This window comes from Pongo pygmaeus, chromosome 6 (genome assembly GCF_028885625.2).
Source record: "Pongo pygmaeus isolate AG05252 chromosome 6, NHGRI_mPonPyg2-v2.0_pri, whole genome shotgun sequence".
In the NCBI taxonomy this organism is placed as follows: domain Eukaryota; kingdom Metazoa; phylum Chordata; class Mammalia; order Primates; family Hominidae; genus Pongo; species Pongo pygmaeus.
Genome location: NC_072379.2, coordinates 12,898,200 through 13,039,402, shown reverse-complemented (window position 1 = coordinate 13,039,402; position 141,203 = coordinate 12,898,200). Strand labels below are relative to the sequence as shown.

Sequence of the window (141,203 nt, the reverse complement as noted above, 5' to 3'; positions counted from 1 at the left end):
GGAGTTCGAGACCAGCCTGGCCAATATGGTGAAACCCCATCTCTACTAAAAATACAAAAATTAGCTGGATGTGGTGGCACATGCCTGTAATTTCAGCTACTCGGGAGGCTGAGGCGGGAGAATGGCTTGTACCCTGGAGGCGGAGGTTGTGGTGAGCCAAGATCGTGCCACTGCACTCCAGCCTGGGCGATAGAGCAAGAATTCATCTCAATAAATAAATAAATTCATTCATTCATTTCTTTGCTATGTAGACTGACCAGAATGGATTCTGTTGCTTGCAACTAAGACCCATAACTGATGTACTTGGCATTCAAGGCTCACTGTGGTGTGGTCTTTGCTTCTATCTCTGGTCCCATCTGCCACCATTCCCAGCCTAGTACTTTACCCTCCAGTGAGAGGTCTCTCTCCCTCTTCCACACTCTCTCATAGCCTCTGACCCTAGTATAGGCTGACAGATCCATATTTATTTCACCTCTATCATCACCTCCTCCGGGAAGCTTTCTGTGATTTTTCCCAGCAGTCTGGGTGCCTGCCTCTCATCTATATGTCCACAGTTCTTCGGGGCAGGGCCATATGCTCGTTAAGATCATGGTCTCTGGCCAGGTATGGTGGCTTATGCCTGTAATCTCAGCACTTTGGGAGGCCAAGGCGGGCGGATCACTTTGAAGTCAGGAGTTCAAGACCAGACTGGCCAATATGGCAAAACCCCTCTACTAAAAATACAAAAATTAGCTGGCTGTGGTGGTATATGCCTGTAATCCCAGCTACTTGGGAGGCTGAGGCAGAAAAATCGCTTGATCACTTGAACCTAGGTGGCGGAGGTTGCAGTGAGTGGAGATTGTACCACTGCATTCCAGCCTGGGCGACAGAGACTGTCTCAACAACAAAAAAGAGGCCGGGCGCGGTGGCTCACGCCTGTAATCCCAGCACTTTGGGAGGCCTAGGCGGGCGGATCACGAGGTCAGGAGATCGAGACCATCCTGGCTAACACGGTGAAACCCCGTCCCTACTAAAAAATACAAAAAATTAGCCGGGCGTGGTGGCGGGCACCTGTAGTCCCAGCTGCCCTGGAGGCTGAGGCAGGAGAATGGCATGAACCTGGGAGGCGGAGCTTGTAGTGAGCCGAGATCACACCACTGCACTCCAGCCTGGGCAACAGAGCAAGATTCCGCCTCAAAAAAAAAAAAAAAAAAAAAAAAAACGGCCAGGGGGCATGGTGGCTCATGCCTGTAATCTCAGCACTTTAGGAGGCTGAGGTGGATGGATCATGAGGTCAGGAGTTCGAGACCAGCCTGGCCAACGTGGCGAAACCTTGTCTCTACTAAAAATACAAAAATTAGCCAGGTGTGGTGGCAGGTGCATGTAATCCCAGCTACTTGGGAGGCTGAGGCAGGAGAATAACTTGAACCTGGGAGGTGGAGGTTGCAGTGAGCTGAGATCGTCCCATTACACTCCAGCCTGGGTGACAAGAGCAAGACTCCGTCTCAAAAAAAAAAAAAAAATCGTGGTCTCTGATGTCAGACATAGCTGAGTTCTGACACGGCCTCCTTCTAGCTGTGTGGTTTTAGGCATGTTGTTTATTTTTTATTTATATTTTTATGTTATTTTATTATTATTTTTATTACTATTTTTTGGCAGAGTCTCGCTCTGTCGCCCAGGCTGGAGTGCAGTGGCATGATCTCAGCTCACTACAACCTCCGCCTCCCGGGTTCAAGCAATTCTCCTGCCTCAGCTTCCTGAGTAGCTGGTACTACAGGCGCATGCCACCACACCCAGCTAATTTTTGTATTTATAGTAGACACGGGGTTTCACCATGTTGGCCAGGCTGATCTCAAACTCCTGACCTCAAGTGATCTGCCTGCCTTGGCCTCCTATTTTATTACTTATTTTTTTAAAAAAGAGATGGGGGTTTTACTAAGTTGCCCAGGCTGGTCTTGAATTCCTGGACTCAAGCAATCCTCCTGCTTTGGCCTCCCAAAGTGCTGGGATTACGGTCATGAACCACCACACCTGGCCTGAACGTACTGTTTAATCTCTGTGAATGGTCTTTTCCTCCTAGGTAAAATAGCATAATAAGAGTTCCTGACTCATAGGTTGCAAAAAAAACTGAAGAAAATGCTAAAAAGCACACAGCATGGCCGGGCGCGATGGCTCACCCCTGTAATCTCAGCACTTTGGGAGGGTGAGGTGGGCGGATCACAAGGTCAAGAGATTGAGACCATCCTGGCCAACATGGTGAAACCCAGTCTGTACTAAAAATACAAAAATTAGCTGGGCGTGGTGGTGCGCACCTGTAGTCCCAGCTACTCGGGAGGCTGAGGCAGGAGAATTGCTTGAACATGGGAGGAGGAGGTTGCAGTGAGCAGAGATTGCACCACTGCACTCCAGCCTGGCGACTTGAGTGAGACTCCGTCTCAAAGAAAAAAAAAAAAGCAAACAGCACACAAATTAGGCCCATGGTCAATGTTAGCTGTGGTCATTCCTACAGTCATGCCCAGAAGCCCTGACCTGTCATTCATCACATGCAGTTGAAATGGTCTGATTCCATGGGGGCTGTCACTTCCCTTACACCAGTTGCTTAGCTTCAGGATGGCAGAAGCCACTCCTTTTTCATCTTTCTATTCTCAGAGTTGACCTAAAAATAGGTGTTTGTCAAGTGGCCTAAATGGATTACCCACCCCAGCTCCTGTAGTTCCTGCCACATGGGACACCATGAGAATCTTCTTTTCTAGCTCTGTGCCAGGGAAGCTTTTGCTGCCTCCGAAGACCTGGGAAGTTTTCTCCTTGGGGACAATTAGGCAACATGGCTCAAGGGCTGCTGCTGGTATCTGGAGTCTGTTAGCCTGGGTCCCTTCCCTTCCCTTCCCTTCCCTTCCCTCCCCTCCCCTCCCCTCCCCCCTTCCCTTCCCCTTCCCCTCCCTCCCCTTCCCTTCCCCCTCCCCTCTCTCCCCTTCCCTTCCCTTTCTTTCTTTCATCTCTTTCTTTCTTTCTTTCTTTTTCTTTCTTCTTTCTCTCTCTCTTTCCTTTTTTTTTTTTTCTGGAGTCTCGCTCTGTTGCCCAGGCTGGAGTGCAGCGGCACGATCTCGGCTCACTGCAACCTCTGCCTCCCAGGTTCAAGCAATTCTCCTGCCTCAGCCTCCCGAGTAGCTTGGAGCTTGGACTACAGGCGCCTGCCACCACACCCAGCTAATTTTTGTTTTTGTTTTTTTTTTTGAGATGGAGTCTTGATCTGTCACCCAGGCTGGAGTGCAGTGGTGCGATCTCGGCTCACTACAAGCTCCACCTCCCGGGTTCACGCCATTTTCCTGCCTCAGCCTCCTGAGTAGCTGGGACCACAGGCGCTTGCCACCACGCCCAGCTAATTTTTTGTATTTTTAGTAGAGACAGGGTTTCACTGTGTTAGCCAGGATGGTCTCGATCTCCTGATCTCGTGATCCACCCGTCTCGGCCTCCCAAAGTGCTGGGATTACAGGCGTGAGCCACCGCGCCCAGCTAATTTTTGTATTTTTAGTAGAGATGGAGTTTTACCATGTTGGTCAGGCTGGTCTTGAACTCCTGACTTTAGATGATCCATCCGCCTTGGCCTCCCAAAGTAACTGGGATTACAGGCATGAGCCACTGCACCCAGTCTAACCTGGGTTTCAATCCCAGCTGTGTGGCTTGCATCCTGTGTGAACCTTGGTGGGGTTATTTCCCTCTCTGTGCCTCAGTTCCTTATCTGCTAGTTTGGCCTGACTCACAGGACCGGCTACATAATTTGCAGGGCCCGTTTCAAAATGAAACTTGAGGGCTCTTGTTGAAAAATTATTAAGGATTTCAAAATGGCCACCGTAGAGCATGAAACCGAGTGTGTAATTGCATGGGTCATGTCCCCTGAGGCCAGCTCTGCTGACACTCACCAAGACTGAGTGCTGGTTTTTTCCTATCTTGCTCAGTGCTTTGTCCACAGTCCCTAGAACAGTAAGTACAGACTGAATACATGTTTATTGAATAGGCCGGGTGCAGTGGCTCATGCCTGTAATCCCAGCACTTTGGGAGGCTGAGATGGGTGAATCACGTGAGGTCAGGAGTTCAAGACCAGCCTGGCCAACATGGCGAAACTCCGTCTCTACTAAAAATACAAAAAGTAGATGGGTGTGGTGGTGCGTGCCTGTAATCCCAGCTACTCAGGAGGCTGAGGCAGGAGAATTACTTGAACCCGGGAGACAGAGGTTGCAGTCAGCAGACATTGAGGCACTGCACTCCAGCCTGGGTGACAGAGCAAGACTCCATCTCAAAAAAAAAAAAAAAAAGAAAAGTTTATTGAATAAACAAACAAACAAATAAATAACTAAATGGAGGCTGGGAGAAGTGGCAGCTGGTGGGGTTGGGGATGGCACAGGGCTCTCATCTCTGCCAGTCTCCTCTCTGGGACTCAGTTTCTTCTTTCTCTCTCTTTTTTTTTTTTTTTTTTTTTTGAGATAGAGTCTCACTCTTGTTGTCCAGGCTGGAGTGCAATGGCGCGATCTCGGCCCACTGCAACTTCCGCCTCCCAGATTCAAGCGATTCTCCTGCCTCAGCCTCCCGAGTAGCTGGGATTACAGGTGCCCGCCACCATGCTTGGCTAATTTTTGTATTTTTAGTAGAGATGGGGTTTCACCATGTTGGCCAGGCTGGTCTCAAACTCCTGACCTCAGGTGATCTGCCCACCTCAGCCTCCCAAAGTGCTCGGATTACAGGTGTGAGCCACCGTGCCCAGCTGGGACTCAGTTTCTTTACCTGTAAACTAGAAGTGGTGGCCTGTGATCTTGAATCTTCTTCTAGGTCTCTAGTTCCATGCCACCATCACTCAAAACAAATCTGAGCTCCCCTTTTGGGATTTGCCATCAGAGGCGGCAACACTTTCTTCTGACTTTTTGTTACCCATGGCTTGGTTATAAAAAACAGACAAGCCCGGGTGTGGTGGCTCAAGCCTGTAATCCCAGCACTTTGGGAGGCCGAGGTGGGAGGATCACTTGAAACCAGTAGTTCAAGACCAGCCTGGGCAACAAAGCAAGATGTAATAATAAAAAAAGAAATCAGCCGGTTGTGATGACAGGTGCCTCAACAACTCAAGAGGCTGAGGCAGGAGGATTGCTTGAGCATAGGAATTTGAGGTTGCAGCGAGCTGTGCTCCTGCTACTGCACTGGAGCCTGAGTGAAACAGCCAGACCCTATCTCTAAAAAAAAAAAATTAAAATTAAAAAAAATTAGTTGGGTGTGGCAGCACACACCTGCATCCCAGCTACTCAGGAGGCTAAGGCAGGAGGATCACTTGAGGCCAGGAATTGGAGGTTGCAGTGAGCTGTGATCACGCCACTGCACTCCACCCTGGGTGACTGAATGAGACCCTATCTCTAAAAAAAAAAAACCAATACAACAAAAACAAACAGATGTCAAAGGAAGGGCTCAAACAAACAAATATAAATTAAAAACAAAAAAAAAAAGAAAGAAACAGGCCAGGCACAGTGGCTCACTCCTGTAATCCTAGCACTTTGGGAGGCCAAGATGGGTGGATCACCTGAGGTCAGGAGTTCAAGACCAGCCTGACCAACATGGTAAAACCCCATCTCTACTAAAAATACAAAAATTAGCTGGGTGTGGTGGCGCATGCCTGTAATCCCAGCTACTTGGGAGGCTGAGTCAGAATTGCTTGAACCCAGGAGGTGGAGGTTGAAGTGAGCCGAGATCACGCCATTGCATTCCAGCCTGGGCAATAAGAACAAAACTCTATCTCAAAAACAAACAAATAAAAAAGGCCGGGTGTGGTGGCTCATGCCTGTAATCTCAGCACTTTGGGAGGCTGAGGTGGGTGGATCACAAAGTCAGGAGATTGAGACCATGCTTGCTAATTTGGTGAAAACCCGTCTCTACTAAAAACACAAAAAATTAGCTGGGCGTGGTGGCGGGTGCTTGTAGTCCCAGCTACAAAAATTAGCCAGGCATGGCAATGCATGCCTGTAATCCTAGCTACTTGAGTGGTGGGGCACAAGAGTCTCTTGAACCCAGGAAGCAGAGGTTGCAGTGAGTCAAGATCGCACCACTGCACTCCAGTCTGGGCAACAGAGCGAGATTCTATCTCAAAAAAAAAAAAAAAAAAAGGAAAGAAAGAAAGAAAGAAAAGAGAATGCCTTTAGGAAAGGAAAGCCTCAGTGCTCTTCCTGGCACACAGTAGATGCTCAGGAAGTATCTGTTGAATGAATGAATGAATGAATGAGTGAATGCATGGACAAAGCAATTCTTTGGCAGTCTGGCTTAAGGGCAGGCTCCCTTTGTGGCTTGTATTCTGTACTCTTTCCTGACTTATGAAGGAGGAAAGGAAGGAAATGGGTGTGTGTCCAGGGCTTCTCCTCGGTGCCTGTGGGTACATTGTTGCGTCTGATCCTCTGGAGAGGTGGGGATTCATGTGCCCTTTCTACAGATGGGGAGACTGAGGCTAGAGGAGGTTAGGAGGAAAGGTGCACGTGGACCCAGCTTTCCTTGGGTCTCCTCAGGGCTGCCCCAGGGCTGAGCAGGCAGAGGTGGTGAAGGAACACCTATGAGTCAGATCAGTGAGGGAACACTAGGCACCATGGTGAGGGTGACAGCTCCAGGCTGTCGGTAGGCAAGGCTGCAGCAGGACAAGAGGCCACTCAGTCTTTCCGTCCTACCTCTCTCTGCACCTGGGCTCACTTCCATCCGTCTCTTCTCCTCTCCTCCCCACTCCTCAGCTTGTGCCCTTTCAGCATTTTTTTTTCTTTCTTTTTGGTCTTAATCCATGGCTGAGGATTTGCCTGTGCGGTTTCTGTTGCCCAGGCTGGAGTGCAGTGGCATGATCCTGGCTCCCTGCAACCTCCGCCTCCTGGGTTCAAGCAATTCTCCTGCCTCAGCCTCTCGACTAGCTGGGAATACAGGTGCATGCCACCACGCCTGGCTAATTTTTGTATTTTTAGTAGAGACGGGGTTTCACCATGTCAGCCAGGATGGTCTTGAACTCCTGACCTCAAGTGAGCTGCCCGCCTCAGCCTCCCAAAGTTCTGGGATTACAGGTATGAGCCATTGTGACCGTCCTGCCTGCACAGTTTCTTTCTCTCTTTCTTTCTTTCTTTCTTTTTTTATTAGACTTTAAGTTCTAGGGTACATGTTACATATGTATACATGTGCCATGCTGGTGTGCTGCACCCATTAACTCGTCATTTACATTAGGTAAATCTCCTAATGCTTTCCCTCCCCCCTCCCTCCACCCCACAACAGGCCCTGGTGTGTGATGTTCCCCACCCTGTGTCCAAGTGTTCTCATTGTTCAATTCCCACCTATGAGTGAGAACATGCGGTGTTTGGTTTTCTGTCCTTGCGATAGTTTGCTCAGAATGATGGTTTCCAGCTTCATCCATGTCCTTACAAAGGACATGAACTCATCCTTTTTTATGGCTGCATAATCCATAAATGGATTTCTTAATCCAGTCTATCATTGATGGACATTTGGGTTGGTTCCAAGTCTTTGCTATTGTGAATAGTGCCGCAATAAACATACGTGGCTGCCTACACAGTTTCTAAGAACCAAAAGGTTGACCTAGTGGAAGATAGAGGTTGCAGGCCCTCCACACCCCTGCTACTCATATCTCCACGCTTCAACTTTTCCATCTATAAATTGGGGTTGTTATAAGGATTCTGGGTGATGTGTGTTGGTTCTGAGTACAGTTCTGGCCAATGGGAAGTGCCCAACAGAGGAAAATTGTTGCTGTTATTATTTTGCCTGTTCCTAAGGCTAACCCAACTGAAGCTCTTTAATATTCTGGAAACTGGGATGGCACAGTGGCTCATACCTGTAATCCCAGCATTTTGGGAGGCCAAGATGGGAGGATCACTTCAGCCCAGGAGTTTGAGACCAGCCTGGGTAACCTAGCGAGACCTTCTCCCTATGAAAAAATAAAAAAGTAGTCAGGCACCGTGGTGAGCACCCATTGTCCTCCAGTGGCTTGGGAGGCTGAAGTGGGAGGATCACCTGAGCCTGGAAGTTCGAGGCTGCTGTGAGCTATGATGGCACCACTGCACTGCAGCCTGGGTGACAGAGCAAGAAATTATTATTATTATTATTTTTAAAATGGCCAGGTATGGTGGCTCATGCTTGTAATCTCAGCACTTTGGAAGGCTGAGATGGGAGGATTGCTTGAGCCCAGCAGTTCAAGAGCAGCCTGGGCAACATAGTGAGAACCCTTCTCTAAAAATAAAATTAAATGTTTAAAAATCTGGAAACTAATTCTGGAGAGGATTGGAGTCTGAGATTCTGAAGGTTTATTTTGGATACATTGTGCCTCAATTTTATGATCACTAAAATGCAAGTCTCTGCATGTCTGACCCCCAGGAAGGTGTTGAGATGTTGGTCATTTGAGTCAGTGGACAGGAAAACCAGGGGTAAATCGTGTAGAATTTACACAGGGCCAAGTTTGGATGGTAAGCCCAGGGAGGGCAGGGCTGAGATGAAGCATGGCCTTCCCCAACATGATGTTCATTTAAGGTTTGTGGAGCTACTCATGATGCATAGGTGGTGACTGACCACTGCTGAGTATCCTGGAGCTAGAGAATGACCCCATGTCCTAAGTAGCCCCAAAATTTCTTGGCAGGTCACCGCAGAGGGAGCTGTGCCCAGGGAATCTTTTTGGACATTGCAAAGATGATTTTCTCTCTTGGGAACGAGTCTGATCTCTTTAACTCCTTTGTGAAGATGCCAAAAACATCTGCAGTGGACGCTGCTGGAATTGCTCATGAGATGTAAGCCACGTTTCAGAGAAAACAGCAATTTATCGGAGGACATTCCTTCCAGCAACTGAGAACCTTTCAGAGCTTGACTGCTGTGAATGCTCCAGCCTTTCCAAAGTGTTTTACGCCATTCTCAAATGAGATAACGAAGCACTTTAATTTACTGTTCAACTCCCAAACAGAGTGAGCGGGTCAGGCGTCATCCATACCCCAGGCCTAAGGAGATAGAAGGCTGGAACCAGGCTCAGGAGGCCACACTGAACCCGGCATGTTGTCAATGGTCCTTCTCAGATCTTTTTTTTTTTTTTGAGACAGGGTCTTGCCCTGTCACCTAGGCTGGAATGCAGTGGTGTGATCATAGTTCACTGCAGCCTCAAAATCCTGGATTCAAGGGATCCTGCTGCCTCAGCCGCCCAAGTAGCTGAGACTACAGGCACATACCACCATGCCTGGCTAGTTTTTTTCATTTTCTTTAGAGATGGAGGCTTGCTATGTTGCCCAGGCTAGTCTTGAATTCCTGACCTTAAGCAATCCACCCACCTTGGCCCCTCAAAGTGCTGGGATTGCAGGCGTGAGCCACTGTGCCTAGCCTCTTCCTAGCTCTTGGGTCCCTCTTGCAAACTGACCCATGGGAACAACTTTGCTGGGCCTCTGAATTTGACTAAATGTCCTTAAATCCTTTGGACATGATCAGAGTTTAGATTAAAGCGAGGACATCTCCTTCCCTTCCTTTTTATCCCCTACTGCTGATCGCAATCCCAGTCACTTTATGAAAGGGAAACTGAGGCTCAGAGAAGTTGAGTCATTCCCTTCAGAGCACAGAGTTAGGGCATGAAAGACTAAAATTAGATCCAGGTCTGCCTGGCCTTCCACTAGAAGCTGCTCCAGAGGGATTCCCTTGTGTCTCAGGAAGGCCTGAAGTCACTTGGTCACCCTCTCCAGAACTTCCCTCCAAGAATATGAAAAGGCATTCTTCCTCATTCATGGCAGATGCAGATGAAAACACAAAGTGTAAGGCTAGGCACGGTGGCTCACACCTGTAACTTTGGGAGGCTGAGGTGGGATGATCACTTGAGGTCAGGAGTTCGAGACCAGCCTGACCAACATGATGAAACCTCGTCTCTACTAAAAATACAAAAATTAGCCAGACGTGGTGGTGCACACCTGTAGTCCCAGCTACTGGGGAGGCTGAGGCAGGAGAATCGCTTGAACCTGGGAGGTGGAGGTTGTGGTGAGCTGAGATCGCACCATTGCACTCCAGCCTGGGTGACAAGAGTGAGACTCCATCTCAAAAACAAAAAAGAAATATAAAAAGAAAACACAAAGTATAACCCTACTGTGGCAGACTGCAGAGGCACACGGTTCACACCCCCTTCTGTGAAGGGTTTGTGGCCCCTCTGTGAATGCTGTCCACAGGAACTGTCTCAACTGCAGGGAGCTCCTTCTCCCAATATCCCATGTCTGTGGAAGGGTGGAGGTCCAACCACTTCGGCCAAGCCTGGACAAGTGTGAATGGCTGTTTCAGCTTCTGTTCTCCTGGGCTCAGTGGAAGCTTACCTTCTCGCCATTTCTCCATTGCTTGCTCCTGCTTCCTTCTGGCCTCTTGCTCTCAAGAATACCTTTTTTTTTTTTTTTTAAAAGAGACAGTGTCTCACTCTGTCACCCAGGTTGGAGGTGCGGTGGTGCAATCATGGCTCACTGCAGCCTCTTAACTCCTGGGTTCAAGTGATCCTCCTGCCTCATCCTCCTGAGTAGCCAGGACTACAGGTATGCATCATCATGCCCAGCTAATTTTTTATTTTTTGTAGAGGTGGGGGTCTTCCTATGTTGCCCAGGCTGGCCTTGAATTCCAGTTCCTAGGCTCAAGCGATCCTCAACTTCCCAAAGTGCTGGGATTACAGGCATAAACCACTGTGCCTGGCTTTCAAGGGCACTGCTTAATAAATATCCTGCTTGCTCAATCCATCTCAGAGTGTTTCCTGGGGAACGTCATCTGTGAGGTTGCACATACACCTGTGCATATGTATCAAAACATCCCTAGGTACCCCATAAATATGTGCAATTCTTATTTGCAATTGAAACAAAACAGGCTGGGTGCGGTGGCTTATGCCTGTAATCCCAGCACTTTGGAAGGCTGAGGTGGGCAGATCACTTGAGGTCAGGAGTTTGAGACCAGCTTGGCCAACATAGTGAAACCTCGTTTCTACTAAAAATACAAAAATTATCCAGGTGTGGTGGCACATGCCTGTAATCCCAGCTATTCAGGAGGCTGAGGCAGGAGAATTGCCTGAACTCAGGAGATGGAGGTTGCAGTGAGCCAAGATTGTGCCACTGCATTCCATCCTGAGCAGCAGAGTGAGACTCCATCTCAAAAACTAAACTAAACTAAATAAATAAAACAAAAAAAATCTTGAAAAAAATTAAAGAATTTTATCTATCTAAATTCCCCTTTCCTTCTCCCTAACAGGAAAAGCTCTGTCCTGTTAACCATGTTTTGAAACTCCATAAACCAACACACACATGATCAGTTGATTTTTTTTTTTTTTTTTTTTAATAATAGAGATAGGGTTTCACCATGTTGCCCAGGCTGGTCTTGAACTCTTGGGCTCAAGCGATCTGCCCACCTCAGGGTCAGCTGGTTTTTACAAAATGGCAAAGACAATCAAATGGATAAATGGTAGTCATGTCAACAAATGGTGTTGCAGCTGGGCGTGGTTGCTCACGCCTGTAATCCCAACGCTTTGGGAGGCTGAGGCAGGAGGATGGCTTGAGGCCAGGAGTTCATGACCAGCCTGGACAACATAGCAAGACCCTGTAACTAAAAAAAAAGAAGCAGCAGCTGTGTGTGGTGCTATGTGCCTGTAGTCCTAGCTACCTGGGAGCCTGAGGTGGGAGGATTGCTTGAGTTTGAGGCTGCAGTGACCTGTGATTGCACCACCGCACTCTATTCAGCCTGGTTGACAGAGGAAGACTCTGTCTCAATAACAAACAAACAACAAATGATATTGGAACAACTAGTCATGCATATATTTTTTTAAAAAAGAAAGAACCTTGACCACCTCTACCTCACAACTTAACAAAAATTATTTCAAAATGGATCATAGACCTAAATCCAACCTCAAAATTAAAATACTTCCCGAAGGAAACATAGGAGAAAATCTTTGTGAGCTTAGATTAGGAAAAAAGTTTCTTAGATATAGCTTCTATATCCATGAAGCATAAACAAAAACATATGCTAAACTAGATTTCATAAAAATTAAAAACATCTGATTTTCAAAAGACACTCTTATGAAAATGGAAAAACAAACCACAAACCGGGAAAAAATGTTTGCAAGGCACATATATGATAAAGGACTTTTATTGAGTATGTAAAGAATCCTCAAAAGTCAGTAGTAAGAAAATTAATAACTAAATTTAAAATGGCCAAAAAGGCCAACACAGTGGCTTATGCCTGTAATCCCAGCACTTTGGGAGGCCAAAGCAGGAGGATCGCATGAGTCCAGAAGTTCAAGACCAGCCTGGGCAACACAGTGAGACCTTGTCTCTACAAAATATATATAGCTGGGTATGGTGGTGTGTTCCTGTGGTCCCAGCTATTCAGGAGGCTGAAGTAGGAGGATCACTTGAGCCTGTGAGGTTGAGGCTGCAGCAAACTGTGATTGTGCCACTGCACTCCAGCCTCAGCAAAAAATAAATAAATAAAAATAATTTTAAATTAAAAAGAAAAAGAAAAAAAGTTAAAGTGAACATACAGCCAGGCATGGTGGCCCACGCCTGTAATCCCAGCACTTTGGGTGGCTTAGGCAGGTGGATCACCTGAGGTCAGGAGTTTGAGACCAGCCTGGCCAATATGGTGAAACCCCATCTCTACTAAAAATACAAAAATTAGCCCGGCATGATGGCTGTTGTCTGTAATCCCACCTACTTGGGAGGCTGAGGCAGGAGAATCACTTGAACCTTGGAGGCAGAGGCTATAGTGAGCCGAGAAGGTGCCACTGCACTCCAGCCTGGGCGACAGAGTGAGACTCGTTCTCAATAAATAAATAAATAAATAAATAAATAAATGTAACATACACTTACCACATGACCCAGCAATCCCATTTTTAGGTGTTTAACCAGGAGAAATGAAAATTTGTATTCAAACAAAAGTGGGTTCACAAATATTTACAGTCAGTTTATTTATAATTGCCCCAAAGTACAAATAAGTCAAATGCACTTCAACTACAGAATGGATAAATTGGTACATCCATACAGTAGATTACTATTCAGCAGTTAAAAAAAAAGCTGTTGAGATTCTCAACAACATGAGTGAATCTTGAAGGCATTATGTTAAGTGGAAGAAGACAGACTCAAAATGCCACGTGCTCTCCATGATTACAGGAGATGTGAGGTGGGGGAAAGACTTGACTACAATAGGGCAGTGTGCAATTTTGGGGAATGATGGAACCCTTTTATATCTTGATTGTGATGATGTCTACCTGAGGGTATGCATTCCGCCAGACTCACAAAACTGTACACAAAGACTAGTCAATTTCACTGTATGCAAATTGTAGCACAATAAACCAGACTGGAAAAGTTGAACCATAAACATTGTATATAACTGGTATCATATTGTATGTATCCTTCTGCAACCTGCTTTTTTTGCTCACTACTAATGACTTTTGAGGTTTATCCAAGTTGATACTACGTAGACTATAATGATACATGTAGCTTTTCTTTATTTATTTTAACTGCTACAACATATTCCATTATACATTATACTTTGTTTATCCAGTCTCCTGTTGGTGAACATTTACTTTGTTTTTTTTCTCTTGTTTTAAACAATGTTGCAGTAAACATTCCTGTAAATGTATTCTATAGCATTAGTGCTGGAATCTCTCTGCAAGATATTTACGTAGAATAGTATGTGGAATGGTTGGGACAAGAGGGTGGTGAATATCTCTGTTTTGCTCTCCAAGGGCTTATACCAACTGACACTCTACCAGCATGTGTCAGAATTTCCTTTTTCTACACGCCCATCAATAATTGGGATTATCAGACTTTAGCTTTTGCTTAGCTGATGAATGTAAAATGATATATTGTTGCTGTTTTATTTTTACAGTTTCTCTGATTGTCATTGTGGTTGAACATCTATTCATGTTTGTAGGTCATTTGGGTTTTCCTTCTGTGAATTGCCTGTTCATATTCTTTGCCTGTTTTTTTTTTAATTGTCTTCCCTTCCCCTTCCCCTTCCCCTTCCCCCTCCCTTTCCCCCTCCCCCTCCCCTCCCCTCCCTTCCCTTCCCTTCTCTTTTCTTTTTCTTTCTTCACAGATTGTTGCCCAGGCTGGAGTGCAGTGGCGTGATCTCGGCTCATTGCAACCTTGGCTTCCAAGGTTCAAGTGATTATCCTGCCTCAGCCTCCCAAGTAGCTGGGATTACAAGCGCACACCACCATGCCTGGCTAATTTTTTTTTTTTATTTTTGCATTTTTAGTAGAGACAGGGTTTCACGATGTTGGTCAGGATAATCTCAAACTCCTGACCTCTGCTGATCTGCCCACATTGGCCTCCCAAAGTGCTGGGATTATAGGCATGAGCCACCGCAGCTGGCCTAGTAACTTTTAAGACTTCCATCCTGAGGCCGGGCGCAGTGGCTCACGCCTGTAGTCCCAGCACTTCGGGAGGCCAAGGCAGGTGGATCACTTGAGTTCGGGAGTTTGAGGCCAGCCTGACCAACATGGAGAAACCCTGTCTCTACTAAAAAAATACAAAAAAAAAAAAAAAAAAAAAAAATTAGCCGGGCATGGTGGTGCATGCCTGTAATCCCAACTATTCGGGAGGCTGAGGCAGGAGAATTGCTTGAACCCAGGAGGTGGAGGTTGTAGTGAGCCGAGATGGCGCCATTGCACTCCAGCCTGGGCAACAAGAGCGAAACTCCATGTCCAAAAAAAAAAAAACAAAAACCAACAACAACAAAAAAGATTTCCATCCTGGGCAACATAGCAAGATCCCATCTCTAAAAAAACACAAATATTAGCTAGGCATGGTGGTGCCTGCTTGCAGGCTTGTAGTCTCAGTTACTTGGGAGTCTGAGGTGGGAGAATTGCTTGAGCCCAGGAGTTTGAGGCTACAGTGAGCTATGACTGCACCACTGCACTCCAGCCTGGGTGACACGGTGAGACCCTATCTCAAAAAAAAAAAAAAAAAAAAAAAAAAAAAAAATTCCTCTTTATCCTTGATTTTAAGTGGTTTAATAATGTTAGAACCCTATATAGACATATTAATTTATGCTGTTTGTTCTTGGAGTATGTTTTTGATTTGAGGACTTGTATGTCTCTTTAGTTCTTTTTTCTTTCTTTTCTTTCTTTTTTTTTTTTTTTGAGATGGAGTCTTGCTCTGTCACCCAGGCTGGAGTGCAGTGGCACGATATTGGCTCACTGCAACCTCTGCCTCCCGGGTTCAAGGGATTCTCCTGCCTTAGCTTCCTGAGTAGGTGGGACTACAGGTGCACGGCACTATGCCAGGCTAATTTTTATATTTTTAGTAGAGACGAGGTTTCACCATATTGGCCAGGCTGGTCTGGAACTCCTGACCTCAGTTGATCTGCTTGCTTCAGCCTCCTAAAGTGCTGGGTTTATAGGCATGAGCCAACACGCCCAGCCTAGTTTTTGAAAATTCTCATTGATTGTCCATCATCTATTGCTTCTCTGTGATTTTCTGCTGTTTTTCTAAAACTTCCATTAGCCCTATGTTGCAGTCCCTCCATCTTTCTCCCATTTCTCGTAATTGCTCTTTTGTGAATTTCATCTTTGGCTCCTAGTGCTCTTGTGTTGGTCTGGACCCTTCTAGTAACACAATGGCCGTCTGAATGGAGGTCCATGCAGGGTTTCTCCCTCTCTCTTTTTAGAGACAAGGTCTTTTTTTTCTTGCTTCATTGTCTATGCTGGAGTGCAGTGGTGCAATCTCGGCTCACTGCAACCTCTGCCTCCCAGGTTCAAGCAATTCTCCCGCCTCAGCCTCCCAAGTAGCTGGGATTACAGGTGCATGCCACTACATCTGGCTAATTTTTGTATTTTTAGTAGAGATGGGGTTTCACAATGTTGGCCAGGCTGGTCTCAAACTTCTGACCTCAGGTGATCTGCCTGCCTTAGCCTCCCAAAGTACTGGGATTACAGGTGTGAGCCACTGCACCTGGCCTAGAGACAGGGTCTTGCTCTGTTGTCCAGGCTGGAGTGCAGTGGTGCAATCCTAGCTCACTGCAACCCCCAACTCTTGACTTCAAGAGATCATTTCTCCTCAGTCTTCAGAGTAGCTGGGACTACAGGTGCGTGCTACCATGCCTGGCTGAGGTTTCTCTCAAAAGTGACATTGAGATCTGAAGGGTGGCAAAATGTCATTTAGGAACAGGGGAAGGTAGGGCTGGGGGAGTCCTACAGGCAACAGAAACAGGATTTATGAAGATGAGATGGTGCCTGACACAAAGGGCTGGGATGAGTGCAGATTGGAAGCCACCAGAAGGCTCTAGCCCAAGAGAAGCCTTGACACATTTGCAGATTCTTCTGGCTGCCTTGTGGAGTAGAGGACAGGAGAAGGTCAAGGGCAGGGGTGGGGAATCCAGCCTGGAAGTGATTGCAGCCTAGCTGAGACAGCCGTGGTGGCCAGGACCAGTGAGGTAGCAGTGGGGATGGAGAGAGGAGGGATGCAGAAATGTTTAGGACATGAGCTGGCTGGTGATGGATAGCATGGGGCAGGCTGGTGGTGGTGAGGGGGTCCAGGGTCCAGCTGCCACTAGGATGGTGGGTAGGTTTGGGCACAACCCCTTGTCTTTCTGATCCTTGTTCAGGTGAGATCCTCCTGCACAAATTTCACTTTTTTTTTTTTCCTGAGCCATTTCAGACTGCCTCCTGGGGATGAGGTCTGCATAATTTTATTTATTTATTTATTTATTTATTTATTTATTTATTTATTTAGACAGAGTCTTGCTCTGTTACCCAGGTTGGAGTGCAGTGGTGCGATCTCAGCTCACTGCAACCTCCATCTCCCGGGTTCAAGCGATTCAGCCTCCTGAGTAGCTGGGATTACTGGCATGCGCCACCACATCTGGTTAATTTTTGTATTTTTAGTAGAGACGAGTTTCACCATGTTGGCCAGGCTGGTCTTGAACTCCTGGCCTCAAGTGATCCACCTGCCTCGGCCTCCCAAAGTGCTGGGATTATAGGCGTGAGCCTCTGTCTACAGAATCTTGTAGCCTACAAAATCTTCTGGCCTCTGTCTGCAGAATCTTGTCTCTACCCCATGCTAGCCTCTCCTCTGACCCACTGGGAGTGTTAAGTCCATTCTTCTGGACTTTTGCTCCAGCTGTGATGAACACTATGCTTCTACCTCAGTCCTGAGCCTGGACCCAGCTGTGCAAGCCTGGCCAGACCCCTCTCCCAGGGCTGGACACCAATTTCATGTCTTCAGGTCCTACTGTAATCTAAATAGGCTATCCAGAAGAGAATCCTGCACCAGTCCAAGTGTGAGCAGGCCTGGAGACTCTGCTGCTGAACTGCACCCCCTGATGGCCAGCCTGGATGTCACCTCTATTCTGCTTGAGCCAGGCTCCGCGGATTCCTAGACCACCTCCACTCCAGACTAGACAATGGGGAAGCTGCTGGTCCCACACCATTTCTGAGTTTTCTCCTCTTTCCTTCTGCTTAAAGTTCCCTCCAAGGATTTAAGTGGAGGTAGGGGAGTAGAGATGCCAGATATGGACAGGAAGGCTGCCAAGAAAGGGGTGTTAGTCGGGCACAATGGCTCAGGTCTGTAAGCCCAGAACTTTGGGAGGCTAAGGCTGGAAGATTGCTTGAACCTAGGAGGACTGCTTGAGACCAGCCTGGGCAACATGGCGAAACCCTATCTCCACAAAAAAAACCCCACAAAAATTAGCTGGACGTGGTGGTGTGCACCTGTAGTCCCAGCAGAGGGACTCTTGAGGCAGAGGTTGTAGTAAGCCTAGATCACACCATTGCACTCCAGCCAGAGAGAGAGAGAGAGGAAGGAAGGAAAGGCCAGGCACGGTGGCTCATGCCTGTAATCCCAGCACTTTGGGAAGCTGAGGTGGGTGGATCACTTGAGGTCAGGAGTTCAAGACCAGCCTGGCCAACATGGGGAAACCCCCTCTCTACTAAAAATATAAAATTAGCCGGGTATGGTGGCACATGCCTGTAATCCCAGCTACTCAGGAGGCTGAGGCAGGAGGATCGCTTGAACCTGGGAGGCAGAGGTTGCAGTGAGCTGAGATCGTACCACTGCACTCTAGCTTGGGCGACAAGAGCAAAGCTCCATCTAAAAAAACACCAAAAGAATGAAAAAAGAAATGAGTGTTATCAAGGAAGTTACCAGTTACCAGTGTGGGGCAACTGAGCTTAAACCTGGTGGGGACCTCTGGGAGGCAGTACAGAATGTGGAAACCCATGGTTATCCCACTTGTGTGGGGTCATGTGGCTAAGCTGTTTATACACCCATTGTCATCAGTCACTGGCTAAGAGCAGCCCTGGGGGAGGGGCCTTCATGCATTTGCTTCTGCTCTGCCCTGGCAGGCTCAGAGACTCAGGCAAGAGCTACAGATGCTCATGACTGAATGTCCCACCTGGGCCCGGAATGGCAGCATCAAGCACCCTCTCAGCCTAGCCCAGAAGTCAGAGTTCCTATTTCATCAGTTGCAAAGCAGAGACAACGCCATCTGCCCGATAGAGCAAAAGGCAGGTGGGAGCAGGGTCCTCTGAGAGCTGGGGAGGGGCTGGAGTGGCCCTCGGTGCTGTGCACATGTGCCCTAGATACATGGGAATTGGACCTGGATCCCCCCTTCCCCCAAGCTCTGGCCACCAGCTCCTGCTGATGTGATGTTCTTGTTCTAAAAACAGATATGTCACACCTCAAGCAGATTTGCAGTCCCTTGACAGCAGCCTCGTCTGGCACATAAAGGACCTCTGCCTCTCTGCATGGCTTCCCAGGGCCCCGGAGAACAGTGAGGGCCAGTCCAAGTGGGCTGCTCCAGAGGGCAGCACAGCCCCGGACTCCACTCCCCAGCCCCTGTGGCAAGGGGAATATTCCTGGAATGGGAGCCCAGTTGGTCTTAGAGCTCTGCTAACAGACGGTTGGTACCTCCGAAGGCTGAACTGGGGAACCATTTTATTTTGCTGCCCAGCCTCTTTTTTTTTTTTTCAGATGGAGTCTCACTCTGTTGCCCGGGCTGGAGTGCAGTGGCGCTATCTCAGCTCACTGCAACCTCTGCCTCCCAGGTTCAAGCGATTCTCCTGCCTCAGCCTCCCGAGTAGCTGGGATTACAAGTGCCCACCACCGCACCCAGCTAATTTTTGTATTTTTAGTAGAGACGGGGTTTCACCATGTTAGCCAGGATGGTCTCAATCTCTTGACCTTGTGATCCGCCCGTCTTGGCCTCCCAAAGCGCTGAGGTTACAGGCATGAGCCACTGCACTGGGCCACCACCCAGCCACTTGGTTCCTCTGGGTGACAGGATTCAATATGTCCCTGAGGCTAGGGAATTTCTGTCCATAGCAGGGTGGCCCCATCATCAGAGAGGAGCCTCCCACTTCAGGAATCCTGAGGCCTGTGGACCCTGGGTACCCTCTCCACTCTTCTCCCAGAAGGTATTTGCCCCAGGCACTTTGCAGACCAACCAGTAAGCATGGCAGAAGGCCAGGAATGGCTGGGGGCTGGTGGGAACGATCAGGCCTGGCCCAGGCATTGCTGCTCTAGGGTCTCAAGGGTTCCCTGTCACTTTGCCCATTCTTCTGTTGCTAGTGTTCCTGGGCCCTTGGCAGCTGGGATCACTGAGGCCTCCCCACTAGGGGTGCTGGGACCAGTCCTAGCTAGGGCAGAGAGTGGGTCAGCCATCTCAGCTCCTTGAGTGGTTGGTGCTGGTACTGGTCTCATGGTTTTAGACCTGGTATCCAGTGGGTATGGGGAGCCCTGGGCACCTGTGGGCCTACTTATGGAAGGCATCCTCTTCCCTTATCAGGTACTGCCAACCCTGTGGTGCAGCTGCTGCCTCAGTTTCCCCTCGTGCTCCAGGTCCCCACTGTGGCAGTTGCTCTTCCCTGAGATCCAGCCAGTGGAGCTGAGTCCCTGGTGTCTTGCTAACTTCCTGCCAGCCCCTGAACCCAGAACTCTCTCTTTCCCTTGGCCACTGGCTAGGAGCCTCTACCACTGAAAAAACTCAGTTTCCTAGCCAGGTGCAGTGGCTCACGCCTGTAACCTCAGCACTTTGGGAGGCTGAGGTAGAAGGATTGCTTGAGAACAGGAGTTTGAGACCAGCCTGGGCAACATAGTGAGCCCCCACCTCTAAAAAAAAAAAAAAAAAGCCAGGCATGGTGGTGCATGCCTGTAGTCCCAGCTACTTGGGGGAATTACTTGAGCCTGGGAGGTTGAGGCTGCAGTGAGCTATGAGGGGTGCCACTGTACTCCAGCCTGGGAGACAGAGTATGACCCTGTCTCAGTAACCAAAACCAAAACCAACCAACCAAACAAAAAAGGAAAAAACCCTCATTTTCCTTCTCTGTTAATATGGGTGATAATGTCCACCCTACAGAGTTGTTGGAAGGCATACTGATAGCATTTTTACACATTTGACACTCCCTGGTAGATGTGCTCAGTAAAAAGTGACAATGGGCTGGGCATGGTGGCTAACACCTGTAATCCCAGCACTTTGGGAGGCTGAGGCGGGCAGATCACCTGAGGTCAGGAGTTCGAGACCAGCCTGGCCAACACGGTGAAACCCCATCTCTACTAAAAATACAAAAATTAGCTGGGTGTGGTTGTGGGCACCTGTAGCTACTCAGGAAGCTGAGGCAGGAGAACAACTTGAACCCAGGAGGTGGAGGTTGCAGTGAGCCATTGCACTCCAGCCTGGGCAACAACAGTGAAACTCTGTTTCAAAAAAAGAAAAAAAAAGTGACAATGATCATTCCTGGTGTTAATAATAGACTTCCTTTTTTTTTTTTTTTTTTTTTTTTGAGACAGAATCTCCCTCTGTTGCCCAGGCTGGAGTGCAGAGACACGATCTTGGCTCACTGCAAGCTCCGCCTCCTGGGTTCACGCCATTCTCCTGCCTCAGCCTCCTGAATAGCTGGGACTACAGGCGCCTGCCACCACGTCCAGCTAATTTTTTGTATTTTTAGTAGAGACAGGGTTTCACCGTGTTAGCCAGGATGGTCTCGATCTCCTGACCTGTGATCTGCCCGCCTTGGCCTCCCAGAGTGCTGGGATTATAGGTGTGAGCCACCGCGCCCGGCCAATAACAGACTTATCTTTCTGCCTCTCATCTGACTCTGAGAGACTTTTGCTGCCATGATCTCTACATCTGAACTCCTCCCGAGAGCAGAGCTGCCCAGAAGGACCATCTGTGGTGATGGAAATGTTCTATGAATGCACCATCCAATATGCTGGCCACTTGAACACATGTGGTCCTGGCCCTTGTGGGCACTGGAATTGTGAGCAGCGTAACTGAATATCTTAGTCTATTTGGGCTTCTGTTACAGAAAACCATAGGCTGGGTGGCTTAACAACACACATTTCTCTCTCACAATTCCAAGATTGAGGAACCAGCAGATTGGTGTCTGGTGAGGGCCCACTTCCTGGTTTGTGGATGGCTGTCTTCTCCCTGTATCCTCACATGATGGGGAGTGATATAGTTTGGCTCTGTGTCCCCTGCTTAAATCTCATGTCGAGACCGGGCGCAGTGGCTCACACCTGTAATCCCAGCACTTTGGGAGGCCGAGGTGGGCGGATCACCTGAGGCCAGGACTTTGAGATTAGCCTGGACCACATGGTGAAACCCCGTCTCCACTAAAAATAAAAAATTAGCCGGGTGTGGTGGTGGGCGCCTGTAATCCCAGTTACTCGGGAGGCTGAGGCAGGAGAATCGCTTGAACCTGGGAGGCAGAAGTTGCAGTGAGCCCAGATGGCGCCACTGCACTCCAACCTGGGCGACAGAGAGAAACTGTGTCTCAAAAAAAAAAAAAGAAAAAAAAAGAGGTCTCATGTCAAATTGTAATCCCCAGTGTTGGAGGTGGGGCCTGGTAGGAGGTGATTAAACCACGGGGCGGATTTCTCATGAATGGGTTGGCACCATCCCCTCCGTGCTGTTTTCATGGTAGAAGGTTATCATGAGCTCTGCTTGTTTAAAAGTGAGTAGCACCTCCCCACCTCTCTCTCATCCTCTTGTTCTGGCCATGTGAGATGTGCGTGCTTCCCCTTCACCTTCCGCTATGATTGTAAGTTTCCTAAGACCTCCCCAGAAGCTGAGCAGATGTCAGAATCATGCGTCCTATACAGCCCGTGGAACGTAAGCCAATTAAAACTCTTTTCTTGGCTGGGTGTGGTGGCTCGCACCTGTAATTCCAGCACTTTGGGAGGCCAAGGTGGGTGGATCACCTGAGGTCATGAGTTCGAGACCAGCCTGGGCAACATGGTGAAACCTCGTCTCTACTAAAAACACAAAAATTTGCTGGGCGTGGTGGCAGATGCCTGTAATCCAGCTACTCAGGAGGCTGAGGCAGGAGAATGGCTTGAACCCAGGAGGTGGAGGTGGCAGTGAGCCAAGATCATGCCATTGCACTCCTGCCTGGGTGACGACAGCAAAACTCCATCTCCAAAAACAAAACAAAACAAAACACCCCTCTTTTCTTTATAAATTACCCAGTCTCAGGTTTTTCTTTATAGCAGTGCCAGAATGGACCAAGACAGGGAGAGAGGAAGCAAGCTCTGTGATGACTCTTCTCGAAAGGCTGCTAATCCCATCAAATGAATTCCACTCTTATAACCTCATCTAAACGTGATCACCTCCCAAACTTTTCGCCTCCAAATACCATCACACTGGGAGTTAGGAGTTTGACATATGAATTTTGGAGAGTCCACAAACATTCTGCCTGTAACACTAGAAATGAAATTTTGATTTCATTTTATCTATTTGTTTGAGACAGAGTCTTGCTCTGTCACCCAGGCTGCAGTGCAGTGGCATGATCTCGGTTCACTGCAACCTCCACCTCCCAGGTTCAAATGATTCCCCTGCCTCAGCCTCCTGAATAATTGGGACTATAGGCACCCACCACCATGCCTGGCTAATGTTTTTTGTATTTTTAGTAGAGACAAGGTTTCACCATGTTGGCCAGCCTGGTCTCGAACTCCTGACCTCAAGTGATCCGCCCACCTCAGCCTCCCAAAGTGCTGGGATTACAGGGTGAGCCAGCGAACTTGGCCTTCCTTTAATTTTAATCAATTTAAATGTAAAGAGCCACATGTAGCTAGGAACTACTGAATTGGACAGCACAGCCTTAAGAGGGTGGAAATCAGCTGAATCCAGTTGAAACAGGAGTTAAACCAGTTGGAGCCAGCCAACATTGGATGACCTTGGCTGAAACCACCTGAAACTGGTTGAAAGGAGCCACAAACTGTTCACAACCAGCTGAAGCTGAATTAACCTGGCTGAAAATGGATGAAGTCATTTGAAACCAGCTGAAACTGGATCAAACCAGCTGGCAGTGGTTGAAACCAGATGAAATCATTTAAGTAGGGTTTGTCATATTATTTTGTTTCTTGATGAACTAGTCCTGGGTGTTTTTTTTTGAGAGAGAGTCTTGCTGTGTCACTCAGGCTGGAGTGCAGTGGTGCGATTTCAGCTCACTGCAACCTTCTCCTCCTGGGTTAAAGTGATCTTCCTGCCTCAGCCTCCTGAGTAGCTGGGATTACAGGAGCGTACCACCACTCCCGACTAATTTTTGTATTTTTAGTAGAGACGGGGTTTCACCATGCTGGCCAGGTTGGTCTTGAACTCCTGACCTCAGGTGATCCACCCGTCTTGGCCTCCCAAAGTGCTGGTATTACAGGCATGAGCCCTGGTGCCCAGCAGCATACACATTTAGTTTTATTCTAACAAGGTAGCTTGTACATTTTAAGATATAAAACTGAACATCTTTTTTCTTCTCCGGAGAAACATAAGGAAAACCAAGGAACTTTTTACAACAAACATTTTTAAACATTTACAAAAGTAGACAGAAGAGTACAGTGAACCCCCATGGACCCACTGCCCAGCTTAAATAGTAATCAGGATTTTGCCAATGTGCTCCAAACTATCCTCCCCTTCCCCTTTTTCTTGGCTGGGATGTTTTAAAGCAAATCCTAGATATGTCGTAAAAAGAAAATGTAAAAATAAAACAGAACAAAAATTACAATGCAGAATACCATTTCCAAATAAGATCTGGCCAGGCGTGGTGGCTCATGCCTGTAATCCCAGTACTTTGGGAGGCTGAGCAGGGACAGATCACATGAGGTCAGGAGTTCAAGACCAGCCTGGCCAACATGGTGAAACCCCGTCTCTATTAAAAATACAAATATTAGGCTGGGCGCAGTGGCTCATGCCTGTAATCCCAGCACTTTGGGAGGCCGAGGCAGGCGGATCACGAGGTCAGGAGAGTGAGACCATCCTGGCTAACACGGCGAAACCCCGTCTCTACTAAAAATACAAAAAATTAGCCGGGTGTGGTGGCGGGTGCCTGTAGTCCCAGCTATTCGGGAGGCTGAGGCAGGAGAAAGGCGTGAACCCGGGAGGCGGAGCTTGCAGTGAGCCAAGATCGCACCACTGCACTCCAGCCTGGGCGACAGAGCGAGACTCCATCTCAAACAAAACAAAAAACAAAAATTAGTAAGGCATGGTGGCATGCACCTGTATTCTCAGCTACTCAGGAGGCCAAGGCACGAGAATCACTTGAACCTGGGAGGTGGAGGTTATAGTGAGCCAAGATTGCACCAGTGCACTCCAGCCTGCGCAACACAGCGAGACTCTGTCTCAAAAAAAAAAAAAGATCTGTTAGGCTGAGGCTGGGTGCAGTGGCTCATGCCTGTAATTGCAGCACTTTGGGAGGCTGAAGTGGGAGAAATGCTTGAGCCCAGAAGCTTGAGATCAGCCTAGGCAACGTAGCAAGATCCCCCAACTATACAAAAGTATAGAAGCCAGGAGTAGTGGAACATGCCTGTGGTCCCAGCTACTTGGAAGGCTGAAGCAGGAGGATCATGTGAGCCCAGGAGCTTGAAACCAGCCTGGGCAGTATCAGAGACCCCGTCTCTACAAAAAATTTCAAAAATTAGTCTGGCATGGTGATGTGCACCTATGGTCCCAGCTACTTGGGAGGCTGAGACTGGAGGATGACTTGAGCCCAGGAGTTTAAGGCTGCAGTGAGCTAGATGGCACCACTCAACTCCAGCCTGGCTGAACAACAGAGTGAGACTCTGCCTCTAAAAAATAAATAAATAAATAAATAACAAAAACTAGGTGTAGTGTGTAGTGGGTCACGCCTATAATTCCAGCACTTTGGGAGGCTGAGGTGGGAGGCCAGATTGAGCCCAGGAATTTAAGACAAGCCTGGGCAACATGGCAAAACCCCGTCTCTAAAAAAAAATATAAAATTTAGTCAGGCATGGTAGCGCACACCTATGGTCCCAGTTACTTGGGAGGCTGAGGCAGGAGGATCATCTGAGCCCAGGAGGTCCAGGCTGCAGTGAGCTGTGATTGTGCCACCACACTCCAGACTGGGTGAAAGAGCGAAATTCTGCCTCAAAACAAACAAACATACAACAACAACAACAGCCCTCAAATAAGATCCTTTATGTTCTTCAGTTTCTCCATCAAGCAGCAGGGCCCTGGGTAGCATTAGAAGTGGATTTTTTCTTTTTTTTTTTTTGAGATGGAGTCTTGCTCTGTCACCCAGGCTGCAGTGCAGTGGCGCGATCTTGGCTCATTGCAAGCTCCGCCTCCCGGGTTCACGCCATTCTCCTGCCTCAGCATCCCGAGTAGCTGGGACTACAAGCGCCCGCCACTACGCCCGGCTAATTTTTTGTATTATTTTAGTAGAGCTGGGGTTTCACTGTGTTAGCCAGGATGGTCTCAATCTCCTGATCTCGATCTTATGATCTGCCCACCCCAGCCTCCCAAAGTGCTGGGATTACAGGCGTGAGCCACCACACCTGGCCAGGAGTGGATTTTATTTCTAAAGCTACAGTTTAAACCACAAGAGTGTCTGCTAAATACCACCCAAGGAGAAGCTAAGTTGTCAAAATGCCCATTCAACCCTCCCAAACATCTCAAACCCAGCTTTTTCTGATCTTCTCTACTCCAACATCTTTTGTTTTTGTTTTCTGTCTTACACCAGGAGAAGAGAGAGATTCGTGTTGACAACTCCTTGTTGTCCAGACTCACACGGATACAGCTGCGGGGAAGGAAGGAAGGCTGCAATGCTGCTGTTTCCATGAACATGCCTGGCACCCTCCAGGTGTCAGCAGGGCCAGCAGAGTGGAGAACTGGTCCCCCTCCCCGCTCCTCTATAGAACACAGTAGTGTGTGGATTCTGTACAGGTTTTGTTGAGAAAGAAAGGAGTAAAAAGGGACTTGGGACAGAAAATGTTTCCTCCTTTTCAAATAAATGGTACATCAGGATGTAAAGAGAGTGGAAGAGGGAGTTCAGAGGCACCAGGTGACCAAACGTAAGAGAAAAGAACAGTCCGGGTGTGGTGGCTCACGCCTGTAATCCCAGCACTTTAGGAGGCCGAGGTGGGTGGTTCACCTGAGGTCAGGAGTTCAAGACCAGCTTGGTCAACATGGTGAAACCCCATCTCTATAAAAATACAGAAATTAGCCGTGCATGGGCACCTGTAGTCCCAGCTACTTGGGAGGCTGAGGCAGGGGAATCGCTTGAACCTGAGAGGCAGAGGTTGCAGTGAGCCCAGTGCACGCCAGTCTAGGTGACACAGTGAGACTCCGTCTCAAAAAAAAAAAAAAAAAAAAAAAAAAATCAGATGACCCGCTGTGGAGCTGACTCTATTCCCAAATCAGGATTTTCATCAAGGTAAAAATCTAGGCTGGGCTGGGTGGCTCCAGCCTGTAACCCCAGCACTTTGGGAGGCTGAGGTGGGCAGATTGTTTGAGCTTGGGAGTTCAAGACCATCCTGGACAACAGGGTGAAACATCGTCTCTACCAAAAATACAAAAAATTAGACAGGCGTGGTGGCGCGCGCCTATAGTCCCAGATACTTGGGAGGCTGAGATTGGAGAATTGCTTGAACCCGGGAGGCGGAGGTTGCAGTGAGCCGAGATTATGCCACTGTACTCTAGCCTGGGTGACAGAGTGAGACTCTGTTTCCAAAAAAAAAAAAAAAAAAAAAAAAATTGGGCTTAAATCGGGAGAGTGACACGATCTGATTTGCACTTGCAAAAAGATCAGTGTCATGAATACTTAGTGTTGGCAGACATTTGAAACAAAGAATTCTCTCATATGTGCTGGTGGGAATGGAAGTTGTACAAACACCAAGGAAACCCCAGCACCGGCAATGGACTCACCCACATCCCATGTCCCAGCAGCTCCACTCTTGGGTGAATGTTCTGGAGAGGTGTGTGTGTGCAGGAACGTTCATCACAACAATGTTCACAGTGGTGCTGGAAGGACCCAAGTGTCCACCAGCAGGAGAAATGAACAAATGCACTGTGGCATATTCTTTTTTTTTTCTTTTTCTTTTTTTTGAGACAGAGTCTCACTCTGTCACCCAGGCTGGAGTGCAGTGGCGCGATCTCGGCTCACTGCAACCTCCACCTCCTGGATTTAAGCAATTCTCCCACCTCAGCCTCCCAAGTAGCTGGGACTACAGGTGCATACCACCACACCCAGCTATTTTTTTTTTTTTTTTTTGAGACGGAGTGTCACTCTTGTAGCCCAGGCTAGAGTGCAAATGGCATGATCTTGGCTCACTGCAAGCTCCGCCTCCTGGGTTCACGCCATTCTCCTGCCTCAGCTTCCTGAGTAGCTGGGAATACAGGTGCCCGCAACCATGCTTGGCTAATTTTTTGTATTTTTAGCAGAGACGGGGTTTCACCGTGTTAACCAGGATGGTATCAATCTCCTGATCTCGTGATCCACCCTCCTTGGCCTCCCAAAGTGCTGGGATTACAGGCATGAGCCACGGCCCCCGGCCCCGTCTAATTTTTTGTATTTTTAGTAGAGACGGGGTTTCACCATGTTGGCCAGGCTGGTCTCAAACTCCTGACCTCAGGTGGATCTGCCCACCTGGGCCTCCCAAAGTGTTGGGATGACAGGCGTGAGCCACTGCGCCCAGCCATTGTAGCATATTCTTACAATGGAACAAGAAAGAAGACGCTGCTGCTTCATTCAACATGTATGAATCTTATTTTCAACATGTATGAACATAATGATGAGACCAAGGAGTAACACATGAAAGCATGTACAAAATATGATTCAATGCATACAAAGTCTTTTACTTTTATATATATATATATAAAATATATATGATATATCATGGCTCACTGTAGCCTCCACCTTCCAGGCTCAATTATATATATATTATATAATATATAATATGTATGACATATATAATATATATTGTATTTTATATATATATATATTTTTGAGACGGAGTCTCGATCTGTCGCCCAGGCTGGAGTACAGTGGTGCAATCTCGGCTCACTGCAAGCTCCGCCTCCCGGGTTCAAGCGATTCTCCAGCTTCAGCCTCCTGAGTAGCTCGGATTACAAGGCGCATGCCACCATGCCCTGCTAATTTTTGTATTTTTAGTAGAGATGGGGTTTCACCATGTTGGCCAGGCTGACTTTAATATTTTTAAATTCTTATTTCAATAGCTTGCAACATTTTTATTTCTGAGATTTTAGTGCGCCTGTCACCCGAGTAGTGTATATTGTACCTGATGTGTTGTTTTTCATCCCTAGCACCCCTCCCCCCACCCATGCATGTCAAATTTAAGAACAGGCAAAACAGGTCAGGTGCAGTGACTCATGCCTGTAGTCTCAGCACTTTGGGAGGCCAAGGTGGGTGGATCCCTTGAGCCCAGGAGTTTGACACCAGCCTGGGCAACATGGTGAAACCATGTCGCTATCAAAAAATACAAAAAATTAGCTGGGCGTGGTGGCATGCACCTGTAATCCCAGCTACTCGGGAGGCTGAGGCAGGAGAATCACTTGAGCCCAGGAGGTTGAGGCTATAGTGAGCTACGATTGTGCTGCTGCACTCCAGCCTGGGTGACAGAGTGAGACCCTGTGTCAAAAAAAAAAAAAAAAAAAAAGGCCGGGTGCAGTGGCTCACGTCTATAATCCCAGCACTTTGGGAGGCTGAGGCAGTTGGATCACCTGAGGTCAGGAGATTGAGACCATCCTGGCTAACATGGTGAAACCCTGTCTCTACTAAAAATACAAAAAATTAGCCAGACGCGGTGGTGGGCACCTGTAGTCCCAGCTACTCGGGAGGCTGAGGCAGGAGAATGGCGTGAACCCAGGAGATGGAGCTAGCAGTGAGCCGAGATCGTGCCACTGCACTCCGGCCTGGGCGACAGAGCGAGACTTTGTCTCAAAAAAAAAAAAAAAAAAAGACCAGGCAAAACAATAGTATTCAAGAATACATATTTAGATGGGATAAATGATGAAATTACTTTATTTTATTATTTCTTTCTTGAAGACACCACTGCCACCTAGGCTGGAGTGCAGTGGTGCGATCATGGCTCACTGCAGCCTCCACCTTCCAGGCTCAAGTGCTCCTCCTGCCTCAGCCTCCTGAGTAGCTAGGACTACGAGGCACAGACCACCACACCCAGCTAATCTTTTTTATTGTTTGTGGACATGGGATCTTGCCATATTGCCCAAGCTAATAGACAGTGACCTTATTTTAAAGGAGCAAGAAAAAAATGTCCATCAGCGCATGAACGGATAAAGAAAATGTGATATATACATACAATGAAGTATTTAATTCAGCCTTAAAAATAAGGAGATCCTGTCATTTGCAACACCATGATTGAACTTGGGGATGTTATGCTAAGTGAAAGGCCAAGGTGGGCGGATCATATGAGGCCTGGAGTTCGAGACCAGCGTGGCCAACATGGCGAAACCCTGTCTTTACTAAAAATACAAAAATTAGCCAGTTGTGGTGGGGCACACCTATAGTCCCAGCTACTTGGGAGGCTGAGGCAGGAGAACTGCTTGAACCTGGGAAGCAGAGGTTGCAGTGAGCTGAGATTGTGCCACTGCACTCCAGCCTGGGAAATAGAGTGAGACTCTGTCTCAAAAAAAAAAAAAGAGTCAAACTCACAGAAGCAGAGAATAGGCTGGTGGTTGCCAGGGGCTGGGAGGAGGGGAAATGGAGAATTGTTCTTCAATGGGTGCAAAGTTTCTGTTATATAAGGTGAATAAATTCTAGAGATCTGCTGTCCAAAATAGTACCTATAATTCACAAGCCACCAAGCCAGACCAGGTCTCAGTCTGCAGTGAGCCTATGCCCCAGGGTTGTGCCTTTCACAGATTTCTCTCAGTTCCATCCCCACTGCCCTTTAGGCTACATAGGAAGGCTGGGGGAGCTGGAATAGGTATTTCTCTTATCCAGTTGTGGAAGGAGGTGGGTGAGGTTGGATATTTTCTTTTCTACAGGGCAATTAGGCTCTGGAAAAATAGTTTCAATAGAGGGCAGGCCTTGCTAAGAAGAACAGAATGTTCTAGGCATTTAAAAAATATATTTCATTTATTATGTATTCATGTATTTTTGAGATGGAGTCTGCCTCTCTTGCCCAGGTTGGAGTGCAGTGGCAAGATCTCGGCTCACTGCAACCTCTGCTTCATGGGCTCAAACCACCCTCCCACTTCAGCCTCCTGAGTAGCTGGGACTACAGGTGCCTTCCACCATCCCCGGCTAATTTTTGTTTTTTTGCAGAGATGAGGTTTCACCATGTTGCCTAGGCTGGTCTCTAACGCCTGGGGTCAAGTGATCCTCCTGCCTTGGCCTCCCAAAGTGCTGGGATTACTGGTGTACCCACCACACCTGGCCTCTAGGCAGATTTTAATGTTTTTATTTTTTATTTAATTTTTTTTTTTTTTGGTATCTAAAATACCAAAATACCAAAATACCACTCTGTCACCCAGGCTGGAGTGCAGTGGCATGATCTTGGCTTACCGCAATCTCTGCCTCTTGGGTTCAAGCAATTCTCCTGCCTCAGCCTCCCAAGTAGCTAGGACTAGGTATGCACTGCTGTACCTAGATAATTTTTGCATTTTTAGGAGAGATAGAGTTTCACCATGTTGGCCAGGCTGGTCTCAAACTCTTGACCTCAAGTGATCTGCCTGCCTCGGCCTCCCGAAGTGCAGGATTTACAGGCATGAGCCATTGCGCCCAGCCTAGGATTTCTTTGTCTTCTTCCAGTAAGTGTTAGTTCAAGCTCTCCTCTCCCTACTATTGTTTCTTAGTGAGTCCCTCAGCAATCCTCCAAAAACCATATTATAGATCTAAAATTGCTTTTCAATTCTGGAATTCAAAAAGGTCTGGAGGCTGGGCGAGGTGGCTCACTCTGGTAATCCCAGCAATTTGGGAGGCTGAGGCAGGAGGAGGGCTGGAAGTCAGGTGTTCAAGACCAGCCTGGGCAACATAGCAAGATCCTTGTCTCTACATCTCTACAAACAATTAAAAAATTAGCTGGGTGTGGTGGCATTCACATGTAGTTTCAGCTACTCAGGAGGCTGAGGCAGGAGGATTGTTTGAGCCCAGGAGTTCGAGGATGCAGTGAGCTATGATTGCACCACTGCACTCCAGCCTGGGTGACAGAGTCAGACTCTGTCTCTTAAAAAAAGAGGAGGCACGGGTGGGCACGGTGCTCACGCCTGTAATCCCAGCTCTTTGGGAGGCCGAGGTGGGCGGATCACTTGAGCTCAGGAGTTTGAGACCAGCCTGGCCAACATGGTGAAACCCCGTCTCTACTAAAAATACAAAAATTAGTTGGGGGATGGTGGCGCAAGTCTATAATCCCAGCTACTCGGGAGGCTGAGGCAGGAGAATTGCTTGAACCTGGGAGGCGGAGGTTGCAGTGAACTGAGATTGTGCCATTGTACTCTGCACTCCAGCCTGGGTGGCAGAGTGAGACTCCATCTCAAAAAAAAAAGAAGGGGAGATTGAGACATTCAGATAGAGCAGGGGTGTGTGCACAGGGGAAAGACCATGTGAGAAGCCAGCAAGAAGGCGGCCATCTGCAAGCCAAGGAGAGAGGCTTCAGGAGAAACCACCCCTGCCAACATCTTGATCTTGGACTTCCAGCCTCCAGAGCTGTGAGAAAAGAAATTTCTGTTGTTTAAGCCACCTGGTCTGTGGTATTTTGTTATAGCAGCCTGAGCAAACTAATACAGCATCTCAAAGATGCTTGTAACCCAACTCCATTCCCACCCGAAGAAAGAAACTGTGGAGAACCTGCAAGTTCAAGGGTATAATTTTGAGGTCACTACAGTAAGTCTGTCCTTTTAAATAGACCAGACCTGTGAATGTAAATGCCAGATCCCAGCCCCTCCCAGGAAGGCTGAGCCTCAGACCCAAAGAAAAAGGGAAAAAGCCAAGGACCCTCCCTGGCTCCCTCGTCCCCTCCTTCCCCTCCATGGGGCTGGCTGAATGGGAATCTCATGATCTCCTCGGTCCTCGGCAGGCTTCAGCCCCGTGGGACTCTCCTTTGTGGTCAGAGAGTCATAAATTTGCCTTCTGTCGCGGCACAGCCAGCAGGCCTGCCCTGTCCTCCTTCTAATTAGGTCTGCAGACCCCAAAGCCTGCCACTCACCTGCTACTATCCTGGCAGCATGCAGCCGCCTTTCCAACAGAGGCACCAATGATGAGCACACGGGTCAAAGACTGTGACCCTGCCATAGCTTTCTCCAGACCATGGCAGCGTGGAGGCTGCTCCAGTGTCTGGGCCCGAAAGCTGGGTTTCCCTATTGACCCTTCTCCCAGTCTCTTTCCTCATTAAAACAGCCATCCTTCATGGCATTGTGCATCCAGACTCGCCTTGCATTGATCAGCTCTATTAACCTATTTTTCATTCCAAAGCCACACAGCCATTCCCACCGTTTCTGTCCTGTGTAAATCCTCAAAGCACACTGCACGCCCTTTGTCTTCCTGCTATTTTTTGTTTGTTTGTTTGGTTTTCTACTCTTTTTTCCTAACAGTTTTTCTCTCTCCAAGGCACATGATCCCACAACCCATGTGATTTAAAAATTCTCTCTGGGGCCGGACATGGTGGCTCACATCTGTAATCCTGGTACTTTGGGAGGGCGAGGCAGGCGGACTGCTTGAGATCAGGGGTTCAGACCAGCCTGGCCACACGGTGAAACCCCATCTCTACAAAATACAAAAATTAGCAGGGGGTGGTTGCGCAGGTCTGTAATCCCAGCTACTCAGGAGGCTGAGGCAGGAGAATCGCTTGAACCTGGGAGGTGGAGGGTGCAGTGAGCTGAGACTGTGCCACTGCAGTCCAGCCTGGGTGACAGAGCAAGACTCCATCTCAAAAAAAAAAAAAATTCTCTTTGGAAGAGTGAAATTCTGTCATTTGCAGGAACACGGGTGAGCTTGGAGACCATTATTTAAGTGAAATAAGTCAGGCACAGCAAGACAAATGGGCTGGGTGTGGTGGCTCGTGCCTGTAATCCCAGCACTTTGTGGAGGTGTGGGGATTGCTTGAGCCCAGGAGTTCGACACCAGCTTTGGTAACAGAATGAAACCCCATGCCTACACAAAATACAAATAAGAAATTAGCTAGGCGTGATGGTGTGCACCTATAGTTCTAGTTACCAGGAAGGCTGAGGCAGGAGGATCGCTTGAGCCCAGAAGGTCAAGGCTGCAGTGAGCTATGACTGCATCACTGCACTCCAGCCTGGGTGACAGAATGAGACCCTGTCTCAATGAAAAAAAAAGAAGACAAATGCCGCATGATTGTGTTAACACGTGGTAGCTAAAAAAGTTAATCTCATAGAATTAGAGAGGAGAGGCCAGGTTCCGTGGCTCACGCGTGTAATCTCAGCACTCTGGGAGGCCAAGGCAGGCGGATCACCTGAGGTCAGGAGTTCTAGACCAGCCTGGCCAACAGGGTGAAACCCTGTCTCTACCAAAAATACAAAAATTAGCTGGGAGTGGAGGCACGTGCCTGTAATCTCATCTACTCGGGAGGCTGAGGCAGGAGAATTGCTTGAACCTGGGAGGCAGAGGTTGCAGTGAGCCAAGATTGCACCACTGCACTCCAGCCTGGGCGACAGAGGGAGACTCTTTCTCAAAAAACAAAACAATTTATTTTCTATATTCAAATAGGTAGAAGAGCAGATTTTGAATGTTCCCAACACAAAGAAATGATAACTGAGGAAATGAATCTGCTAATCACCCTGATGTGATCATTACACATTGTATACATATATTGAAATATCACCCTGTATCCCGTAAATTATTATATAAATGTATATTATACATAAATTAAAAATAATAAAAGCAAGAAATAGTTCTTTTTGGCATTTTAAACCGGAATTCCCCCTTTTGCTTGTGAATTTGAGAGGCAGTGTTCGAATCACAGCTTGGTTAGTGTGTGACCTCAAGGAATGTTCTGTTATCTGGGGCTGCTCAGACAAACCATCCCACAACTTAGTAGCATTAAATGGATTGCCCCAAACTTAGTGCCTGTTGTGATTTCTTTAGACCAGCAATTCTGGAAGTACTTGGCTGTGCAATTCTGGCTGGAGGCAGGTGGAGGGGTGGAGGGAGTAAGGAGGTAGGCGGGGGTGAGAATGGGGAAGTGAAGCATGGGGTAGTGGAAGGCTGGCTGGGGATGTGTCTTCATGTCGTTTCAGGGCACATCCTAGGGTTAGCTTGGGCTTCATTGCAGCATGGTGGCCTCAGGGCAGTGAGTCCATTTACACAACAGCTCAGGGCCACCGCGTACATGTTTTAGACTGTAAATTGGAGGCTGAAAAATGTCATAACATCACTTTTGCCCTACTCAGTGACTATCCTGTTACTAAGGTTGGGCCAAAATTAAAGGCGGGGGTCACAGGCTCCCACCTCTTTTTTTATTTTCAGACAGGGTCTCCCTCCGTTGCCCAGGCTGGAGTGCAGGGGCGCAATCATAGCTCAGTGCAGACTTGATCTCCCAGGCTTAAGCAATGCTCCTGCTTCAGCCTCCCAAGTAGCTGGGACACGGGCATGCACCATCACACCTGGCTAATTAAAAACATTTTTTTTTTTTTTTGAGACGGAGTCTCGCTCTGTTGTCCAGGCTGGAGTGGAGTGGCGTGATCTCGGCTCACTGCAACCTCTGCCTCCTGGGTTCAAGCAATTCTCCTGCCTCAGCCTCCTGAGTAGTGGGATTACAGGTGCCCAACACCACACCTGGCTAATTTTTTTGTATTTTAGTAGAGACAGGATTTCACCATGTTGCCCAGGCTGGTCTCAAACTCCTCAGCTCAGGCAACCCGCCTGCCTTGGCCTCCCAAAGTGCTAGGATTACAGGCATGAGCAACCATGCCCAGCCTAAAAACTTTTTTTTTAAGGGATGGTATCTTGCTAGGCTGCCCAGGCTGGTCTTGAACTCCTGGCCTCAAGCAATCCGCCCACCTTGGTCTCCCAAAGTTTTGGGATTACAGGCGTGAGCCAACATACCTGGCTGACCCTCACCTATTTTTTTGTTGTTGTTTGTTTGAGACAGGGTCTATCTCCATCTCCTCGGCTGGGGTGCAGTGGCTTGATCATGGCTCACTCCAGCCTCAACCTCCTGGGCTCAAGCAATGCTACCATTTCAGCCTCCCGAGTGGCTGAGACTACAGGTGTGCACCACCACACCCTGCTAATTTTTGTATTTTTTGTAGAGATGAGGTCTTGCTATGTTGCCCAGGCTGGTTTCAAACTCCTGGCCTCAGTCAATCCTCCCACCTTGGCCTCCCAAAGTGCTGGGATTCCAGGCGTGAGCCCCCACCTCTGGCCAGCTCCCACCTGTTGATCAAAGGAGCATCAAAGAATTTGCAGCCTCCAGAAGGAGGTCATTTCCTGCCTCTGAGTCTCAGTTTCCACATCTATGAAATAAAGTTAATGATTCTTCACTCCAGGGTTGTCGTGAAGGCTAAATTAAGTTGTATTTGGAAAAATATCTGGGGCACAGTAGGTGTGTTTCTCACACCCAGAGTCAAGAGTGTTTAGCAGAGGGTTAGTAGTTGCCTCCAGGGCATGAAGGGCTCTTCCTGACCCTAAGTGTGAGGAATGCTTTGGGTTAAAAGATTGTACTTTTCTGAGTTCAGCTGAAAGGTGGAGGGCTCAGTGAGGTGGCTCACATCTGTAATTCCAATGCTTTGGGAGGCCGAGGTGGGAGCATCACTTGAGCCCAGGAGTTTGAGAGCAGCTTAAACAACATAAGACCTTGTTTACACACACACACACACACACACACACACACACACACAGCCACACACACACACACACACACACACACACACTTAGCCAGGCGTGGTGGCATGCGCCTGTAGTTCCAGCTACTTGGGAGGCTGAGGTGGGTGGATTGCTTGAGGCAAGGAGTTTGAGACAAGCCTGGTCAATATAGTGACACCCCATCATCCCTCAAAATCATTTTTCTTTGTTTTAAGGCAGAGCCTCACTCTATTGCCCAGGCTGGAGTGCAGTGGTGTGATCTCATCTCCTTGCAACCTCTGCCTCCCAGGGTTCAAGCGATTCTTGTGTCTTAGCCTCCTGAGTAGCTGGGATTACAGGTGTGCACCACCATGCCTGGCTAATTTTTGTATTTTTAGCGGAGATGGGGTTTTGCCATGTTGGTCAGGCTGGTCTTGAACTCCTGGCCTCAAGTGATCCATCTGCCTTGGCTTCCCAAAGTGCTGGGATTACAGGAGTGAGCCACTGTGCCCAGCCACAATAAATCATTTTTTAAAGGTTAAATTTAACCTCATTTAAGTAATACATATAACTCTCATTGAATAATTGAAGCCAGTTTGTGAGGTAAAGTCTATTATTATGTGCATTTTAATTCTTAGCATTTAATTAAAGCCTCATAAGTACAAATAAAAACAGGACTTGCTATTGTTGCCACCTATTTTCTTTAAAGATGACAAGCAGCATCTTATTTGTGTTAACACAAGTCATCCACATAACAAATATAGTTAAGAAAAGTGGTCAGGTGTGCTGGCTCATGCCTCTAATCCTAGTACTTTTGGAGGCCGAGGCAGACAGATCACCTGAAGTCAGGAGTTCGAGACCAGCCTGGGCGACATGGTGAAACCCCATCTCTACCAAAAATACAAAAATTAGCCCGGTGTGGTGGTGGGCGCCTGTAATCCCCAGCTACTTGGGAGGTTGAGGCAGGAGAATTGCTTGAACCTGGAAGGCAAAGTTTGCAGTGAGCCAAGATCATGCCACTGCACTCCAGCCTGGGTGACAGAGTGAGACTCTGTCTCAAAAAAAAAAAAAAAAAAAAAGAAAAGTAAGGCACTTAGAGGGTAAGTTGCTTCACTCGGTACTAAGTAGGGGAGTGTGGATTTGAGCCAAGCTGTGGGTTCAAACCACATCAACACCTGCTATGCCTGAGTGCGTCTCCACGCTGCTGGGAAGGTTGACTGAATCTGCCACTACCTCCCTGGGGTGCATGTGCTTACCAAACCATTGCATTATTTAAGAGGCGGTGCTGCAGGTTTTTAATTTTTTAATTTTTATTTTTTTGAGATAGAGTCTCACTCTGTCACCCAGGTTGGAGTGTAGTGGCACGATCTCGGCTCACTGCAATCTCTGCCTGCTAGGTTCAAGCGATTCTCTTGCCTCAGCCTCCTGAGTAGCTGGGATTACAGGTGTGTGCCACCACGCCCAACTAATTTTTGTATTTTTGGTAGAGACAGCAGTTTTACCATGTTGGCCAGGCTGGTCTCGAACTCCCGATCTCAAGTGATCCTCCTGCCTCAGACTCCCAAATTGCTGGGATTACAGGCATGAGCCACCGTGCCCTGCCGGTTTTTAATTTTTTATCGTTTACTCCTTTCTCTCCCCAACATCTCACTGGTCACCATGACTCATTTGAACTCAGAAGGCCAAGAGTTTCATTCCTCTCACTTTAGGGGACACAGTGCCCCTGGTCAGCAAGAAGTCGATACAGAAGCATGACCTCCATCCCTAATCCCTCAAGAATGAGGAGTGGAAGGTGTCGGCAGGAGGGTGGGGGCAAGGTTTGTAAATCTACAACTGCATCAGACCAAATCCAGTTCAACTTTTTTTTTTTTTTTTTTTTGATGGAGTTTCACTCATCACCCAGGCTGGAGTGCAATGGCACGATCACAGCTCGCTGCAACCTCTGCCTCCTAGGTTCAAGCGATTTTCCTGACTCAGCCTCCAGAGTAGCTGGGATTATAAGGGTGCGCCACCGCACCTGGATAATATTTATATTTCTAGTAGAGACAGGGTTTCACCATTTTGGCCAGGCTGGTCTTGAACTCCTGACCTCCACCTGCCTTGGCCTCCCAAAGTGCTGGGATTAGAGGCGTGAGTCACTGCACCCGGCTCAGTTCAACTTTTATGTAATGAGGTTGTCGGTTGTTTTTCAAGTGCCATGGACCCACAGGTTGAAGGTCATGTACCCTGCGCATGCCCAGGTTAACCAAGCACCACCACGGAGTGGAACCATAGAGCTCGGCCTGAAGAGCTGGGAATGATTTAAGAACTGGACACCCCATGGCAGGAGCCAGGATCCAATCAGATTGAGTTTTGGTATCACCCCATGGCAGGATCTAGTCAGATCACACCTCCCAGCATTACTTTATTGCAAGATCCAATCAAATCACACCTCATTAGCCTATGCTTATAAAACCTGACATAGCCCCCAGCTGTGTAAGGGAGATTTGAGTATTTCTTCCTGTGTTCTTGCTAGCTGACTTACAAAAAAGCTTGGAAAAAAAGGCCAGGTGTGGTGGCTCATGCCTGTAATCCCAGCACTTTGGGAGGCTGAGGTGGGCGGATCACTTGAGGTCAGGGATGCAAGACCAGCCTGGCCAATATGGTGAAACCCTATCTCTACTAAAAATACAAAAATTAGCTGGGCGTGGTGATACATACCTATAATCCCAGCTACTTGGGAGACTGAGGCAGGAGAATCACTTGAACCCAGGAGGCGGAGGTTGCAGTGAGCCAAGATCACACCACTGCACTCCAGCCTGGGCGACAGAGTGAGAAGACTCCGTCTAAAAAAAGAACAGTTAAAATTAGCACCAAATGCTTTACAATTAAAAAATGTTTTTAGCTGCATATGTTTAAGTAACTTTTTAGATTGTAAAAAATACACACACAAAATGGAAAGGCACAAAGAAGAGAGCAAAAAGTGCATGAGATCTCACATCCAAGGATAACCGCTGAGAACATGAAGGTACTGACTCTTCCAGCCTTTATACTATACACATTTAGGCCGTTGTTTTGTTTTTATAAAACTGTAATCATATAATACAGATAGTTTTATAATCTGCTTTTTAAACACAACAATTACATAACATTTAGCTGTTTCATTTGCATTCAGATTCATAAGGGTTCCAGTACTTCATTTATCAGAAAACCAAGAGAAATAGTCTCATTAAAATATAAGTACATAAGGCCAGGTATGGTGGCTCACGCCTGTAATCCCAGCACTTTGAGAGGCTGAGGTGGGCGGATCACCTGAGGTCAGGAATTCGAGACCAGACTGGCCAGCTTGGACAACATGGTGAAACCCCGTCTCTGCTAAAAATACAAAAACGAGCCAGGCGTGGTGGTGTGCGCCTGTAATCCCAGCTATTCAGAAGGCTGAGGCAGGTGAATCGCTTGAACTCGGGAGGTGGAGGTTGCAGTGAATCGAGATCGCGCCACTGCACTCCAGCCAGGGCACCAAAGTGAGACTCCATCTCAAAAAAAAGATAAAAATAAAAAATAAAAATAAAATATATATATGTATATATATTTTTCCAGACAGGGTCTTACTCTGTCCCCCAGTCTGAAATACAGTGGCGCCATCATAGCTCACTGCAGCCTCAAGTTCCTGGGCTCAAGTGATCCTCCCACTTCAGCTTCCCAAGTAGCTGGAACTACAGGTGCATGCCACCATGCCCAGTCAATTTTTTTTTTTTTAATTTTTCATAGATACAGAGTTTCACTATGTTGCCCAGTCCTAATAAACACTATGTGATGAAAAGAAAAAAGTAAATCACCCTAAAGTTAAGTCTTTAATGAGAAATGCAAATAAAGCATTTCTCAATAGATTATGGGAAGAGAATCAGCTGAAGAATAAACATCTTTAGTAAATCTTTTGCTTATGTGCATTAACCAATACTCTTGAAAACCAGGATTAATTTACTGTACCTTCTTAATATTCCTTTGAAATTCCTTATGGCGCACAGGTAGCGTAGAAAATAACTGCTTCATACTGACTGTGGTCCCTCTGGGGTGGGGGTGGGGGTTTTCTGGATGATTTTCCCATTGTGATCAAACACCAGTCGAGTCCCAACCTTCGCCGATGCATGGCAGGTAGAAATGGTGACATCGCTGTGAGAGAACACCAGGCATGGCGTGTTCAGTGAGAGACCTGTGATGTTGGGCACTGACTATGCTTTTCTTCACTTGCTTTTCTCTCAAAACTTTCTTAAAAAGCTGATGATTCCTCTGAGATAACTAAGATCTAAACGGTTGAGGAGTCATCATAAAATCTAAGGTTTGGCATCTAAAAGACAGTGAGACAGAGGGCACTAAACATGCTTTGCTTTGGTAAAAGCTTTGATTTGATTTTTCAGGTTGAACTGCAAAACCATAAATGATCTCAAGATTCATTTATTCACAAATAGAGATTTGTTTTGTTATTACTCTTCAAATAAAATTTTTTTAAAGAATTTTTTAAAGAATTTAAAAAAATATTTTTTAAATATTTAAAGAATCCAAAAGATATAATTAAAATGTATATGTAGGGCAGGGTGTGGTGGCTCATGCCTGTAATTCCAGCACTTTGGGAGGCCGAGGAGGGCAGATCACTTGAGGCCTGGAGTTCCAGACCAGCCTGGGCAACATGGCAAAACCCCATCTCTACTAAAAATACAAAAATCAGCCAGGAGTGGTGGTGCACGCTTAGTCCCAGCTCTTCAGGAGGCTGAGGCACGAGAATCACTTGAACCTGGGAGGCAGAGATTGCAGTGAGCTGAGACTGTGCCACTGCACTCCAGCCTGGATGACAGAGTGAGACTCTGTCTAAAAATACATATACATATACACATATATATGTATATATATGTTTACATATAATTATAAAAATTTAGTATCTGTGCCATAATTAAATAGTGCTTTGGTGAAATGTTTCCCTAAAATTTGATGATGAAAACCAATGGTAACTATCATTTATTATCTATATGTTATGTTAAAATTGAGAAGTTACTGTTTTAATAAGGGTAACCATTTTTTTTAACAATACTATTTGCTTCATTTCATTCATTTATTTCTCACATTTCAGAAGTACTAGGACTTAGATTGGCAGTGAGACAAAACAGAATTCAGAAGCTAGAAGTTGAGATACTGAGATAGAAAATTGTAAATAATAACGATTCCAATTAATTTTCAGAGAGGTTTTTCTAAGGGGTCAAATGAATGGATAAAAATATTGTATCACCTCAGTGCACACAGCGAGCTCAGAGCCTCCCCCTGAAAGCCGAAAGTTTCAACCTCAGTTAGGTCAGCAAACTCTTGAATCTTAGATGTGTGATGTTTCAGAGCTGAAAGAGACTGTAAAGTAAAGACTAAGATACCTCAAGTGCTATAACAACGGATATACATGATATCTAGTAACTGGCTTAAAAAACTGTTTTTGCGTTTCCCAAGACAGTGTTACTCAAAATTCTGAGACATGTGGCCCAATTATTTTATAATAGGATTAGAAAAAGTCAACTTACTTAAGCCTTCAAAGTTTTCTTCTTCTACCCCAAATCCATTGTCTGAAACTTCAATGAGATCCACTCCATAGTCCTTAACTTTTGATCCAGAAAGTTTAAATATTTACATTATTTATTAAAAATGGACCCATGCTAGAATGGCGTGAACCCGGGGGGCGGAGCTTGCAGTGAGCCGAGATCCTGCCACTGCACTCCAGCCTGGGAGACAGTGAGATTCCATCTCAAAAAAAAACAAAAAACAAAAAACAAACAAACAAAAAAAATGGACCCATGCTATAAGTTTTTATATTGATATTATTTATAACATATGCAAATTGAAGAGTCATAACTATACCTTTAGTTAAACGTACTAGTGTCATTTTGTATATTTCATTTTTATAAAGTCCTTTCTGGCCATTTACTAGCCCAGATTAAATAGTTTAGCTTTTTCTTCCTTTCCTCTTTTTTTTTTGTCCCTAGGCTAGTCAAGTGAAGCAGTTGGAGTGGAGAAGGAACAAAAAAATCTGTAACTGGTTGTGATCAATTAGTGGTTAACACCGTTGCACTTTGACCAGACTTTTCTTTTGAAAGAAATAATTTTAACACACCCAGTAAGGAGAAAGGGGGCCAGGCGCGGTGGTTCATGCCTGTAATCCCAGCACTTTGGGAGGCCAAAGTGAGCGGATCACCTGAGGTCAGGAGTTCCAGACCAGCCTGACCAACGTGGAGAAACCCTGTCTCCACCAAAAATACAAAATTAGCCAGGTGTGGTGGTGCATGTCTGTAATCCCAGCTACTGGTAAGGCTGAGGCAGAATTGCTTGAACCCGGGAGGCGGAGGTTGCGGTGAGCCGAGATCGTGCCATTGCACTATAGCCTGGGCAACAAGAGCGAAACTCCATCTCAAAAAAAAAAAAAAAAAAAAAAGACAACTGGTTCTGGAATCAGACTTCCTGGATCCTATTTTATTAGCTTTATAATCTCAAAAAAAGGAAATTTCCTGTTCCTTAATTTCCTCATCTATAAAATGGAGATAATAAGTTCTATCTCATAAAGTTACTTGGCTGATTCATAATTTTTTAGGTTTTCTTATTTTATTTTGTTATTTTCTTTTTCTTTTCTTTTTTTTTTTTTGAGATGGAGTTTTGCTCTAGTCACCCAGGCTGGAGTGCAGTGGCACCATCTGAGCTTGGCTCACTACAACCTCCACATCCCAGGTTCAAGAAATTCTCCTCCCTCAGCCTCCTGCACCACCACATCTGGCTAATTTTTGTATTTTTAGTAGAGACAGGGTTTTACCATGTTGGTTAGGCTGGTCTTGAACTCCTGACCTCAAATGATCAGCCCCGCTCTGCCTCCCAAAGTGCTGGGATTATAGATGTGAGCCACTACTCCAGGCCTATTTTATTTTATTTTATTGAGACGGAGTCTTGCTCTGTCCCCAGGCTGGTGTGCAGTGGCACCATCTCGGCTCACGGCAACCTCCGCCTCCCGGGTTCAAGCAATTCTCATGCCTCAGCCTCCCAAGTAGCTGGGATTACAGGCTTCTGCCACCAGGTCCGGCTAATTTTTATATTTTTAGTAGAGACAGAGTTTCACCATTTTGGACAGGCTGGTCTCAAACTGCTGACCTTAGGTGTCCACCTGCCTTGGCCTCCCAAAGTGCTGGGATTACAGGTGTGAGCCACCACACCCGGCCTACTTTATTTTTTTAATAGAGACGAGGTCTTACCATGTTGGCCAGGTTGGTCTTGAACTCTTGGCCTCAAGCAATCCCCCCACCTCGGCCTCTCAAAGGGCTAGGATTACAGGCGTGAAACACCACGCCCAGCTATTCTGCAAATTAAATGAGATATTTCTGTGCAATTCTTAGCATAACACCTGCCTCGCACACCATAAGAACACAATAAAAGCTGTTACTATTATTACTACCTAGCTAAGTACTAGGCACATAATAGGTGCTAACTTTAACTTAAAAATAATCATTTATTACTACATCAACACTTGATAGTCTTATTTCAATAACAAATGTTTCTTGACTACAACAACATACACTGATCATTTCTTGTGGCTTAAAACTCTCCCAGACTTACCAATATTAGTGGCACCAGCATCCAGACTGTTTTCTACTAACTCCTTCACCGCAGTGCTTAGACTCAGTACCACCGGCCCAGAGCAAATCCGATGGACTGACTTCCGATCAATAGGTTTGATGGCCTTAGCAGGTTCTGTACTAAAGAAATGTTACAAGAAACAAAGCAAGTATTCAGCTATATATTTTCATCCTGATTTTAACTGTGGGAAATGACTCAACACTGTAAATAGTTTATGGGTCTAATCTATTCATTTATTATATTAACAAATACATTTATTATATCCAGAAATAGAAACACTGTTTTACAATCCTTAAACATGTACCCAAAATACTTCTGGATAGATACTTCAAATTCAACAGATCCTTACTATCTAATTATACTAGGATCCACATGGAGAAAACACACATTTTGTCTCTCAAATTACCAAAATCTTTGGCAACAATGGTGTCTTCTTTCTTGAAAACTGAAAGCATGGCCTGGTGGGGTGGCTCATGCCTGTAATCCCAGCACTTTGGGAGGCAGAGGCAGGCGGATCACTTGAGGTCAGGAGTTGGAGACCATCCTGGCCAGCATGGTCAAACCCTGTCTCTACTAAAAATACAAAAAATTAGGCAGGCATCATGGTGGGCACCTATAAACCCAGCTACTCGGGAGGCTGAGGCAGGAGCATCACTTAAACCCGGAAGGCGGAGGTTGCAGTGAGCTCAGATTGCAGCATTGCACCCCAGCCTGGGCAACGAGCAAAAAAAAAAAAAAAAAAGTGAAAGCAACATAATTTCCCACATAATTAGAAAAACCAACAGTATACTGGAAAATACACAATGTTTAAGTCAAAATCATCTCAGAAATTGGGTACCAGTTACATAACTATTCCTTATACACAGTTGCCTTTGATACCCTACTCCAAATTGAAGCTGCCAGCTGCTGTCTTAGCAAAGACCCTCAAAGTTCTTGCTGTACTAGCTTTAAGAGTTTTATAACGGTTTTATCTCCCCTTATTCCCTGCTCCAAGCCATCCTCCACTCTATCACCAGAGCTATTTTTGAAATCACAAATCTGGTCAAATAATTTTTCTGCTTAAAAGTTTACTAGTGCCCCACTTCCTACTATATGAAATTTAAAATCTAGTCATCACTGGGCCCAAAACTACCTTCTTTTCAGAATCTCTCTAATCCTTTCCCTTCATCAAGTCCCCTACAGCATCATCATTATTATTTATTATGATTATTATTATTTGAGAGTACTCACCCTGTCACCCAGGCTAGCGTGCAATGGCATGATCTCACCTCACTGCAGCCTCCGCCTCCCAGGTTCAAGCGATTCTCCTGTCTCAGCCTCCCAAGTAGCTGGGATTACAGGCACCCACCATCACACCCGGCTAATTTTTGTGTTTTTAGTAGAGATGGGGTTTCACCATGTTGGGCAGGCTTGTCTTGAACTCCTGACCTCAGGTGATCTGCCCACCTTGGCCTCCCAAAGCGCTAGGATTACAGGTGTGAGCCACCGCAACCGGCCGTCCCCTATATTGCAGCACAGTGAACAATTGTTTCCTGAACATCACAAGCTCTTTTAGACACTACACTGTATAAGCAGGTCTCTGTCTAAACCGCTCTCCTCTTCCTCCTCTGCCCAAGCAATGTCTGCTCATCCAAAGAATGTATCCCGTGTGTTCATTAACTTAGCAATTTCCAGTAAACAGTTTAATTGATAACTTGTTAAGAGAAGGCAGGAAACCTCCATGAAAGAGAAATCATTGGGTATTTCCTACAGCATTTAACACATCGTAGGCCTTCAATAAACCCTTGTGAAATAAACAAACCTCTTTACTCTTCATTCTACCTTGCTAAGAATCTCACTGAAGTCTGTCTACCATGTGAAACCGCAGATGACCTCACAGAAAATTGAAAGAGGTATCTCTAAAAATAAGTTTATTTGGCAACACACTATAGGCTACAGTCCACTTCTGATTTTTTTTTTTTTTTTTTTTTTTGAGACGGAGTCTTGCTGTGTCACCCAGGCCGGACTGCAGTGGCACGATCTCAGCTCACTGCAGCCTCCGCCTCCTGGGTTCCAGCGATTCTCCTGCCTCAGCCTCCCAAGTAGCTGGGATTACAGGCGCCCGCCACCATGCCCAGTTAATTTTTGTATTTTTAGTAGAAACAGGATTTCACCCTGTTGGCCAGGCTAGGCATGAACTCCTGACCTCATGATCCACCCGCCTTGGCCTCCCAAAGTGCTGGGATTATAGGTGTGAGCCATCGCACCCGGCCCACTTCAGATATTTATTTTCAGAAGGGAGCGCATTTAGATACAGAACGAAAATATGTTTAAATGTCTCAATACATTTAAATGTAGTTACTTAAATATATCTAATATATTTAAATGCAGAGAGCAAATCTGCGTTTACAAATCTCACACGGAATGCAACTGTGCTAGCCAAGATTCGGTGTAGCTTACCAGCCAGAAATCACAACAGGTAGAAATGCATTGCATTTTGTAAAACTGCGCAGCTATGCAAATTAGGATGTGTCTGGACGCTCTACCTTCCCCAAAATAACCTCCATTTTTTAAAAAGGCCAGGCACAGTGCATCACGCCTGTAATTCCAGCACCTTGGGGGGCCGAGGCGGGCGGATTGCTTGAGCTCAGGAGTTCGAGATCAGCCTGGGCAACATAGCGAAATCCCCGTCTCTACAAAAATAAAAAATAAAAAATTAAATAATATAAAAATAAAAATAAAATGGGAGAGAGAACAAGTAGAAAGGAAACGCATTCAGTCTATGGGGATTTCACGCTCCGGCTTCAAGTCCACTGCCCTGTGATGGGATGTGGGCAGGACCTGTCTGGGACAGGCCGAACCCAACTCCTTACAGGGCCGAATCCTTTGCCCGCAGCCCAGGACCCCGAAGGAGCTTGCCTCGGCCTCAAGGCGCACCCAAGGGGCACTGGATCGCTGGGGCGCTGAGGACGCCGCTCCGGGACCTCCACGCGGCGGCCTCGCCACGCCCCTAGGCCATGTTCCCCCCATTTCCAGGGAGGTTGGAACACCGTGGTTCTCAAGGAGGGCGCGCGAGAGGGGACACCGCGAGTCCAGCTCACCTCGAGCTGTCAGCTGGCTCCACGGTCTCAACACCCGATCCGCCTCCGGGCCTGGGAAACTTCCCCTTCCCAGACTCCCACAGGCGCCCCGCCTCCTGGGCTCTCATTGGCTGCTTTAGACGTTGTGCTCCACCCTTTCCGGGCGGGGTGAAAAAAAAACTTCCCTTCTCTCCTTTTCGCCTATTGGCTCTGTCGAAGGTCGAGTCCGTGACGTCAAAGAGCATGGGCCAATCAGAGCACACCGGACCGCGTTTTCGCCGAACCACCGCAGCAGGGTTAGAAGGGAGATGGCCGCCCTCAGTCGTGGCCTTCGAAGGTTTCCGAGCATTGGTGTCTGGCACGCGCTACCCCCTCTTGCTTTGGTTCCGCCATGCCGATGTACCAGGTAAAGCCTTATCACGGGCGCGTCGCACTTCTCCATGTGGAACTTCCCACCTGCATGTACCGGCTCCCCAACGTGCAAGGCATGAGCGGCGGCCCAGCGCCCTGCGTTGTCCACGTGCAGGTAGGAGCGCGGGGCCCACCCGCACAGTGCGCACGCGCTGCGGCCCGCTGCTGGCCCGAGTCCCCCCGGCCGGAACGAGTGTGTCCCACCCAGTTCGCGGTCCCACCCAGGCATCTGTGCCCGCCGGCCAGGGACTCACCCAAACCTTTATGTTTTAAAAGATTTACTCAGGCTGGCGCCATGGCTCACACCTGTAATCCCAGCACTTTGGGAGGCACAAGCAGGCGGGTCACCTGAGGTCAGGAGTTGGAGACCAGCCTGGCTAACATGTTGAAACCTCGTCTCTATTAAAAATACAAAAATTAGCCGGGCGTGTGACGGGCACTTGTAATCACAGCCACTCGGGAGGCTGAGGCAGGAGAATCGTTTGAACCCTGGAGGCGGAGTTTGCAGTGAGCTGAGATCGAGCCATTGCACTGGAGCCTGGGAAACAAGAGTGAAACTGTGTCTCAAAAAACCAAAAATATTTTTTATATATGTAATATACAAAATATATATATCATATATATGATACTATATTATATATCATATATATGATACTGTATTATATATCATATATATGATACTGTATTATATATCATATATATGATACTATATTATATATCATATATATGATACTATATTATATATCATATATATGATACTATATTATATATCATATATATGATACTATATTATATATCATATATATGATACTATATTATATATCATATATATGATACTATATTATATATCATATATATGATACTATATTATATATCATATATGATACTATATTATATATCATATATGATACTATATTATATATCATATATGATACTATATTATATATCATATATATGATACTATATTATATATCATATATATGATACTATATTATATATCATATATATGATACTATATTATATATCATATATATGATACTATATTATATATCATATATATGATACTATATTATATATCATATATGATACTATATTATATATCATATATGATACTATATTATATATCATATATGATACTATATTATATATCATATATATGATACTATATTATATATCATATATATGATTTATATTATATATCATATATATGATTTATATTACTAATCATATATATGATTTATATTACATATCATATATATGATTTATATTACATATCATATATGATATTATATTACATATCATATATGATATATTACATATCATATATTATATCATATATATTATATATGTTACATGATATATATTATATGTTACATGATATATAATATCAGATGTTACATGATATATATTATATAATATGTTACATGATATATATTATATAATATTATATGTTACATGATATATATTATATAATATCATATGTTATATATATATACACACATCTTTCCTGGTCGGGCGCGGTGGTTCACGTCTGGAATCTTAGCGCTTTGGGAGACCGAGGCGGGAGGATTGCTTGAATTGCTTGAGCCCTGAGAGTTTGAGACCAGCCTGAGCAACATAGTAAGACCCTTGTCTCTATTTTTTTTTTTTTTTTTTTTTTTGAGTTGGAGTCTAGCTCTGTTGCCCAGGCTGGAATGCAGTGGCCTGATCTCGGCTCACTGCAAGCTCCGCCTCCCGGGTTCATGCCATTCTCCTGCCTCAGCCTCCTGAGTAGCTGGGACTACAGGTGCCCGCCACCACGCCCTGCTAATTTTTTTTTTTGTATTTTTAGTAGAGACAGGGTTTCACCGTGTTAGCCATGTTGGGCTCGCTCTCCTGACCTTGTGAGCCGCCCGCCTCGGCCTCCCAAAGTGCTGGGATTACAGGCCTGAGCCAATGCGTCCGGTCGCCTTGTCTCTATTTTTTAAATATTTTAATTAAAATAAAAATCTATCCATATATATATATTTTTTTGCATATGGCTGCTTAAACATGTTACTTCAGAGATTGTACCCTCTGAAAAGTGAATAGCACATAAATGCTCATTTTGAGGAATTACGAAGTGAACCCTAGGGTTACCACCTCCCAGGTTGACACACAATGTCACTGCTCCATTCTTTCCACTTAAACCTTCCCCCCCAACCCCCCCCAGGTCCTGATTTTTATGATAATTATGTCCTGTTTGTGTCTATTATTTTGTTAACACAGTATCCCTAAACAATACAGTGTGGGTTTTTGTTTGTTTTTTTTTTGTTTTTTTCAGACATAGTCTCACTCTGTCATCCAGGCTGGAGTGCAGTGGCGTGACCTCGGCTCCCTGCAACCTCTGCCTCCCGGGTTCAAGCAGTTCTCCCGCCTCAGCCTCCTGAGTAGCTGAGATTACAGGTGCCGTCCACTGCACCCGGCTTAATGTTTTTATTTTTAGTAGAGACGGGGTTTCACCATGTTGGCCAGGCTGGTCTCAAACTCCTGACCTCAAGCGATCTGCCGGCCTGGACCTCCCAAAGTGCTGGGATTACAAATATGAGCCACTGGTGCCCAGCCCTGGCTTCTTTTTTGTAGACATTATTTTAGAAGTCATTTTATTGTGAGTAACAACAGAGGTATTCATTTTCTCTGTAGTATGCTGTTCCATTGCATAACTCTCCCGCATATATTTATCCATCCTACTTGCTCAGGGACACTGGATTGTTTTCCATTTTAACCTGCTATGAACAATTCTGCAGTGAATATTCTTTTTTTTTTTTTTTGGAGACGGAGTCTTGCTCTGTTGCCCAGTTTGGAGTACAGTGGCGCGATCTCGGCTCACTGCAACCTCCACTTCCTGGGTTCACGCCATTCTCCTGCCTCAGCCTCCTGAGTAGCTGGGACTGCAGGTACCCGCCACCATGCCCGGCTAACTTTTTGTATTTGTAGTAGAGATGGGGTTTCACTGTGTCAGTCAGGATGGTCTCGATCCCCTAACCTCGTGATCCGCCCACCTCGGCCTCCCAAAGTGCTGGGATTACAGGCGTGAGCCACCGTGCCCGGTCTCTGCAGTGAATACTCTTATACAGAGGAGCAGGCATGGGGTATGTACTAACGAATGGGACTGCTGGCTCAGTGGCTCGCCTGGCTTTCCACTCTAGTAAATTGTTTTCCAAGGTTGTTAGACTGGTTGGTGCACTCTCTTCCCACTCCCCAGCGAGGTAGAATTCCTGATGTTTGCATCCTGCCTAAAGCTGGTGGGTGTAGCCTGGTATCCTAGGGTAGTGTTAGTTTGGATTTCTCCAGACTTCTCTAAGTTGAGGACCTTTTCGTATTCACTGGCCGCTGTGATTGCTCTTTTGTAATGTACCTGCTCAAGTCTTTCACTCTTTTCTCATTGCAGACGTACATCCTGGGTTTCCAGCAGGAGAAACAGGCTTGTCGATTCTGACACAAGATGGGTGAATCGGTAACTTTTCTGGTCTATTTTCCCACTGCTTGTTATCCTTCTGTTTTCTTTAATGGCTTGCTGCCTGGATCCAGAGGGATGGACTTTCTTTTGAAACCCAGTAACACCACTGTTATTTCAGTCCAGAGCTAAGACAGAAATAGCAGACATGGTTCAATGGTCCCTGCACCTAGAGAGTGCCGTGGAAACAGGGCCCAGTCACCCTCCAACTGCACAGTCCCATGAAACCAGAAAGACAACCCAGGTTGGAGGATGTCACCTTTCATTTAAGACCAAGTTTTGCAGGGTCTTTTTAATTCGTTTTTAAGTGTGCTGCCTAACTTCCTTTGGGCTTTTATTTGTGAACTTATAACTTAGAGGACACGTAATCTCACTCTTCTAGCAATTTCTCTGGGAGATGATAACAATGTGGACAGATGAATAATTAGCAATAAAACATCTTGGCCAGGCGTGGTGGCTCCCGTCTGTAATCCCAGCACTTTGGGAGACCAAGGCAGGAGGACCACTTGAACCTAGGAGTTCAAAACCAATCTGGGCAACATGGTGAAACCCCATTTTTACAAAAAGTACAAAACTTAGCCAGGTGTTGTAGCATGTGCCTGTAGTCCCAGCTATTCAGGAGGCTGAGGTGGGAGCATCACTTGAGCCCCGAAGGTCAGGGCTGCATTGAGCTGTGATTGTGCCACTGCACTCCAGCATGGGCAACAGAGTGAAACCCTGTCTCAAAAAAAAAAAAAAAAAGGCAATCAGGCATCTCCAGGGTAAATGAGAGCAACATGAAGAATAAGCTGCTTATAAATACATATAAATTAAAACAAATTGACAAAAACAATACACCACATCATAATCTAATCTCAGCAAGGAAAACAACAGGCCAACATTAGAAGGCACCAATGACATAAAACAGATCTTGAACATTTTGGTATTACTCAGATCATGAAGGACTAGCTCAAGTTGCACTCAGGCTTAAAAATCACAAGCCACATTACACATACAGTACTTCAGACATTCTTTATTCCTGACTGAGTTGTTTTTGTTTTTGAGACGGAGTCTCGCTCTGTCGACCAGGCTGGAGTGCAGTGTCATGATCTCGGCTCACTGCAGCCGCCTTCTCCCGGGTTCAAGCAATTCTCCTGCCTCAGCCTCCCCAGTAGCTGGGATTACAGGTGCCCACCACCACGGCCAGCCAATTTTTTGTATTTAGTAGAGACGGGGTTTCACCATGTTGGCCAGGCTGGTCTCGAACTCCTGACCTCAAGTCATCTGCCTGCCTTGGCCTCCCAAAGTGCTGAGATTACAGGCGTGACCCACTGCGCCTGGCCCTTACTGAGCTTTGAATCCAGTAGGTGCATTTTTGGCCCTATTGGAGCGGACAACCTGCTGCCATTTGTGGAAAATAGCAAGCTTGTACACAAACAGTGTACAAATACAGGCTGGTTAAGAGAGGTTGGAAATATGACTCAGGACTAATCATTAAGTAACAGAATATTACACAGGTTGTAGCCTTCCCTGTCACACACCTTGCTTTCAAATTTATTTTCAGTCAGCACCTAGTTTTTTTTTTTTTTTTTTTTTTTTTTTGAGATGGAGTCACCCTGTCGTTCAGGCTAGAGTACAGTGGTGCGATCTCGGCTCACTGCACCCTCCCCCTCCTGGGTCCAAGTGATTCTCCTGCCTCAGCCTCCTAAGTAGCTGGGATTACAGGTGCCCACCACCAAGCCCAGCTAATTTTTGTGTTTCAATAGAGATGGAGCTTCATCGTGTTGTCCTCTCGAACTCCTGACCTCAAGTGGTCCACCCGCCTTGCCCTTCCAAAGTGTTGGGATTACAGGTGTGAGCCACCGTGCCCAGCCAGCACCCAATAATTTAATTGGTATACTGAACCCTGTTCCACCCGGAAGTCAGTGGACTTCACATTTCTCTGCTATTTGATTTCAAATAAGAGCAACAGACTAGGAGAGGTGAGAAAGTGCTGATTAAGCCTGGGGGTAAACAGGAGTTAAGCAAACAAGAGAAGAGGGAAGAGTGATTCGGATAGAGGGAACAGCACATGTGAAGATCCTGTGTTTGGAGCCAGCGTGGTGTTTTGGGAACTCCTAGGACAGTGTAGCTAGAGTACAGAGCAAAGGAGGAAATTGGGTGAGGTAATGTACCTGGGGGCCAAATGATACAAGATGTCTGTGAAGCCATGTTAAATGTTTGACGTTTTATCCTAAGCACCTAGGAGGTTAGCAAGGGGGAGACAGTGACAATATCTGATTTTATTTTTTTGAGATGGAGTCTCGCTCTTGTCGCCCAGGCTGGAGTGCAGTGGCACGATCTCTGCTCACTGCAACCTCCGCCTCCCAAGTTCAAGCGATTCTCCTGGCTCAGCCTCCCGAGTAGCTGGGATTATAGGCACTCACACCACACGTGGATAATTTTTGTACTTTTAGTAGAGATGGGGTTTCACCATGTTGGCCAGGCTGGTCTCAAACTCCTGACCTCAAGTGATTCACCTCCCTGGGCCTCCCAAAGTGCTGGGATTACAGGCGTGAGCCACCGCGCCCGGCCTTGTTTTAAGCATTTGGGGCTCAATTGCAGGGACCTATTGGACTATGGGGAAAATGAGATGGTTCTACTCCTATATTTTAAAGTCGTCTTTTTCCTTTCGGTTTCTTTAGTTTGTAGTTAAGGCTTTGCAGACTTGCATCCCATAATGTCTTCTTTTATTTTTTTTTTAATTTTTATTTTTTTGAGACAGAGTCTCACTCTGTCACCCAGGCTGGAGTACAGTGGTGCGATCATAGCTCACTGCAGCCTTGAACTCCTGGACTCAAGCAGTCCTTCCACCTCAGCCTCCTGAATAGCTGAATACAGGCCTGCACTACCACACCTGGCTAATTATTATTTTTTTTTGTAGAAATGGGGTCTTGCTGTATAGCCCAGGCTGGTCTTGAACTCCTGGGCTCAAGCCATCCTCCTGCCCTGGCCTCCCAAAATGCTGGGATTATAGGCATGAGCCACGGTGCCCAGCCTTTGTCTTAGTTTTTGGTCCCCCTCACCTGATCCCAGAGTTCTGGAACCATCCCCTTGGAAAGAAAGGGACTGGTCAGGGCTGGGGATGGAGAAGTGCTGTGGTAGGAGCCCTTTCTTCTCTTTCTTTCCCCAGCTCGATCACCATACCTACCCTGCAGTCCTCGTCTTCCTGGCCCCATAGCTCCTCCTCTCCAAGCATGTCTTCCCCACTGCAGAGAGCTGCGGGAGATACCAAGAGGGCCTTGTCTGCATCTTCTAGTTCCTCTGCCGGTCTACCCTTCGATGACAGGGACTCAAACCATACCTCAGAGGGGTAAGTAGATGTTGCATTGTACGGCCACTTCCTGTGTCCCTGGCAGCCTTCCCCCTCTCGTTTTCCCACATTGATGATAATATGCGTGGGACTGTGTGAAAACACCAGAAGTGCTGTACTCGTTCAGCACAGTGACACCCTCCCTCCAGCTCCAGGTGTTTTTTTTTTGGCGGTCCTAGATGTTGTAGACATCAAAATAGTAGTACATCCTGTTTTTTGGTTGTTTGTTTGTTTTTTTGAGATGGAGTCTCACCCTGTCGCCCAGGCTGGAGTGCAGTGGCGTGATCTTGGCTCACTGCAACCTCCGCCTTCCGGGTTCAAGCACATCCTGTTTTGAATCCATCATCCATCGTGTCTAAACCTCTCTTAAACACATTTCTGTGTTCAGCATGTACAACCCCTGGTGGGGGCTGGGAGGTGGCAGACGGGGGAGTAAAGAGTTCTTTATTTGTTGCCTGGTAAATTGTATATACTTTTTAGCTGGTATCCCCTAGTTTTCCTACTTGGGGATTTTGTAAACAGGTCTGTGTATCCTTATTTATTACCACATATGAGTTTATTGTGTGTAGGTTATAATAATATATCTTGGTTTTTTATCTTTCCAGAAGGAAAAAAGCTAATGTCATACAGATCTGCTTTGTCCCCTGGCTGTTTTAATTGGCTTTCTCTGAATCATTTCTGTTTCTGTCAGTGCTGCTGTGGGGGACCTGATTATATCAATGTTATAAACTTGAATTGATAAGACATGTGGTTGATGTTTCACGGGGGTGAAATTTAACTCTAGGTCCATATTTCTCTCCCGTTTATGGATGAGTGATGGATGACTTCCTGAGCCATGATTATTTTTCTCTACAAAGAGCAGTGATCTCTCTACCCGCTAAGTGAGTAGCATTTGATTCTCTTCTTCAGAGAGAATACTGGGAAGGGTTGTCCTTCCCCTGCCTCATTTCCTCATTCTTCGTCTCCATTGCTTTCATGTGAAAGTTTTCCTTTAAGACCTTGTCCCAGCCGCTTGTGGTGGCTCACGCCTGTAATCCCAGCACTTTGGGAGGCTGAGGCGGGTGGATCACCTGAGGTCAGGAGTTTGAGACCAGCCTGGCCAACACAGTGGAACACCTGTAATCCCAGCTACTCAGGAGACTGAGGCAGGAGAATCACTTGAACCTGGGAGGCAGAGGTTGTAGTGAGCCGAGATCACACCATTGCTCTCCAGCCTGGGTGATGAGAGCGAAACTCTGTCTCAAAAAAAAAAAGACTTTGTCCCAACTTCCTACTAAAACTAAACTCATTTTTTCTTAAAATCTGAATATGTTTTTCTCATGGAGATGGGGTGCGATGAGAGAATAGGGAGGGAATAGGGTGGTTATATGTAAAGAGAACGGTACTTTCTCACAGGAATACTGACTCTTTGTTAGCTGATGAAGGCAGTGACTTTGAAGATAGCTTCAATCGCAATGTGAAGAAGAAAGCAAAAGGACCACCGAAAACAACGCCGGTGAGTCAGCCAGTTTTCTTTTGTTTTTGAGTCTTGTGGGGGAAGCAGCCCAGCTACTTAAGAGGCTGAGGCAGGACAGTGGCGTGAACCCCGGGGGCGGAGCTTGTAGTGAGCTGAGATCGCGCCACTGCACTCCAGCCTGGGTGACAGAGCGAGACTCTGTCTCAAAAAAAAAAAAGAAAAAAAGAAAACTTAAAAGAGGTTCAGGTGATATGGTTCATAAAACGACAAGATTTACAAAGTATTAAGGGACGGAAATCGGAAGAAGATAAATTTTGAAGAGAAAAGGACTTTAGGATATAGAGATACAGGAAGGGGACTCAAGGACTTTTTTTTTAAGGGAAAAAAGTTAATAAACTTCATAACAGTATAAAAATCAATTATTTCAGGACTGAGTCTAACTCAGACTCTGCTGTGGAATTGGCAGCATAAGCCTACTTGTGTGATAATGATGAGACCAAGTGTTAATGTCACTGTTATCGTTTTTTCATATTTCTGATCTTTTTATACATATTAGGTGGCAAACATCCAAAGAAAGGTCCCGAGTGGCACATCGTCATAGCCAGAAACAGTCAGAGCCACCAGCCAATGATCTTTTCAATGCTGTGAAAGCCACCAAAAGTGACATGAAGGTAAAGCAGTGTCTTACCTCTGTTGATACCATCTCACTTTGGTAAGGTGGTAAGGACAAGTGTCTACAAACTTGATTTGATGTGAACATTTTAGTGAGTGTAACATATCAAGAAAGATAAGATTATGGGGTGAATCCTTGGAGTGATAGAAGGGTAACCTCGAATGAGAGAGCATGTTCTTTTTTTTTTTTTTTTTGAGCCAGAGTCGCTTTCTTCGCCCAGGCTGGAGTGCAGTGGTACAGTCTCAGCTCACTGCAGCCTCTGCCTCCTGGGTTCAAGCAATTCTCGTGCCTCAGCCTCCCAAGTAGCTGGGATTACAGGCACGTGCCACCACGCCCAGCTAATTTTTGTATTTTTAGTAGAGATGGGCTTTCGCTGGTCTCCAACTTCTGACCTCAGGTGATCCGCCCGCCTCGGCCTCCCAAAGTGCTGGGATTATAGGTGTGAGCCACTGCACCTGGCTTCGAGAGAGCGTGTTCTTTTCTTAAAGCGTGTTCTTTTCTTAAAGCGTGTTCTTTTCTTAAAGGTATCACAGGAGTGATTATGCCTTTATTGATTGATGGAGCAGGTGAGGAGAGGCATTGCATGACATGAGAAGGAAGCTTGGATGTGGGTGTGAGCTTGTTCACCCATGTTATTTTTTAGCTCCATCTTGACAATTGTACTTAATGATTTTTTCCCTTTGTTTCTTGTTTTTATAATTTTATTGAAGTTTTAATACCCAAAAGTGTACAAAGCTTCTATGTAGTTTAAAAAATAAAAATGATTACCCAGATCTCTAGCTCCAGCTCAAGAAGTGAAACATGAATAGTGCTGTAGAGATCCTTTGTGTACCTTCTTTCTACCCTACCTCACAGTCCCCTTATTGCCCACAGGTAAACACTAGGGTGAATTTTGTGTTAATCTTTGTCATCTTTCATTACAGTGTTACCACGATGAATGTGTTCTTCAATTATGTAAATGAATCCATTATTCAGGCTTCTGTGGTTTAATTATTTCAGTTAACATTGTTTGAGATTTATCCACATTAATGTGTAATTTTATAGTTTCTGGGAAAATATTTAAAATTTTCAAACATACAGAATTTTGCTAGTTATATTTTCGTTATTTGATTTCTAACTTTATTGTGTTGTATTCAGGGAATGTGGTGTTTGAAATTTATGTAGGGTCTGGGCACAGTGGCTCACACCTTTGATCCCAGCACTTGGGGAGGCTGAGGCAGGCAGATCACTTGAGGCCAGGAGTTCGAGACCAGCCTGGCCAACATGGTGAAACCCCATATCTACTAAAAATACAAAAATTAGCTGCATGTGGTGGCGTTTGTCTGTAATCCCAGCCACTTGGGAGGCTGAGGTGTGAGAATTGCTTGAACCCGGGAGGCGGAGGTTGCAGTGAGCTGAGATTGTGCCATGGCACTCTAGCCTGGGTGACAGAGTGAGACTCTGTCTGAAAAAAAAAAAAAAGAAATAAATTTATGGAGACTTAGCCTTATGGCCTAGTATTGAGTTGGTACATTCGTTTTATCTTTTCTGTTTCTTTTTCTCCCTTTGCTTGCTTTCCTTTGGATTTCTTGTCTTCTACAAGGACCTGAGCACATTTTAATTCCAGTTGTCTTTTCCACCTTACATGCAGTTGTACAGTGTGTTAGTTTTTTTTTTTTTTTTGAGACGGAGTCTTACTCTGTCACCCAGGCTGGAGTGCAGTGACACAATCTTGGCTCACTGCAACCTCTGCCTCCCGGGTTCACGTGATTCTCCTGCCTCAGCCTCCCGAGTAGCTTGGATTACAGGTGCACGCCACTACACCCAACTAATTTTTGTATTTTTAGCAGAGACGGGGTTTCACCATTTTGGCCAGGATGGTCTTGATCTCTTGACCTCATGATCCGCCCTCCTCGGCCTTCCAAAGTGCTGGGATTACAGGTGCGAGCCACCGTGCCCGGCCTTTTATTTCTTTTTTTGAGCCCATTCTCTCCCTCTTTTAGTTTTAAAATTTTATTAAACATAGTCATTTTATAATCTATGGTAGATGATTATCTAAAGTCTTTGTGAATATAATTCTGCCAGTGCCTTGTTTCTTTATATGTTTTACTAGGTTTACTGTGAGCCACTCATTTTCCCTGGAGTTCTTATGTGCTGGAATTCTTTGGGGCCTAGGTCAAAGGTGGGTTTTTTTTTTTTTTGAGACGGAGTCTCGCTCTGTCACCCAGGCTGGAGTGCAGTGGCGTGATCCCTGCTCACTGCAAGCTCCGCCTCCTGGGTTCAGGCCATTCTCCTGTCTCAGCCTCCCGAATAGCTGGGACTACAGGCGCCTGCAACCACGCCGGCTAAATTTTTGTATTTTTAGTAGAGACGGGGTTTCACCATGTTAGCCAGGATGGTCTCGATCTCCTGACCTCGTGATCCGCCCACCTCGGCCTCCCAAAGTGCTGGGATTGCAGGTGTGAATCACCGCGCCTGGCCCCAAAGGTGGGTTTTTAAGAGGGGAACCTGCTGTTGCTTTGACAGTTGCCTGGGGACACTCCAGAATCACTTTTTTTTTTTTTTTTTTTTTTTGAGACAGGGTCTCATTCTTTCTAGGCCGGAGTGCAGTGGTGCTATCACGGCTCCCTGCTGGTTTGACCTCCCTCAGTGGCGAGGGGGTGACCCTCCCACCTCAGCCTCTCGCATAGCTGGGACTATAGGCATGTGCCACCATGCCTAATTATTCTGCTTTTGGTAGAGCAGCCTGGGCAACATGAGTTTCACTTTACTTGGGTTACTGCTCCCAGCCTGAATCACTTTTAATTATCTGAATGATTATTCTGGGCTGGGTGTGGTGGCTCGTGCCTATAATCCCAGCACTTTGGGAGGCTAAGGTGGGCCTCACTTGAGGTCAGGAGTTCGAGACCAGCCTGGCCAATATGGTGAAACCCTGTCTCTACTAAAAATACAAAAATTAGCCATTAGCCAGGCGCGGTGGCGCACACCTGTAATCCCAGCTACTCGGGAGGCTGAAGCAGGAGAATGCTTGAACCTGGGAGGTGGAGGTTGTAGTGAGCTGAGATCTCGCCAATGCGCTTCAGCTTGGGCTACAGAATGAGACTTTCTCAAAAAAAAAAAAAACAAAAGGAAAAGATAAAAAAGATTATTCTGATAATGTATGTGGTGTGAATCTTGACTGCAAATCCAGATCTGAGGGCTCACTATGGTTGTGGATTCTCAAGGAGGAGTTATTTTTTTTTCCCTCCACTGCACCCTCAGGTCATAACAAGCTGGTTTTCTTGCTGTCGCCGTCTGCCCTGTAGGTTTAGTGTTCAATCTCACTTCCTTGAGGATGTGACTCTTTGCAGGACCCAGCTTTATTTAGGTGCCTCCTCTTGGACTACTCGTCTTGGAAGAAGCTTAGACTCTACCTCCTGTGCTCTGCACTCCATGCAGCCATCTGGATACAAAGTCAGGGTCCCCAGGGATTCATGAAACCTTTAGGGCAAAAGTCAGTTTGCTTACCTCCCAGGGTTGCTACTTATACCTCATTTTTGGCCTATATGAAATTTTACCTTTCATTCTAGTTCACCAGTACATTGTGAAAGATGTTTTAAATGTTTTACAGAAGTTTAGATGGTTCAACTGGGAAGATCATATAGGATTTCTGTTCTGTCATATTGCCAGAAGTAGAAATCATCTACATTTTTTTTCCTAGTCTTTGGTAGATGAGTGGCTGGATAGCTACAAGCAAGACCAGGATGCAGGATTTCTGGAGCTTGTTAACTTTTTCATCTGATCTTGTGGATGTAAAGGTGAGGAAACTGCTCCCCCTTTCTAATTCCCAGCCTTTTGTTCCTATGTTATGAAATTCTTTCTCCATTTAGATAAGTAGGATTAGACATTTCCTAAATAAAGGAAGATAGTAAAGCATTGGAAAAATTTTACTTATTTAGGCCGGGCACTGTGACTCACACCTGTAATCCCAGCACTTTGGGAAGCTGAGGCGGGTGGATCACTTGAGGTCAGGAGTTGAAGACTAGCCTGGGCAACATGGTGAAACCCCTACTAAAATACAAAAAATTATCTGGGTATGGTGGCTCATGCCTGTAGAATTGCTTGAACCCAGGAGGTGGAGGTTATAGTGAGCCGGGATAGCGCCACTGCACTCCAACCAGGGCGACAGAGCCAGACTGTCTTCAAAAAAACAAAAAAAAAAGAAAAGTTTCACTTCTTTAACTAAATTTTTTGTTGATAAATACAGGAAGTGATCCAGTAGGTAACCATGTTGGTTTAGAGGCAAGACACTTTGGGGAAAAAGAAGTAATCATGCTTATGTTATGGCACAGATTTGAAGACACCCTTTAGTCTTTCTAGATGCAATAATCTGTTATTTTCTTACTCTATATTTCTCAGCTACTTTGCCCATATTTGTCCTCTGTAGCTGTGGTACCCCCAGAACTCTTACTGCCATGGCTTAATTTATTAAGATGGTCTCAGTCAGGTTGTATTATATAAGAAATCAGCGTCTGGCTTAGTTTTATTACTCTCTTTTGTTTTGTTTTGTTTTGTTTTGTTTTTGTTTTTGAGACAGAGTCTCACTCTATTGTCCAGGCTGGAGTGCAGTGGCACGATCTGGGCTCACTGCAACCTCTACATCCTGGGTTTAAGTGATTCTCGTGCCTCAGCCTCCAAAGTGACTGAGATTACGAGCATGTGCCACCATATGTGGCGAAAATTTTTTTTTTTTTTCTTTGAGATGGAGTCTGGCTCTGTTGCCCAGGCTGGAGTCCAGTGGCACAATCTTGGCTCGCCGCAACATCCGCATCCCAGGTCCAAGTGATTCTTCTGCCTCAGCCTCCTGAGTAGCTGGGACTACAGATGCGCGCACCAACATGCCTAGCTAATTTTTGTATTTTTAGTAGAGACAGGGTTTCACCATATTGGCCAGGCTGGTCTTGAACTCCTGACCTCGTGATCCGCCCATCTCACCCTCCCAAAGTGCTGGGATTACAGGCGTGAGCCACTGCGCCCGGCCTATGTGGCTAATTTTTGTATTTTTAGTAGAGATGGGGTTTCGCCAGGCTGGTCTTGTACTCCTGACCTCAGGTGATTCACCTGCCTCGGCCTCCCAAGTGTTGGGATTACAGGCGTGAGCCATTGCGCCTGGCCTGTTTTTTTTTTTTTTGTTGTTGTTGTTGTTGTTTTGTTGTTCTTGTTGTTTATTTTTGGGCACAGTTTTTCACTGCTTGATTCCTTTTTTTTTTTTTAAACAAATCCTGCCTCAGGTTTATTTGTACAAATAGTGCAAGGGACACCAGTCCTTCTGTCCTCACGTTGGCAGACAGAGATCTCTACTCTGAAGCCTTTCTACAGGCCTGGGCACCTTTGGGAGCCTGAGCCGGAACTGAAGCTGGAGCTGCAGCCTGGGCCTTCGTTTGATCCTTGGCCTTTGGCTGGCACGGCCTGAGCCCCTTGGCATTGTGGGCACAAGCGTGCTTCTCAAGCTTGGGGCGGGCAGCGTAGGCAAGTGGGCTTAACCTCCTTGGGCTTTACGAGGGGCTCGATGGCCTCGGCATGTACACCCATGGCCCTGGCATTGTTGCCCTGCATCTTCTTTTTTTTTTTTTTTTTTTTTTTTTGAGACAGAGTCTCACTTGTTGCCCAGGCTGGAGTGCAGTAGTGTGATCTCAGCTCACTGCAACCTCCGCCTTCCCGGTTCAAGCAATTCTCCTGCCTCAGCCTCCCGAGTAGCTGGGATTACAGGCACCCGCCACTACGCCCAGCTCATTTTTTCCATTTTTAGTAGAGAACTGGGTTTCATCATGTTGGCCAGGCTGGTCTCGAATTCCTGACCTTGTGATTTGCCTGCCTCGGCCTCCCAAAGTGCTGGGATTACAGGCGTGACCGACTGTGCCCGGCCAGCCTGCATCTTCTTTAGGCCCTTCTTGTGCTTCTTGGCAAAGCACATACTCCTCAGGAACTTGGGGTCCATCCCCTTAAGAGATTTGTATCTTCGTGATTAGGGTTTCTTGATGCCATTTCTGTGTAATTTTCAGCCTGGTTGTGTGAGGTGTGGTTCTTGGATTTGGCCATGTCTGCACCATAACCTGTGGCTCCCTTCCTTTGGGTTTTTAGAGAGATTGCCATATAGCAGACTCAGCATACACAGTTGGATGCTGGCAGACTGTTGACCAGGGGGTCTTCTGATTCCTCACCTAAGCTCTTTGCAGAATGTTTCCTTGCTCATCTTCAGGTATATCTGTAAATGATCACAGCATCCTGTTATTTTCCTTGTAAGCACCTCATATCCTTCATTCTTTAGGCACTGTGAGCCCTGAGGTGTTCAAGAAGATGTCCAACTCAGAGATCATCCAGCACCTGACACAGCGTTTAATGAGGTGGAAGAAGACGACCAGGATCTTCTTACCCCTCTTATTTCAAAACACAATGCCTATTATCCCCTTCTTTTTGATTCTGTGAAATAAGGTAGCTTTTAGAAGGTGGAGTTCAGTCTCTTGGGGGTAAAAAGAGATCTGAATATGCCTCTCAAACTGGGGAGACTACCAGGAAATGAAGTATATCAGAGATATTTTTACTAGACTGTTGGGTTTTGACATCCAAGCCCCTATGACTTCATGGACCTGGTCATAACTTTCCCATCCTTTTCATACATCCTTTTGTAGGACTCGGGGGACTATCCTCTGACAGCTCCAAGTCCATCCTGGAAGAAGTTCCAGGGCAGCTTCTGTGAGTTTGTGGGGACATTGGTCTGTCGGTGCCAGTACAGCCTCCTCCATGCTGGCTGCCCTGTGGACAGCCTCATCTCCCTGCTCACTGGCCTCTCAGACTCACAAGTCCGCGCCTTCCGTCACACTAGCACCCTGGCTGGTGAGCATTCATTTTCACTCTGGACATTCTCCTGGGGGTTTGTAGGACTTTCCTCTGTTCTCTGATTCAGGGTCTTCTTTCCTACCTGCATCTTGGCTCTTCACTTCAAAGCCATGCCTCTTTTATCCTAAACTTCAATCCAGTTTCTCACTAGTGGAGTTTTGAGAAGGGGTAGATGACAGCAACAATTTCCAGGCTTAATATTTTTGTCAGAGCTCACCACTAGGGGTATGCTGATGGTTAAAAGAAGACCACAAGAGTTAGAGGGAGACAGTCCACTCCAGGAGAGGGAGTCTTAGGATTTTAGGGTCACCCAGCTCTGGCTTCTCATTTTCATTGCCCTTCTTTCCTTCTATTTTTTTCCTTCTACTCATCCTCTCTCCTCTGACCTAAATAATGATTTCTTCATCTCTTTTTCCTTACTCAAAGCTGTGAAACTGATGACCTCCCTGGTAAGGGTTGCCCTCCAGCTGAGTCTGCACCAAGATAACAATGAGCATCAGTATGAGGCTGAAAGAAACAAGGGGCCAGGGCAGAGGGCACCTGAGTGGCTGGAGAGCCTGTTGGAGAAACACAGAGGTAAGGAGTGTTCCCTGCTTCTTCCTTCCCTTTTTCCCAACTTGCACCCACTTCTGCCACAGACCCCCTTATCAGGCCCTGGGCAGTCTTTCAAGATCATGAATAATGGAGTCTGGCAATAGTTTCATAGACCCATCCTGTAAGGGGTCGTTGCATGCTCATCTCGTTTCTGGGTTGTGGCTCAATAAATAATGTGTAATTTAGAGTTCTCTCGAATTCCACTTTTGCTCAGGTTTTCTTTGTCAGCACCCATTGTCAGAAGTGTTTAAGTGCTATACCTGCCTGTCATACAAGGAATTAAGTTTTGACCTACTTGTCAAGTGTGCAGTGTGCGCGTGACTGCAGGAGTACTAAAAGCCAACTGTTGACAAGGGAGGCCAAATTTTCCAGGAATGGAAAGAGCACAGGCCTTCCAGTGAACTGCTGGCTTTAAATTCTGTTCCATTTAGTCACTAGCTCCATGGCCTTATGTAACCTCTCTTCAGTTTTCTTTTCTTTAGAAAAAGGGATAATCTCACCTTTTTGTGAAGAATAAATGAGATGATGAGTAAATTGACCACTGGAAGGCATAAGCCGTAGCAAAATCTTTGACACTGATGAAATCTTTAATCAGCTGGGTCTGTCGTAAGAGTAACACTACTGATGTTTTCTCCTTACTTTCTGTTAGTGTCTAAGACCCCTCCTATGAGGTTGGCAGCACTCAGCATGACTGACCATATCATTTGGCTGTTTCTCTAGCCCTCACAAAAGATCTCTTCCATTCTAAATCACTAGAGAAGGAAACTTTTACTTCCCTCATTCTCTTTTGTTATTTTTCATTGTCAGGTTGATCTTAAAAGCTTATGTGTATTAATCTATCCTGGAGTTTAAATTATGTACACTGGCACGAATCTCTTTTTCTTTTTCCTTTTTTTTTTTTTTTGGCTTCTCTGGGCTCTTGCTTAGTCAATTATCATTATAATTCCCCCATTTTATCCTTAATTTCTTCCTCCCCACTGTTTTCTTCTCTCCACTTATAAATGTGTGTAGGCTCTTGAATCTTTATTTCACTCTGCTCCTCTGTGAGTTACTCTTTTTTCCATCCTTCCTTTTAGGGTAGTATTTCCTTACTTCCTTAATGTCCAACTAACTGAATCCTTTTTGCTACCTAGCTTATTTCCCCATTTTTCTTTGAAACTGTTCTTTCCAAACCAATGACTTCCTAATTCGTAAAGCCAGTAGCCTTTTCTCAGTCTCCCTTTCCCATATATTTTACATATTTGCCTCGCCTGTTTTTGCCATGTTACTGTAAATTATGGAAATATAGGTACTTCAGCCGTAAAGACTCAAGTATGTCCTGTCGAAAATGATATGTTGTTCTTACGTAATTGAAGAGGTGGGGTCTGTTGTCTTAAAGGATGTTCCCTTTCTCCTTATAATTCTGGTTCTTTGGTATCTATTGTTCATGTGATCCAGGATTTTTCAACAATGGCACTATGGACACTGGGGGCCTGTCCTGCTATGGTAGGATGTTTAGCAGCATCTCTGGCCTTTATCTACTAGATAGATGCCGGTAGTACCCTGCTCCCCCACCAAGTTGTGGCAGCCAAAAAAATGTTTAGACGCTGCTAAATCTCCCCTGGGGAACAAAATTAGCCTCAGTCGAGAACCACTGATCTAGTTCCTTCTCATTTTTGCTAGTTCCACTTCTATTAAATAAACTGCACTTACTAAAAATTTGTTTTCCAAATTGTTAGAAACATATACGGGCATCATACCTGGAAGATCTTGCAGGTTCAATTCTAGACCACCGCAATAAAGTGAATATTGAAGTACAGTGCGTCACACAGTCAAAAAATCAAAACTTTTACTTCTCTGCATATGAAAGTTATGTTTACACTGTAGTCTGTTAAGTGTGCAAGACTATTGTCTAAAAAACAGTGTATGTACCTTAATTTAAAAATATTGTATTGCTAAAAAATGCTAATGGCAATCTGAACCTTCAGCGAGTTCTATCTTTTTGTTGGTGGAGGGTCTTGCTTCCATGTTGATGGCTGCTGACTAATCAGGGTAGTGGTTGCTGAAGGGTAGGGCGGCTGGAGCAATTTCTTAAAGTAAGACAACAGTGAAGTTTGCTGCATCTGTTGACTCTTCCTTTTACAAAAGATTTCTCGGTATCATGAAATGCTGTTTGATGACATTTTACCCACAGTAGAAATTCTTTCAAAACAAGAGTCAGTTCTCTCAAGTCCTGGTGCTGCTTTATCAGCTGAGTTTAGGTCATAGTCTGAATTATTTGTTGTCATTTCAACAATATTCACAACCTCTTCACCAGGAATAGATTGCATTTGAGGAAACCACTTTCCTTGCTCATCCATAAGAAGCAATTCCTTATCTGTTCAAGGTCATGAAATTGCAGCAATTCAGCCACATCTTCAGTCTCTACTTCTAGTTCTCTTGCTATTTCCACCGCATCTGTAGTTACTTTCTCTACTGAAGTCTTAAACCTCTCAAAGTCATCCGTGAGGGTTAGCATCAACTTAAGTCTTGTTAATGTTGATATTTCGACCTCCTCCCATGAAACACAAATGTTCATTGTGGCATTTAAAATGGTGAATCCCGGCCAGGCACAGTGGCTCACACCTGTAATCTCAGCACTTTGGGAGGCCGAGGCAGGTGGATCAGGTGAGGTCAGGAGTTTGAGACCAGCCTGGCCAACGTGGCAAAAACCCATCTCTACTAAAAATACAAAAATTAGCCGGGTGTGGTGGTGCATGCTTGTAATCCCAGCTACTTGGGAGGCTGAAGCAGGAGAATTGCTTGAACCCAGGAGGCAGAGATTGCAGTGAGCCGAGATCGCACCACTGCTGTGTAGCCTGCGCTACGGAGTAAGACTCTTGTCTCAAAAATAAATGAAATGAAATGAAATAATGAAATGAATGAAAGAAATGGAATAACTGAAATGAAAGGAAATGAAATGAAATAAATGAAATGGTGAATCCTTCCCAATTGGGGGATTGGGTTTTTCTGGATTTTGTTTTTTGTGTTGAAGACAGGGTCTCGTTCTTTTGCCTAGACTGGAATGCACTGGTGCAGTCATGGCTCACTTCAGCCTCAACCTCCTGTGCTCAAGTGATGTTCCTGCCTTATCCTCCCAAGCATCTGGGACTACAGATTGCATACCACACCTGGCTAGTTTTTGTTTTGTTTCTGTAGAGACGGGGTCTCACTGTGTTGCTCAGGCTAGTCTTGAACTCCTGGGCTTAATCAGTCCTCCCACCTCAGCCTCCCAAAAAGTTGGGGTTGTAGGCATGAGCCACCATGCCTAACCCCAGGATGTTTTAAATGAACTTTGCCCAAATCATCAGAGAAATCACTGTGGCAGCTATAGCCTTATGAGATGTATTTCTGAAATAATAAGACTTGAAAGTTGAAATTACTTCTTGTTCCATGGGCTGCAAAATGGATGTTGTGTTAGTGGGCATGAAAAAAGCAATATGGATTTCCTTGTACATCCTCACCAGAGCTCTTGGGCGACCAGGTGCATTGTCACTGAGCAGTAATATTTTGAAAGGAATCTTGTTTTCTGAGCAGTAGGTCTCACCCATGTGCTTGAAATATTCAGGAAACCATGCTGTGAGCAGATGTGATATCAGTTAGGCTTTGCTGTTTCATTTATAGAGCATAGGCAGAGTAGATTTAGCATAATTCTTATGAGCCTTAGGATTTTTAAAATGGTAAATGAGTATTGGCTTCAACGTAAAGTCACCAACTGCATTAGCCCCTAACAAGGAGTCAGGCTGTCCTTTGACGCTTTGAAGCCAGGCATTGACTTCTCCTCAATAGCTGTGAAAGTCCTAGATGGCGTTTTCCAATATAAGGCAGTTTAGGCCACATTGAAAATTCATAGTTTAGTGTAGCCACCTTCATCAATGATCTTAGCTAGATTTTCTTGATAACTTGTTGCTTCTCTATCAGTACTTGCTGCTTCACCTTGTACTTTTATGTTATGGAGAGAGCTTCTTTCCTTAAACCTCATGAACTAACTTCTAGCTTCAAACTTTTCTTCTGTGGCTTCCTTACTTTGCCCAGCCTTCATAGAATGGAAGACAGCTAGGACATTGATCTGGATTGGGCTTTGGCTGAAGGGAATGTTGTGGCTGGTTTGATCTTCTGCTCCGACTACTAAAACTGTCTCTATATCAGCAATAAGACTGTTTAACTTTCTTACCCTTTGTGTGTTCACTGGAGTAGTGTTTTTACTTTCTTTCAAGAATTGTTCTTTTGCATTCACAACTTGGCTGTTTGGCACAAGAGGCCTAGCTATTGATTGGCCTGTCTTGGCTTTCGACTAAGCTTAATTATTTCTTTTTTTTTTTTTTCTTTTTGAGACAGAGTCTTGCTTTGTTGCCCAGGCTAGAGTGCAATGGCGTGATCTCGGCTCACTGCGACCTCTGCCTCCCGGGTTCAAGCGATTCTCCTGCCTCAGCCTCCTGAGTAGCTCGGATTATAGGCGCCCGCCACTGCGCCTGGCTGATTTTCTATTTTTAGTAGAGACGGGGTTTCGCCATGTTGGCCAGGCTGGTCTCGAACTGACCTCAAGTGCCCACCTCGGCCACCCAAAGTGCTGGGATTATAGGTGTGAGCCACCACACCTGGCCTCTAAGCTTAATCATTTCTAGCTTTTGATTTAAAATGAGAAACATGTGACTGTTCCTTTCATTTGGATACTTAAGAGGGTTATTAATTGACCTAATTACAATATTTTTGTGTCTCAAGGAATGAATAGGGAGGCCTGAGGAGAGAGAGAGAGAGACAGGGAAACTCTTGTTGGTAGAGTAGTCAGAACACAGACAACATTTGTTAAGTTTGCCAGCTTATATGGGCACGGCTCGCGGTACCCCAAAACAGTTATAGTAGTAACATCAGGCTGGGTGTGATGGCCCATGCCTGTAATCCCAGCACTTTGGGAGGCCAAGGCGGGTGGAGCCCTTTGAGGTCAGGACTTCAAGACCAGGCTGGGCAACATGGCAAAACCTCTTCTCTACAAAAAAATCCAAAAATTACCTGGGCATGGTGATGCACGCCTGTAGTTGCAGCTACTTGGGAGGCTGAGGTGGGGGGATCACTTGAGCCCAGGAGGTTGAGGCTGCAGTGAGCCATGTTTGCACCATTGCATTCCAGCCTGGGTGACAGAGTGAGAACCTGCCTCTGACCAAAAAAAAGTTATTTTTCTCCACTAAGACGTGGAATGGTTTGTTGGGTAGCAATGGATATAGCCGACACATCCCCACAGCCCTCACCTTTTCTCACTATGTGGGTGTACCCAGTCTCTGGCTTCTAATGTCAAGGGCCTCCAGCTTGACACTTCCAGCTCAGAGTATGTTCTTAAGGCCCTGCCTCACTTATAGAACTTCCTAGTGGTTAGCTATGATGCATGGCAAACACACCTGGAAACAGTAACATCAGCATACCTTGAAAATGACCCCATGGTCTAAGAAGAGTATGTGTTGAAAGTTCTAAGCTAAGGAATCCAGGAGTGGCCAACCCGGAGATTCATTTCTTATCTATGAGGAACATCTGAACCCCTGGACCATCTTGGGGATGATGGCCTTTGTTTGGGGTTCAGTGAAGGTTGCCAGAGGGAAGGTGCTAGGGGCAGGGTGCTAAGTGGAAATGGTCTATGAACTGCATGCTTTTTTTTTTTTTTTTTGAGACAGAATCTTGCTTTGTCGCCCAGGCTGGAGTGCAGTGGCACAATCTTGGCTCACTGCAAGCTCTGCCTCCCGGGTTCATGCCATTCTCCTGCCTCAGCCTCTGGAGTAGCTGGGACTACAGGCACCCGCCACGACGCCTGGCTAATTTTTTGTATTTTTAGTAGAGACGGGGTTTCACCGTGTTAGCCAGGATGATCTCGATCTGACCTTGTGATCCGTGCACCTTGGCCTCCCAAAGTGCTAGGATTACAGGTGTGAGCCACCGCGCCCTGCCCAACTGCATGCTTATTGTAAGCAGGTGTGGTTCTCCTGTTCTGCCTGCCATGTCTGGACTACCCTCTAAGTCCCCTGAATAAACCCTATGTCTTGCCTGCTGGCCAGGCATGATGGCTCATGCCTGTAATCCAAGCACTTTGGGAGGCCAAGACAGGCAGATCACTTGAGGTCAGGAGCTTGAGACCAGTCTGGCCAACATGGTGAAAACTCCATCTCTACTAAAAATACAAAAAAAAAAAAAAAAATTAGCTGGGTGTTGTGGCATGCACCTGTAATCCCAGCTACTTAGGGGGGCTGAGGCAGAAGAATCTCTTGAAGCGGGAAAGCAGAGGTTGCAGTGAGCTGAGATCACGGCATTGCACCCCAGCCTCAGCAGCTAGACTCTGTCTCAAAAGACAAAAACAGGCCAGGCACAGTGGCTCATGCCTGTAATCACAGCACTTCGGGAGGCAGAGGCAGGTGGATCGATCACCTGAGGTCAGAAGTTTGAGACCAGCCTGGTCAACGTGGTGAAACCCTGTCTGTACTAAAAATACAAAGATTAGCAGGGCATGGTGGTGAGCGACTGTAATCTCAGCTACTTGGGAGGCTGAGGCAGAAGAATTGCTTGAACCCGGGAGTCAGAGGCTGCAGTGAGCTGAGATTGCACCACTGACTCCAGCCTGGGCAGTAGAGTGAGACTCCATCTCAAAAAAACAAAAACAAACACAACAGAAACGAGAAAACAAAACCCGGCCAGGTGCAGTGGCTCACGCCTGTAATCCCAGCACTTTGGAAGGCCGAGGTGGGTGGATCATGAGGTCAGGAGTTTGAGACCAGCCTGATCAACATGGTGAAACCCTAGCTCTACTAAAAATAAAAAAATTAGCTGGGCATGGTGGCAGGCGCCTGTAATCCCAGCTACTCAGGAAGCTGAGGCAGGAGAATCGCTTGAACCTGGGAGGCAGAGCTTGCAGTGAGCTGAGATTGCACCACTGCACTCCAGCCTGGGCGACGGAGCAAGACTCCGTCTCAAAAAAAAAAAGAAGAACAGAATGTTGTAGGCATTTTAAAAATACATTTTATTTATTTTAATATGTATTCATTTATTTTTGAGATGAAGTCTGGCTGTCTTGCCCAGGTTGGAGTGCAGTGGTGAGATCTCGGCTCACTGCAACCTCTGCTTCCTGGTCTCAAAGCACTGTCCAACTTCAGCCTCCTGAGTAGCTGGGACTACAGGTGCCTGCCACCATGCCTGGCTAACTTCTGTATTTTTTGTAGAGATGAGGTTTCGCAGTGTTGCCTAGGCTGCTCTCCAACTCCTGGGCTCAAATGATTCTCCTGCCTTGGCCTCCCCAAATGCTGGGATTACCGGCTTACCCAGCACACCTGGCCTCTGGGCAGATTTTTATGTTTTTATTTTTAATTTTTATTTTTTTGGTATCTAAAATACCAAAATACCACTCTGTCACCCAGGCTGGAGTGCAGTGGCACGATCTTGGCTCACTGCAACCTCCGCCTCTTCGTTTCAAGCAATTCTCCTGCCTCAGCCTCCCAATTACAGATACATGCCACTGTACCTGGATAATTTTGTATTTTTAAGAGAGATGGAGTTTCACCATGTTGGCCAGGCTGGTCTCAAACTCTTGACCTCAAGTGATCTGCCTGCCTCGGCCTCCCAAATTGCAGGGTTTACAGGCGTGAGCCACTGTGCTCGGCCTAGGATTTCTTTGTCTTCTTCCAGTAAGTGTTAGTTCAAGTTCTCCTCTCCCCACTGTTGTTTCTTATCAAGGCCCTCACCAATCTTCTAAAAACCATATTATAGATCTAAAATTGCTTTTCAATTCTGGGATTCAAAAAGGACTGGAGGCTGGGCGAGGTGGCTCACTCTGGTAATCCCAGCAATTTGGGAGGCTGAGGCAGGAGGAGGGCTGGAAGTCAGGTGTTCAAGACCAGCCTGAGCAACATAGCAAGATCCTTGTCTCTACATCTCTACAAACAAAAAATTTGCTGGGTGTGGTGACATTCACATGTAGTTTCAGCTACGCAGGAGGCTGAGGCAGGAGGATTGTTTGAGCCCAGGAGTTCAAGGATGCAGTGAGCTATGATTGCACCACTGCACTCTAGCCTGGGTGACAGAGTCAGACTCTGTCTCTTAAAAAAAAAGAGGAGGCACGGGTGGGCACGGTGCTCACGCCTGTAATCCCAGCTCTTTGGGAGGCCGAGGTGGGCGGATCACTTGAGCTCAGGAGTTTGAGACCAGCCTGGCCAACATGGTGAAACCCCGTCTCTACTAAAAATACAAAAATTAGCTGGGGGTGGTGGCACAAGTCTATAATCCCAGCTACTCGGGAGGCTGAGGCAGGAGAATTGCTTGAACCTGGGAGGCAGAGGTTGCAGTGAACTGAGATTGTGCCATTGCACTCTGCACTCCAGCCTGGGTGGCAGAGTGAGACTCCATCTCAAAAAAAAAGAAGGGGAGATTGAGACATTCAGATAGAGACACCAGGGGTGTGTGCACAGGGGAAAGACCATGTGAGAAGCCAGCAAGAAGGCGGCCATCTGCAAGCCAAGGAGAGAGGCTTCAGGAGAAACCACCCCTGCCAACATCTTGATCTTGGACTTCCAGCCTCCAGAGCTGTGAGAAAAGAAATTTCTGTTGTTTAAGCTACCTGGTCTGTGGTATTTTGTTATAGCAGCCTGAGCAAACTAATACAGCATCTCAAAGATGCCTGTAACCCAACTCCATTCCCACCCTAAGTCAGAGTGTTTAGCAGAGGGTTAGTAGTTGCCTCCAGAGCATGAAGGGCTCTTCCTGACTCTTAACTGTGAGGAATGCTTTGGGTTAAAAGATTGTACTTTTCTGAGTTCAGCTGAAAGGTGGAGGGCTCAGTGAAGTGGCTCACATCTGTAATTCCAACACTTTGGGAGGCCGAGGTGGGAGCATCACTTGAGCCCAGGAGGTTGAGAGCAGCTTAAGCAACATAGTAAGACCCTGTTTCAAAACACACACATGCACGCACGCACGCACGCACGCGTGCGCAGGTGTGGGGGCATGTGCCTGCAGTTCCAGCTACTTGGGAGGCTGAGGTGGGTGGATTGCTTGAGGCAAGGAGTTTGAGACAAGCCTGGTCAACATAGTGACACCCCATCATCCCCCAAAATCATTTTTCTTTGTTTTGAGACACAGTCTCACTCTATTGCCCAGGCTGCAGTGCAGTGGTGTGATCTCACCTCCCTGCAACCTCCGCCTTCACGGACAGTGAATGTCAGTAAACATTCGGCAGAAAAGCTCTGCCAAATTGAGTGCTCTGATGTGACTTTTTTGTCAAGTCAGTGTTCCTGGGATCTCTTGTACATGATAATCTCACTCTTGTACATGATAATCTCACTCCTGTAACGTTTCCTAGTTTCTGCTTGCCCTAGTTTTCTTTCCCATCCTGATCCCTCTCCCACCAGACTGGACTCTGAAATGGGCATGTACAGAGAAGAGGAGACCCCAACATGCTTCAGGCTTTGAGTGGAGAGGACACAGCCTCTGCTGGGACAGGGAACAGAGGGATGCGGAGACCCCGAAGATGCTTTTGGACAATGGTCTGAGGTTGGGACAGTGGCAGGAGATACCATTCATTCACTCAGGATCTCCAGAACAAGAGATCAGCCTGGCAGTTACATGTGTTTTTCTTCAAACTGGTTGCCAGGTTGGAATGACCGATGACATCAGAGATTCCGACCTTCCTGATTGGAAGAACCGGACTCTGTCGGCGCCTGGAAGTTCAGGTGGACAACAGCATCTTCTCAGAGCTGTTTTCCACTCCTGACTTCTCCAAGCCTCGAGAATTGATAACACACTCTTTTGGATCCTAGCAGTGCCCACAAGAAGGCCATGGACAGAACAGAGACTAGTTTCCATGAGAGGGGACAGATTATGGGAAAGATCACGGCCAGCCGTCAACCGCACCCCCAGGATGAGCAGAGCCCCCAGCGGAGCACCTCGGGGTACCCCCTCCAGGAGGTGGTGGATGATGAAGTGTCGGGACCATCAGGTGAGGGGACTGGAGGAAGAAGAGGTGGGATAGGATTGACTAAGACGAAGGAAGGGGGCCGGGCGCAGTGGCTCACACCTGTAACCCCAACACTTTGGGAGGCCGAGGTGGGCCGATCACCTGAGGTCAGGAGTTCAAGACCAGCCTGGCCAATATGGTGAAACCCCATCACTACTAAAAGTACAAAAATTAGCCAGGCAGTAGTGGTGCGTGCCCGTAATCACAGCTAATCAGGAGGCTAAGACAGGAGAATCGCTTGAGCCTGGGAGGAAGAGGTTGCAGTGAGCTGAGATCGTGCTACTGCATTCCAGTCTGGGTGAGAGACTGAGACGCTGTCTTAAAAAAAAAAAAAAAAAAAAAGGGTCGGAGGACAGGAAGGAGAACCTGAGGAGGGTGTGTGGGAAGAATGGAGAAATTCAGGCCGGGTGCAGTGGCTCTCCCCTATAATCCCAGCACTTTGGGAAGCCAAGGCAGGCAGATCACTTGAGGCCAGGAGTTTGAGACCAGCCTGGCCAACATGGTGAAACCCCGTCTCTACTAAAAGTACAAAATGGATCTGGGCATTATGGCAGGCACCTGTAATCCCAGCTACCTGAAAGGCTGAGGCAGGAGAATAACTGGAATCCGGGAGATGGATGTTGCAGTGAGCTGAGATTGCACCACTACACACTAGCCTGGGCGACAAAGCAAGATTCTGTCTGGAAACAAAAAAAAAAAAAAAAGAGGGACTGAGAGAGCCAGGGACCAGGGAAAGACATGAGGCAGTGTTCTGAGGACAGAAAGACGGAAGAATGGGGAGGGGAAGGAGCGGCACGTGGGGTTGAGCAGAGGAGAAAGTCAGAAAGGTGGCTTGGAGAAGCCAGCAGTCTGCGAGTCTGGGGAGGATGGAGAGTGGTTTGGGGTTTGGGGTCAGGCTCTAAGGTGATCAGTTGCAGAAGCATTACATGGTGGCCTGGTTTCTTTACTCAGCCCCTGGGGTAGATCACAGCCCCCCAGGTAGGTCCTTTCGCTGGAAAAGGAAGAGGGAGTGGTCAGACGAATCTGAGGAGTCATTGGAGGAGGAGCCAAAGAAGGAGCTCGTCCCTGAGCCTGAGGAGACCTGGGTGGCGGAGACACTGTGTGGCCTCAAGATGAAGCCGAAGAGACGGCGAGTGTCACTCGTGCTCCCTGAGCACCACGAGGCCTTCAACAGGCTGCTTGGTAGGAGGACACCCCAGAGAGCACCTCCAACCCTGTTCTTTCTAAAAAGAGGAAACTTCCAATAACCACACTTTTCCAATGGGAAAAATATGCCCCAGTGGGTGAGCTCTCCATGCGGGAGGACTCAGAAGTGATCACTCATGAGGGACACTTAGGAGATGATACAGGATTAGGTAGACTTGATAAAGGTCAGCGCTTGGGATAAGAAAGCTTGGTTTCAGCCAGGTGCGGTGGCTCCCACCTGAGATCCCAGCACATTGGGAGGCTGAGGCAAGAGGATTGCTTGAACTCAGGACTTTGAGGCTGCAGTGAGCTATGACTGCACCACTGCACTCCAGCCTGGGTGACAGAGCAAAACCCTGTCTCAAAAGAAAAACCAAGGCTGGGCACAGTAGCTCATGCCTGTAGTCCCAGCTACTCGGGAGGCTGAGACAAGAGAATCGCTTAAACCCGGGAGGCAGAGGTTGCAGTGAGCTGAGATCGCGCCACTGCATTCCAGCCTGGCCCACACAGCGAGACTCTGTCTCAAAATAAATTAATAAATAAAGAAAAATAAAAATCATATAAAAACAAAATCAATAAAGTGGTTTCAGCTGTGCCCTCTGAAACTTAATGTCTCTTACTGACTTTTCTAAACCTAAGTGTCTCCATCCATAGTGGGGGATACCAAGGCCATGGTCACACCCTGATGTGACTGTCTCATGAGGAAATGATGGGAATTCCTTTATGACTCTGCAGTGGTTCCTCCGTGTCTGCTGGAGGGGGTCCTGGCTTATTCCCAGCTCTACCTCCTGTAGATTCTCACACCCAGGGCCTCCTTTGGTCTCTTCTCAGGGGAGTCTCAGAGCAGGAGCCTCTCTCCCTTGCCCAGTGAAAGTCATTCTCCCCCTCTCCCATCCACCTCACGTGTGGCCACAATCCTGAGACTTCCCCCCGGGAGGCACACTTCTCCTCGCTGCCCTGCTGCTCCCACAGAAACCCTGTCCTGCTTCTCACGCTGACATCTGCTCTCTAATCACAGAGGATCCTGTCGTTAAAAGATTCCTGGCCTGGGACAAAGATCTGAGGGTGTCAGACAAGGTAAGGTTGTTCTCCATGTAACTGTTCCTGTTCCAACGCATGGCTGGGGAGAGGGTTCGGCTTCCAAACCCACAGTTCTCCCTCCACCACCTCCCACCAGATGCTCCTACAGTCTTTTTTTTTTTTTTTTGGTGAGACAGAGTCTTGCTTGTTGACCAGGCTGGAGGGCAGTGTCTTGATCTTGACTCACTGCAGCCGACGCCTCCCAGGTTCAAGCGATTCTCCTACTTCAGCCTCCAAGCAGCTGGGATTAAAGACATGAACCACCACGCCTGGCTAATTTTTGTGTTTTTAGTAGGGTTTTGCCATGTTGGCCAGGTTGGTCCTGAGCACCTGACCTCAGGGGATCCACCCGCCTTGGCCTCCCAAAGTGCTGAGATTATAGACATCAGCCACTGTGCCTGACCAGCTGCCACGGTCTTGAGTCTTGGACCCACAAATTTTTTTCTTCTGAGACAGAGTCTAGCTCTGCTCCCCAGGATGGAGTGCAGTGGCATGATCATAGCTCATTGCAGCCTCTAATTCCTGGGCTCAAGCAATCTTCTTTCCTCAGCCTCCTGAGGAGCTCGGACTAGGCACATGCCACCATGCTCAACTAATTTTTGAAATCTTTGTAGAAACAGGGTCTTGCTATGTTGCCCAGGTTGTTCTCCAACTGTCGGGCTCACGTGATCCTCCTATCTCCACCTCTCAAAGTACTGGGATCAGAGGCTTGAGCTGCCACTCCCGGCTATTCTTGGTCTTTTATGATTTGTCAGCATCTCCCTCAGGACTCTGCTGGTCTCTTGCAGAGTGAATGAATGGCCCCTGCCTCTCCTATGGGTCCTTTGGGATCTGAGCTCTGGGCCACAGTCTGGCTGCAGCCCTGAAACGCCTGGCCCCTCTACTCTCAGCTCTTTGGGACAGTTCTCTGCCTGGCACACAAAAGGCCCTCCTGACACCAGCCGACCTAGACACACCCCCTCCAAAGATCCCATCGGAGCCCACCATCCCGGGAGCATCACCCAAAACCCTTCCTCAGGCTTCTCGGATTTGCATCCGACCTTCGAATACCCCTCCACCCCGCAATTTCCAAATGAGTACAGTCACCCCAATACTGAGGTCCCTTCTCTCACGGGCAGCCCCTCCCCAGACCCTCATCTCCCCTCTCCACAATCTTCCTCTTCCAAGATGTGACCTCTCCCTCTCTGTGTCCCTTTCTCTCCATCAGTATCTCCTGGCTATGGTCATAGCGTATTTTAGCCGGGCCGGCCTCCTCTCCGGGCAATACCAACGCATCCATTTCTTCCTGGCTCTGTGAGTGGTTTGCTGCCTCCTAGCCGTCAACACCCAATGCCCTGGGACAGCGGGGGAAGTGGGATTCCAGCCTTTCCTTTATTCTTTCACCTGTTTGTCCTCTTTACTCTGTGTACAGAAAAGACAGGATTATACTATCTTAGACTGTTGTTTCTAAAAAGAAACTCAGGCTGGGCATGCTGGCTCACGACTGTAATCCCAGCACTTTGGGAGGCCGAGGCAAGCGGATCACCTGTGGTCAGGAGTTCGAGACCAGCCTGGCCAACGTGGCCAAACCCCGTCTCTACTAAAAATAGAAAAATTAGCTGGGCGTGGTGGTGTGCACCTGTAATCCCAGCTACTCGGGAGGCTGAGGCAAGAGAACCCTTTGAACCCAGGAGGTGGAGGCTGCAGTAAGCTAAGGTTGAGCCACTGCACTCCAGCCTGGGCGACACAGCAAGACTCCATCTCAAAAAAAAAAAAAAGCCAAAAAAACAAACTTCAATGCCAGTGTACAAATAAAAGAATAAAACAAAAGGAACAATAAACTGCTCCTGAGGGGAAAAGAAAAGGAGTGGAGGAGCGGACATGACGCTTCCTCCAGCAAGCAGACGTTTCTGGTTCCTTTCTCTCTCTCATTCCCACATCAACCGCAAATGCCATCGACCTCCTCTGGGTTCCCATGACAGGCCACAGTTCAGGTCCCCCTCGCATCACTCGAATCCACTGTCAAATCCTCCCTGCTGGGGTCTCCTGGAGTCTCTCCCCAAGCCAGGGGGCTTCCTAGTGCAGCCTGAGCATCTTTCCAAAGCACGACAACCTCACTGTCCACCTGAACAACTTCCTTAGCTGATGTCTTTCTCTATCGAGGCCAGGGTCCACAGTGCCAATTCCACCCTCTCTACAATCTCTACAAGCACACTGGCTCACCATCTTGGTGTTTCCTGGTGTGGCTTCACTGCTCCTTCCAAATGCCCTCCACTCGACTTTGCGTTTGTGTTTTCTGTCTGGGTGTCTCGCACACGTGTGGTTCTGAAGGGAAGGACTCATTCCTTGAAGTCAATTCACCCCACAGCCTCTGTGATGCCTTCCATCATCTTCCAACTTCTGCATGCCCATAGCTCTCCAGTTACATCCTGGACACTGGGATTAGGTCATCTGCCTTGATTACTCCCAGTCCCATTAGACTAGATGCCTGTAGAAGGCAGGGTCCTGGCAAAATATCAATGTATTCAATTTCTTTTATTTTTTTGAGACAGACTTGCCCTGTCCCGCAAGCTGGAGTGCAGTGGTGAGATCATAGCTCACTGCAGCCTCCATATCCTGGGCTCAAGTGATCCTCCCACCTCAGCTTCTTGATTAGCTCTGACTACAGGGCTGTGCCACCACACCTGGACAGTTTGTTTCTTTGTTTATTTATTGAGACAGAGTCTTGCTCTGCCTCTCAGGCTGGAATGGAGTGGCCCAATCTCGACTCACTGCAACCTCCGCCTCCTGGGTTCACACAATTCTTATGCTTCAGCCTCCTGAGTAGCTAGGACTAACGGGTATGCCAGCGCACCAGGCTGATTTTCGTATTTTTAGTATAGATGGGGTTTCTACGTGTTGACCAGGCTGGTCTCCAACTCCTGGTCGCAAGCGATCCACCTGCTTCAGCCTTCTAAAGTGCTGGGATTACAGGCATGAGCCACCGCGTCTGGCATATTTCTTATATTGTTAATAGAGACGAGGGTCTTGCTATGTTGCCCAGGCCCATCTCAAACTCCTGGCCTCAAGTGATCCTCCTGCTTCGGCCTCCCAATGTGCTGGGATTCCAGGCGTAAGCCACCACACTCAGCCACCAGTTGGGTTTTTGTCTCCATCCTGAAGGGGTGGGAGACGCCCTTGATCAGGTCTCTGTTCAGCAGAGCCCTCCTGAGGAAGGTGTGGCTCTCTGCAGGGTGGGTGCCACTCCTGAGCTAGGGAGGGTCCCTTATCTTCCTCTCTGGGAAGCTGACCTCAGCCGGAGGTCTCTCCTGGTGGTGCCCCTGAGCAGCAACCTGATTTCTGTCCTCAGCTATCTGGCCAATGACATGGAGGAGGACGACGAGGCCCCCAAAGAAAACATCTTTTACTTCCTGTACGGGAAGACCCGCTCTCACATACCCTTGCTCCGTAAGCGTCGGTTCCGGTTATGCCGTTCCATGAACTGGAGGGCCAGGAAGAACCGCTCTCCGATAGCCTTGTTCCAGAAGCTTCGGTTCCAGTTCTTCTGTTCCATGCGCTGCAGGGCTTGGGTTTCCCCGGAGGAGTTGGAGGAGGTGGGTGGGGCCTGGGGAGGTGGAGGAGGTGGGGAGGAATTGTGTGGGCTGGAGGCTGGATAAGGTGAGAGAGGGGTATCCTGGGGAGTCCCCGTCTTCTCAAAGGGCGTTTGTTTTTCCAGATCCAGGCTTATGACCCAGAGCACTGGGTATGGGCGCGAGATCGCGCCCGCCTTTCCTAGAGCTCCAGGGACCGTGGAGGCCTGAGGTCATCGGCCTGAGAGAAGGTACATCTGCATCCTCCGGGGTAAAGGCAGATTATTGGGGTCTATTTCGGAAATCCAAGGAACCCAATTGCTTGATCCGGCTTCAAGCCTGGGCAACGTGGCGAGATCCCCTCTCCACAAAAATACAAAAATTAGCCAGGCGATGTGGGAAGCATCTCTACTCCCAACTACTCAGGAGGCTGAGGCGGGAGGATGGCTGGAGCCTGGGAGGTCAGGGCTGCACGGAGCCCTGATCCTGCCACTGCACTCCAGCCCAGGAGACAGAGTGAGACCCTGCCTCAAAAATAATCATAAATACTGAGTTCGAGGAGGTTCATTATGATTGATGCACTTGAGTTCCGATTTGGGTCGAGGGTTCAGTGAAGCTTTGGTTTACATCTTGTGCAGCTAACCACGTTGAGCACAGAGCATGAGACTTCATCATGGGGAGGCAGGATTAGGGATTAGGCTTCTGGACTCGTGGTTCGTGATGTTGTCACATTAGAAACACATCTAGCATGGTTACAAGTTTAGATCTTAAGTGACACAAAAGGCCCCAGCTGTGATGAAGTCCAAAGCCACATTCTCTGAGGGCGCCCTACTCCCTGGGCAGACCCACCCAAAGTCCTCGCTGTGAAGCAGGTCACTGGGGCTGACCTTGGGAGTATTAAGTGAGTTTTGGAGTCATGGTCACCGAAGTGCGAGTATCACAGTTGAACACGATGGTTCAGAAGCAGGGTACAGAATGAAAGGCAGGAGATAAAATTGCTCTGAACTCTAGTTAGACTTGACATGGGACGTGAATAACCTTCCTGTCTAGAGAGCTGCCTCCTTGAAGTGTGACAGCGTCTCTCTCACTTCCAGAACACCGGGCCCAGGGGAGATGTGGATTTTCCGCAGGAACTTTATTCCAATGCTCATGGCAGACACCAGGAAGGAGGAGAGGAGCCGTTTGTGCAGATCATCTGGAAGAACCTGGACCGTTCTTGATGGAGCTGAATACAGTGATCACGTTGTCCTCCTAGGAGCAGGGGTGGAGGGTGGGGGGTGGGGTACTTCTAGGAGTCCTTGGAAAAAAGTAAGAAACCAGGAGTGTTTCCAGTTCCACCCTTTCCTGCGGCACCACCTCCCTTTTTATGTTGCTGAATTCCAACCTCCCTGGAGGTCCTGTTTCTTAGGGACTTGGTTGCCACAGTCCAGGAGCATTTGAAGGCACAGTGCAGGGGCTCAGATTGGCACAGAATTCTTTGTGAAATATGAGTGCCACAGACTGTAACGGATAGCTTCGTGCACACTATGCATTTTATTGGTTTGTCTGGAAAATGTTGGCCATTGAATTATTAATAGCTTTATTTCAAATAGTTTGGAAATTGTTGTACTTTTGAAAACATGCTGTTCCTGTAGTTTTTTCATAAGAGTTATAGCTGTTATATATATATAAAGATAATTTTCTTTTCATTTTTAAGAGAGAATTCTTTTTATTCTAAACCTTTTATTATCTTTTAAATTTTTTTCTGTATTATTATATGTGCTCCTGAAGCGAGCACTCTTTTTATCTATGATACTTCCATAATAATCTCTTCTATTTATAGCTAGGTAGTTCCCCTAAATTCTGGTCATAGAAATTTTTATTTGCTGTTTAGGTTTGTGACTGAATTGTGAGAATTCAGTTGTGATTTTTAACATGTCTCAGATATATATACTAACATGTCTAATGTATACTATCTATTTTATTGGTTTATTTTGAAAAACATGGGCATGGAATTATTTAAATATTATTTTATTTATTTCAATATGTATTAAATATATTTATTAAAGATATTTATTTAAATATTCTTATTACTTTAAATATTATTTTAAATATTTTGGAAATACTGGTAGTTTTGAATAGACGCTGTTTCTATAAAGTTGTGTGATGGGTGTTATAACTGTTATATACACATACAGATAATTTTGTTTTCCTTTTTAAGAGAGGATTCTTTTTATCCGAAATCTTTTACCTTTCAATCTTTGTATCTATTATTACACGTGCTGCTGAAGGGAGCATGCTTTTTATCTATGATACTTAGTTAACATATATATTACATTTAGAGCTATGTAGTAGTTCACCTAAATTCTTGTAAAAATAAATTTTTATTTGATATTTAGCGTATGTTTGAAATATGAGAATGCAGATGTAATTTTTTACCTTGTATTGGCATGTTTGTATGTTACTTTAAAGAGGATGTGTGTTCTAAAGGAGGGCATGAGCTGTGTGTTTTCAAGAGAACAGTGCAGTGCATCTCTTGGGGAAACGTAATAAAGATGAACTTTTCTCACCTTCACAGCGATTGTGATCATATTGGTCTGGATTGATTATTTGCTGCCAAGTGATATTTTTCCTTAATGGGGTTGTGGTTATTTGAACATATTTATTAGCTCTGGAAGATAATCCTGTGTTGTTTTTTATGTAGAAAAAAACATAAGGCTGAGTGCAGTGCTCACACCTACAATCCCAGCAGTTTTGGAGGTCATGTCGGGAGGATCACTTGAGGCCAGGAGTTTGAGGCCAGCCTCGGCAACATAGCATCTACATCTATTTTTAATTTTTCTTTCTTAAAGAAAAACAATAGAAGAGAAAGCTGATCTCAAGCTACCGGGTTTTTTTGTTTGTTTGTTTGTTTTGGAGACAGAGCAAGACTGTCTCCCAGGCTGGAGTGCAGTGGTACAGCCTTGGCTCCCTGTAACTTTCACCTCCGGGTTCAAGCGAATTCTCCTGCCTCAGCCTCCCAAGTAGCCGGGACTACAGGCACCCATCTGTACGTACGACTAACTTTTGTAAAAATAGTAGAGACAAGGTTTCGCCATGTTGGCCAGGCTGGTCTCGAACTCCTGACTTCAAGTGATCCACCCACCTCGGCCTCCCAAAGTGCTGGGATTACAGGCATGAGCTACTGCGCCCAGATGCCAAGCTAGAGTTTTAAGGCAGGAAATGAGAGAAAGATACTGAGAGAGGAAAACCAGGTGGTAAGAAAACTCTAAAGGTGGCCAGGCGTGGTGGCTCACGCCCATGATCCCAGCAGGAGTTTGAGACCAGCCTGGCCAACATGGTGAAACCCTGTCTCTACTAAAAATACAAAAATTAGGCAGGCGTGGTGGTGCACGCCTATAATCCCAGCTATTTGGGAGGCCGAGGCAGGAGAATCACTAGCAGAGATTGTGTCTCCCTACCCCGTTTCAAAAAAAAAAAAAAAAAAAAAAGTTCCTGCAGCAGTTAAAGCTGTGAAAGACAGGCACTCTGCCATGCAATTCTTTTTGATTTTTCTTTTTTATTTTTGGAGTTGGGGTCTTCCGCTGTCACGCAGACTGGGGTGCAGTGGTGTGGTCATAGCTCACTGCGGCCTCAGACTCAAGCTCAAGCGATCCTCTTACCTTGCCTTTCAAATTGCTGGGATTATAAGCATGAGCCACTGCATCTGGCCTTTGTGACACAATTCTGTTTTTGTTTTGTTTTGTTTTTGAGATGGAGTCTTGCTCTGTCACCCAGGCTGGAGTGCGGTGGCGTGATCTCGGCTCACTGCAAGCTCTGCCTCCTGGGTTCACGCCATTCTCCTGCCTCAGCCTCCCGAGTAGCTGGGACTACAGGCGCCCACCACCATGCCCGGCTAATTTTTTGTATTTTTAGTAGAGACAGGGTTTCACCATGTTAGCCAGCATGGTCTCAGTCTCCTGACCTCGTGATCTGCCCGCCTCGGCCTCCCAAAGTGCTAGGATTACAGGCGTGAGCCACCGTGCCCGGCCTGTGTGATGCAATTCTGATGTCAACTCCCTGATGTTACCTCAAACGCCGCAGGTTAAGGCCACCAGCCCCGACTAGGCTGCCCTCGCTTTAGACACAGCTGCAGGCTTGGGTGTCCTCAGACCACATGTACTTCTCACCAACTGGCTGCAAATTTGGAGGTTCCCACCATGCCCTCAAGTTTGGTAATTCACTAAAACAACTCACAGAACTCAGAAAAGCATGATACTTTCTTTCTCTCTCTTTTTCTTTTTTTTTTTTGAGACGGAGTCTTGCTCTGTTGCCCAGGCTGGAGGACAGTGGCCACCACACTTGGCTAACTTTAGTATTTGTATTAGAGATGGGGTTTCGCCATGTTGGCCAGGCTGGTCTTGAACTCCTGACCTCAGGTGATCCGCCCACCTTGGCATCCCAAAGTGCTGGGATTATAGGCATAGCCACCATGCCCGGTTGACTTCTAGAGTTTCAATAACAGAGATGTGGTTCAAGAAGAAAAGGGAGACATGATTTGTAGATGGCAGGAGCTTCATGAAAAGAAGCCAATGAAGCGCAAGGATGTGTAGCGGTCTACCTACGGGAAACCAGCCAGGAGCCTCCCCGCAGGGACTTCAGCACAGACGGCCGGGAAAATCTGCATTAACCTGAGCTCTGGACCTAAGAGAGGACAAGGCCTTGACTGTTTCTACAGACTCACAAGACGCAATCTCTGCGGTCCATGCCCGTGGTGTGATCTGGGAAACAGGGGGCCTTCTAATGCCAACAACAAGGAAATCAAATGTGCAACAAACAGAAATACTGGCATTGATGTGGGCCATGGAGAGGCCTAAACAGATGACTGCAGTCCACTGCCAAGGTCATCAAAGGGGTGACTCTGAAATAATAAATTTCAGACGCCATGGCCCAAAAGCTGCACGAGGTGGGGAAGTCCTCCACATGCCTCTGCTTCCTTCAGTACCTCTTTATGAAATAAGCTGAGGTACTTCCCTGGGGAATTTCCTTTTTCTTTCTTTCGAGACGGAGTCTTGCTCTGTCACCCAGGCTAGAGTGCAGTGGCGCGATCTTGGCTCACTGCAACCTCTCCCTCCTGGGTTTTAGCAATTCTCCTGCATCAGACTTCTGAGTAGCTGAGATTACAGGTGCATGCCACCATGCCCAGCTAATATTTGTATTTTTAGTAGAGACAGGGTTTCACCATCTAGGCCAGGCTGGTCTTGAACTCCTGACCTCGTGATCCACCCGTCTTGGCCTCCCAAAGTGCTGGGATTACAGGTGTGAGCCATCACGCCCGGACTTCTTTTTTTATTTTTTGAGATAACGTTTCGCTCTTGTTGCCCACACTGGAGTGCAATGGCACGATCTCAGCTCACTGACACCTCCTCCTCCCAGGTTCAAGCGATTATCCTGCCTCAGCCTCTCGAGTAGCTGGGATTACAGGCACCCAACACCAAGCCCAGCTAACTTATTGTATTTTTAGTAGAGATGGGATGTCACCATGTTGGCCAGGATGGTCTTGAACCCCTGACCTCTAATGATCCACCTGAATTGTTCTCCCAAAATGTTGGGATTACAGGCATGAGCCACTGGGCCCAGCCCCTCCCATACCTCTTTTGGCCAACGCAGTACAATTCAGAAGAATCTTGCCAGGGAAGACTGGTAAATGGACGTCAACGTGATGCCTATGGCTCCTGGTGGATTTAGATACCTCCTGGTGCTTACTGATTCCTTTACCAGTTACACGGGGGCTTTGCCATGCCAGACTGAAAATGCAGGAGATCAATGATCAACCTTCAACTATTTACTAGCAGAACACTGAGGGGACTGTGCGGTCACCGATACCTCCTATTGCACTTGGATAAACACCTCCCGGGAAATAGAGATGAATAGAAAGGACATAGTCAAACAGGCAGAATGGCTGCATTCCTTCAACCAGAAGGGTCCATTAGTCTGTTTTCATACTGCTATAAAGAACTACCAGAAACTGGGTAATTTATGAGGAAAAGAGGTTTAATTGACTCACAGTTCTGCAGGCTGTACAGGAAGCATGGCTGGGGAGGCCTCAGGAAACTGACAATCATGGCAGAAGGTGAAGGGGAAGCAGGCACGTCTGGCCATGTTGGAGCAGGAGAGACAGAGAGAGTGAAGTGGGAGGTGCTGCATGCTTTTAAATAACCAGATCCCACGAGCGCTCACTCACTATCACAGGAACAACAAGGGGGAAGTCGGCCCCCATGAGCCAATCACCTCCCACCAGGTCCCTCCCACAACACTGGAAATTGCAATTTGACATGAGATTTGGGTGCGGATACAGAGCTGAACCATGCCAAGGGTAGTTCAACCACTGAGATTCATTGATTGACTGAGATGGAGTCCGCTCTGTTACCTACGCTGCAGTGCAGTGGCACAATCTCGGCTCACTGCAACCTCTGCCTCCTGAGTTCGAGCGATTCTCCTGCCTCAGCCTCCCAAGTAGCTGGGACTACAGCACATGCCACCATACCTAACTAATTTTTGTATTTTTAGTAGAGACAGGGCTTCACCATGTTTGCCAGGCTGGTCTTGAACTCCTGACCTCGTGATCACCCTGCCTCGGCTTTTCTTTTGCTGGAATTACAGGTGTGAGCCACCACACCCGGCCAACCACTGAGATTTAGAAGGCAGTCAAGTCCACTATACCACACCTCACCGGTTTCTTCCTCTGTTGGGGCCCCTCGTGGCCACTGTTCTGTTACTTTTTGGTCCTATTTATTTAAATGGATGGTGAGCTGTTTGTCCTCCAGGCTCCAACACTGCCACCTTCAGCTTGTGTTACAACAATACCAGCCTTTCAAGCTACTGTGGGTGACCCCAGAAATCATTTGAACTCAGAAGCCCAAGAGTTTCATTCCTCTCATTTCAGGGGACTCAGTGCCCCTGGTCAGCATGAAGTCGATGCAGAAGCATGACCTCCATCCCTAATCCCTCAAGAATGAGGAGTAGAAGGTGTTGGCAGGAGGGTGGGGGCACGGTTTGTAGATCTGTAACTGCATCAGACCAAATCTAGTTCAACTTTTTTTTTGACGGAGTTTCGCTCTTGTCACCCAGGCTGGAGTGCAATGGCACGAGCTCAGCTCATTGCAACCTCCACCTCCTAGGTTCAAGTGATTCTGCTGCCTCAACCTCCAGATAGCTGGGATTACAAGGGTGCACCGCCACACGTGGCTCATATTTATATTTTTAGTAGAGACGGGGTTTCACCATTTTGGCCAGGCTGGTCTTGAACTCCTGACCTCCACCTGCCTTGGCCTCCCAAAGTGCTGGGATTAGAGGCGTGAGTCACCGCACCCGGCTCAGTTCAACTTTTATGTAATGAGGTTGTCAGTTGTTTTTCAAGTGCCATGGACCCACAGGTTGAAGGTCATGTACCCTGCGCATGCCCAGGTTAACCAAGCGCCACCACGGAGTGGAACCATAGAGCTCGGCCTGAAGAGCTGGGAATGATTTAAGAACCGGACACCCCAAGGCAGGAGCCAGGATCCAATCAGATTGAGTTTTGGTGTCACCCCATAGCAGGATCCAGTCAGATCACACCTCCCAGCATTACTTTATTGCAAGATCCAATCAAATCACACCTCATTAGCCTATGCTTATAAAACCTGACATAGCCCCCAGCTGTGTAAGGGAGATCTGAGTATTTCTTCCTGTGTTCTTGCTAGCTGACTTACAAAAAAGCTTGAATAAAAAGGCCAGGCGTGGTGGCTCACGCCTGTAATCCCAGCACTTTGGGAGGCTGAGGTGGGTAGATCACTTGAGGTCAGGGGTGCAAGCCCAGCCTGGCCAACATGGTGAAACCCTACCTCTACTAAAAATACAAAAATTAGCTGAGTGTGGTAATACATACCTATAGTCCCAGCTACTTGGGAGACTGAGGCAGGAGAATCACTTGAACCCAGGAGGCGGAGGTTGCAGTGAGCCAAGATCACACCACTGCACTCCAGCCTGGGCGACAGAGTGAGAAGACTCCATCTAAAAAAAGAACAGTTAAAATTAGCACCGAATGCTTTACAATTAAAAAAATGTTTTTAGCTGCATATATTTAAATAACTTTTTAGATTGTAAAAAATACACATACAAAATGGAAAGGCACAAAGAAGAGAGCAAAAAGTGCATGAGATCTCACATCCAAGGATAACCGCTGAGAACATGAAGGTACTGACTCTTCCAGCCTTTATACTATACACATTTAGGCCGTTGTTTTGTTTTTATAAAACTGTAATCGTATAATACAGATAGTTTTATAATCTGCTTTTTAAACACAACAATTACATAACATTTAGCTGTTTCATTTGCATTCAGATTCATAAGGGTTCCAGTACTTCATTTATCAGAAAACCAAGAGAAATAGTCTCATTAAAATATAAGTACATAAGGCCAGGTATGGTGGCTCACGCCTGTAATCCCAGCACTTTGAGAGGCTGAGGTGGGCGGATCACCTGAGGTCAGGAATTCGAGACCAGCCTGGCCAGCCTGGACAACATGGTGAAACCCCGTCTCTGCTAAAAATACAAAAATGAGCCGGGCGTGGTGGTGAGCGCCTGTAATCCCAGCTATTCAGAAGGCTGAGGCAGGTGAATCACTTGAACTCGGGAGGTGGAGGTTGCAGTGAATCGAGATTGCGCCACTGCACTCCAGCCAGGGTGCCAAAGTGAGACTCCATCTCAAAAAAAAGATAAAAATAAAAAAAAATAAAAAATATATATGTATATATATTTTTCCAGACAGGGTCTTACTCTGTCTCCCAGTCTGAAATACAGTGGCGCCATCATAGCTCACTGCAGCCTCAAGTTCCCGGGCTCAAGTGATCCTCCCACTTCAGCTTCCCAAGTAGCTGGAACTACAGGTGCATGCCACCATGCCCAGTCAATTTTTTTTTTTAATTTTTCATAGATACAGAGTTTCACTATGTTGCCCAGTCCTAATAAACACTATGTGATGAAAAGAAAAAAGTAAATCACCCTAAAGTTAAGTCTTTAATGTTAAGTCTTTAATGAGAAATGCAAATAAAGCATTTCTCAATAGATTATGGGAAGAGAATCAGCTGAAGAATAAACATCTTTAGGAAATCTTTTGCTCATGTGCATTAACCAATACTCTTGAAAACCAGGATTAATTTACTGTACCTTCTTAATATTCCTTTGAAATTCCTTATGGCGCACAGGTAGCGTAGAAAATAACTGCTTCATGCTGACTGTAGTCCCTCTGGGGTGGGGGTAGGGGGTTTTCTGGATGATTTTCCCATTGTGATCAAACACCAGTCGAGTCCCAACCTTCGCCGATGCATGGCAGGTAGAAATGGTGACATCGCTGAGAGAGAACACCAGGCATGGCGTGTTCAGTGAGAGACCTGCGATGTTGGGCACTGACTATGCTTTTCTTCACTTGCTTTTCTCTCAAAACTTTCTTAAAAAGCTGATGATTCCTTTGAGATAACCAAGATCTAAACGGTTGAGGAGTCATCATAAAATCTAAGGTTTGGCATCTAAAAGACAGTGAGACAGAGGGCACTAAACATGCTTTGCTTTGGTTAAAGCTTTGATTTGATTTTTCAGGTTGAACTGCAAAACCATAAATGATCTCAAGATTCATTTATTCACAAATAGAGATTTGTTTTGTTATTACTCTTCAAATAAAATTTTTTTAAAGAATTTTTTAAAGAATTTAAAAAAATATTTTTTAAATATTTAAAGAATCCAAAAGATATAATTAAAATGTATATGTAGGGCAGGGTGTGGTGGCTCATGCCTGTAATTCCAGCACTTTGGGAGGCCGAGGAGGGCAGATCACTTGAGGCCTGGAGTTCCAGACCAGCCTGGGCAACATGGCAAAACCCCATCTCTACTAAAATTCAAAAATTAGCCAGGAGTGGTGGTGCACGCTTAGTCCCAGCTCTTCAGGAGGCTGAGGCACGAGAATCACTTGAACCTGGGAGGCAGAGATTGCAGTGAGCTGAGACTGTGCCACTGCACTCCAGCCTGGGTGACAGAGTGAGACTCTGTCTAAAAATACATATACATATACACATATATATGTATATATATATTTCCATATAATTATAAAAATTTAGTATCTGTGCTATAATTAAATAGTGCTTTGGTGAAATGTTTCCCTAAAATTTGATGATGAAAACCAATGGTAACTATCATTTATTATCTATATGTTATGTTAAAATTGAGAAGTTACTGTTTTAATAAGGGTAACCATTTTTTTTAACAATACTATTTGCTTCATTTCATTCATTTATTTCTCACATTTCAGAAGTACTAGGACTTAGATTGGCAGTGAGACAAAACAGAATTCAGAAGCTAGAAGTTGAGATACTGAGATAGAAAATTGTAAATAATAACGATTCCAATTAATTTTCAGAGAGGTTTTTCTAAGGGGTCAAATGAATGGATAAAAATATTGTATCACCTCAGTGCACACAGCGAGCTCAGAGCCTCCCCCTGAAAGCCGAAAGTTTCAACCTCAGTTAGGTCAGCAAACTCTTGAATCTTAGATGTGTGATGTTTCAGAGCTGAAAGAGACTGTAAAGTAAAGACTAAGATACCTCAAGTGCTATAACAACGGATATACATGATATCTAGTAACTGGCTTAAAAAACTGTTTTTGCGTTTCCCAAGACAGTGTTACTCAAAATTCTGGGACATGTGGCCCAATTATTTTATAATAGGATTAGAAAAAGTCAACTTACTTAAGCCTTCAAAGTTTTCTTCTTCTACCCCAAATCCATTGTCTGAAACTTCAATGAGATCCACTCCATAGTCCTTAACTTTAGATCTAGAAAGTTTAAATATTTACATTATTTATTAAAAATGGACCCATGCTAGAATGGCATGAACCCGGGGGGCGGAGCTTGCAGTGAGCCGAGATCGCACCACTGCACTCCAGCCTGGGAGACAGTGAGACTCCATCTCAAAAAAAAAAAAAAAAAAAAGGACCCATGCTATAAGTTTTTATATTGATATTATTTATAACATTTGCAAATTGAACAGTCATAACTACACCTTTAGTTAAACGTACTAGTGTCATTTTGTATATTTCATTTTTATAAAGTCCTTTCTGGCCATTTACTAGCCCAGATTAAATAGTTTAGCTTTTTCTTCCTTTCCTCTTTTTTTTTTGTCCCTAGGCTAGTCAAGTGAAGCAGTTGGAGTGGAGAAGGAACAAAAAAATCTGTAACTGGTTGTGATCAATTAGTGGTTAACACCGTTGCACTTTGACCAGACTTTTCTTTTGAAAGAAATAATTTTAACATACCCAGTAAGGAGAAAGGGGGCCAGGCGCGGTGGTTCATGCCTGTAATCCCAGCACTTTGGGAGGCCAAAGTGAGCGGATCACCTGAGGTCAGGAGTTCCAGACCAGCCTGACCAACGTGGAGAAACCCTGTCTCCACCAAAAATACAAAATTAGCCAGGTGTGGTGGTGCATGTCTGTAATCCCAGCTACTGGTAAGGCTGAGGCAGAATTGCTTGAACCCGGGAGGCGGAGGTTGCGGTGAGCCGAGATCGTGCCATTGCACTATAGCCTGGGCAACAAGAGCGAAACTCCATCTCAAAAAAAAAAAAAAAAAAAAAGACAACTGGTTCTGGAATCAGACTTCCTGGATCCTATTTTATTAGCTTTATAATCTCAAAAAAAGGAAATTTCCTGTTCCTTAATTTCCTCATGTATAAAATGGAGATAATAAGTTCTATCTCATAAAGTTACTTGGCTGATTCATAATTTTTTAGGTTTTCTTATTTTGTTATTTTCTTTTTCTTTTCTTTTTTTTTTTTTTGAGATGGAGTTTTGCTCTTGTCACCCAGGCTGGAATGCAGTGACATCATCTGATCTTGGCTCGCTACAACCTCCACGTCCCAAGTTCAAGAAATTCTCCTCCCTCAGCCTCCTGAGGAGCTGAGATTACAGCCATGCACCACCACATCTGGCTAATTTTTGTATTTTTAGTAGAGACAGGGTTTTTACCATGTTGGTTAGGCTGGTCTTGAACTCCTGACCTCAAATGATCAGCCCCGCTCTGCCTCCCAAAGTGCTGGGATTATAGATGTGAGCCACTACTCCAGGCCTATTTTATTTTATTTTATTGAGACGGAGTCTTGCTCTGTCCCCAGGCTGGTGTGCAGTGGCACCATCTCGGCTCACGGCAACCTCCGCCTCCCGGGTTCAAGCAATTCTCATGCCTCAGCCTCCCAAGTAGCTGGGATTACAGGCTTCTGCCACCAGGTCCGGCTAATTTTTATATTTTTAGTAGAGACAGAGTTTCACCATTTTGGACAGGCTGGTCTCAAACTGCTGACCTTAGGTGTCCACCTGCCTTGGCCTCCCAAAGTGCTGGGATTACAGGTGTGAGCCACCACACCCGGCCTACTTTATTTTTTTAATAGAGACGAGGTCTTACCATGTTGGCCAGGTTGGTCTTGAACTCTTGGCCTCAAGCAATCCCCCCACCTCGGCCTCTCAAAGGGCTAGGATTACAGGCGTGAAACACCACGCCCAGCTATTCTGCAAATTAAATGAGATATTTCTGTGCAATTCTTAGCATAACACCTGCCTCGCACACCATAAGAACACAATAAAAGCTGTTATTATTATTACTACCTAGCTAAGTACTAGGCACATAATAGGTGCTAACTTTAACTTAAAAATAATCATTTATTACTACATCAACACTTGATAGTCTTATTTCAATAACAAATGTTTCTTGACTACAACAACATACACTGATCATTTCTTGTGGCTTAAAACTCTCCCAGACTTACCAATATTAGTGGCACCAGCATCCAGACTGTTTTCTACTAACTCCTTCACCGCAGTGCTTAGACTCAGTACCACCGGCCCAGAGCAAATCCAATGGACTGACTTCCGATCAATAGGTTTGATGGCCTTAGCAGGTTCTGTACTAAAGAAATGTTACAAGAAACAAAGCAAGTATTCAGCTATATATTTTCATCCTGATTTTAACTGTGGGAAATGACTCAACACTGTAAATAGTTTATGGGTCTAATCTATTCATTTATTATATTAACAAATACATTTATTATATCCAGAAATAGAAACACTGTTTTACAATCCTTAAACATGTACCCAAAATACTTCTGGATAGATACTTCAAATTCAACAGATCCTTACTATCTAATTATACTAGGATCCACATGGAGAAAACACACATTTTGTCTCTCAAATTACCAAAATCTTTGGCAACAATGGTGTCTTCTTTCTTGAAAACTGAAAGCATGGCCTGGTGGGGTGGCTCATGCCTGTAATCCCAGCACTTTGGGAGGCAGAGGCAGGCGGATCACTTGAGGTCAGGAGTTGGAGACCATCCTGGCCAGCATGGTCAAACCCTGTCTCTACTAAAAATACAAAAAATTAGGCAGGCATCATGGTGGACACCTATAAACCCAGCTACTCGGGAGGCTGAGGCAGGAGCATCACTTAAACCCGGAAGGCGGAGGTTGCAGTGAGCTCAGATTGCAGCATTGCACCCCAGCCTGGGCAACGAGCAAAAAAAAAAAAAAAAAAAGTGAAAGCAACATAATTTCCCACATAATTAGAAAAACCAACAGTATACTGGAAAATACACAATGTTTAAGTCAAAATCATCTCAGAAATTGGGTACCAGTTACATAACTATTCCTTATACACAGTTGCCTTTGATACCCTACTCCAAATTGAAGCTGCCAGCTGCTGTCTTAGCAAAGACCCTCAAAGTTCTTGCTGTACTAGCTTTAAGAGTTTTATAACGGTTTTATCTCCCCTTATTCCCTGCTCCAAGCCATCCTCCACTCTATCACCAGAGCTATTTTTGAAATCACAAATCTGGTCAAATAATTTTTCTGCTTAAAAGTTTACTAGTGCCCCACTTCCTACTATATGAAATTTAAAATCTAGTCATCACTGGGCCCAAAACTACCTTCTTTTCAGAATCTCTCTAATCCTTTCCCTTCATCAAGTCCCCTACAGCATCATCATTATTATTTATTATGATTATTATTATTTGAGAGTACTCACCCTGTCACCCAGGCTAGCGTGCAATGGCATGATCTCACCTCACTGCAGCCTCCGCCTCCCAGGTTCAAGCGATTCTCCTGTCTCAGCCTCCCAAGTAGCTGGGATTACAGGCACCCACCATCACACCCGGCTAATTTTTGTGTTTTTAGTAGAGATGGGGTTTCACCATGTTGGGCAGGCTTGTCTTGAACTCCTGACCTCAGGTGATCTGCCCACCTTGGCCTCCCAAAGCGCTAGGATTACAGGTGTGAGCCACCGCAACCGGCCGTCCCCTATATTGCAGCACAGTGAACAATTGTTTCCTGAACATCACAAGCTCTTTTAGACACTACACTGTATAAGCAGGTCTCTGTCTAAACCGCTCTCCTCTTCCTCCTCTGCCCAAGCAATGTCTGCTCATCCAAAGAATGTATCCCGTGTGTTCATTAACTTAGCAATTTCCAGTAAACAGTTTAATTGATAACTTGTTAAGAGAAGGCAGGAAACCTCCATGAAAGAGAAATCATTGGGTATTTCCTACAGCATTTAACACATCGTAGGCCTTCAATAAACCCTTGTGAAATAAACAAACCTCTTTACTCTTCATTCTACCTTGCTAAGAATCTCACTGAAGTCTGTCTACCATGTGAAACCGCAGATGACCTCACAGAAAATTGAAAGAGGTATCTCTAAAAATAAGTTTATTTGGCAACACACTATAGGCTACAGTCCACTTCTGATTTTTTTTTTTTTTTTTTTTTTGAGACGGAGTCTTGCTGTGTCACCCAGGCCGGACTGCAGTGGCACGATCTCAGCTCACTGCAGCCTCCGCCTCCTGGGTTCCAGCGATTCTCCTGCCTCAGCCTCCCAAGTAGCTGGGATTACAGGCGCCCGCCACCATGCCCAGTTAATTTTTGTATTTTTAGTAGAAACAGGATTTCACCCTGTTGGCCAGGCTAGGCATGAACTCCTGACCTCATGATCCACCCGCCTTGGCCTCCCAAAGTGCTGGGATTATAGGTGTGAGCCATCGCACCCGGCCCACTTCAGATATTTATTTTCAGAAGGGAGCGCATTTAGATACAGAACGAAAATATGTTTAAATGTCTCAATACATTTAAATGTAGTTACTTAAATATATCTAATATATTTAAATGCAGAGAGCAAATCTGCGTTTACAAATCTCACACGGAATGCAACTGTGCTAGCCAAGATTCGGTGTAGCTTACCAGCCAGAAATCACAACAGGTAGAAATGCATTGCATTTTGTAAAACTGCGCAGCTATGCAAATTAGGATGTGTCTGGACGCTCTACCTTCCCCAAAATAACCTCCATTTTTTAAAAAGGCCAGGCACAGTGCATCACGCCTGTAATTCCAGCACCTTGGGGGGCCGAGGCGGGCGGATTGCTTGAGCTCAGGAGTTCGAGATCAGCCTGGGCAACATAGCGAAATCCCCGTCTCTACAAAAATAAAAAATAAAAAATTAAATAATATAAAAATAAAAATAAAATGGGAGAGAGAACAAGTAGAAAGGAAACGCATTCAGTCTATGGGGATTTCACGCTCCGGCTTCAAGTCCACTGCCCTGTGATGGGATGTGGGCAGGACCTGTCTGGGACAGGCCGAACCCAACTCCTTACAGGGCCGAATCCTTTGCCCGCAGCCCAGGACCCCGAAGGAGCTTGCCTCGGCCTCAAGGCGCACCCAAGGGGCACTGGATCGCTGGGGCGCTGAGGACGCCGCTCCGGGACCTCCACGGGGCGGCCTCGCCACGCCCCTAGGCCATGTTCCCCCCATTTCCAGGGAGGTTGGAACGCCGTGGTTCTCAAGCAGGGCGCGTGAGAGGGGACCCCGCGAGTTCAGCTTACCTCGAGCTGTCAGCTAGCTCCACGGTCTCAACACCCGATCCGCCTCCGGGCCTGGGAAACTTCCCCTTCCCAGACTCCCACAGGCGCCCCGCCTCCTGGGCTCCCATTGGCTGCTTTAGACGTTGTGCTCCACCCTTTCCGGACGGGGTGACAAAAATACTTCCCTACTCTCCTTTTCACCTATTGGCTCTGTCGAAGGTCGATTCCGTGACGTCAAAGAGCATGGGCCAATCAGAGCACACCGGACCGCGTTCTCGCCGAACCACCGCAGCAGGGTTAGAAGGGAGATGGCCGCCCTCAGTCGTGGCCTTTGACGGTTTCCGAGCGTTGGTATTTGGCATGCGCTACCCCCTCTTGCTTTGGTTCCGCCATGCCGATGTACCAGGTAAAGCGTTATCACGGGCGCGTCGCGCTTCTCCGTGTGGAACTTCTCACCTGCATGTACCGGCTCCCCAACGTGCAAGGCAGGAGCGGCCGCCCAGCGCCCTGCGTTGGCCACGTGCAGGTAGGAGCGCGGCCCCCCCCCCCCCCCCCGCCCAGTGCGCACGCGCCGCGACCGGCTGCTGGCCCGAGTCCCCCCGGGCCGGAACGAGTGTGTCCCACCCAGTTCGCGGTCCCACCCAGGCATCTGTGCCCGCCGGCCAGGGACTCACCCAAACCTTTATGTTTTAAAAGATTTACTCAGGCTGGCGCCATGGCTCACACCTGCAATCCCAGCACTTTGGGAGGCCCAAGCAGGCGGGTCACCTGAGGTCAGGAGTTGGAGACCAGCCTGGCCAACATGTTGAAACCTCGTCTCTATTAAAAATACAAAAATTAGCCGGGCGTGTGGCGGGCGCCTGTAATCACAGCCACTCGGGAGGCTGAGGCAGGAGAATCGTTTGAACCCTGGAGGCGGAGTTTGCAGTGAGCTGAGATTGAGCTATTGCACTGGAGCTTGGGAAACAAGAGTGAAATTGTGTCTGAAAAAACCAAAAATATTTTTTTATATATGTAATATACAAAATATATAATATATGATGTCACATGTTATATATAATATATGATATCATATTATATATAGTATGATATATGTATAATATATGATATTATATACCATATATTATATATGGTATATAATATATGGTATATAATATATAATATATTACATTATATATGATATAATATCATATGTTACATAATTTATATGATATAATATATGTTACATAATTTATATTATATAATATATGTTGCATAATATATATTATATAATATTATATGTTACATTATATATTATATAATATCATATGTTACATAATATATATTATATAATATTTTATATTGTATATATATACACATCTTTCCTGGTCAGGCGCGGTGGTTCACGTCTGGAATCTTAGCGCTTTGGAAGACCAAGGCAGGAGGATTGCTTGAATTGCTTCAGCCCTGAGAATTTGCGACCAGCCTGAGCAACATAGTGAGACCCTTGTCTGTATTTTTTTTTTTTTTTTTTTTTTTTTTGAGTTGGAGTCTAGCTCTGTCGCCCAGGCTGGAATGCAGTGGCCTGATCTCGGCTCACTGCAAGCTCCGCCTCCCGGGTTCACGCCATTCTCCTGCCTCAGCCTCCCGAGTAGCTAGGACTACAGGTGCCCGCCACCACGCCTGGCTAATTTTTTTTTTGTATTTTTAGTAGAGACAGGGTTTCACCGTGTTAGCCATGTTGGGCTCGCTCTCCTGACCTTGTGAGCCGCCCACCTCGGCCTCCCAAAGTGCTGGGATTACAGGCCTGAGCCACTGCCTCTGGTCGCCTTGTCTCTATTTTTGAAATATTTTAATTAAAATAAAAATCTATCCATATTCTTTTTTTTTTTTTTTTTTGCATATGGCTGCTTAAACATGTTAGTTCAGGGATTGTACCCTCTGAAAAGTGAATAGCACATAAATGCTCATTTTGAGGAATTACAAAGTGAACCCTAGGGTCACCACCTCCCAGGTTGACACACAATGTCACTGCTCCATTCTTTCCACTTAAACCTTCCCCGCCAACCCCCCCCAGGTCCTGATTTTTGTGATAATTATGTCCTGCTTGTGTCTATTATTTTGTTAACACAGTATCCCTAAACAATACAGTGTGGGTTTTTGTTTGTTTTTTTTGTTTGTTTTTTTCAGACAGAGTCTCACTCTGTCATCCCGGCTGGAGTGCAGTGGCGTGACCTCAGCTCCCTGCAACCTCTGCCTCCCAGGTTCAAGCAGTTCTCCCGCCTCAGCCTCCTGAGTAGCTGAGATTACGGGCGCCGTCCACTGCACCTGGCTAATGTTTTTATTTTTAGTAGAGACGGGGTTTCACCATGTTGGCCAGGCTGGTCTCAAACTCCTGACCTCAAGCGATCTGCCCGCCTGGACCTCCCAAAGTGCTCGGATTACAAACATGAGCCACTGCTGCCCAGCCCTGGATTCTTTTTTGTAGACACTATTTTAGAAGTCATTTTATTGTGAGTAACAACAGAGGTATTCATTTTCTCTGTAGCATACGGTTCCATTGCATAACTCTCCCGCATATATTTATCCATCCTACTTGCTCAGGGACGCTGGATTGTTTTCCATTTTAACCTGCTATGAACAATTCTGCAGTGAATATTCTTTTTTTTTTTTGGGAGACGGAGTCTCGCTCTGTTGCCCAGTTTGGGAGTACAGTGGCGCGATCTCGGCTCACTGCAACCTCCACTTCCTGGGTTCACGCCATTCTCCTGCCTCAGCCTCCTGAGTAGCTGGGACTGCAGGTACCCGCCACCATGCCCAGCTAACTTTTTGTATTTGTAGTAGAAACGGGGTTTCACCGTGTTAGCCAGGATGGTCTCGATCTCCTAACCTCGTGATCCGCCCACCTCGGCCTCCCAAAGTGCTGGGATTACAGGCGTGAGCCACCGTGCCCGGTCTCTGCAGTGAATACTCTTATACAGAGGAGCAGGCATGGGGTATGTACTAATAAATGGGGGGCTGTCCTGCCATGGTAGGATGTTTAGCAGCATCTCTGGCCTTTATCTACTAGATAGATGCTGGTAGTACCCTGCTGCCCCACCAAGTTGTGGCAGCCAAAAAAATGTTTAGACGCTGCTAAATCTCCCCTGGGGAACAAACTTAGCCTCAGTCGAGAACCACTGATGTAGTTCCTTCTCATTTTTGCTAGTTCCACTTCTATTAAACAAACTGCACTTACTAAAAATTTGTTTTCCAAATTGTTAGAAACATATACGGGCATCATATCTTCCAGGTTCAATTCTAGACCACCACAATAAAGTGAATATTGAAGTACAGTGAGTCACACAGTCAAAAAATCAAAACTTTTATTTCTCTGCACATGAAAGTTATGTTTACACTGTAGTCTGTTAAGTGTGCAAGACTATTGTCTAAAAAACAGTGTATGTACCTTAATTTAAAAATATTGTATTGCTAAAAAATGCTAATGGCAATCTGAACCTTTAGCGAGTTCTATCTTTTTGTTGGTGGAGGGTCTTGCTTCCATGTTGATGGCTGCTGACTAATCAGGGTAGTGGTTGCTGAAGGGTAGGGCGGCTGGAGCAATTTCTTAAAGTAAGAAAACAGTGAAGTTTGCTGCATCTGTTGACTCTTCCTTTTACAAAAGATTTCTCGGTATCATGAAATGCTGTTTGATGACATTTTACCCACAGTAGAAATTCTTTCAAAACAAGAGTCAGTTCTCTCAAGTCCTGGTGCTGCTTTATCAGCTGAGTTTAGGTCATAGTCTGAATCATTTGTTGTCATTTCAACAACATTCTCAACCTCTTCACCAGGAATAGATTCCTTTTCAGGAAACCACTTTCCTTGCTCATCCATAAGAAGCAATTCCTGGCCGGGCGCAGTGGCTCACGCCTGTAATCCCAGCACTTTGGGAGGCTGAGGCAGGCGGATCCCGAGGTCAGGAGATGGAGACCATTCTGGCTAACATGGTGAAACCCCGTCTCTACTAAAATACAAAAAATTAGCCAGGCGTGGTGGCAGGCACCTGTAGTCCCAGCTACTCAGGAGGCTGAGGCAGGAGAATGGTGTGAACCTGGGAGGCAGAGCTTGCAGTGAGCCAAGATCACACCACTACACTCCAGCCTGGGCGACAGAGCAAGACTCCATCTCAAAAAAAAAAAAGAAGCAATTGCTTATTTGTTCAAGGTCATGAAATTGCAGCAATTCAGCCACATCTTCAGTCTCTACTTCTAGTTCTCTTGCTATTTCCACAGCATCTGTAGTTACTTTCTCTATTTCAGTCTTAAACCTCTCAAAGTCATCCACGAGGGTTAGAATCAACTTAACTCTTGTTAATGTTGATATTTTGACCTCCTCCCATGAACCATGGGATTTAAAATGGTGAATCCCAGCCAGGCACAGTGGCTCACACCTGTAATCCCAGCACTTTGGGAGGCCGAGGCAGGTGGATCACATGAGGTCAGGAGTTTGAGACCAGCCTGACCAACATGGCAAAAACCCATCTCTACTAAAAATACAAAAATTAGCCAGGTGTGGTGGTGCATGCTTGTAATCCCAGCTACTTGGGAGGCTGAAGCAGGAGAATTGCTTGAACCCAGGAGGCAGAGGTTGCAGTGAGCCAAGATCGCACCACTGCACTCTAGCCTGCACTACAGAGCAAGACTCTGTCTCAAAAATAATAAAATAAAATAAAATAAAATAAAATAAAATAAAATAAAATAAAATAAAATAAAATAAAAATAAATAAAATAAATAAAATAAAATAAAATAAAATAAAATGGTGAATCCTTCCCAGACGAGGGGTTGGGTTTTTCTCGTTTTTGTTTTTTGTTTTGAAGACAGGGTCTCGCTCTGTTGCCTAGACCAGAATGCACTAGTGCAGTCATGGCTCACTTCAGCCTCAACCTCCTGTGCTCAAGTGATGTTCCTGCCTTATCCTCCCAAGCATCTGGGACTACAGATTGCATACCACACCTGGCTAGTTTTTGTTTTGTTTCTGTAGAGACGAGGTCTCACTATGTTGCTCAGGCTAGTCTTGAACTCCTGGGCTTAATCAGTCCTCCCACCTCAGCTTCCCAAAAAGTTGGGATTGTAGGCATGAGCCACCATGCCTAACCCCAGGAGGTTTTAAATGAACTTTGCCCAAATCATCAGAGGAATCACTGTGGCAGCTATAGCCTTATGACATGTATTTCTGAAATAATAAGACTTGAAAGTTGAAATTACTGCTTGTTCCATGGGCTGCAAAATGGATGTTGTGTTAGTGGGCATGAAAAAAGCAACATGGATTTCCTTGTACATCCTCACCAGAGCTCTTGGGCGACCAGGTGCATTGTCACTGAGTAGTAATATTTTTAAAGGAATCTTGTTTTCTGTGCAGTAGGTCTCACCCATGTGCTTAAAATATTCAGGAAACCATGCTGTGAACAGATGTGATATCAGGTAGGCTTTGCTGTTTCATTTATAGAGCATAGGCAGAGTAGATTTAGCATAATTCTTAAGGGCCTTAGGATTTTTAAAATGGTAAATGAGTATTGGCTTCAACTTAAATCACCAACTGCATTAGCTCCTAACAAGGAGTTAGGCTCTCCTTTGACGCTTTGAAGCCGGGCATTGACTTCTCCTCAATAGCTGTGAAAGTCCTAGATGGCATTTTCCAATATAAGGCAGTTTAGTCCACACTGAAAATTCATTGTTTAGTGTAGCCACCTTCATCAATGATCTTAGCTAGATTTTCTTGATAACTTGTTGTTTCTCTATCAGTACTTGCTGCTTCACCTTGTACTTTTATGTTATGGAGAGAGCTTCTTTCCTTAAACCTCATGAACTAACTTCTAGCTTCAGACTTTTCTTCTGTGGCTTCCTTACTTTGCTCAGCCTTCATAGAATGGAAGACAGCTAGGACATTGATCTGGATTGGGCTTTGGCCGAAGGGAATGTTGTGGCTGGTTTGATCTTCTGTTCCGACTACTAAAACTGTCTCTGTATCAGCAATAAGACTGTTTAACTTTCTTACCCTTTGTGTGTTCACTAGAGTAGCGTTTTTACTTTCTTTCAATAATTTTTCTTTTGCATTCACAACTTGGCGGTTTGGCACAAGAGGCCTAGCTATTGATTGGCCTGTCTTGGCTTCCAACTAAACTTAATCATTTCATTTTTTTTTGTCTTTTTGAGACAGAGTCTCGCTTTGTTGCCCAGGCTGGAGTGCAATGGTGTGATCTCGGCTCACCGCAACCTCCACCTCCCGGGTTCAAGTGATTCTCCTGCCTCAGCCACCGCGCCCGGCTAATTTTCTATTTTTAGTAGAGATGGGATTTCGCCATGTTGGTCGGGCTGGTCTCGAACTGACCTCAAGTGATTTGCCCACCTCAGCCACCCAAAGTGCTGGGATTATAGGTGTGAGCCACTACGCCTGGCCTCTAAGCTTAATCATTTCTTGCTTTTGATTTAAAGTGAGAAACATGTGACTCTTCCTTTCATTTGGACACTTAAGAGGGTTATTAATTGACCTAATTACAATATTTCTGTGTCTCAAAGAATGAATAGGGAGGCCTGAGGAGAGAGAGAGAGACAGGGAAACTCTTGTTGGTAGAATAGTCAGAACACAGACATTTGTTAAGTTTGCCATCTTATATGGGCACAGTTTGTGGTACCCCAAAACAGTTACAGTAGTAACATCAGGCTGGGTGTGATGGCCCATACCTGTAATCCCAGCACTTTGGGAGGCTGAGGTGGAAGGATTGCTTGAGCCCAGGAGTTCAAGACCAGCCTGGGCAAACATAGGGAGACCCTGTCTCTACAAAAAAAAATATTTTTTAACTAGCTGGGTGTAGCGGCATGCACCTGTACTCCCAGCTACTCGGGAGGCTGAGGCAGGAAGATCTCTCAAGTCCAGGAGGTGGAGGGTGCCATAAGCCATGGTCGCACCACTGTACTCCAGCCTGGGTGCCAGAGTGAGACCCTGTCTCATAAAAAAAAATGTAACATTAAAGATTACTGATCACAGATAACCATAACAGATACCATAATGAAAAAGTTTGAAATATTGTGAGAATTACCAAAATGTACCACAGGAACACAAAGTGAGGATATGCTATTAGAAAAATGGCACTGATAGGTATGCTCAATGCTGGGTTGTCACACACCTTTAGTTTGTTAAAAAACAACAACAACAGCAACAACAACAACAAAATCCACAATGTCTGCAAATCAATAAAGTAAAGTGCAATAAAGTGAGATACGCCCGTAGAATGCCAGCTAGGGCTTCTGAATAGTCAGAATAACCACAGGCAGAGGGGATATTATTTTTACTAAACACAAACCTCTGAAGCATTAGTTGACTATACAGCTTCTTCTAGAATTAGAAGGTTTAAAAGATAGCATAGAATTACGGGGGTTCACACTATCCTGTAATAAACAGGAAGTAGGTGGAAGTTGTACTTTTTTTGTATCTTCAGGGCCTTATGCTTGTTAGGGTACAAGAGAGATTAACCCGTTTCTCCCTGTCCTCCAGCTCCAAGAGCATCAAGAGGAGATTGAGGGGATGATGAATACCCTCTTCAGGGGTGTCTTTGTTTATCGGTGCAGGTGAGCTAATGGGCTTCTCTCATTGAAGCAGCTGGCCTTTGGTTATGGAATCTGAGGAAGTGAACAAGGTTTCCCCCCTCCAACCCTTAGTCATTGGGTTAGTCCCAGAATTAATGAGGCTGGAGCAAAAACTCTTAACAACAAATGTTTCAAATGGGTAAGGTTTACTTTATCACCACCTACAAAGGATCTTGTAAGTGCTTCTGGGAGAAAATAAGAGAATAAAGCATTGCTGAGTATTTTCCTGCTCCGGCTTTGCCCCACATCTGCCCCAACTCCTCATCTTTCTGGGCTTGGAGACTTGAGGATAAGAGCAGAGAACAGAAAGGCGGGGCTTTTCTGAGGGATGCTGCAGCCTGGTGAGCCTTCTCCTGGCCCAGCCTGCTGTCTCACTGTGCAAAGGGCAGAGGAGTTTTATACTGTTTAATGACCTGATCAAGTTAAGTTAAAAAGAGTATCTGTAGGCTGGGCACGGTGGCTCATGGCTGTAATCCCAGCACTTTGGGAGGCCAAGGCAGGTGGATCACCTGAGGTCAGGAGTTCGCAACCAGCCTGACCAACATGGAGAAATCCCATCTCTACTAAAAATACAAAATAAGCCGGATATGGTGGCACATCCCTGTAATCCCAGCTACTCGGGAGACTGAGGCAGGAGAATCGCTTGAACCCGGGAGGTGGAGGTTGCAGTGAGCTGAGATCATGCCATTGCACTTCAGCCTGGGCAACAGGAGCAAAACTCCGTCTCAAAAAAAAAAAAAAAAAAAAAAAAAATACAGTGACTGTAGATGTTTCTCACTCTTACCTAGGTTTCACTTCTGCCTTTCCAGAACCTTTCATCTGATTTAACCTTTTCTTAATATGGGATTAAAATACACTCACGGCCGGGCACGGTGACTCACACCTGTAATCCCAGCACTTTGGGAGGCCAAGGCAGGCGGATCACAAGGTCAGGAGATCGAGACCATGGTGAAATCCTGTTTCTACTAAAAATACAAAAAAATTAGCTGGGCGTGGTGGCGAGTGCCTGTAGTCCCAGCTACTCTGGAGGCTGAGGAAGGGGAACGGCGTGCACCTGGGAGGCCGTGCTTGCAGTGAGCTGAGATCATGCCACTGCACTCCAGCCTGGGTGACAGAGCGAGACTCCATCTCAAAAAAAACCAAAAAAAAAAAAAACCTCACACACTTTGGCCAACAGCTGAATGAACTTTTTTTTTTTTTTTTTTTGGGGGGATGGAGTCTCATTCTGTCACGCAGGCTGGAGTGCAGTGGCGCGATCTCGACTCACCGCAACCTCCACCCCCGGGTTCAGGTGATTCTCCTGCCTCAGCCTCCCAAGTAGCTGGGACTACAGGCACCCACCACCATGCTTGGCTAATTTTTGGCCACCATGCCCAGCCTGAATGAACTTTCAAAACTGGTTTTTAAAAGAGGTATGGAGGCCAGGTGCAGTGGCTCACACCTGTAACCCCAGCACTTTGGGAGGCCAAGACGATCAGATCACTTGAGGTCAGGAGTTCGAGACCAGCCTGGCCAAACATGGCAAAACCCCGTCTCTACTAAAAACACAAAAAGGTAGCTGGGCGTGGTGGTGCACCTGTAATCCCAGCTACTTGGGAGGCTGAGGCAGGAGAATCACTTGAACCCGAGAGGTAGTGGTTGCAGTGAGCCGAGATTGTGCTGCTGCACTCCAGCCTGGGCAACAGGTGGGGTGGAGAATTAGGCTGTACAAGGCTAGTGTTTAACTATTTTATGGGTTGGTAACAGAAAGAAAATATTTACTAACTGGGTACGGCACATTTTTGTAGTTCTAGCTACTTGAGAGGCCAAAGTGGGAACATGATTTGAACCCAGGAGTTCAAGGTCAGCTTTGGCAACATAGCAAGAAACTCCATCCCTTTATATATATATATATTTACATGTATTTTACTGTATATGTAGTATTTACATCGGCAGGAAGAAATGAAAGGCATGGGGTACGTGGCATTTCAAGAAAATAAATTCTTCCATGAGAGGGAGTTATCTGGTAGGATGGAAAGTGAGTTTGGAGAGAGGGTGGCTATAAGAGTCAACTTATCTGTCTGTGTCTAGGGATGTCCTTCCTGAGATCCGTGCTATCTGCATCGAGGAAATTGGTTGTTGGATGCAAAGCTACAGCATTTCTTTCCTCACCGACAGCTATTTAAAATATATTGGTTGGACTCTGCATGATAAGGTGGGATTCGAGTCAGTTTCCCTTTCCGTTTCCTTGATCTTTTTCCTGTCCTAGGACACTTCACCTTTTCCTGGGCCTGCCACTGAGATATTTTACCTAGTGAGCAATGATTAACTCATCAAGGCGCTGAACCTTGAAGCTCCCCTAGCACTGGGGAGGGTAGGATAAGGTAGAGAGAGACATATCCAGGAGATGAAATGACTCAAAACATGAGGTACAGGGAGAGAGACTTCCCCATGGAAGAGAGTTATTGATGGTTGGTAATGCAGGTGCTAAGGGGCAGCCAAAGGATCCTTATCATGAGTACTGCTGTGATCCTTTTGTTTTTTAAGTATGAAGACAGCTGTTCATTGTTTCTGACATCTCAGAGCCCTCAGTATAGGGGACATCCAAGCTAGAATGAGGGATCGGAGAGGGGAGTCTGGAGGCTCAGTGGGGGCGAGTAGAGTGTGGTTAGTCTTATTTCCATTCTCCTGGTTTTCCTTCCTCACCAGCACCGAGAAGTCCTGAAGTGCATGAAGGCTCTGAAAGGGCTGTACGGCAGTCGGGACCTGACCGCACGCCTGGAGCTCTTCACCAGCTGTTTCAAGGTAAAATGGGTGGTGCTCCTTGGCTTGGCTCTTTGTCGTGGTTCCCATTTCCCCACCTTGTATCTTTCTACCCCTCATGCTCTAAGATGTCTTGGCTATCCCAGCATCTGCCTCTATGTAGGCGCTCTCTTTAGGAATCTCTGATTCTAAGAGAACAGAATGTTGGAATGGGTGTAATGAGATATTGAGTGACTTTCTCCTTTCTGCAGGACTGGATGGTTTCCGTGGTCATGGACAGAGAGTATGATGTGGCAGTGGAGGCCATCAGATTACTGATACTTATCCTTAAGTGAGTCCTGGGAAGAGGGGAGGCCAGTGTCTCAGACCTTTGCCCTTCCGGGGTCCTCTCCCTCCACCTGTCATAGCTGACTCTTCCATCTGTGCAGGTTGACTGAGGTCATTCCTGAGTTGCAGTGTCTCGAGGAGGGAGTATTGCTGTCTTCTCTAACTCCCCATATTCCTTTGTCTTCCACTCTCCATTTAGGAGTTCTTTGTGAGTTATGTCCTTGTTGCTTTTGCCTCTTTTTGTTTCTAGCCTTGATTGTGCCAGAAGACAATGTCCCTATTCACACACTCTTTCTGCTTTTCTGTGGGCAGGAACATGGAAGGGGTGCTCACAGACGCAGACTGTGAGAGCGTCTACCCCGTTGTGCATGCCTCTAATCGAGGCCTGGCCGCTGCTGCGGGCGAATTTCTGTACTGGAAGTGAGTGGCGCTCCTTTTATGTTTCTTTAACACCACCCTCTCGGTTTCTCTCCCGCATCTGCTGCTGCCCTACCTAAGGCCTCCCCATCTCTGTGGAAGTCTCTCTGGTGTCTCTTTTCCTCTCTCAGCTCCTCGGGGCTTTCCTTAGCTCTGCACCTCCTTTTCCTTTATCATCTCCTTGGGCCATCTCCTCCCTCTGTGGTCATCATTACACCTCCTTGTTTCCTCCTGTGCTAAGCCCTTTCCTTGTGTCCATTCCACCAGACTCTTCTACCCTGAGTGCAAGATAAGAACGATGGGTGCAAGAGAGCAACGCCAGAGCCCAGGCGCCTAGAGGACTTTCTTCCAGCTTCTGCTGTCCTTCTTTGTGGAGAGCGAGGTGACATACACAGAGAGAAGTCTGGCTGTTGTGCATAGGACCTACAAGTGGGCTGGGCTTGGTGGCTCATGCCTGTAAGTCCAGCACTTTGGGAAGCTGAGGTGGGAGGATCCTTTGAGCCCAGGAGTTTGAGACCAGCTTGGGCAACATAGTGAGACCCTGTCTCTACCAAAAAAAAAAAAAAAAACAAAAGACAAATGGAGAAGGATGGGGGTGGACACTGTAGGAAGGAGAGCGATATTTAATCAGTAACCACTTCCTAGGGTATTTTAACATGCCATCACTAAATCCCCATGCACCTCCTTCCCCAGCTCCACGACCACGCTGCTTACTTAGTAGACAGCCTGTGGGACTGTGCAGGGACTCAGCTGAAGGACCGGAAGAGTCCGACAAGCCTGCTGCTGGAGAAGGACCAGAGCACGTGCCACATGGAGCCAGGGACAGGGACCTTCCACCTCCTAGGGTGAAACCAGGAGAGATTGCTTGCCTGACTTGTACAAGGCAGGAACGGTGGCATGGGGTGGGGGGAACTTGGAGTTGGAAGGTGGCTAATCTTTGATTCTATGTTTTTGATCCTCCTGGCACTCCAGACCTGGGTGATGTGCAGGAGAGCACACTGATAGAAATCCTTGTGTCCAGTGCCCAGCAACTCCTGCCTCAGCCTCCTGAGCAGCTGGGACTACAGGAGCCCGCCACCATGCCCGGCTAATTTTTTTGTATTTTTAGTAGAGACAGGTTTTCACCGTGTTAGCCAGGATGGTCTTGATCTCTTGACCTTGTGATCCGCCTGCCTCATCCTCCCAAAGTGCTGGAATTATAGGCGTGAGCCCCCGTGCCTGGCTGCCTAAGGTTTTTTCTTTGCTTTTTAAAAAACAGCTTCATATTAAGTAACACTGTAGTAACCATTATTTCATATGCAAGTATGTGTTTTCTAGTGTACATTTTTAAATGGGACTTTACGTGACAGCTTTATTGAGATACAACTTACATATCATAAAAATCACCCCCCTTTTTTTTTTGAGACAGAGTCTCGCTCTGTCACCCAGGCTGAAGTGCAGTGGCGTGATCTTGACTCACTGCAACCTCTGCCTCCCAGGTTCAAGTGATTCTCCTGCCTCAGTCTCCTGAGTTGCTGGGACTGCAGGTGCCCACCACCACGCCCGGCCAGTTTTTGTATTTCTAGTAGAGACAGGGTTTCACCATGTTGGCCAGGCTGGTCTTGAACTCCTGACCTTGTGATCTGCCCACCTCGGCCTCCCAAAGTGCTCCCAAAGTGCTGGTGAGCCACCGCGCCCAGCCAAAAATCACCCTTTTAAAGTGTACACTTAGCATATTCACTGAATTGTACAACCTTCACCACTATCTAATTTTAGAACATTTTCATTATTCCAAAAGAAACCACATACCCATTCGCAGTCTCTGCCCATCTTCCCAGCCTTAGGTAGTATCACTAATAGAATTCCTATCTCTTGATTTGCCTGTTCCGGACCTTTCGTATAAATGGAATCGTATAATATGTGGCCTTTTATGTCCAGCTTCTTTCACTTAGCACAGTGTTTTCAACGTTCATCCATACTTTGACATATATCAGTATCTCATACCTTTTTATGACCAAAACAATATGCCATTGTGTGGATGTGCCACATTCTACTTATCTACTTGTCAGTTGATTGACATTTGGGCTGTTTTATGCATAATGCTGCTAAACATGCATGTACCCATTTTTGGGTGGATGCATCTTTTCAGTTATCTTGAGATATACCTGGGAGTGGAATTGCTGGGTCCTGTGGCAATTCTATATTTAAGTTTTTGAGGAACTACCACACTCTTTTCCAAAGTACCTACACCATTTTACAATCCTGCCAGCAATGTATGGGGGCCCTGGTTTCTCCATGTTGTCACCGGTACTTATTATTGTCTTTTTAAATTTTATCCATCTCCTGGTAACTGTGAGGTGTGGTATCTCATTGTGGTTTAAATTTGCATTTCCCTAATGACCAATGGTATTGAGCATTTTTTCATGTGCTTATTGACAATTTGTTTATCTTCTTTGGAGAAATGTCTGTTCTGATCCTTTACTATTTTAAAATAGGGTTGTCTTTTTATTGTTGAGTTGTAAGTATTCTTTATATATTCTAGACACGAGATTCCTTATGCTATGCAAACATTTTCTCCCATTTTTTGGGTTGTCTTTTCGTGTTATTGGTGGTGTCCTTTGAAACATAAAAGTTCTTGAATTTGGTAAAATCGAACTTTTTCCTTTTGTTGCTTGTGCTTTTGGTGCCATATCTTGAGAAATTGTTGGCTAATTCAAGGTCACAAAGATTTACTCCTGTGTTTTCTTCTAAGAGTTACAGTTTTAGCCAGGCACAGTGGCTCACACCTGTAATCCCAGCACTTTGGGAGGCCGAGGTGGGTGGATCACGAGATCAGGAGATCGAGACCATCCTGGCTAACACGGTGAAACCCCCTCTCTACTAAAAATACAAAAAATTAGCCGGGCGTGGTGGTGGGCGCCTGTAGTCTCAGCTACTCAGGAGGCTGAGGCAGGAGAATGGCGTGAACCCGGGAGGCGGAGCTTGCAGTCAGCCGAGATTGTACTACTGCACTCCAGCCTGGGCAAAAGAGTGAGACACTGTCTCAGAAAAAAAAAAAAAAAGAGTTATAGTTTTAGCTCTTAATTTAGATTTGTGATCCAGTTTGAGTTAATTTTTGTATATAGTGTGAGATGGGGTGTGATTTCTTTTTGTTGTCTTCTGTGTACCACCTAAAATTGTATCTTATACCACCAGGAAACACTGCTTTAATCAATTAACTAATACATATTTGTTAAGGACCTACTATATGCAAGATAGTATGTTCAGTGTTTTAGGGGCCATGAAGAATCCTCCAGCAGCTTATTATCTAATAGGAAAGGGGGAAATTTTAATTATGGAGAACCCAAATTATGAACAATTGCCAATAAATAACTGCCTGAGGGCTTGTACAAGTGAATGCTGTAGAATTCAGAGAATGAGGAGGGCTTTACCAAGAAGATGGAATTGCTGGAGCTTAAAAAATAAGTAAGTTTTGTATAAGCTGAACAGAGGAAGGAGGAGCATCATGGGCTGGCAGAATAGCACAAGCAAAGTGTAGAAGGCTGTGTGCTGGGTGAAGCATGGAGGCACATAGATCGCTCTGCCTAAAGCATAGGGTTTGTGAAGGCAAGATAAAACTGAAGAGATTGGGGCTGGGCGCGGTGGCTCACGCCTGTAATCCCAGCACTTTGGGAGGCCGAGGCGGGTGGATCATGAGGTCAGGAGTTCGAGACCAGCCTGGCCAAGATGGTGAAACCCCATCTCTACTAAAAATACAAAAAATTAGCCAGGTATGGTGGCGCATGCCTGTAGTCCCAGCTACTTGGGAGGCTGAGGCAGGAGAATCGCTTGAACCCGGGAGACGGAGGTTTCAGCGAGCCGAGATTGTGCCATTGCACTTCAGCCTGGGTGACAGGAGCGAAACTCCATCTAAAAAAAAAAAAAACTGAAGAGATTGGTTTTATTCATTCAATAGATACTGAGCACTGTGTGCTGGGAATACAGCAGTGAACAAAAAAGCCAAAAATCTCTTTCTTCAGAGAGTGTCAGATAGTAGTAAATGCTATGGCAAAAAAGCAGGGAGGAGCGTGAGGAATGCTGGAGGGGTGAGGATTGCAGTCTTACAAAGACTGATTAAGGGAAGACTCAAGAACACAAATGTTGGGCAAAAAGCCTAAAAAATAAGTTAAAAGATACACCTAGGCGCATTACAATTTTAACAGGTTTATTTGAGCATTCAGCAATTTTATCAGTCAGGCAGTGGCAGACCGCCAGCAGTTCAGGGCGCCACCACCGAGGAAACCAGAGGGGACAATTACAAGGTGTCTCTGGGAGCAAGACAAAGAAACTATTTGATTGGTTAGAGTGGAAAGTTCATATTTAGAGGTTAACTGACCATAAATCTCTTGTTAGAGGTTAGTCGGTAGTTTCTGACTGGTTAAGCTGAAGTTTCCTGCTCCTAGGTTACACACAACACTTTCACACTGAGTTGAGTTTCAGTTTGCTGACTTAGGAACCCAAAGTGCAGGAGCCATTTCAGCCTATTGGCCTCCCAGTGAATTTTTTTAACAGGTGAGGGAGGGTGCTTAGTGTGTATCAGAATAGCATACCAAAGGAAGCAGCCAGTCCTGAGGCCACGAGGGGATGGGGAGAGTGTTCCTGGAATGTTCAAGGAACAGCAGAGAAGACCATTATGGCCAGAATGCAGATTGTAGGATATGAGACCAAAGAGGGTGCAGGATCCCAGAGCATCTAAGGCAGAGACTGGCTTTTACTCTGAGTGCAGTAGGAAAACCATTGGAGGATTTTGAGGAACGACAGGATCAACCTCTGTTTTTAAAGGATCCTTCTGGCTGCTGTGTCGAAAACGACAGGAGATGGAGGAAGGCTAGAAGCTGGGAGACCAGCAGGGAGGCTGTGGCCATTGTAGTAATCCAGCCCAAGATTCAAGATAAGAGAGCTTCTTAGTCCGGGGGCAATGGTGGAGGTGCCGAGAAATGGCCAGATTCTGGGTGCATTTTCAAGGTATCTCTAATAGGCTTTTCTGACAAACTGGTTGTGGGATGTAAGACAAAAAGAGCAGTTGAGGATGGCTCCAAGGATTTTGGCCTGACAGAAGGATGGAGTTGACAGTAGCTGAGATGGGGAAGGCAGAGAGTGAAGATAACTGTGGGGGAAGGTTGGGACGTTGTTGTTGGCCACGGGATTACAGGTGGAGATGTTGAACAAACCGTGGGGGCTGTTAAGATGGAGTTCAGGGGAGAGCTGAAGGCTTGAGATCCATTTGGGATATGGCAGAGTATAGGTGATATTTAAGGACGTGAACCCGAGTGGCTGGGGAAGCCAGTGAAGATGGAGAAGAGGAGAGACTCAAGGGCCCAGCCCTCGGGCATCACACCTTTAATAGCTCAGGGAGATCAGGAGGACACACCTGGGGCCCCAAGGTTTCCTCTCTGGGAATCCAAGCCCAGGGGTATGGCTCTTCCCTGTTTTCTGTAGCCCTCTGCTTAAACCCATAGCCGCTCACTTTGGGATTATTGTTTTCAGTGGATGAACATGGCCATGGAGAGGGAGGGTAACGGGAGTGTGACTGTTTACAGTTAACAGATGTTAATGTCAATTTGATTGATGCTTTAAAATAGTATTGCCTGGGTTTTCTCAGGCAGTGAGAATCTTTGGATTCTTTCTCCTCCTCTACCTTCTCTGATCTCTGCAGGAGATAAGTCCCCCTTCATATCGTATCAGTTATACTGGCATCGATTGCAATCACTTATTTTTTTCTAGCTTTTAGAAAATCCTGTCTCCCATTTTCCAGTTCCTCCCTGGCCCTCCTGCGTCCACTCTAGCCTCTGGTACCAAAACTCTATTGCCATTTTAAGCTTTTTCTGACCACAGAAATCTTGGATAGAATCTCAGATGTCTTCATTGGCTAACTCAGACCTCTCAATCTTAGACTCTAACCCTCCCTCATATTTGTGTTCACCTGTTCACCTGTTACAGTTTATCTGTGAAATGTATATTTATATATCTTTCCATCTTGTTTTCTAGGCTGTGTAGCAAGTTCTTCTTGGACAAGGCCTAGCTACAATTCTCTATGTACTAAATACACAGAGCTGTGTATTTAGTACATAGGGCTATGCCCATTTGAGGGCAACAGAATGAAGCTGTATAGGTTTTCCATTCTCTTCTTGCTTGACTTTCCCTTACTAAATCCTGGGCAGGTCTTGGAAAGAGAGCACGCCTGTCGCAGGCCCTGGGCTGTGGTTAATGTGTGCGTCTGCTTGGCAGGGCCTGCCAAGCCTAACAGAGAGGACGTCTCCTCGTCCCAGGAAGAAAGTCTGCAGCTGAACAGCATCCTGCCCATGCCCACCCTCACCTCCACAGCCGTGAAGAGCAGGCAGCCCTTGTGGGGGTTGAAAGAGATGGAGGAAGAAGATGGCTCAGAGTTGGCTTTTGCCCAGGGCTGAGGCCATGGAGGGAATCTGGGTGTCTGAGTTCCCAGTTTGGTGTCTGGCTGCCTCCATCTTGCTGTTTCTGTTTCGTGGTTCCCTGCTGTAGCACTCCCTCATTGTTGGGTTCTTCTCTTACCCTTTTTCATTGTTTAGCTTTAAAATGCATGTCTCCCAACATGGAGCTTTTCTCCCCGTTAACACCAGCTGCCTTACATCCGCTTCTTACCTTTGATCTTTATCCCATCGTTGATCCTGCTTCATTCCCAGCAGTCAGCCCCTCGCAGGCACCCGGAGGTCAAGATTCTCGGGTCCACAGTATTTCCGGACTCCACGCAACCCTTCAGGTCCTGGTCTGGGCAACCAGCTGATGCAGTCAGCTTTTCTCATCATCTCCTGTCTTCACTTCAGATCTGTCGCCCACTGTGAGGGGATTCCTGTCTCACCCATTGCCTCTCTGTGGGTACTTTCTGGACTTGTTTTAGCCACAGACCACTATCTGGAAACCTACTATGCTGTACTTACTGCTCCCCACTTCCTCCACCCCGGCTGTCTGAGAAACTCTCAGGGGTCCTCAAAGAACAGTTTGAAAAGCCCGAGTCTTTGCCCCTACATCAGACTCAGCCTTATAGAAGAGGACGAGGAGGAAGAGTTAGAAATTCAGGATGAGTCAAGTGAAGAACGGCAGGATACAGACATGGTGAGTGGACCACCCTGCCCTTCTCTCTCAAGAACTAGGGACTGATGTGCTAAAGAGAAGCCAGGGTGCTTCCCCTCTCTCCACTCGGTGATGCCTGGTCTCTGAAAGCTGAATGAGTCTAGAGTAAAGGAGGACAGGTTATACATCGGTTTGGACTTTGCTTGGACTCTACTTTTATTAAAGAATAAGGAAAAGAAATTACAAATACCAAAGAAGGTTGGAATAGCACTCTCGCTCCCAATCCCTAAGTAAATATTGTTGCCTCCAAACCTCCTAGGAATTGGAAGGAGTCCTAATGCTGGAGGTGGGAGGTCATTCAGTCCAGGTGGCAGCCCCTTCAGTGTCTCTCCTCCCAACACGTGACCCCCTGTCCTCCCTCTCCCTACTAGAAGGCTTCCCCTGCCTGTCCCTTCCTTCACTCCCCTTCTAACCTAGCCTGTCTCCCCAGGAGGAAATGCTGCTGGTGTAGTGGGAAAAGCCTGGCATTTGGAGTGAGGTGACAAGAGTGCTAGTCCTCTCAACTCTATGTCAAGTTAGCGCTTTACCCCTCCTCAGCCTCCATTTTCTCATCTTTATTTTTGAATTATTTTTATTTTTTGAGGTAGAATCTCTCTCTGTCGCCTAGGCTGGAGTGCAGTGGCACAGTCTCGGCTCACTGCAACCTCTGCCTCCTGGACTCAAGCAATTCTCCTGCCTCAGACTCCCAAGTGGCTGGGATTACAGGCGCACGCCGTCACACCTGGCTAATTTTTTTTTTTTTTTTTTTGGTATTTTTAGTAGAGACGGGGTTTTGCCATGTTGGCCAGGCTAGTCTGGAACACCTGACTTCAGGTGGATCCACCTGCCTCAGCCTCCCTAAGTGCTGGGATTACAGGCATGAGCCACTGCATGCGGCCCATTTTCTCATCTTTAAAACAGAGCTGTTAGCCTGTAGTTCCAGCAACTCAGGAGGTGGAGACAGGAGGATCAATAGTCCAGGAGTTGGAGTCCAGCCTGGGTAACAGTAAACTCCTGTCTCTTAAAAAAAAAAAAAATCAACAATTCAAAAATAAATAAAATGGACTTTTTACATAAAATATGAGGTATTTATATTATTTATATATTTCCATTTATATTATTATAAATGGAAAAGGGCTATGTCTGAGTTCAGGCTACTGTAACGGAATTCCATAGACTGGTGTCTTGCAAACAGCAGAAATGTATTTCTCACAGTTCTGGAGGCTGATGTCCAAGGGTTGGGTTCTGGTGAGGGCCTTCTTCCAGCCTGCAGACTGCTGGCTTCTAGTTGTATCCTCACCTGGAGGAGAAACAGCAAGCTAGCCCTCTGGCCTGGGCTTAGAAGGGCATTCATCCATCCATGAGGGCTGCACCCCTATGACCCAATCACCTCCCAAAGGCCCCACTTCTAAACAGCATCACATTGGGGGAAGGATTTCAACATGCAGGTTTAGGGGGACACAGATATTCAGTCCATTACAGGCTGTATATCTTCTGCTGTTATTCTTCTGTTCTGTTCTCTGCAGGGAGGGAAAAAGAACAGAATAGAACAGAACAGGGGAGTCTTGTGCTCACAAGGAGAAACCAAACAATGATACTTTCAGACCAGACACTAGAGAGCAAGGCCTCTGTTGAGATATTATTTCCTAACATCTCAGGAAAAATCCATTTTCTGGTTTCCAAACCAAAGGCATTTAAGGGGCTCAGTCAGCAGGCCAAGAAGCGCTCTGCAGTCAGGCCTGATCCTCGTGCCCACACTAACTTCCCTCCCAGGAGGTGCCATAGGGGCCTGCTGTGCCCATATTTGTTCTTATGAGGTTGGGAAAGGAACTAGTTTTTTTATTTGTGAAGTGACAGGAGTGTGGAAAGGCCTTTTTGACTTTTAACCTCATTCTCTCTAGCAAGCAAGTAGCTACTCTTCCCCCAGTGAGCGCAGGCTGGACCTCTTAGATTCTACAGAGCTGGATATTGAGGTGAGTGTCCCCAGAGCAGGAGGAGTTATGTGTCCTTGGGAAATGCTGGCAGGAAACCCATGTACTCATCAAATTGACAGAAGGGCCACAGCCTGGGGGTGGCCCTCTGAGCTGTCTCTGGGGCTTTGAGGGTAACCCAGGGGAGGACGGTCTGCCCATTGGCCCGTTGCTGTGTCCTGTGTATTCCTTTCGTCTTTCTCATTATAGGATTTCTGACATGACTCTGGGCCCCTCCCCAGCTCCACTCCCTATCTCAAGAATGTGCCCATTTGGAAAAGGCAAAGAGAAAAGGAGCAAAATGAAGCATTCCCCCAGGCTTTAGCCCTGGGCTCTGAGGGGAAGGAGTTGGGCATTGTTTTTCTAACCTAACCTTTCCCTCTGGTGATGTTGGGGTAGAGAAGCTGAGACCCTGTCCTCCCTGATGCACTGTGGCCCAGTCCCCCTGCCTTTTTCCTGTTCTGTTTGGAGTGAAGAGGGGGCAGCGCCTGTCTGTGTTTAATGGAAAGAGCCCATAGTTTCCTGGATTTTTGGAACATCTTTCTCAGCCTATTTTGTGTCCTAATGATTCGCTCAATAAACATGTTTGAATCTACACGTTCCCAAGGTGTGGCTTGAGATCGTTAAACTGATGGAGGTCAGGTTCTTCATCTGCCTTGTCCCATGGCCCAGTGTACAGGTGTCCCCACACCCTGCAGGTGCTTTGTCTACAGACTCTCCAGGAAGTATTGCTTAGTAACTGAGAGGCGGGGTGAGGCAGTGGAGATAGGGAGAGATTGACTGCCTGTGAGTAGTTTATCTAGTGGCCTCAGCCTCTGCAGCAGTAAAAGTGGTGCTGACAGGTGGCAGAGTGGAGCAGGACCTTGTGAAACTGCCTATCTCACCCACGCGGGCCAGGCCAGGCCATGTGTCCTGGCAGCCTTCAACCAGGGGTTCTTTCCAAAGGAAATTTTATCCTCTCGTCCCAAAGATACCTGTCATAATTTAGAATTTGAACAAATCACAGTATCTGAGAGTTAAAAGGAAACTAAGGAGTTACTCTAAATGTCCAGCCCTAAAATCCAAGTGACAGATGTCACCTTCACTCTTGCCTTCTCCAGCTAGTTCTTCACCAAGTTCTGTCAAGACTTGGTGAAGAAAATTCTCTGGCCTGTGTCCTCCACGCATTGTCACCATCATCTCTCACCTAGACTGCCGCAGTGCAGCCTCAGGGCCAGCCTCTTGAAACTCAGACAGACTTGTTTGCTCTTGTTTTGCCTTGTGGAGCAGCACAGTACCTCTGTTCCCTTTTGTCCCTCTGACAAGCAGTTATTTGAAGACAGCTATTGTCATTTTGTACTTTCACTGTTTTCTTCTGTGGTTTAAGGAATACTTCAGCCTCTCTCTTTAGATATAATTTCCAGTTTTTCCCATCATGGGCACCTGCTTTAGTGACAGGTTCTCACTGTGGTCTCCTAGGCCAGACACGGCCATCCAGCTAGTGATCTGTGCAGAAAGAGCCGTGACTTCCTGCGATCAGGTCACTCAGCCAAGACCGCCTCACCCCTTTCATTCTCCCTCCCCACCCCCACCTGCCCCTCCCAGATGTGAGTCTCCTTTTGGAAAGGTAGCCCTGGGGGAGTCAGAGCTGGGGTGTAGGGGAGGGCTAACTCATTGAGCGATCTTTCACCTGTATTCAGGTAGAATAGCTCTGGGGAGAGGAGCCTGTTTTGTGGGATGAGGGAACAGAGTGGGAGAACTGAGGAGGAGATGTGGAGGTCTCTAAGAATCCAGGAGGGGAAAGATTCCTGAGTTATTTAAATACCAACCAAGCTAAGGGTGCTTCACAAGAGGATAAGAGCAGCTTGGGGGTTTTGCATCAATATGGACACCTGTGTACAGCCAGGCAGCCCAGTGCACTGGGTTGAGTCACAGCCTTAGAATCTGGGAGCTTGACACCATGCTCCCTAAAGCCTTTGACACTGTTTATTTGAGAGGCTGGGTCTAGGTTGTCTCCTCTTGAATATGGGCTCTGTGATGCTTGACTAATAGAGGATGGTGGAAATGATGCCATGCTAGTTAGTGGGCCCAGATTTTAAGGAAACTGGCAGTTTCCATTTCCTGTCTCTTCCTGTACCTGGGTTCACACTTGGAACCCGGTCACCATTCTGTGAGCAAGGCCAGCAGCCGAAGGAAAAGGCCGTGTGGAGGTGTTCCTGCCAGCAGTCCTCACCGAGGTCCCAGCCAACATCCATGATGGCTGCCAGACTCAGTCCAGATGGGAGTCAGATGATTCCAACCTTCCCTGTTTTTCAGTTTTCCCAGCTGAGGTCCAGGCATCAGGGAGCAGAGACAGCCCATCTTTTCTGTGCACTTTCCAAATTCCTGACCGTGGAGCCCATGAGCATAAGATGGTGGTTGACACCACTCAGTCTGGAGGGGTTTGTTATGTAGCCATAGCAACTGGAACAGGGCCTTAGAGTCATAAGACTCCCAACGTTTGGACATTTATATCAGTTTTTTAAAAAATTGTGAGTTATATAAACATATACTAATTCTATATTATACACATTTAAAATGTAAAGATGAGTTGATGAAATAAGTGTTTTAAAATATTTCAAAATACCTTTTTGCTCTTTTTTTTTTTTTTTTCAAGATGGAGTCTCAGCCTGTCTCCCAGGCTGGAGTGCAGTGGCACGATCTTGGCTCACTGCAATCTCTGCCTCCTGGTTTCACACCATTCTCCTGCCTCAGCCTCCCGAGTAGTTGGGACTACAGGCACCCTCCACCACGCCCGGCTAATTTTTTGAATTTTTAGTAGAGACGGGGTTTCACCGTGTTAGCCAGGATGGTCTCGATCTCCTGACCTCGTGATCCACCCGCCTCGGCCTCCCAAAGTGCTGAGATTATAGGCATGAGCCACCGCGCCCGGCCACCCTTTACTCTCAAAAAAGGGTTTAGTGAGAGCAAAGTGAGAAACATTTTTTTAAATCATGGTTCAACATTTTCTGAAGTTCAGTTGAAAGTTCAGTTTAGTGCTGGGTGCGGTGGCTCAGGCCTGTAATCCCAGCACTTTGGGAGGCCAAGGTGGGCAGATCACAAGGTCGAGAGATTGAGACCATCCTGGCCAACATGGTGAAACCCCATCTCTACTAAAAATACAACAAAATTAGCTGGGTGTGGTGGCTTGCGCCTGTAGTCCCAGCTACTCAGGAGGCTCAGACAGGAGAATCGCTTGAACCCGGGAGACGGAGGTTGCAGTGAACCGAGATTGCACCACTGCACTCCAGCCTGGCAACTGGACGAGACTCCATTTCAAAAAAAAAAAAAAAAAAAAAGTTCAGTTTATTCTGATACTCAATGACCTTCATAACTGCCAGGAGTACCTCTCAAAAACAGGCAAATCCAAGTGGATTAGGTGCCTCTTTGTGGTTACCGCTTTTTAAATAGATCCAAACCCGCTGAAAATCTTCATCTAGAAGACTTGTGAACAGGTCAGAGTTTGATTTCCCAGCACAGACAACAGTGCTCCTGTGAGGATAGGCATTGTCTGGGAGCACAAAACCTGAAGTGTGTGAGCTGCAGTGTGTGGTGATGGGCTGGGGGTTTGTATCTCTTCCCTCAGGATACTGATCATTTTCCAGGGGAATCATGACTTACGTTTTTATCTACACTTGATCTTGGCCAAAAGGCCAAGAAGCGATACCGTCTTTTTGTCTTAAAAGGTTAGAATGTTTATTTCTGCTGCACAACATCTGTGGATATTTTTTTGTGCACGCCCCCACCCTGACAGGCTCAGCTGTGAAGGGTTCATGCCAGCGAGCCTCCTGCCAGCCATCCGAGACAGCCCAGGGCTCCAGCTTCTCAGCAGCACCTCCCACTGGCCAGGCCCAGGCCAGGCTGGACGAGCTGAGGCCAGCTCAGGTAGCAGGCACGGAGGCCTCTGCCCAGCCTGATAAGTGATGCAGAGCAGTGCTTTTCAGGGGCTGGCACTGTAGGGTCCAGCCCTGCTGGGTCTGTGGGTTTTTCTCCTCGTGTGCGGGGACGAGAGATCGTAGAAATGAAGACACAAGACAAAGCGATAGAAGAAAAGACAGCTGGGCCCGGGGGACCACTACCACCTAGACGTGGAGACCGGTAGTGGCCCTGAATGCCTGACCGCGCTGCTATTTATTGTGTACAAGGCAAAAGGGGCAGGGTAAGGACTGTGAGTCATCTCCATTGATTGATAAGGTCACATGAGTCATGTGTTCACCAGACAGGGGGCCTTTCCCTTTTAGGTAGCCGAGGCAGAGAGAGAGAGGACAGCTTACGTCATTATTTCTTCTGTGCTCTTCTCAGAAAGATCAAAGACTTTAATACTTTCACTAATTCTGCTACTGCCATCTAGAAGGTGGAGCCAGGTGTACAGAGCGGAACATGAAAGTGAAACAGGAGCGTGACCGCTGAAACACAGCATCACAGGGAGACGGTTAGGCCTCCCGACGACTGTGGGCGGGCCTGACTGATGTCAGGCCTTCCACAAGAGGTGGTGGAGCAGCGTCTTCTCTAACTCCCCCGGGGAAAGGGAGACTCCCTTTCCCAGTCTGGCAAGTAACGCATGCCTTCCCAGGCACTGGCGCTACCGCTAGACCAAGGTCTGCTAAGTAACGGGTGCCTTCCCAGGCACTGGCATTACCACTGGACCAGGGAGCCCTCTAGTGGCCCTGTCCAGCGTGACAGAGGGCTCACACTCTTGCCTTCTGGTCACTTCTCACCGTGTCCCTTCAGCTCCTATCTCTGTATGGCCTGGTTTTTCCTAGGTTATAATCGTAGAACAAAGATTATTATAATATTGGAATAAAGAGTAATGCTATAAACTAATGATTAGTAATGTTAATATATAATCATATCTATAATCTATTTCTAGTATAACTATTCTTATTCCATGTATTTTCTTTATTATACTGGAACAGCTTGTGCCCTCGGTCTCTTGCCTTGGCAGCTGGGTGGCTTGCCTGCCACATGGCACTGCTGGGCGTTGTCTGTTAATATTGAATAATTGTTTTAAGATTATTTTCAATAAGGCTTTACCTTTTTTAACTTGCACTGTGGCCATGAGCTCTGCCAGAAGTGACTTGTTGGTGTTATCTCCTGAGTTACAAAGTGAAGAGATTTTTTTTTTTTTTCAGATTACTGAGAGTCTTCAGTTACTAGGCAAGTTGCCCCATCCTTATAACTCCAGGTGACACTGACCAGGGTTTATGGGATGAAAGAGGAGTGTGTGCTTGGATGATGGGGTGTGATAGTGAAGGGGTGAAAGGTTTCTTCTCACACATAGACATCATGAGGTCTTCCTTGAGCTCTTTAGAGCCTTCCCTTGGGATAGGATGAAATACTGAGATCCTAGAAAGAATTCACAAGACGAGTCACTCATCAGTGCAGATTCACCGATTCACCCCTAGATGTGTGTGGGATTTGGATGGCAGAGAGAAACAGGCACTGAAGATTTTTGGTCAGGACAGGGCAGAGAAATAAGGAGAAGAGTTGAAAATTCACCAAAGGATAGATAAACCCGGGGCATTTAGAGAAAACCTGTAGTGTGCAAAGGAGCCCAGAATCCTGGGGAAACTTGGAGGGAAATATACTTAATTTGATTCAGTAAGTTAGGCCCAGTGAAGGGATTGGGTGGCGTAGGTAGAAGCCAAAAAATAAAGGATCTTGTATTGCTGGAGTAGCTTCTGTTTCTGAGGTCACATCCGAACTTAGAGAGGCAACTTAACCTGGTGAGAGACACGGGTTCAACTCCTGGCTTCTGCACTGCCAGGGCAGAGGACTGCCGTTTGCTGACACAATCTTGGTGCGTTGGAAGTGAAAGGGAAGAGGCACTGGTGGCTGTGCTTTGGGCCCGAGCAGCCAGAAGCCAGTTGCTATCACCTATGATGAGGGGACAGCGCCTGGGGCAGAGCCGAGTATGGGATGCGTTCAGGGTAGATCAGGAGGTATGAGTGGGTAGTGGGCGAGCCAGGATGGGGGTTGTGGGGGAGGCCTGGGTTGCAGGTGTAAACGTGGGACCCACGTCAGATTGGTGGCGGGTCATGTATGCTGGACTGGCTCTCAGGTCCTCCCTGCTGGCTTCCTACTCCCAGGGGCTTTCTCCTCCCAGATTTCTTCACCCAGCTGGGTGAGGGGCGGGACAGAGCCCTTTCCTAGGGAAGCCCAGCACCCCTTGCTGTCCAGGGAAGGGGAGTCCTTCTAGCCCCTGGCAGCTTCTCTGCCCCTCCCCTGGCCTCCCCAGGCCTAGCCAGGGCTGGGTTCTCACCCACCTTTGCCACCCTGCCTTGTTACCTGGAAGCACAGCCTTGGGGACTAAGTGGGCCTTCACTGTCACTTTAAGAAGGGAATAAGCCACTTTGTGTTCACCACCTCTGGGGAAGGTGTGAGAGGAGAGAAGGAAGTGGCTGTTTGGCTGCTGACAACATGAAGACTTCCTGCGATGAGAACAGAGGCACAGGTGCCAGCCCTGCAGCCCCCAGAACCCGGACTGGAGGGGGCCATGGGGCGCCGGACCCTGGCCCTGCCCTGCGTGCTGCTGACCTTGTGTGTCACTGCGGGTGAGTGCCGGCATCAGAGGGGGACAGGGGCTGCAGGGAGGGTGATGTAGGACAACAGCCCACTGACCTTGCTGCTGTTCCACAGGGACCCCGGAGGTGTGGGTGCAAGTTCGGATGGAGGCCACCGAGCTCTCGTCCTTCACCATCCGTTGTGGGTTCCTGGGGTCTGGCTCCATCTCCCTGGTGACCGTGAGCTGGGGGGGCCCAGATGGTGCCGGGGGGACCAAGCTGGCTGTGTTGCACCCAGAACATGGCATCCGGCAATGGGCCCCTGCTCGCCAGGCCCGCTGGGAAACCCGGAGCAGCGTCTCTCTCGTCCTGGAAGGCTCTGGGGCCAGCAGCCCCTGCGTCAACACCACCTTCTGCTGCAAGTTTGCGTCCTTCCCTGAGGGCTCCCGGGAGGCCTGTGGAAGCCTCCCGCCCAGCTCAGACCCAGGTGGGGCCGGGGCAAGGGGCCCAGGAGGGCAGGGAGGGGCTCGGGAACTGGCCACCCATCTGATTCTTGCCTCCATGCCCAGGGCTCTCTGCCCCGCCGACTCCTGCCCCCATTCTGCGGGCAGACCTGGCCGGGATCTTGGGGGTCTCAGGAGTCCTCCTCTTTGGCTGTGGCTACCTCCTTCATCTGCTGTGCCGACAGAAGCACCGGTGAGACCTGGGCCCTGTCCACGTCCCCCTGACACTGAGCTGGCCACATGCCCTGCAGAGCTCTGACCATCCTCACTCTCTCCCAGCCCTGCCCCTAGGCTCCAGCTGTCCCACACCAGCTCCCAGGCACCGAGAGCACAAGCATGGGTGAGGAGGGGGGCTGCTTTGGGGACGAGGTGACAGGGGCAGGGGCAGGGGGGCCAGGGCTGGGCCCAAGCTGTGCAGACTCACTTGATCCTCCTTTCCCCGCGCAGGCACCCAGCCAGGCCTCCCAGGCTGCTCTCCACGTCCCTTATGCCACTATCAACACCAGCTGCCGCCCAGCTACTTTGGACACAGCTCACCCCCACGGGGGGCCGTCCTGGTGGGCGTCACTCCCCACCCACGCCGCACACCGGCCCCAGGGCCCTGCCGCCTGGGCCTCCACACCCGTCCCTGCACGTGGCAGCTTTGTCTCTGTTGAGAATGGACTCTACGCTCAGGCTGGGGAGAGGCCTCCCCGCACTGGTCCCGGCCTCACTCTTTTCCTGGACCCTCAGGGGCCCAGGGCCATGGAAGGACGCTTAGGAGTTCGATGAGAGAGACCATGAGGCCACTGGGCTTTCCCACTCCCAGGCCTCCTGGGTGCCACCCCCTTACTTAATTCTTGGGCCTCCAATAAGTGTCCCACAGGTGCCTGGCCAGGCTCACCTGCTGCGGATGTGGTCTGTGTGTGTGCATGTGTGGGTGTGTGTGGGCACAGGTGTGAGTGTGTGAGTGACAGTTACCCCATTCCAGTCATTTCCTGCTGCGACTAAGCAACACAGTTTCTCTGACGTGGGCCTCGGCTGTGCTGCTTCTTTGGGGGTGAAGAGAGTGGGGAGGCAGAAGCCAGGTGAGAACAAGAGTGGGTTGGGGCCTCCTTCCAGGGCTGGGGTTGGCCCAAGGAGAGGGCAGTGTCCCAATCTCAGAGATCTGTCCTGGCTTCTCAGGGTGGTGGGGGGTTGGGGGAGCTTCCTGAGGGACACCTGTGGCTGCCTAGATAGGATTGGGGGATCCCAGCGGGATGGTCCCTGCTCCAATCCCACCATGTCCTAGGACAGCAGCAAGGGTTCCTGGGGCTTCAGCCTGAGAAAAGTCCCTGTGATTTGACCTGGCGTCCCTCTGCCGGGCTCCCTGCTGTGGCCTGGGCTGGGGTCCTGATGCCCTCCTTCCATAGCTGGCATCAGGCAGGGGGTGGAGAGTTGGGGGACTCGCCTGAAATCTTCCCTCAGTCACTTCCCCCACCTCCTCTCGGGGCAGGCAGAGGCCTTCACAGACATGGGGGCCTCCCCACAAAATGTTCCATCCAGAGCCAACCCTTCTGCTTGTGGGCCTCACAGCCTGGGCCTGATGGGGCCTTTGCCACATGAGACAGTGTGAGTGAGAGGACTCTGGGCTTCGAGACTCCCCAGGAACGTGGCAGGCCCTAGGTGGCAGGGCAGTGTTGTTCCGGAGCCAGGCTGAGGCTGCTCCCCCAGCTGGGGTGAGTACTCCTGGGGAGGAAGGGCACCTGCCCCTCAGCCCCTCCCTGGGTCTGCATGGGGGACATCCCAGGAAGTGCCAGCTGCCAATCAGGAACCACGCCCTACATCCGTCTCAGGGGCGGCCTGCCCGGAGGCTGCGTCCACCTGCACCACCCTTCACAGCCCAGCGCACTGCCCCAGGCAGGCCCTGATGTGGCCTTGCCAGGACCCAGCTCCATCCAGCCCCCAGCTCTGCACTGGGAAGAAGGTGGTTGCAGGTGGTCAGGCCTGCCTTCCTCAGCTGGTGGTCATCCTCCTCCTCCCAGAAGCCCTCAGCACTGGCCTAGGCAGCTCAGCAGTTCCTCCAGGGCTGGGGGCTCAAGGAACAGAGGAAGGGGTGCTGCAGAGGTCCCCAAGGAGGGTCAGGAAGGCAGCACCGGGAGGAAGATGACAGGGAGGGAAGGAGGAGAGCAAGAGCACCCTGGACCTCGGACAGGGGTGTGAACGGTGGGGCTTGTAAGGTCTCAGGGGAAGCCTGAAGGGGATCTCCAGAAAGCTGGGTTTCTCTAAGAAGCAGACAAAGGAGGAGCAAAACAAAATTGACCAGCTGATTTAATAAGTTGATGTAAAAATTTTACAGTCGGCTAACCCTGGGAGGAGGAGTCTCTCCCTAGTCAGTGAGGCACCAGATGCCAGAGCATTGGCAATGTCCAAGGGGCTCAGCCCTGTGGCTCATGTCTGTAATCCCAGCACACTGGGAGGATGCCTTGAGCCTGGGAGATTGAGGTCAGCCTGGGTAACATAGTGACACCACGTCTCTGCAAAAAAGAAGAAAATTAGAGGGGAACTGTGGTGCGTGCCTATAGTCCCACCTACAGGCAGAGCGAGACCATGTCCCCCACTAAAAAAAGGCCAAGAATGCAGGAAATGTAGATAATATGGGCCCTGTGATGGGTGGAGGCCAGATAGATCAATACAGAATTGAAGAAGACACAGAGCACTTGTATTTCCCTTCGGGCAGAGCACGCTGGCTAGGACTCCAGTACCGTGAAGGGAGGCAGTGAGCAGACATCTGTGCCTCATGCCTGGTCTCAGGGGGATAGCAGGAACAGGGTGGGTGCCAAGGAGGGGCAAGGGGCCGGGGCAGGGATAGACGTGGCCGGTGAGAGAAGGAGGATAGTTGTTGGGGGAAGGTGGGGACATACAAGCAGCGGTTCTCAAAACGTGGTACAAGGTCCTGGCCCCTCCCTGCCCCTGCTCCTGAACACACTGCATCCCGTGCCTCTCCCATGGCCACCTGCTGGGCTAACGGGCTGGATTTAGGCTCTGCCCATGTTGGAATCATGCCCTCCTCCAGGGCCACCTCCTCCCACAGGTCCCCTGTGTAAGAGAGCCACAGCCCCAGGCTTAGCCCCAGGCCCTGTCACTGCTGTTGGGGGAGGGAGGATGAACCACCCCGGGAGACCTCACACCATCCCGGAGCAGAAATCTTGACACAAAAGGAATCTCCCATGGGGGTTCGGCTGGGTCCAGGGCCCGGAAAGTGACATAAACATGCACCTTGAATCTAAGGAGAACGCACATGGCGGTACTGGGCCTGAGGCCCCTGGGGAGTATATACCCTTCAGAGCTACCCAGAGGCTGTTGGCTAAAAGTTCTATGTGGCCCCCTCCTCGGGCAGCCTGGTAAGCAGGTGACCTTCCAGCTGGGTCCCACGGCTCGTGGGGCAAGGCAGGAATGGAACCAAGAGTCAGTCCTCAGTGGCTGGGCGTTGTATCCCATGCCTGTAATCCCAGCACTTTGGGAGGCTGAGGTGGGCAGATCACTTGAGGCCAGGGGTTCGAGACCAGCCTGGCCAACATGGTGAAACCCCGTCTCTACTAAAAATACAAAAATTAGCTAGCTGGGTGTGGTGGCATGCACCTGTAATTCCCAGCTACTTGGAAGGCTGAGGCAGGAGAATTACTTGAACCCAGGAGGCAGAGGTTACTGTGAGCCAAGATCGCACTACCGCACTCCAGCCTGGGCAACACAGTGAGAATCCATCTCAAAAAAAAAAAAAAAGTCCTCAGGCAGGGCAGGCCACCCTCTTGAGGCCCTGCCCAGACAGCCAGGGGATCCCTTGTCCTCTCTTCAGCCTACCTTTGCAGGTGGGACCAGTTCAGTCCAAAGCCCCTGTGCCTCAGTTTCCCTGTGGGGTGAACGAGGAGAATGAGGTGTTTAGGGCCTGTCTCAGACGGAGGGGTTTCCTGAGCACGGGGAACCTATTTCCTCAGACCTGTGAAGGGAGGGAGGGCAGGGTGGCCTGGCTGGCCCTGGGAAGCACAGAGGAGCCTACTGGGACCAGGGAAGAGACTGAGAAGAGAAGGGAGGCCTGTCCTGCCTGCTTCTGTCTCAAGAAGGCTGATGCCACTACCCCGGAGAGGGTGGGCAGAGCCTCCTACGGAGGGAGCCCTGTGGGCCACCAGAGCTCCCCACTCCAGTGACCACCCTTGGGCAGAGGCCGGCAGATCCCCCTGTTAGAGATGGGCCCAGGACTGTGTGCGGGATGCTCACTGTTGCTCTGAGCCTTCACTTCCTTCAGTGTCCAAGGAACCTTCTGGTTCAGCCAGAGGCTCAAGTGTGTGGAGGGAATGACCTGAGGGGCTGTATGAGGGAGCAACCTCCTGGGACTCCCCCACCCCTGAGTTCCTGCACTCAGAAATTGAGGCCCAGAGATCCAGGTAGAGGGGGCTCCAGTCCTGGACCCGCCATTGCAAGTCACGTGGCCTGGGACAGGGCTTCTCTGAGTTCTGTCCCCTCCTTTGTAGGGCGAGGAGGTCAGAGGGGAGCCTGCAGATCCAGTCTCACCCCTTGATCTGGGGGTCAAGGAGTGGCCTCCAGAAGGACCAGTCTCTGTGTAGGGGACCGTCAGCCCCCTCACCGCTTGAGCAAGATTGTGGTCCCTGCACCAGGGGAGTGGGCCTGGGACGGGAAGAGGCCAGCTGGGCCATGGTGGTACCAGGGGACTGCATGGGGGCCCCTGCCAGGCAGGGAGAGGGACAGAGGACAAGCTGGGGGCTCTAGTGCTTGGGCTGGGGGCTGAGCGCCTGTGACCTCCACCGGCTCCCTCCTCCTCTCTGAGGACTGAATCTGGGGTGCAGCAGGGCAGAGATTCAGGCCTGCCTTTCCTCTCTCTGAAAGAGCCTGCGCTGGCCCTGGGCAGAGAGAAGGATGAGAAGTGAGGCTGAATGAGGTGGGGGCTGCAGGGATCCAGGTGGGAGGGGCCCAGCCACCAAGGTCAGGCCCGGCCCCTCAGCAGGAGGATGGGGACTGCGGCCCTTGGGCAGGGCTGACTTGACACTGACCACAAGGGAGGCTCTTTTGCAATAAGGGAAAAGAAGCTAGATGGATAAAGGAAGTGCTGGTCACCCTGGAGGCGCATGGGTTTGGGGAAGGCCCCCGGCCCCCACAGCCCTCTGTGGAGCCTGAGCCCAGCTCTCCCCACTCACCTCAACCCCCAGGCGGCCCCTCCACAGGGCCCCTCTCCTGCCTGGACCACTGTGCTGGTCTCCCCATCCCCTGGAGGAGAGCAAGGCCATGGGTTGGCCCCTGCTGCTGCCGCCAGCATTTCTGCAGGCTGGTGAGTGCCCAGGACTGCCCAGATGTGGGCTCTGCCCAAACCACAGGAGGGGCCAACCTGAGACAAAAGGGGAGGGCCCAGGCTCCCACCCCCAGCAAACAAGGGCGGGTCCCACAGTGGCGGGTGCCCCCATCCTCTCCCCCTCCTCCCTCCCCCATGCCTGAAGAGTGGGAGACCCAGGCCAGAGGTCAGTCCAGCCACCTGTCACACGACTGCCTGTGGGTGAAGGTGCGGGAGGGTCTGGGGTCACCCTCTTTGTGTCTTGCGGTGGCTTCAAGGTCTTTCCCCGACTCCCTCCCTCCCTCCTCTAGGTGTCTCCACAGGATATGGTCCAAGCTACCCTTATGGGATCACTCAACCGAAACACCTGTCAGCCCCCATGGGTGGCTCCGTGGAAATCCCCTTCTCCTTCTATCACCCCTGGGAGTTAGCCACAGCTCCTGACGTGAGAATATCCTAGAGACGGGGCCATTTCCACGGGCAGTTCTTCTACAGCACAAGACCGCCTTCCATTCACAAGGATTACTTGAACCGGCTCTTTCTGAACTGGACAGAGGGTCAGAAGAGCGGCTTCCTCAGGATCTCGAACCTGTGGAGGAAGGACCAGTCTGGGTATTTCTGCCGAGTTGAGCTGGACACACGGAGATCAGACAGGCAGCAGTGGCAGTCCATCGAGGGGACCAAACTCTCCATCACCCAGGGTGAGTCCAGCTGCCCTGGCACCTGCTTTGCCCACTGCAGTGAGGCTTTTATGATCACTGGCGACGCCATCCCCATCATCTCAGACCCCACTTCTGACGACCTCTAAGTTCTCTCTTTGGCCCCTAACACTTCCTCAGGCCTTTGCCACCTCTCCCCTTTTCTCTTCCCCTCAATTGTCTCCACATCTGATCTGCTTTCTCTGACAATCCCCTCACTGTCCCCTCCAGATCCAGCCCCGCCCCCACTCCTCAGGCCTCAGCATCTGACAGACCCTCCAATTGTCCTTCTGCTGAGACCAGTTTGGTTGGGGAGACCCTAGAGGGCACTAGAGGAATTAAAGACACACACACACACACAAATATAGAGGTGTGAAGTGGGAAATCGGGTCTCACAGCCTTCAGAGCTGAGAGCCTCGAACAGAGATTTACCCACGTATTTATTAACAGCAAACCAATCATTAGCATTGTTTCTATAGATATTAAATTAACTAAAAGTATCCCTTATGGGAAACAAAGGGATGGGCCAAATTAATTGCAGCAGGAACACGCTCTTAAGACACAAATCGCTCATGCTTTTGTTTGTGGCTTAAGAACGCCTTTAAGCAGTTTTCCGCCCTGGGTGGGCCAGGTGTTCCTTGCCCTCATTCCCATAAACCCACAACCTTCCAGCTTGGGCATTAGGGCCATTATGGACGTGTCACAGTGCTGCAGAGATTTTGTTTATGGCCAGTTGTGGGGCCAGTTTATGGCCGGATTTTGGGGGGCTTGCTCCCAATATGTCTCCCTTCTTTGATTTGCAAAGAGATAAAAGCAAGGGGAGCTTTGTCACAGTGAGCCACTGCTCACAGGAGTCGGAATCCGCATCTGCAGACTATACAAAGACAAACAACATAGATTAAAAGCACAGTCATCATTGAAATCACAGAGCTTCCAAGTGTTTTTATCCGTTTTAATGGGTCACTAGCTGCTAATTTGTCTGCAGCTCCTTCAAGCACTCCACTTCCTGGCATTAAGGTCAGGTGTGCCTGGGATGCTTTAAATATTTGTTCTTTTAATTTTACTATAACCAAAAACAAGTTTGTAGAGTGTCCTTCTAGATGCTGTTTTATTCTTTTCCAAATTTTGGTCTTAAAGAGAGCATTTAATAGTTTCTACAAATCCTTATGTTTAGCTCCTAGAGCGGGCCATATCATTGAGGTTGGGGTGCCACTATACTGCTATGGTTCCAGATAATAGGAACTTTTGCCATACTTACTATTTCTACCATGTGACCGTTTTGTTGAGATCATCTGAACATAGTGTGACTGTGGCACGCAGACTGAGAGGTGCAATTTAAGCTAAACATCCCCTTAGGGGACCAATTAGTAATGATTCCATAGGAACAGTCGTGCAGCACCTCTGCCTGTTCTGCAAAGCAATCTTCCTAAACAAGTACGTTCATTTTTTCTAACTGGGTCCAGTCCTGTTTACAAATAGGTTTTTGAGGGCGATATGCCTCAATTATAGGAGCAGGTTTATTATGGTAAATATTGAGATCAGAAAGCATGTGTAACTCTGTCAGAGTGATTGCTTCCAGGCATTATTACCAACCCTTATTGAAGGAACACTCATGGCAGTGGTGATAACCACTATCATAGCTACCATTAAATTATTCATTGTGACTGGTTGTCCCGCTTTCCTCAGGTTTTCTTCTGCCATCTGTGACAGCTTCTTGATTTGTCCCCAGGTGGGTGGCTGTGTTCAACGAGTGTTGCTCGTGACAGTTGGGGTCCTCCTCAGCATCAGCCTCGACATGGCTGCAACTGGGGGGTCCTCGGGATCTTCCCGGAGTCTCTTCCTTGGCATTTGGCTCATGATAAGATTTCAGGTGTCTTGATGGTGTCCAAATTGGCTGTTGATTTTTTCCTGGAGACATACAAGCATAACCTCTACCCCAAGTTATTATTTTACCTATTTCCCAACTTTCTGTTATCGGATCTTTTTACCACATAATGCTAGATTTAATTGTGGATGGGCTGTCCTGTAATCCCTATTTTTCTTCCTTTTTTGTTTTTGTCATCAGTTGTTCATCTGTATGAAATCGTAACTGAGCATTTTCAATTAACTGTGTGGAGTGAACCATGTATGGAGACTCAGAAATCACATTAATAGGCATATCAAAAGCAGTCCATACCTCAATTACAGCTACAAGCTCCGCTTTTTGAGCTGAAGTATAGGACATCTGGAAAACTTTACTTTTTGATCCAGAATAAGAAGCTTTACTATTACTAGATCCATCTGTAAAAACATTCTCAGCACCTTCAATTGGTTTAAATTTAGTTATTTTAGGGAGAATCCAATTAGTTAATTTCAAAAACTGAAACAGCTTTGTTTTAGGAAAATGATTATCGAGAATACCCACAAAGTCAGCTAAATGGGTTTGCCAAGTAAGACTATAAAAGCTTGCTATATTTGTGCCTTCATGAGAGGGACAATAATTTCTCCAGGATCATATCCATGTCATTTAACAATCCGAGTTCTAGGCCGGACACGGTGGCTCACGCCTGTAATCCCATCACTTTGGGAGGCCAAGGCGGGCAGATCACAAGGTCATGAGATCGAGACCATGCTGGCCAACATGGTGAAACCCCGTCTCTACTAAAAATACAAAAATTAGCTGGGCATGGTGGCGCATGCCTGTAGTCCCAGCTATTCGGAAGGCTGAGGCAGGAGAATCACTTGAACCTGGGAGGCAGAGGTTGCAGTGAGCCAAGACTGCGCCACTGCACTCCAGCCTGGGTGACAGAGCGAGACTCCGTCTCAAAAAAAAAAAAAAAAAAAAAATCCGAGTTCTCCCAATCCCTATCATAGTAGCGATTTGATCTAAAAAAGGAGTTAGAGTCCGTGAATTAGTATGTGGAAGAAAAAGCCACTCTACTAAGTCCTGTTCTTGGACAATAACACCAATAGGTGAATGCTGAGTTGAAAAAATTAGCAAATCTAGAGTCTTCTCTGGATCTATTCTATTTATTTGAGCTTTATGGACTTGCTTCTCAATCAGTTGTTTAACTCTGCCTCAGCCTCTTTTGTTAATTGTCAAGGGCTAGTGAGACTAGGATTTCCTCTAAGGATAGAAAACAGATTACTCATGGCATAGGTAGGAATGCCTAGAGCAGGTCGTATCCAATTAATATCCCGTAGTAATTTTTGAAAGTCATTTAATGTTTTTAGTTGATCCTTACATATGGTTACTTTCTGTGGCACAATGGTAGTGTCATTTACTAAGGTCCCCAAGTAGGAGTAAGGAGTAGTAGTCTGAATTTTCTCAGGAGCTATAATTAAACCAGCATGAGAAATCGTATTTTGTAAGTGATCATAACATTGGAGTAATATTTCTTGAGTGGCAACAGCACAAAGTATATCATCCATATAGTGAATAATGTAACACTGAAAATTTTTTACGAGTAGGTTCAATTGCTTGCCCCACATATGTCTGACAAATTGTGGGACTGTTTAACATGCCCTGTGGCAACACTTTCCAATGATAATGCTTAGCAGGCTGCAGGTTGTTTACTGCAGGAATTGTAAATGCAAACTGTTCACAGTCTTGCTCAGCTAACGGGATAGTAAACAAACAGTCTTTTAAATCTATGACTATTAAAGGCCAATTCTTTGCAATTATAGCAGGAGAAGGCAGTCCTGGCTGTAATGCTGTCATAGGTTGTATAACTGAATTGATGGCTCTTAAGTCAGTTAACATTCTCCATTTACCTGATTTTTTCTTAATTATGAAAACTGGAGAATTCCAAGTGGAAAATGTTGGAGCTATGTGCCCATTTCTAATTGTTCAGTAACTAATTTCTCTAAAGCCTCCAGTTTCTCTTTACTTAGTGGCTGTTGTTCTATCCAAATTGGCTTATCTGTTAACCATTTTAAAGGTATAGGTTCTGGAGGCTTAACAATGGCCGCCATCAAAAATGATTTTGTAATCTTTGGCGGGAACTTTTTAAAACTTGCAAATTTTTTTCTAGTCCCATACCAGTGACATACCCCATTTCATACATCATATGTTGACTTCGAGGGCTATATAATTGTTCTGGAATTAGAACTTGTGCTCCCCATTGTTGTAATAAATCTCTTTCCCATAAATTTATAGGTACAGAAGTTATAATTGGTTGAATAGTCCCAGGTTGTCCATCAGGCCCTTCACAATGCAAAATATAACTACTTTGATATACTTCAGGGGCTTTACCAACTCCAACTATGTTAAATTGAGCGGGTTGAATTGGCCACGCACACAGCCAGTGCTGTAGAGAAATTATTGAAATGTCCGCTCCTATATCTACCAAACCTTTAAATTTCTTTCCCTGAATAGTTATTTCACAGGTAGGATGTTTATCAGTAATTTGATTTACTCAATAAGCTGCTTTGCCTTGTTTATTTGTGCTTCCAAATCCTCCTGTTCGTTTAATTTCACTTTTTCCCATTCCCACATGTGGCACAATCAGGAGCTGTGCTATGCACTCTCCTGGATCTGCTTTCCAGGGAACAGAAGTAGATATAACAATTTGAATTTCCCCATTGTAATCTGAATCAATGACTCCTCTATGTATTTGTACCCCTTTTAAACCTAAACTAGACCTTCCTGTAAGTAATCCTATTGTCCCCGATGGCAAGGGCCCACAGACTCCTGTTGGGACCTTTTGTGGGGGTTCCCCAGGCAGAAGGCTCACAGCTTTTGTGCAGCATAAATCTACTGTGGCACTACTGGCTGTGGTGGGGAACAGACATTGTACGGTGGTGAGGGAATGGCCTGAGCTGGAAATGCCCCAGTTTAGAACGGGGCCCGGGACGGGTCCTTCATGGTGATAAAGATGGGAAATCAGGTTCCCATCTTTATCAAACTTAGAGTGACAATGACTAGCCCAATGTTTTCCTTTTTTACATTTCGGACATATTTCAGGCTCAACAGTTTTCTTTCTTCCCCTGTCTGGCAGCCTGACTCTCTGATTTTTTCTACATTCTTTTTTAGTATGACCATGCTTCCCACAGTTAAAACAAGCTCCAGGAAATGGAGTATTTTCTTTATCCACTGTCAGTCCTGCCATTGCCTGTGCCAACAAAGTAGCTTTATGCAGATTACCTCCGATACCATCACAGGCCTTGATATAATCAACTAAATGTGCTTTCCCTCTGATAGGTCACAGAACAGCCTGGCAATCGGGATTAGCATTGTCGAAAGCTAATAACTGCAACACTATATCCTGAGCAGATGAATCTGCAATCATCTTTTTAAGAGTCTCCTGTAACCGAGCTATAAAATCAATGTATGGTTCTCTTGGTCCCTGTTTTATAGCACTAAAGGAAGGGTATTGTTCTCTACCTGAAGTGATTTTTTCCCAAGCTCTAATGCACACTCCTCTAAGCTGTTCTGTGGCATCATCCTGCATGACCAGTTGTGCATCTAAACCAGCCCAGCCACCAACCCCCAAAAGTTGGTCTGAAGTTATATTAATTTGAGGTTGGGGCTGGGCATTGTGAGCAGCCTGAATGGAAGCTTCATCTGCCCACCGAGTTTTAAATTGTAAGAACTGAGCAGGAGTTAGACAAGCTCGAGTAAGAGCGTCCCAGTCAGTAGGAATCATCTGACTGGAAACAGCAACATCTTTAACAGTCCCATTACAAAAGGAGAACCTGGTCCATATTGATTAATAGCTTGTTTAAATTATTTGAGTAATTTAAAAGGAAAAGGCTCAAATGTAGATGTAATATTTCCCTGTTGATCTGGGGGGGTGTATTCTAACAGGGAACTGCCAAGCCTCTATATCACCCTCTCATCTAGCTTGCTGAATTCCTGCCTGAATAGAACTAAGAGCGGTCACTCAAGGTGCTGCTTGAACAGTCACTGGGGCAACTACTTTTCGCCCAGTGTCCTCCAGAAAAGAAGGATCTGGAGGGTCTTTTTCTTCAAAATAATGAGAGGGTGCAGAAGGGTAGGAATGAACCTCTCCCTCCTTTGCCGCTTTAGCTTTAGCTGGCAAACAAACCTGCTCTGTAACCTCTTCTGTTACTTTGTTATACTCTCCTTCTTCCTCATCATCAGTGTGAAAAAGTTCCAAGGTGGAATGAACCACAGCCCACACTTGTCCCACTGTTAACTCGATGCTTCTGAGCTCCCCTTCTTACTCACTGCAGGGATTGTTTAAGAGTACTTGGGTGTCTTCCAGCTTAGTTCCACGTTCTCCAATCATTGCTCCAGCGACCTTTCGACCTGGATTCGAGCCCCCACATATGGGCACCACTTGCTGAGACCAGCTTGGTGGAGGAGACCCTAACTCAGCAGCACTAGAGGAATTAAAGACACACACAGAAATATAGAGGTATAAAGTGGGAAATCAGGGGTCTCACAGCCTTCAGAGCTGAGAGCCTCAAACAGAGATTTACCCACATACTTATTAACAGCAAGCCAGTCATTAGCATTGTTTCTATAGATCTTAGATTAACTAAAAGTATCCCTTATGTAAAGGGATGGGTTGGGCTAGTTATCTGCAGCAGGAGCATGTCCTTAAGGCACAGATCACTCATGCTATTGTTTGTGGTTTAAGAACGCCTTTAAGTGGTTTTCCACCCTGGGTGGGCCAGGTGTTCCTTGCCCTCATTCCCATAAACCCACAACCTTCCAGTGTGGGCGTTATGGCCATCATGAACGTGTCATAGTGCTGCAGAGATTTTGTTTATGGCCAGTTTTGGGGCCAATTTATGGCCAGATTTTGGGGGGCCTGTTCCCAACAGTGGGAGACTGGAGTTGTATTACTCAAATTGGTCTCCCCGAGCATTCAGGGAGCAGAGTGTTTAAGGACAGCCTGGTGGGTGGGGGGAAGCCAGTGAGCCAGGAGTGCTGATTGGTCAGGGATGAAATCATAGAGAGTTAGAGCTGTCTTCTTGTGCTGAGTCAGTTCCTGGGTGGGGGCTGCAAGATTAGATGAGCCAGTTTATCAAACTGGATGGTACCAGCAGCTCCATCAAGTGCAGGGTCTGCAAAATATCTCAAGCACTGATCTTAGGAGCAGTTTAGAGAGGGGTCAGAATCTTGTAGCCTCCAGCTGCATGACTCCTAAACCATAATTTCTCATCTTGTAGCTAATGTTAGTCCTATAAAGGCAATCTAGTCCCTAGACAAGAAGGAGGTCTGCCTTGGGAAAGGGCTGTTATTGTCTTTGTTTTAAACTATAAACTATAAACTAAGTTTCTCCCAAAGTTAATTCAGCCTACACCCAGGAATGAACAAGGATAGCTTGGAGGTTAGAAGCAAGATGGAGTCAATTAAGTTAGATCTCTTCCACTGTCTCAGTCATAATTTTGCAAAGGCAGTTTCATGCCCAAGAGGTGAGGTCTCCCACCTTCCACCCAGCCCCCACTTTGCTGTGGGCATGGCACCACTGAGGTTACTGGGGTCCTCAACCTCTTTGTTCTGGCTTGTAAGACAGAAGTCCCTTGGCTGGGTGCGGTGGTTTGCACCTGTAATCTCAGCACTTTGGGAGGCCGAGGCGGGCGGATCACCTGAGGTCAGGAGTTCGAGACCAGCCTACTCAACATGGTGAAACCTCGTCTGTACTAAGAATAGAAAAACTAGGTGTGGTGGCGGGCACCTGTAGTCCCAGCTACTTGGAAGGCTGAGGCAGGAGAATCACTTGAACCCAGAAGGCAGAGGTTGCAGTGAGCCAAGATCGTGCCGCTGCACTCTAGCCTGGGCGACAGAGCAAGACTTCATCTAAAAAAAAAACAAAAAACAGAGTTTCTATGGTGGGAGAAGCAAGCCAAAAAGACCTGAGGCTACTTCACCACTGAGTGCTCAGCCCCTAAATCAGGGGTGTCATTCAGAGAGAAGCATGGATTGTCCCATCCCCCAGCTATACAGCAATGGCACAGAGATTTTGCCCAGAAAGTGAGGCAGGCTGTGGCACAGAGATTTCCAAGTCCCTTCCCAAAGGAACTGACTTCATTGGCAACTGAATGTGGAAAGGTTGAAGCCTAAGGGTGCTCTCAAAAACAGTAGAGGTTGTGGTGAAAGATAATTGGAAAGAGATTGGCAGATTCATTAGAGATGTAGGCTAAACTTTAGGCTGGCTAGTTTTCTGGAAAGAGCCAGGGAAGGAGACCACTGAGAGGTGTCCTTCTGGGGTCAGAACAAATCTCAAACACTGACCTTGGGACCTATCTCTTTAAAAATGAGCCTGAATTTGATTGGATTAGTCTGACTGGGACAATTTATGCCACAGGGGAATGTTGAGAACAATAGAGCTCTATCAGGTATAGGTTTTATTAAAAAAGAGAGAGAGAGAGAGAACAACAGAGCAGTCAAGTAACAATTAGTAGAGCTTAACAACTGGGTGTGGTCAGGGAAAAACATGGTCAAATAGAGACCTTCCCAACCACTGTAATCTCAGGGTGACTTGGGCATATCCAAGGCTGCATCCCCTAAGAAGCAACATCAGAGGCCACATGCTTAGGAGAGGAAGAGGGTGGAATAGACTATGCTAAAATAATCCATCCAGGCCAGGTGTGGTTGTTCATGCCTGTAATCCCAGCACTTGGGGAGGCTGAGGCGGAGGATCTGCTTAAGTCCAGGAGTTTGAGATCAGCCTGGGCAACACAGACAGACCCTGCCTCTATAGAAAAAAAAAAAATGGAAAGAAAAAAAAAATGGAAAGAAAAAAGGTTAGCCAGGTGTGGTGGTGCATGCCTGTGGTTCCAACTACTTGGGAGGCTGATTTGGGAGGATCACTTGAGCCAGGGAGGTTGAGGCTGATGTGAGCTGTGATTGCACCAGTGCACTCAAGCCTGGGCAACAGAGTGAGACCCTGTCTCAAAAGGAAAAAAAATCCCTCCAGTTATTAAACAAATAAGCAAATAATAAAAATAACCCCTGTGAAGTGGATGATCAGTACTGTGTTGCTACACTAGATTATCTAAAGTGTTTAGTTTCCAACAAAAATATATGAGACATGCAAAGAAACAGGTGAGTATGACCCATACACCAGGAAAAAAGCAGGTAACAGAAACTGCCTGTGAGAGTGACCAGATGTCAGATTTAACAAAGACCTCAAAAAAGCTGTTAAAAATGTGTTAAAAGAACTGTTAGATATGAGTTCTAAATTTCTCTTCAAAGAATCAATATGTCAGTATGTTCAATTCTTTGCCTTCTACTTTTAAACTTAAATTCCTTGTAAAGCAACCTTTTCCGATTACCTGCTCCACCCTGACTCATTCTGATTACCTGCTCCACCCTGAATCATTCCGATTACCTGCTCATTCTCCACCCTGACTCATTCCGATTTCCTGCTCTGCCATAACAATTTTTCCCGTCAAACCACTCACCCTGTCACCCTCTTTAAATTAGCCAGTCGGAATTAGTTTAGTCTATGCAGTCTAACCATAGCCAATAGGGGAATGACACAGCAGCAGGGGCCGCATGCATCAGAGGTAAGAACCCCTTCCCCTCCCTTGTCCAAGTGTGCGCTTACCATTGCTCCATCTGTAAGGGCTCACCCTTCTATAGAAGTACATTGCCTTGCTGAGAATTAAAAAGAACATTTTATATTTGAGTGCTATTTCTTTTGCAGCACCAAAACTTTATGTATAACAAGAACTAAAGAAAGCCATGATTAAAGAAGTAAGGGAAGGTATGATGACAAAGTTGTATCAAGTGCAGAGTATCAATAATGAGATAGAAATTATAAAAAAAAAACAAATGGAGATACTAGAATTGGAAATACAACAACTAAACTGAAAAACACACTAGAAGTACAGCAGTAGATTTAAACTGGCAGAAGAAACAATTAGCAAACTTGAAGATAGATTAATAAAGATTATGCAGTCTGAAGAACAGAGATTTTTTAAAAGTGTGAAGAGAAATGAACAGAGTCTCAGAGAAATGTGAGACATCACTGAACACAATGGCAGTACCAGAAAGAGAGGAGAGGGAGGAAGGAGCAAAACAAAATATTTAAAGCAACAAGGGCTGAAAACCTCCAAAATTTATTGAAAAACATTAATTTACATCTTTAGGAAGCTCAACAGACTCCAAATAGGATAAAGAGATCCTAAGGCAAGGCATGGTAGCTCATGCCTGTAATCCCAGCACTTTGGGAGGCCGAGGTGGGTGGATAGCCCGAGGTCAGCAGTTCAAAACCATCCTGGCCAACACAGTGAAACCCTGTCTCTACTAAAAATACAAAAATTAGCCAAGTGTTGTGGCAGGCGCCTGTAATCCCAGCTACTCAGGAGGCTGAGGCAGGAGAATCGCTTGAACCCAAGAGGCAGAGGTTGCAGTGAGCCAAGATCGAGCACTCCAGCCTGGGCAACAAGAGTGAAACTCCATCTCAAAAAAAAAAAAAAAAAAAGAGAGAGGTCACAAATAGGCATGTCATAGTGAAAATATTGAAAGCCAAAGCCAAAGAGAAAATCTTGAAAACAGGAAGAGGAAAACAACTCATCACTTACAAGGGAACCTCAGGAATGACAGCCAGGCCAGGTATGGTGGCTCATGCCTATAATCTCATCACTTTGGGAGGCTGAGGTGGGAGGATCACTTGAGGCCAGGAGTTCAAAACCAGCTTGGTCAACATAGCAAGATTGTATATCTACAAAAGAAAAATAAGAAAATTGGCTGGGCATGGTAGCACATGCCTGTAGTTCTAGCTACTCAAGAGGCTGAGGCGGGAGGATTGCTTGAACCAAGAAGTTGAAGGCTGCAGTGAGCCATGATTATGCCACTGCACTCAGGCCAGGGTGACAGAGTGAGACTCTGTCACAAACAAGCAAACAAAAAGAATGAAGGCCAAAAGCCATTGAGATAGATATAAAATATTCAAAATGTTCTAGGAAAAAAAAAAAAAAAAATCTGTCAACCAAGAATCCTATATCCAGCAAAGTTATTGTTTGAAAATGAAAACAAAATAAAAACATTCCCAAATAAACAAAAAACGGGGGTAATTAGTTGTTAGCAGCCCTCTTTTATAAGAAATACTAAAGAAAGCTCTTCAGGCTGAAAGCAAGTGACCCCAGACAGTAAATCACATAAAAAAACAAAAAATATCAATTAAGACAATTATATAATTATAAAAGACAGTATATAGTCATATTTGGCCAGGTGTGGTGGCTCATGCCTGTAATCCCAGCATTTTGGGAGGCCAAGGCAGGCAGATCACCTGAGGTCAGGAGTTCAAGATCAGCCTGGCCAACATGGTGAAACCTTGTGTCTACTCAAAATACAAAAAAATTAGCCAGGTGTGGTAACATGTGCCTGTAATCCCAGCTATTTGGGAGGCTGAGGCAGGAGATTCACTTGAACCTGGGAGGCGGAGGTTGCAGTGAGCCAAGACCATGCCATTGCACTCCAGCCTGGGCAACAAAACAAAAGTCCATCTCAAAAAAAATAAAAATAAAAATAAAGTCATATTCCTTCATCTTTCTTCTCTTAACTGTTTTAAAAAGCAAAATATACATCTGTATAGTATGTATTGTTGGGCCTATGACATATGGAAATGTAATGTATTTGCCAATAACAGCACAAAGGAGATGAGTGGGAGGAAAGCTGTATTGAGTGAAGAAAATGACTCAAGATAGTAACCTTATCATTATTATTATTTTTTTGTTTTGAGACAGAGTCCCACTCTGTCACCCAGGCTGAAGTGCAATGACATGATCTTGGGTCACTGCAACCTCTGCCTCCCAGGTTCAAGCAATTCTCCTGCCTCAGCCTCCCAAGTAGCTGGGACTACAGGCACCCGCCACCACGCCCGGCTAATTTTCGTATTTTTAGTAGAGATAGGGTTTCGCCATGTTTGCCAGGCTGGTCTCGAATTCCTGGCCTCTAGTGATCTGCCCACCTCGGCCTCCCAAAGTGCTGGGATTACAGGTGTGAGCCACCATGCCTGGCCTTAATCAGATTTTTACATTTGCTGTTCAGTAATAATTTAGTTAAATAATTCTAAGCTCATTCTTATTTTCTGTTAGCATTTTAAAGATAATTCTTCAAGATCATCTTTTTTTTTTTAATATTTTTATTTTTTTTTTGAGATGAGTCTCGCTCTGTCTCCCAGGCTGGAGTCCAGTGGCACAATCTTGGCTCACTGCAACCTCTGCCTCCCAGGTTCAAGCAATTCTCTGCCTCAGCCTCCCGAGTAGCTGGGATTACAGGTGCCTGCCACCATGCCCGGCTAATTTTTTGTATTTTTAGTAGAGACAGGGTTTCACCATCTTGGCCAGGCTGGTTTCGAACTCCTGACCTCAGGTGATACACCTGCCTTGGCCTCCCAAAGAGCTGGGATTACAGGCATGAGCCACTGCACCTGGCCAAGTTTTTTTTTAAAGTTTTAGAGAAGGAATGAAAGGAAGTACACTTGGAAGAGGGCCAAGAGGGTGACTTGAGAGATTCAAGTGCCCCGTCCAACCCTTGCCTTGGGTTTTGTCTTTTGAGACAGGGTCTTGCTATGTTGTCCAGGCTAGACTACTGTGGCCATTTACAGGTACAGCCACTGTGCACTCCAGCCTCAAACTCCTGGGGCGAAGGAATCTTTCTGCCTCAGCCTCCTATATAGCTGGGACTATAGGTGCATGCCACTGGCTATTCATTTATTTGTAATTGACAAATAAAATTGTCTATATTTATAGTGTACAGCATGATTTGAAATATACATACACTGTGGAATATCTAAATGAAGTTAATAACAAATGCTTTGCCTCGCATATCATTTTCTTGTGGTAATACTTAAAACGTACGCTCTTGGCAATTTTCAAGTATACAATACATTATTATTAACTAAAGTCACAGCTGAGTGTTGTGGCTCATATCTGTAATCCTGGCACTTT

The 141,203-nt window shown here is 46.8% G+C and overlaps 3 protein-coding genes, 1 long non-coding RNA gene and 2 pseudogenes across 41 annotated transcripts; 4 read left to right on the top strand and 2 right to left on the bottom strand.

Annotated features, from left to right (window-relative positions):
* Window positions 1-39,800: 39,800 nt before the first annotated feature.
* LOC129041207 (putative postmeiotic segregation increased 2-like protein 1) lies at window positions 39,801-87,157 on the bottom strand (annotated as a pseudogene).
* LOC129041208 (putative speedy protein E7) lies at window positions 46,953-81,835 on the top strand. Of its 27 annotated transcripts, none has more exons than XM_054496594.2 (17): window positions 46,953-47,080; window positions 50,495-50,560; window positions 53,712-53,891; window positions 55,307-55,386; window positions 55,904-56,018; window positions 59,700-59,796; window positions 62,307-62,872; window positions 63,302-63,451; window positions 72,862-73,003; window positions 73,104-73,182; window positions 73,273-73,448; window positions 74,418-74,648; window positions 75,670-75,728; window positions 76,939-77,024; window positions 79,060-79,303; window positions 79,426-79,530; window positions 80,374-81,835. In XM_054496594.2, the coding sequence occupies exons 11-16, from the start codon at window positions 73,289-73,291 to the stop codon at window positions 79,483-79,485; spliced, it is 840 nt and encodes a 279-aa protein (XP_054352569.1). In that variant the 5' UTR covers window positions 46,953-47,080; window positions 50,495-50,560; window positions 53,712-53,891; window positions 55,307-55,386; window positions 55,904-56,018; window positions 59,700-59,796; window positions 62,307-62,872; window positions 63,302-63,451; window positions 72,862-73,003; window positions 73,104-73,182; window positions 73,273-73,288; the 3' UTR covers window positions 79,486-79,530; window positions 80,374-81,835. The 27 variants fall into 27 exon arrangements, with proteins under 27 accessions (XP_054352569.1, XP_063524287.1, XP_063524285.1 ...); XM_063668227.1 differs by having other exon boundaries at window positions 47,064-47,200; window positions 55,287-55,386; window positions 73,270-73,448; XM_063668210.1 differs by adding exons at window positions 54,676-54,772; window positions 71,926-72,042 and having other exon boundaries at window positions 47,064-47,200; window positions 72,862-73,448.
* Window positions 87,158-88,582: 1,425 nt separating the features above from the next.
* LOC129040880 (uncharacterized) lies at window positions 88,583-95,271 on the bottom strand. 4 transcript variants are annotated; one of them, XR_010127055.1, is made up of 6 exons: window positions 93,335-95,052; window positions 92,083-92,222; window positions 91,722-91,825; window positions 90,015-90,100; window positions 89,735-89,847; window positions 88,583-88,627 (listed from the first exon to the last, which is right to left on the bottom strand). It is a non-coding gene; the product is annotated as an uncharacterized LOC129040880 (long non-coding RNA). The 4 variants fall into 4 exon arrangements; XR_010127054.1 differs by lacking the exons at window positions 91,722-91,825; window positions 93,335-95,052 and adding an exon at window positions 95,184-95,271 and having other exon boundaries at window positions 92,083-92,217; XR_010127051.1 differs by lacking the exon at window positions 91,722-91,825 and having other exon boundaries at window positions 93,335-95,045.
* Window positions 95,272-95,422: 151 nt separating this feature from the next.
* Window positions 95,423-115,531, top strand: LOC129041206 (STAG3-like protein 3). Of its 7 annotated transcripts, none has more exons than XR_010127049.1 (8): window positions 95,423-95,688; window positions 102,676-102,749; window positions 104,838-104,961; window positions 105,456-105,551; window positions 105,761-105,840; window positions 105,938-106,044; window positions 106,149-106,256; window positions 106,521-106,547. XR_010127049.1 is itself a non-coding variant. In XM_063668237.1 (8 exons), exons 1-7 carry the CDS (start codon window positions 95,554-95,556, stop codon window positions 106,588-106,590), a joined length of 687 nt encoding a protein of 228 aa, XP_063524307.1. In that variant the 5' UTR covers window positions 95,423-95,553; the 3' UTR covers window positions 106,591-106,635; window positions 112,500-112,636. The 7 variants fall into 7 exon arrangements, 5 of the variants coding, with proteins under 5 accessions (XP_063524307.1, XP_063524304.1, XP_063524308.1 ...); XM_063668237.1 differs by lacking the exon at window positions 105,938-106,044 and adding an exon at window positions 112,500-112,636 and having other exon boundaries at window positions 106,521-106,635; XR_010127047.1 differs by lacking the exon at window positions 105,938-106,044 and adding an exon at window positions 106,947-108,882 and having other exon boundaries at window positions 95,424-95,688; window positions 106,521-106,709.
* On the top strand, window positions 115,257-123,365 carry LOC129041205 (transmembrane protein PVRIG). 3 transcript variants are annotated; one of them, XM_063668209.1, is made up of 7 exons: window positions 115,290-115,330; window positions 120,478-120,502; window positions 121,723-121,899; window positions 121,985-122,335; window positions 122,418-122,544; window positions 122,631-122,691; window positions 122,799-123,365. In XM_063668209.1, exons 3-7 carry the CDS (start codon window positions 121,782-121,784, stop codon window positions 123,120-123,122), a joined length of 981 nt encoding a protein of 326 aa, XP_063524279.1. In that variant the 5' UTR covers window positions 115,290-115,330; window positions 120,478-120,502; window positions 121,723-121,781; the 3' UTR covers window positions 123,123-123,365. The 3 variants fall into 3 exon arrangements, with proteins under 3 accessions (XP_054352561.1, XP_063524278.1, XP_063524279.1); XM_054496586.2 differs by lacking the exon at window positions 120,478-120,502 and having other exon boundaries at window positions 115,257-115,330; XM_063668208.1 differs by lacking the exon at window positions 120,478-120,502 and having other exon boundaries at window positions 115,288-115,330; window positions 121,683-121,899.
* A 1,478-nt stretch (window positions 123,366-124,843) lies between these two features.
* On the top strand, window positions 124,844-128,594 carry LOC129041211 (paired immunoglobulin-like type 2 receptor alpha; annotated as a pseudogene).
* Window positions 128,595-141,203: the final 12,609 nt, after the last annotated feature.

Coding starts and splice junctions, on each gene's coding strand:
- LOC129041208 (XM_054496591.2), top strand. CDS start 73,289: ATGGACAGAACAGAGACTAGTTTCCATGAGAGGGGACAGATTATGGGA. Junction 74,649..75,669: donor GGCCTTCAACAGGCTGCTTG/GTAGGAGGACAC, acceptor CTCTAATCACAG/AGGATCCTGTCGTTAAAAGA. Junction 77,025..79,059: donor ATCCATTTCTTCCTGGCTCT/GTGAGTGGTTTG, acceptor TTCTGTCCTCAG/CTATCTGGCCAATGACATGG.
- LOC129041206 (XM_063668234.1), top strand. CDS start 95,554: ATGCCGATGTACCAGGTAAAGCGTTATCACGGGCGCGTCGCGCTTCTC. Junction 105,841..113,278: donor TTACTGATACTTATCCTTAA/GTGAGTCCTGGG, acceptor CCCCTACATCAG/ACTCAGCCTTATAGAAGAGG. Junction 113,361..115,258: donor AACGGCAGGATACAGACATG/GTGAGTGGACCA, acceptor CATTCTCTCTAG/CAAGCAAGTAGCTACTCTTC.
- LOC129041205 (XM_054496586.2), top strand. CDS start 121,782: ATGAGAACAGAGGCACAGGTGCCAGCCCTGCAGCCCCCAGAACCCGGA. Junction 121,900..121,984: donor GACCTTGTGTGTCACTGCGG/GTGAGTGCCGGC, acceptor GCTGTTCCACAG/GGACCCCGGAGGTGTGGGTG. Junction 122,336..122,417: donor CCCGCCCAGCTCAGACCCAG/GTGGGGCCGGGG, acceptor CTCCATGCCCAG/GGCTCTCTGCCCCGCCGACT.